The sequence below is a fragment of the Myotis daubentonii genome, chromosome 4, assembly GCF_963259705.1.
Source record: "Myotis daubentonii chromosome 4, mMyoDau2.1, whole genome shotgun sequence".
NCBI classification, from domain to species: domain Eukaryota; kingdom Metazoa; phylum Chordata; class Mammalia; order Chiroptera; family Vespertilionidae; genus Myotis; species Myotis daubentonii.
The window spans coordinates 67,712,102-67,856,280 of NC_081843.1; the positions used below are offsets into that span (position 1 = coordinate 67,712,102).

At 38.5% G+C, this 144,179-nt stretch overlaps 1 protein-coding gene and 1 non-coding gene across 3 annotated transcripts; one reads left to right on the forward strand and one right to left on the reverse strand.

Annotated features, from left to right (window-relative positions):
- The first annotated feature begins 336 nt into the window (after positions 1-336).
- Positions 337-70,081, forward strand: TMEM161B (transmembrane protein 161B). 2 transcript variants are annotated; one of them, XM_059694143.1, is made up of 12 exons: positions 337-460; positions 15,109-15,212; positions 28,264-28,347; positions 31,206-31,303; positions 35,976-36,132; positions 58,388-58,539; positions 59,068-59,128; positions 59,559-59,699; positions 62,218-62,331; positions 66,913-67,087; positions 68,431-68,527; positions 69,694-70,081. In XM_059694143.1, exons 1-12 carry the CDS (start codon positions 458-460, stop codon positions 69,969-69,971), a joined length of 1,464 nt encoding a protein of 487 aa, XP_059550126.1. In that variant the 5' UTR covers positions 337-457; the 3' UTR covers positions 69,972-70,081. The 2 variants fall into 2 exon arrangements, with proteins under 2 accessions (XP_059550126.1, XP_059550127.1); XM_059694144.1 differs by lacking the exons at positions 337-460; positions 15,109-15,212; positions 28,264-28,347; positions 31,206-31,303 and having other exon boundaries at positions 35,995-36,132; positions 58,426-58,539.
- LOC132233935 (U6 spliceosomal RNA) lies at positions 22,454-22,555 on the reverse strand. The gene has a single exon (XR_009452785.1). It is a non-coding gene; the product is annotated as a U6 spliceosomal RNA (small nuclear RNA).
- Positions 70,082-144,179: the final 74,098 nt, after the last annotated feature.

Sequence of the window (144,179 nt, forward strand, 5' to 3'; positions counted from 1 at the left end):
CGCCGGGTCTGGGGTCGGCTCCCACCCCATTCACCAACCCGCGCCTCCGTCACCTCCCGGAGTGAGGATGCGCTCCTCCCCAAGCCACCCGACCTACCTCGGGTCCTCACAGCGCCACAATGGGGAGCCGCCCGCCACCCACCTACCTGCTCTGCGCCTGCGCCTCCTCCGCCGCCCCCGCCCCCCGCGCGCTCTCAAGGTCAGCCCCGCCCCCGCCTCTACCCCAGCGCTTCGGAAGAGGCCGTGGAGGACGTCTTGCGTTTCCTCACCTCTGCGTGGCGTGGGGTCGACGCCGCTCAGGGGAGGGGCGGGACTTCCTGTCCCGCGCGGGCAGAACTTCCGGAAGAGCCGGAAGAGCCTCTGCCTCGTAGAGTCGAGAGGTTCTCGGCTGCAGGAAAGGGAGGCGAGGTCCTGGACGGTCGGGGGTACTCCAGGGCCGGTCCCTGAGCTTGGCGTCATGGTGAGTCCTTCTGGGAGGGCTGGAGTAACACCAGTGGGAGGGAGGGCCCGGAGGTCAGTCCTGGGAAGGGAGCCGGTGGAGTGCCCCGCGGAGGATGGAGCGGGCGGGAGCCATGGGATGAACCGCCGGGCAGGACCCACCTCCCTTGCCGCGCCGGAGCGCCCGGGCCCCCGAGAAGACCCCTTCTGCCCCGCCTCGCCGCGAGTTCTGCCCAGGAGTACGGAGCCGCAGCCCGAGTGGTCCTGGCCCATTCACTGTACGGCGCGTGGTCCCAGAGTTGACCTTGCCGGGTTGGTGGTTTCAGGTGGTCCCAGCATTGACCTTGCCTGGCTGGTCACCTCCGCCTCTCCTTAGCTGCAGGGCCTTGGCCAGCACTTCACATCTTAGAAATGCCTTGAGCATCATGTCAGGCGGACACTACGGATCCCCATGTAGAGGCTGAGCGCCTGTCACTTAAAGGAACGGCAAGGTCAGCTCTTACCTTTCCCACGCAGCCCTTTTGGAATTGGGAAACGTGCCAAATAAAAAGTAAAAAAAAAATCCGGACTTAGTAAGGAAAGACTGAACTCGAAAGGAATATTGCAAGGGTGTGGGGGAAGGGCCTATTACTGTAGGGAGAATGCCTTGACCGTAGATCTGCAGGAGTTTCAAAAGTTAGGCAAAAGGGGGTTTTCTTTTATAGAGGGGAGGAAACAAGTGAAGAGAACCGGGTGTGCAGAAGTGAGGTGAAAAGGGTATATGGCCTGATAGTAGATCAGAGATTGTTTTACCCTCAAACCAGCCTACCTGTAAAGGAGTTATGGGGTTGTATACTGTTACAGTTTGAGGGTGGGCCAAAGTTCAGGGAACTGAGGGAAGGATCTTAAGCAGAATTTGGGTAACAACATTTTATTCCAGTTGATCTACAGGGGCAAGCAGTTCAGCTAGTCATTTATGAAGCAAAGAATGTGAATTTGCACGTTTATGTCTGGCCTTGTCATATATAAACAAGGGGGTCTTCTGTGAGCTTTACCCAAGTCATTTGGGGACTAGTGGTTCTTTGCAGTAAGTCATTTCCAAAATACAAAGGGGTGGGGTGGAGGTGGGTGAATGTCTTAACCTTCGCTGTTTTCCAAGATCACAGGGGTCCAGTAAAATTCAGCATTGTCAGTTTCTTGACTATATAAAAGATTTCAAATCCTCCTCTGGACGGGATTCTTTCTTGGAATTTAGTTTCAGTTTGCCATGCCTAAATATTGACATTGTTCAGCTATTGTGTATGATGATTGACTTTTGAATGACTTATAGAGACTTAACTGAATGTGAAACAAAAGAAACTCCAAATAATGTGGTTCCTAGCACACTCTACTATGCTATGACTAGTAACTTCTGACTTTTTTTGGCAGTGTGTGTGTGTTAACCTCAATGAATAATATAGTATTATTTTTTCTTTAGTATCAATGAAATTAGTGAAAGGGAACAGTCGAACTGGAAGGAGCCAAAGATAATAATTACTCCCCCCCCCCCCCCCACCAATTTTACAGAAGGAAGAATCTGAGGTTTAGAAATAGACAACGATTTACCTAAACTAACAGTAGTTGGCATAGTCTGTATTAAAATTCAGATCATTTCTTAAATTTAAGCTCTTTTTGACTCCTTGGTCTTAAAAGTTAATAGAGAGTGTAATGAAATCCTTGTATTCATAATAGTCACAGAGAAGCTGAACGTGAACTTATTCTCAGTATTCTGTGATGCTAAAAATGGTAGCTTTGTTTTAAGCTAAGGTAAACAAACTCATGCTGTTTCTCAAAATGTAACTTAAGAGAATGTCACCTGGAGAATGTCACCAGCAGCCAGGTAGTTGACTTTCTCCATTCAGGTATTGCTTATATTTCTAAATTAATGTACTTAACTCCACTTAAGCTTTCCCAGATATGAAATTGATAATGTCTGTATGTGTACTTGTAGTCAATGCTTGGAATCCTTCATAAGAAAGAATTTAGCTGCCCTAACCGGTTTGGCTCAGTGGATAGAGCGTCGGCCTGCGGACTCAAGAGTCCCAGGTTTGATTCCGGTCAAGGGCATGTACCTTGGTTGTGGGCACATCCCCAGTAGGGGGTGTGCAGGAGGCAGCTGATCAATGTTCCTCTCTCATCGATGTTTCTAACTCTCTATTCCTCTCCCCGCCTCTCTGTAGAAAATCAGTAAAATATATTAAAAAAAAAAAAGAATTTAGCCACTAAAGGAAGTTGACAAGGGTTGAATTTATTTAGGATTCAGCTTGGTTGAATTGAAAACTTTTGCAGTGATTGAAATGGTATGAAAATGATGCGGTACTTGAATTCAGAAGACCCAGATTCTGCCCATCATTAGTTATATGAATTTGGCAAAATTACCCAACTTAGGTAAGAGTTCCATTTTCCTCTTAGATAAGAGAAATGGGTCTTGATAGGAATTAGAACACCTAACTCAATTTATGATTCTTTGACTTCACTCAGGACTTTTTCAGAATAAGTACATGTTTTTTATTAAATAAGGCTTAGTCTGATTTTCACTTTTTTCCCCCATGTTGATTTCCCAAGTTTGATTTTTTTAATCTTTTTTTTTTTTTTTTTTTTTAATATATCAGGTAGGTAATACTTGGAATGTTTGTTCGTATGTTTGACAACTATCTTAAATGCTACTCCAAATAGAAAATAAAGCCTTGGGACACTTTGATTTTATTTTTGTTTTAATAGATATAAACTCATTCTCTTTTCTTATTCTCTGATTTATTATGTAGATCAAAATTCAATAAATGCCTCTGCATGTAATAAGCTCCTTTTGTGAGCAGATGACAATAGGATTATATTACAGACCAAAATTTTTTTTGTTTCATGTTGAGAAAATGGATAGTCTGTAGACAGTTTACTAAAGGAATAAAACTATATGTTTTATTGTTTTTGTAACTTACAAACCAACTTTAATCAAATAGACCTTTTCACCATTTAGCCTGGTTTGTGGGAGAAAAGTAGATTAGAACTAACTCCTGGAATTGCAGGTATCTCATGGCTTGTTTTATCTATACAGCATCCTGTGGTAACTTTTACTGCTGGAATCCAGCTATGGTCTGTTGGAGTAAAAAGGTTGTAAACCTCTGCCTTAAAGTTTAAGAGAAAGTTTTCCTTTTGGGAGGTGATGAGGGTGTTGGAAAGAGAATGTGGTAAATATTATAAGGGAAATACATGTAATGTGCTCAAAGAGTACAGAGGAAAGAATTCAATTCTAACTGTGGAGAGGGAGCAGTGGTAGTCGGTGACTTCAGCTGCATTTTAAAAAGTGGGTTCGGGCACTAGCTCTCAAATTTGAGTTTGTTTAGGATTCACCTATGATGCTTGATAAAAATGCTTATCTAGATCCTGTTATTGGAGGGTGGAGTTTTAGATTCTTATTTTTAATGAGTTTTATAGTTAAGCCTGAAACTGGTGGTCCTTAAACCACACTTTGAGAGAACTGTACTGTAGACATTAGAGACTTTGATGAAGGTATTAGAGGTTTTTGTGCTTAGTGGTAATCAGACATGTTCATTTGTTGATGTGGTGGATTATTTCAATTGAATTTTGAATGTTGAACTAGCCTCACATACCTGGAATAAATCCCACTTAGTTGTGGTGTATATATTTTTTATATGTTGTTGGATTTGATTTCCTAATATTTTGTTTAGGATTTTTTGCATTTATATTCATGAGAGATGTTGGTCTGTAGTTTTGTTTGTTTGTTTTTCCTTATTATGTCTTTGTCTAGTTTTGGTATTAGGGTAATACTGACCTCATAGAATTGGTTAGGAAGTATTCCCTCTGCTTCTATCCTCTGAAAGAGAGTATAGAGAATTGATATAATTTCTTCCTTAAATGTTCGGTAGAATTCACCAGTGAACCCTTTGGTGATTATTGATTCAATTTATTTAATAGATAGAAACCTATTCAGATTGTTTACTTATTGTGTCATTATTGGCAAATTGTATCTTTCAAGGAATTGGTCCATTTTATAAAATTTGTGGGCGTAGAGTTGTTCTTAATGTTCCTTTATGAGCCTTTTCATGTCCATGGGCTCTCTGATGTCTCCTTTCATTTCTGATATTAGTAATTTGTGTCTTTCCTTTTTATCTTAGTTACTCTGGCTGTAGGCTTATTGGTTTTATTGATCTTTTTGAAAAACTAGCTTTTGGTTTCATTAATTTTTCTCTATAGGTGTCCTGTTTTCAGTTTCATTGAATTTTGCTCTAATTCATATTATGTATTTCTTTTCTTCTGCTTACTTTGGATTTAATTTGCTCTTTTACTAATTCCCCAATGTGGAACCTTAGGTGATTGATTCTAAATGTTTTCTAATATGTGCATTCAATGTTATAAATTTCCCTCTAAGCACTGCTTTTGCTGCATCCCATAAATTTTAAAACTGTTTTTAAAAAATTGTTTTTATTGATTTGAGAGAGAGGAAGGGACAGACAGAGAAACATCAATCCGCTGCCTCCTGCAAGTCTCCTACTGGGGATCTATTAGGTGTAGCGATTAATAATGGCGGATTTTGTAATCAAAGAAAACATGATAATTTCAAGAGAAACATCAAAAGTGCTTTATTCAAAGTAACGTCCTTCGCTAGCTACACATTTCTGCCATTCTTTCAGGTAATTTGTGGATACCGTCCCAATAGAACTTTTCTTGTTTTGAGGCAAACCATTCACAGACCCCAATTTTCCACTTCTTCGTACGTTTTGAAGTGCTGCCCAGAAAGTGCATGTGCCATGGATCAGAACAAGTGGTAATCTGAAGGAGCAAGGTCTGGTGAATACGGCAGGTGGATTAATACTTCCCAGGCAAGATCTTTTAATGTGTCTTTAACTGGTTTTGAAGTGTGTGATGGTGCATTATCATGAAGCAAAATTACTTTGCCGTGTATCTTCTGGCCCATTCTGGTAGTTTAACAATCAAAGCGTGGTTCAAATTGATTATTTGTTGTCGGTAGTGATCAGTATTAACGGTTTCACCTGGTTTTAGAAGCTCATAATACACCACACCTTGCTGATCCCACCAAACGCAGAGCATTGTCTTCTTTCCAAAGCGATTTGGCCTTGCAGTCGATGTTGATGGTTGACCTGGATCAACCCATGATTTTGTGCATTTGGGATTCTCAAAACAAATCCACTTTTCATCGCTAGTCACAATTCGATGCAAAAAAGACTTTCTTTCATGCCGTTGAAGCAACATTTTACTGATAACTTTTCGGTTTTCCACTTGTCTTTCGTTCAGTTGATGTGGCACCCATTTTCCTTCCTTTAAAATCTTTCCCATTTCTTATAAACGATTGGAAATTGTTTAATCTTTCTGCAAGTTGTTTTTGAGTTTGACAGGCATCTTCATCCAATAATGCTTGTAATTGTTGGTCTTCAAACCTTTTCGGTTAACCTGGACTTTCTTTGTCTTTCACATCAAAATCATCACTTTTAAAACATTTAAACCAGTGTTCACAAGTATCTTGAGATGGGGCATGTTCACCATAAGCTTCCCAAAGTATAAGATAACTTTTTCTTCAAAATAAAATAATGAATTAAAACTTCCCGCAAATGCTCTTTTTGGGGGCACGAAATTCGACATTTTTAAGTGTAAAAATGACAATGATGTTAACACCTTCAGCAAATTTGACATATGAAGTTTTGAAGCTTGCTGTCAATACAACAAAATGGCATACATATCAAATCGCATATATATCAACATATGTGTAATTCCATCTATCGAAAAAAATCCACATTTTTAACTGGTACACCTAGTAGCCTGCAAACCAGGCATGTGCCCTGACCAGGAATCGAACTGACCATCTCCTGGTGACTGGAACAATGTGCAACCAACTGACCCACACTGTTTTTTGTTTTGTTTTGTTCAATATACTTTTAATTTCTCTTGATATTCCTCTTTGAACCATGGGTTATTTAGAAATATTTGATCTCCACATATTTTGAGATTTCCAGTTATCTTTCTGTTATTGATTTACACTTTAGTTCCATTGTGATCTGAGAACAGACATTCTATGATTTCTTTGAAGTTTGTTAAGGTGTGATTTATGGCCTAGAACAGTGATGGCGAACCTATGACACGTGTGTCAAAGGTGACATGTGAACTCATTTTTTTGGTTGAGTTTTCTTTATTAAATGGCATTTAAATATATAAAATAAATATCAAAAATATAAGTCTTTGTTTTACTATGGTTGCAGATATCAAAAAATTTCTATATGTGACACGGCACCAGAGTTAAGTTAGAGTTTTTCAAAATGCTGACATGCTGAGCTCAAAAGGTTTGCCATCACTGGCCTAGAATGTAGTCTATTTTGGTGAATGGACATGTGTAGCTTGAAGGATGGATTTTGGTCAGGTTTTATCAATTAATCACATAGTGGCTGAGGTTCAGATTTCTTCTCGGTTTTCTAGCTTTTCCTCTGACTTCTCTCTTTTACTACTTTCCAAAAGAGGCTTAGTTCAAATAATAGTAAAGACAATTTTCTTGGTTAGTTTTTGGTTGATGTAGGTTAATTCCTAAGACCCAGTTTATACTTTGGTTTTTGGTCCACTTTCTAAATAATTTGGTTCTTTTATTTGCTCTGAGATAAAAGCTCAAAGCAAAATTAATTGGTTTTAGAAAAATCAGAAGATATTCTAAAGTGTTCATTTCTAAGAGAGAATTTATTTATTTTTTACTGTTGTGCCATGGTTTTGTCCGTGTTACAAAATCAGGAATGAAGAAAACTTGCTCCAAAGGAACTTTGAAGAAATAAATTTGTCTGTAAATTGCCAGTTCTGGAAATAAACATTCTCTTGCTTTAAATTGCAATGGTTGTCCCTTTTGTTTCAGCAAACATTTAAAACTCATGCTTTTATCTAAAAAGTATTTCTTCAATTATTCATTATTTGTTAAATGCCATCTGTATGTCAGGTATTGTTTTTGACAACAGAAATATAACTGTTTATAAAACAGTTCTTTTATGGGGCTATGTTTTATTGGGACAATCTCATGGTAATCACATGAGACATAATATGTGAGTCATGGTTAATGCAACAGAGATAAAGCACAGTCATTTAAATAAGGCATTTGGAGAAAGCCTCAAGAATAAGGTGATATTAAACAAATGTGAGAAAATGTATATATATGTGTGTGTGTGTATATGTATATCCAGCCTATATGCCTATGTTTTATTTAATAAACTGCATTTTTGTATCATATTTTTAGTTTTTTTAAGTTGTTACATTTCTTGAGAGAATACAGCTCATTCACTCAGAATATCCTAATGTTACATTCATATCTTTTACTTACATAAAACAGACTTAGTAATTCTATTGTTAAAATAGATTAAATATCTTTCATGTTTTGGCCATGAACAAAAGATTTACAAAAACCTGGAACAGTTTCAGCTTTTGATACTTGGATATTGAGACTCAAGATCCTTATGTCTGATTACAATGTTTTATTTAAAAAAATATTTAGATACTATGTAAATCAATCTGCTCATATAAGTGTATCTTTAAAAGTGACTTTGGGAAAAGTACAATAAACATATTGCTTGAACTGGATAGTACATTAAATATGTGCCTTGAATAAATAGTCTGCTTGAACTAGAACTAGATGACCTCTATAGTTTGACTCAAGGTTCTATGATTTTGAATATGTGGATTTGTGAATATTATTGATGCACATTTAGTTGAATGTACATTGAAGGAACCAAAAAAAGGAGGGAATATTCAACTTATATTAAGATCAAGAAGAGTTTCATAAAGGATTGATTGGACTAGGCTTTTAAGGGTAAGTAGAAGTGTGTCATATGGATAAGAAGTTGAATTTTTTCCTCAATAACAATAATAGTTACATTTACTTAGTGACTAAAATTTATCTGCTCTACTTATATTAACTCATTTAAATCTTTATGAGTAGTTAAATCTTGAGGGATTTTTTTTAAACCATTTTTATCTTCTGGATTTTTAAAAAATTTATTTTAATATTTAGTTTTCAAATATAGTTAACATACAATATTAATTAGTGTCAGGTGTATAACATAGTGATTAGTCATTTATATACCTTACAAAGTGATCACCTCGATAAGTCTAGTACCCATTTGATACCATACATAGTTATTACAATATTATTGACTCTATTCTTTAGATTGTACTTTACAACCCTGTGACTGTTTTGGAATTGGAAATTTGTACATCTTAATTCCTTCCCCTTTTTCATCCATTTCCCTAACCACCCTACCCTGCTTCTGGCAACCATAAAATGTTCTCTATATCTGTGAGTTTGTTTCTGCTTTGTTTGTTTATTTATTTATTTATTTATTTTTAGATTCTACTATATGGTATTTGTCTTTTTTGGTCTGATTTATTTCACTTAACATAATACTTCTAAGTTCATCTATGTTTTTACATATGGCAAAATTTCATTCTTTTTATAGCTGAGTAATATTTTATTGTATACTAGAGGCCTGGTGCACAAATTCGTGCATGGGTGCAGTCCCTTGGGGTAGCCTGCGTGGATCAGGCCCCAGCTCGCAGCCCCGCAGCCCTGCCTGGCACTCCACCTTGGCTTGGCGAAGCCACCTCACCTGCTTCACCATCCCACTTGCAGGGTGATCGATTGGGGCTGGACCCCTCCACCCCCGCTCCCTTAGCGCCTGGGAGCCAGGCAGTGGCCCTGCCCCCCGCTGCATCCACTGGTTGCCACCTGTGGGGCAATGGGCAGAGCAATTGGATCCCCACTCACACCTGCCTTAGCCTGGCACTGCCCGCTCACCTGCTCCACCATCCCACCACAGTCCCGCTCTCATCAGGGCCCATCAGGGCCAGCAGCACCTCCACTGTCACCCGCTGCCAGTGCTGCATCGCTGACACCTGCCATGTTCTGTGCCGCCTCCTGATGGTCATCACAAGTCATAGTGAGTGGTCAAACTCCCAGTCGAACAGCTGCCCGAGGGGACAATTTGCATATTAGGCTTTTATTCTATAGGACTGTGGTCAGCAAACTGCGGCTCACGAGCCATGTGTGGCTCTTCCTAAGCCTTAGGAGTACCCTAATTTAAGTTAATAACAATGTACCTACCTATATAGTTTTAAGTTTAAAAAATTTGGCTCTCAAAAGAAATTTCAATCGTTGTACTGTTGATATTTGGCTCTGTTAACTAATGAGTTTGCCGACCACTGATATAGAATATGTACTATATCTTCTTTGTGCAGTCATCTATTGATGGTCACTTAGGTTGCTTCCATATCTTGGCTACTAAAAATAATGTCGCAGTGAACATTGGGGTACATATGTCTTTTCAAATTAGTGTTTTGGATTTCTTTGGGTAAATACCCAAAAGTGGAATTGCTGGATCATATTTTACAGATGTAGGAATAGAGGCACAGTGAGATTAGAATAACTCATCCAAAGTCATACAGCTAGTGGAATTAATTTTAACCCAGACTGTTTGGACACTGTAACTGTACTTTTGTGTCAGTCTTATTATTTATCTTTGGTAAGTTTCAATATATGAAAAAATTGAATTTAAAAAATATTTTTCTGTAGAAATAATATAGTTTCTGATTATTATATTTCTAGAAAATCTTTCCCAATCCAGTTAATAACTAATATTACATCTGAAATAGTGTTAGAGAAATTAATTATTACTTATTTCTAAGTACCTGCAGAAAAGTTCATTGGGTGGAATTCAACCAAAATCTAGCCAGGTGGAACCACTCATTATTTTGGGTCATGCCATTTATTCTCTTTGAGTAAGTATGTCTAAACATAGCTTCCTTTTCTGTCTGTGAGAGGGCTACTTCTTTAACCTTGTAAGCTTGGTTCAAATGTCACCTCTGAACCAGACATTCCCAGCGCTCCCAGGCAGATTGATCGATCTATCTATCAATCATCTATTTTTAAAATAGATTTTTATTGATTTCAGAGAGGAAGGGAGAGGGAGAGAGAGAAACATCAATGATGAGTGGCTGCCTTCTGCATGCTCCCCAGTAGATATTGAACCAGAAACCCAGGCGTGGCATATGCGCTGACCAGGAATCAAACCATGACCTCCTGGTTCATAATAGGTTGACACTCAACCACTGAGGCACCTTGGCCGGGCTCCCACATAGATTTAATTACTTCCTTTCTTGGAGTGCTCCCATAAAATGGACTGACCTCTATGATATCACTTATCACATATTATTTGTAGGTGGCAGTGAGGGGTAGTTAACACTTTACTATTTGATAAAACCAGTGCAGGATGGAGAGAAATGAGTTGTCTTCTCATCTTGAACTTAAATTGGTTCCCATGCCTAATCATATTATAGACATATCAGTGGTATCTACATATCAGAAGATAGAATAATTTTTAGATAGGTTTTTGTCTAAAAAAGAGTATCAATTGGAGAATAATTTTGTTAGTTGAAAGTTTAGAAAAACAGTTTAAATAGCTAGAATTAAACATATTTATCCAGAACTATTTAGAGGTGGGAATATTTTACACTTTAGAGCAGCGATTTTCAACTGGTGTGCCGTAAGAATTTTTAAAACATGCAAAGCCTGACTATTTAGTCGGGGAAATTATACCTTTTTTTTTTTTCAGATTGGCAAAAAATATATAATTTTTGGTGTGCCACAGAATTTTTGTAATTCGTTTATGTGTGCCATGAAATGAAAAAGAATGAAAATTGCTGCTCTAGACTTCAGACTTCAGTAGTGCCTGAATGAAATGCCTCTCCATGTTACCTTTTGCTCTAAATCACTACTCACCTCTCAGCCTGCTACTAATTTGACTTTAAGTGTGTCATTAAGACAGTAATTGAATGGGACACTTAGTGAATTTGAACACTGATTCACTTGGTAGTTTGTTTTACTGTAAATTAATACAACTCTTACCTTATCATTGCCAGCCTATCTCATGTAGATTGATTGTACCAGCAAAGCATGTTTTCTGTGTATTCTGAAAAGTTGAGGATGCAGCCAAGGTCCTGTCCTTGAAAAGTCTGTCTGAGTCTTGCTAGTTTATTTCCTTGAGTTTCCTTCAGTTTACAACTATTCTGTCAGTGGTTCTAGGATTCTACCAGTCACCCAAACTAAAACATCCTGAAATAAACTTTGAGGCGTTCCTCAGTTTTATTCTACAACTATTTTCCTTCATGTTCAGTCACACTCAAAGTTTGATTGATTTTCTTTTGACGGACTTTTATCTTTGTTCTTTCCTTTCTAGTTTCAATCACTTCTACCTTACTCTTAGGTTTTCTCTTCAATTGATCAATATATTGTTCTAAGTTTCCTTATATGTTACTTGCATTATTTCGTCTTCCTACCCTTACCTGTTTAAAAGTTTTCAAGGTGATCTTTTTAAACACATCCGCTAAATGTGTCCTCTTGGTTTTAAAGACTCAACAATCTGCCTGGCCAGCCTGGAGTAGTGGTTGAGCTTTGATCTATGAACCAAGAGGTCACGATTCCATTCCCAGTCAGGGGACATGCCTGGTTTTTGGGCTCCATCCTGAGTGGGGGGCATGCAGAAGGCAACCGATCAATGATTCTCTCTCATTGATGTTTCTATCTCTTCTTCTCTGAAATCAATAAAATGAATTTTTAAAAAGACTGAACAATTTAAAATTCTTTTATCCTATTTCTTGTAATTCTTTGCCATATACTAAAGTCTGCTTTGGTTGAACTAGACTTTTTGCTGTTCCATGGTTACTGTATGTTCACATTTGTCATTTAGCCTGGAATTCCTTTTCTTTTACTCTGCCATCTATGTGATTTAAATTTCTACCTTCATCTACTCTATAAAACTTTCATATCCAAATTTTTAAATTTCTATAACCCTTTGTTCATTTGAAATTGGGTTGCAATATTGTCTTAATATATGTATCTATTGTTACCTAGTATGATAATCTTAGATAATCTTAGATTTTCATATTCTGTTAAGACAGATTCTTTTGTAATAATGCCATTCATTCATTCTTTATCCAATATATAGTAAAGTGCTCTAATATGTGTCTTGACCTATTTTAATTGTCATTGTGCTAAATAGGAGACTAGACGTGAGCTGGTGAATACACAATACAATATAGAGTTGATGTATTATAGAATCGTACATCTGAAACCTATATGATTTCCCAATAAATTCAATAAAAATAAATAAATATCACATTATGCTGGTTTAAAATATACATGTTATTTCCTCAGCATAAAAAAAAAAATGGGATAGTCAATTTGAGTGATGTGAAAGAAAAAATGTCTTTGATGTTAGGTGAATATAAAAGTGGTTTGAACCTTAACCCCATTGGTAGAATTTAAAGTATTAAAATAGCCACAGTAACACCATAATTGAGGTAGGTTTCATAGACATTTTAAAAACAGTCCTGCCGGAACCGGTTTGGCTCAGTGGACTGAAGGGTCCCAGGTTCGATTCCAGTCAAGGGTATGTACCTGGATTACGGGCACATCCCCAGTGGGAGATGTGCAGGAGGCAGCTGATAGATGTTTCTCTCTCATTGTTGTTTCTAACTCTCTATCTCTCTCCCTTCCTCTCTGTAAAAAATCAATAAAATATATTTAAAAAAATAAATAAATAAAAATAAAAAACAGTCCTGTTTAAGAGCCATTTTTACTTTTTTTTTTGACAACTCTTCGTACATATTTCTTCTCTTTTAATTGTGCATTGGAATTTTTGCTAGTTGATTGATGAGAACTCTATATTATATCTAGTAAGTAAAATATCCATTTGTGATGTGAGTTACAAATGATTTTTTCTAGTTAATATTTGACATTTTTTATATTGATTCCTCATGTAGAACTTTGATTTTTTTTTTTAAATTAATGAACTTCATTTTTAAGAACAGTTTTAGGTTTACAGCAAAATAAATTGGAAAATACAGGGAGTTTCTATATACCCCTGTCCTTACATGTGCAAAACCTTCCCCACTATGGACATCCTACACCACAGTAGTACATTTGTTACAATGAAATTTGATTTTTTTCAACTTATTTCTTAGACTGATATTTTTTAAAGACTTTATTCTTTATGTTAAAAACATGTTTTCCTATAATATAATAGTGATAACTGTAACAATAACAGCAAATAGTAGTAACCCATTGATTTCTTACTCTGTGCCAGGCACTATTCCTAATCACAGCTTGATTAGATAGATTGAATTATTAGCTTCATTTTATAGAAAAGGAAACTGGTACAAAATATTTAAAATACCTGTTCAAAATCAAACAACTAATAGATGGTGAATTCTAAGCCAGGTGGTTTGGGTTCAGAATTCATGCTCTCAAAATATACTATTCTGCTTTTAAACATATTTTTTATGTACTTGTTTGGTAAATTAAGTTTGAGGTCAGAATTCAACCTTATTTTTGGACTGCTAGGATAGAGATGCCACCAAAAGGGAGTATAAAGAATTGATCATCAAGGTGAGAGTAAAGCGATGGATGTGGAAGACCTTGTGGGAAGTTGCTGATATTTAAGATAAGGAAATATAATTTGGCAAGGTGAAGTGATTTTGATGGTAGGTGTTTCAGTGGAATGAAGTGAAGTAGAAGTCAGATGTTAACTATGGGGTGGTATGAGAATGTAGTAGAAGCAGTGAGAATAAGTCTTTTGAAAAGTGGTGGTGACTCTGAGGAGACAGGAGGACTATAAAGGAAAATAGTTATATTTTTTGGAAAGATAAAAAGACTTGGAGGTGTTGCAGTACTGATAGCAAGGATTTAAATAGAGAAGAGATTAAAGAAGATGCAGGAAGGAAGCTACTCAGTGGTTGAGGTTCCTGAAAATCAAAGAGAGGATGGGATATGAAGCACAGATGTAGGGGATTTGCTTTGTGTAGAAATGCTCTATTTCTGGTGGGTGTGGAAAAAAATCTAGAGTAGATACAAGTGATTGTGAGCTTGGTGGCAAGTGAGAGTTCACATTTGATGTTGTGTATTTTCTCTGTGAAATACATGTCCTCTGCGAACTGGGGAGTTACAAGATTGAGGCAGGTTGGAGGTGTGAAGAGGGGCGAAGATTTGAATTTTAGCTATCATGGAGAACAGGAGAGGGATTGATGAGACCAAACTAAGGGGTTTTGGGATGCTGTTGAAGGCCCACTCACTGGAAGTTCGTGATGACAGCATGAATTAAAATTATTTTCTAGTGACTTTCAGGCCAATCTTGACATATCACACTTAATATAATTAACACTCTTTAATCGTTCACTACCACTGTAGAATAAAAAAATAGGCATACTGCTTTGAAAGCGTGGCAAGCTGGTATTTTATGTGTATTGAATAGTGAATTTGGAGAAGGATAAAAATATTACTAATTTTACTTCATTTTGATACCCTTACATAATGGAGAACATTTCTTGGGTATATATTTTGAATGTATATGCTAATTCATTTAACTTTTGTATACTTGGATGTGAAACTTGGGTAACTCATAGAGGATTATAAGATGTGATTGCATGTTTTAATTTTAAATATATGTGGTCTTGAATGCCTAAATGCCAGATTAATGCATATTTTAATAGCAACTCCTCTTTCTTAGAGTATCATTGTCAAAGTAGATAGAAAGTTTTCCATTTTGTTCTCAAATCTAACTTCATTTATTGTTAAATTTATTTATTTATTTTTTTACACAGGGTGTAATAGGTATACAGCTGGTTGTTACCATGGTGATGGCCAGCCTCATGCAGAAGATTATACCTCACTATTCTCTTGCTAGATGGCTACTCTGTAATGGCAGGTAAGTCAAGTATAGGCTGATTGTGAGTAGCACTTTCAATCTCTGTTTAATTTACCAGGCTGATTAACTTCCTAGATAGATAAATGCTAATTCCTATTTTCTAAAAACACGGCAAAGGAAAGTTATGAGAAAAATCTAACTTCCTTATTTTTCTTGAGATATTTGTAGTTTACCTGTTTAACACCGAGGTAATAGGGTCATGGTCAAGAGTTCAGTACCATCCCCCCTCTCCGCTTCCCTGTCCCTTTTTGTCCTGTCCACTGAAAATACCACATAACTTTTCTAGTTACCTTTTTGAAAGGTTCGTCAACAAAAGAATGAGACTATAAATTGCAGTGCTTAAATATTTACACATGACCTATTATTAGTGACTCATTTGAGAGTTTACTATGAGTTAGGCAGTGATGGTGAACCTTTTGAGCTCAACGTGTCAGCATTTTGAAAAACCCTAACTTAACTCTGCTGCCGTGTCACATATAGAAATTTTTTGATATTTGCAACCATAGTAAAACAAAGACTTATATTTTTGATATTTATTTTATATATTTAAACTAGAGGCCCGGTGCACAAAAATTTGTGCACTCGGTGGGAAGGGGGGGTCCCTCAGCCCGGCCTGTGCCCTCTCGCAGTCTGGGACCCCTTGGGAGATAACGACCTGCTGGCTTAGGCCTGCTCCCGGCTGGCAGAGGGCAGGCCCAGTCCCTAGGTGCAGCCCCTGGTCGGGCTCAGAGCAGGGCCGATTGAGGAGTTGGAGTGCCGCCCCCTGTCATGCACAGAGCAGGGTGGATTGGGAGGTTGCGATGCCAACCTCAGTCATGCTCAGGGTAGGGCCGATTGGGGGGTTGGGGCACCATCCCCTGTCACACTCAAGGCAGGGTCGATGGGGAGGTTGCAGTGCCACCCCCTGTCATGCACAGAGCAGGGCCAATCAGGGGGTTGTGGCGCCACCCCCTGTCACGCACACAGCATGGCCCATCAGGAGGGGTGGGGCTCCGTACCCTGTCATGCACAGAGCAGGGCCGATCAGGGGAGTTGGGGCGCCGCCACTCTCACACTCAAGGCAGGGCCGATGGGGAGGTTATGGCTCTACCCCGTCACACACAGAGCAGGGCCCGTGGGGTGGGGGGGCATTGGGGCGCTGCACCCTGTCACACACAGAGCCGCAGGGCAATCAGGAAGTTTGGGTGCTGCCCCCTGTCACGCTGATCCTGGTGCTGGGAGGCATATTACCCTTTTACTATATAGAATAGAGGCCTGGTGCATGGGTGGGGGCTGGCTGGTTTGCCCTGAAGGGTGTCCTGGATCAGGGTGGGGGTCCCCACTGGGGTGCCTGGCCAGCCTGGATGAGGGAATGATGGCTGTTTGCAGCTGGTCACACACCCTTCAGGGTGAGGGTCCCCACTGGGGTGCCTGGCCAGTCTGGGTGAGGGGCTGAGGGCTGTTTTCAGCCTGGGGGTGACTGAAGCTCCCAACCGCTCCTTTTTTCCTTTTTTTTTTTTTTTATTCTGGGCCAGCGTTAGCTTGAGGCTTGGCTCCAGCTCCGCTGAAAGTAGGTTTCTGGCCTTTGCATACAATATTGCCATCCTGCTGGGTGAAGTCCGGCCGTATTTTTTTCTTTTAAAATATATTTTATTGATTTTTTTTACAGAGAGGAAGGGAGTGAAATAGAGAGTTAGAAACATCGATGTGAGAGCAACATCGATCAGCTGCCTCCTGCACAACTCCTACTGGGGATGTGCCCACAACCAACATACATGCCCTTGGCCGGAATCGAATCCGGGACCTTTCAGTCCGCAGGCCGACGCTCTATTCACTGAGCCAAACCGGTTTCGGCAAGTCCGGCAGTATTTGTTACAATGTTTAAACTGCCAGCTCAGAGGCCTGCAGCCGCAGGCGGGGAACGTTGGTTTCCTCCGTCACTGAGGCAAGCAAGCCTCATGTTAGTTTCAAGCTGCCTGGCTGCCAGCCGCCATCTTGGCTGACAGTTAATTTGCATATCTTGCTGATTAGCCAATGAAAAGGGTAGCGGTCGTACGCCAATTACCATGTTTCTCTTTTATTAGTGTAGATGCCATTTAACAAAGAAAAATCAATCAAAAAAATGAGTTCGCGTGTCACCTCTGATACGCGTGTCATAGGTTCGCCATCACTGGAGTTAGGGGTTCTTTTACTGCAGAGAATTTTGAACTTTAATTTAACAAGGAGCAGGTGAAGAATTTTGTAGGATTTAATTTTGTCTACTGCACTATAAGCTTACTACTGTCCTCATTCCTTTACAAAGGAGCTAAGTTGCCTTGCTGAAATTTGTACAGTAAAACAATAAAATCAAAAGTAAAGAAGTATAGGAGATATAGTGTGGCAAAATCAGGAAAACTCTGCATGCAGAAATACATGCCAAAATCCTATGTAATTATGAAAGGTAAGTTATAGTTTTGGTACCATGACTATAATTTTACTCCAATAACTCATCTCCAATAAATAACCAAATTCTGTTATTGAGTCTTTTGTTTAGACCTTTAGAAGTTAGGAAACAATGGATAGCTCTTTCTAATGATTTTGTGTTCTGCAAGATAAATAATAAGCCTTTAATTCAGGACCATTCTATCAAAAAAAACCCTTAAATTTTCTCCATAGAATTTATTTTCTAGTTTTAATTATTTATATTCTTCCTTTGTATGCTTATACTTTGTCCATATTAGTGTTTAAATATAGAAAATATTCAGATTACTTAAAATTTTTTTGATGTGTGTGTAAAGTATGAGATCAGCTATTTGAGAGTGTATATTTTATTAGCAAAATATAAATAATGACTGAAGTTTTAGTGAAGTTGAAAGCATCTATCAGAGCTATTTATAAGTGAAAAAAATCAATCATCTATAACGGGTGGGGAACCTTTTTTCTGACAAGGGTGATTTGGATATTTATGACATAATTTGTGGGCCATACAAAATTATCAACTTAAAAATTAGCCTGCTCTGTTCGATCAAATATTTAATCAGTTCACTCCGAATGCCTTGGTAGGGCCAGACCAAATGATTTCAAGGGCCTTATATGGCCTGTGGGACAGACCTTCCCCACCACTAATCTATAGCTAGATTACTTGTTTTGCCTTGTGTAATCTTGTTTAGTTTTTTTTTTTTTTTTTGCTTAGCAAAAACCCTTTGCCATAGATCATGAAAGAGTAAACATCAGCTGAGCAAATTATTATTAATCTAAATAAATGGAATCTGAATTAATAAAATAGATAAAATACATTGCACATTTCTAGACGTTTATGATGAGTCTCCCATGAAACTTCTAGTTCTCTTTTGGCTCTAAAGATCTTAGCAATTTTGTCCCATTTAACTGTATAAACAATTTCCATGTTTGTACATAACTTGCTTTTTTCATTTATTTCTATAAAACATTCACAGGCAAAAATTGAAAGACTTAAAATCTGATTCTCTTCTCTGTTAATATTAGAATAATGTATTTTTAAATCTTCACTTTTTGACAAGTATGTGTCAAATATACACACTAATTTGAGGAGTTCAACCTTTAAAAATAAATATGAAGTTGATTTTTTTAATATTCTTGATTTACTTTTGTAAACATTAAGTTTTAATTAATGCTCTCTCAAATTCCCAATCAGGTTCTAAGGGTACCAATCAGAATTTTCTAGTAATAGTTACTTTTCTTCTATAGTCACATTTCCTCCCTGTTTTGTGTTTTTAAGATCATCTACCTTTCTTTAATGTTAATTCTGAAATTTTTAGGTTATGAAACCAAATTGCTAAATCTTGTTTCCTAACTCCATTGAATAAGATAATTAACTTTACCATTTTGGGATAATTATTGTTTTATCAACCTTTTGTGATAATTTTAGAAACTTAATATTGAGAAAATCTAAAATTCCTTATAGATTGCTTATATAAATACTTATTGATTAGAAATAACAGTTTGCATTTTAAACCATTTGATGCTGCTGAGTTGATGAAAGAGATACCTGAGGCCATTCTTATTGGCTATAAAATGCTTAAAGGAATTTAAGGGAAGAGGCTCGTGAGGACTTTTAAATTATGAATAGTGTAGGATGGCTTGGGAGTTACCATATTGAATAGAACTATTTAATAGAACTATTCAGGTGAATAGATGTGTATTAACCTGTGTGTGTATTAACCACATGACTTAATTAATTATGAGTCTGACGGAAGAAGCTTCTTTTCGTTTCTGTATATATCATCTTAATACTTATTTCAGTAGTAAATATCTTTAAATTATGAATAAATGTTTATATTTTTCACCATTATGGCTTCTCTTTTTATATCCTATAAATTAATTTTTGTCCGTGTCTCATCTACCTCTTCCTCTTTTGGAATGGGAGGTTTGAAGTGGCACTTGACTCTATTATTTTGTTTTAATGAGTAATCCTGCCACTTTCCTAAAGAATTAAATACCTTGAAGAAATAAGCAATATTTGCTTGTAAATTAGCAGCCTGGTGATTTTTAATATGAAAAAATTGACTCGTTTTCTGGTTCTTATTAGGTAAGATTTATATATTGTTATTAGTGCTATAGATCTGTAGTTTTTGAAAAACTGCATAGTCTTTAATCTGGTTTGAATTCCATTAGTATTATCTTTGCCATGTTATAAAACTTCATCCTGATAAAAATTTTATTCTATCTCGTTTGGATTTGTACTCTCTGAGATAGATAGGAGAAGAGATGTATTTGGGGTGTGTTATGACCTCAGAAATCTCAGTGTGTGAATTTAATAAAAGTTTCTCACTCGGCTTTCTCAGAGAGGAGTGAGGGTCAAATGGGGGAGTCAGGGGTTGGGCAGCTCTCCAGGTCGACCCTTCACAAAATGGTGTTTTAAGGATTCAGCTATTCTTCAAGTGCTGACTTAGGGATTGTAAACTTTTGTCTTGTGGCGCCACTGTCCTCCTGCTGCCTTCAAGTCCTCTGTGCCTGTTGGCAAGTCGAGAGAGAAGGAGGGGCTATGGATCTTTCTGGGGATTTTAAGAGCTAAGCTTAGAAGTAGATGTATCATTTTTGCCCATGTTACATAGGCTAGGGCCCTGTGGCTAGTTCAGGCCAAAGTACAAGGGAGTCTGGGAAATATAGTTTTCATTTTTACCTAGAAAGTAAATGCAGGATTGGTGAGAAATGAGAAAACACATTTTAACTTTAGTCACGTTCACATACTGAAAAATGAAACAGATCAAGGCTTTTTTACCCCAGAAGTCTAACAGTGTGTACTATGGATTTGATTTTTGGATGCCCAACAACTCGAGACCTTGTCCTGGAACTGACATACTTGAAAAGAGCTTTGAATTTGGTGGAGGTGAACTTTTCTACAACCACTGTGACTTCTGTTGGTAGATTCTAGAGTAATTTAAGATTTTCTTTTTTTCTACCCGTTTTCCTAGCTGTACTTGGCTTTTAGAAGATATCCTTCAAGTTATAAGTAGTATATATCCTTTACTTACTGTATTCTTATGGCTTCTCTATGGCTACCTAGCCACCTTTAGTCCTAAGCTAAATTAAAAGGCACATTGAAGTAGAATTTAAGAAATATCTATTCAAATTATACCTCTCACCATTTGAGGTTAAATTTATTAAATTATAAATATTTTGTATTCCATTCCAGTTTTTTAAATAGGAAAATATTTTTCTTCCAGAAAGTATTATTCTCCTTTTTTTATGCCTTTTTATATGACTATCGGATTTTGTTGAAGGGAATCTTGCTTTAAACAAGAACTTAAGTAGTATGTTCTCTTCTCCCAATAACATGTGAACATGAAAATCTCAACTGTAACCTTGAAAAACTCGAAGGAGTCTAATGCTCTCAGATTGCCCTATTTCTCCCTCCCTCCTCCAAAAGAAGAAAACTCCTGGGAAGTTGGTGTTTCTGTACTTTTAGTGTAAACTGCTTTCCCTAACATAAGGAACACTTGTTTGAACAGTTGCTCAGATCCCCTAAAGATGTTAGTTCTTTATAGTGTCCAGCATACCTCTGATTTGTAGCCAAAGTATTCTACTTTCTATTGTAATTAAAGTTCCTTTTTGTTTTGAAGTTTGCTTGGCCCCTCTTTTCATGGAGAGGTAAGTGATAGGTTACATTCTTTGTACATTTGAATAGTGGGTTTTGCATGAGGAGTAGGGTTTGCTTTTTCTCCTTTATAGCTTCTTTGATGAACCTGCTCTCCATTTTCCTGGTTGTTTAGCTCAAACCTATGCATTTTTCTGTACCCCTTTGCCTTCCTAGGCTTTCACTTTGATGTGCTCCTTCCCTTCATATGTCCCTTATCAAAAATGATATGGTCAGATTTTTTCTGATTCTTGTCTTACCCAAAATTGGGTAAGGAGGGTGCAACAACACCTTCCTATTCAAGTTGCTCTAATTATTTCTGCCTGTTCTCTTTTGCATGTTGCCTGACCCACAGATCTGCTAGTTCCCTTTGGTGAGAGAAATCTACTATTCAAATGCACAGTAGGTGGGACCTATGACCTAAGGGAAAGGTTTAAACCTTCAGCTGCTACCCTTATGGAATGCCTGAGTCCTTGCTCTCCTTGCATTAGCTGTCTTAATTAACTTCCAGTTCCAGAATGTCATTGATGTTCTATTAAAATTTCCAGTTATTAATAGGAGATTGTATATGTATAACAAACAATATTGTAGCTGCTTGTACTGAAAGGTTTTCTAAGTGTTAAGTGCTATTTATTTTCTCTTAAATTTTTTTTTTGTGTGTCAGAATTTTGGAGATTTAGAGTGGAGACTCTAATGACCTATGTGTGTACCCTGAAATAGAATTTTGTATGATTATGTATGAAAGCTTTCTAGCTTGCTCTGAGTACTAAGTTTTTCTATATTTGTTCATGTTCAGATTTCCATTCTAAATTTCTCAAATCTTCTGAAATACTTTTAAGTGGTTTGCTTTAAATAACATTGTTGCTTAAAGTCTTCAAAGGGTATGGATCAATATATTCTATGTTTTCTGATACATATTTTTTCCAGTGTTATTGAACTTCTTTAGTAAGAAAGGTTGTGGTCATATTTTATCTAAGAGTTTTATACCAGAAAATAATTGAAAAACATTTTAATAATTTTGTGGTGTATAATATTATCTGAGACACTGACCATCTGAACATAAGTGAAAAAAGCCACTGAATAACCAAGGGGATTGTCATAAAATACATACTTAGCTAAAAGGCTAGAGGTTCAGTTTTTTAGGGAGATCCTATTAATGATTTTTAAAAAATATATGGAACGCCTCATGAATTTGCCTGTCACCCTTGCACAGGAGCCATGCTAATCTCTGTATCTTTCCAATATGCTGCTGAAATTAATACTTTTTATTTTTTATTGTAAAAACAATACATATCTATGATGTAGAATGTGATGGATATATTGATATAAAAGGAAAAAGAAGAGGTAATGGACTATATTCTCATCAGCCAAAGATAATCACTGTGAAATTTTGTTATTTTTCTAATTTTTTCCGTTTATAGTTTACCTTCAGGGTACATCATGTCCCTTTTGCCTAATATAGTAGCATAAAGCATTTTTCTCTAATTATGTTTTTGTAACCATTATTAACTGCTACATAGAATCTAAAGTAATATACTTTTGTGTCAGTCTTCCAAGCCCCTGTTAGGAAGGCATAGTGCGGCAATAACAAGCATATTGCAAATAATTTAGCTGAGATAGACACCAACTAACAGTAAAGGAGAAGACTAAAAATTGAACTTGAAGTATAATAGATGGGAACCATATGCTATACATTAACCTGTGTACGGACTACTAACTATTGGGAAAAAATTATGCAGCTATACTTCTAGGTTTTAGTTTGAATTCATGATCTCAGACCTTAGATGGCCACTTAGAGGCCTGGCAGTCTTTGTATGCTCTACTTCATAGACAGTTTTTTAACCCCAAAGCCTTTCTCCTGAAACATGCTTGTCTGCCTCAGCCTCACACTAGCCTCTTAAAACCAAAGTCAGTTGCTCTCATCTTCACAGCACCAAACCTACAAACCTAGTTACACATGCAACCCTTCTTTTCTTTAATGTTATATATTTTAATTTTTGTCTATGAAGGAAGTATCCTGTCTCATGCCTCAGTTCCTGCACTTGTACTCTCTACCCCATTTCTTCTAACCTTCACCCAGACTTTGCTTCTCTGTCAGTTGCTTTATTGTCTCTATAAACTTTACTTTCTCACTTCCTTATTAACTGTTTAGCTTCTACCATGTTTTATTTTCTCCTTAGGCTATCTTATTAATTCCTATGGATGTAAAAACCACAATTATGTAATGACATCAAAGTGTCTCTGAGTTGTAGACTGTAATATACAGTTACCCTCTTGATATTTTCACTTGATATGTCATAGGTACTTAAAAATTCAGCATACTTAAATTCTTTATTTCTTCCTGCTCTACTCCATTTCAGAAAATGTACCACCATCTTTCTCAAATTGAAAATGGTAGACATCATCCTTCATTCCTTTTTTTCACTCCCTGCTTTTAGTCCATCAGCAAGATCTGTTGATTTGATATCCAAAATATATCTCTCTGCTCTTCTAGCCTCCCTCTAATTCACAGAGCAGTAAAAGAGATCTGAAAATGTAAATCAAGTCTTTTCTCCTGCCTTGAGACCACTACTTTAGCATAAAATCTAAACTCCATATCATGACCCGGGGGTTTTGCATGATCTTCTTTTCAGCCTCCTTCATGTGTTTCTCCTTGCACATGGTTCTGCTGCCTTCTTGGTCTTTTGGTTACTGCAGTGTTCTTTCATGCTTTTGTGCTTTGGGGCATTCTGTTTTCTGCCTGGAATGCTCTTCCCCTCTGTTGTTCTTATCCTTAGCTTTCTGGGTAAATGTCATTTAAAGAGTTTTTTCTAACCTAATACTTAAGTCTTACGTCTCTCATTCACACCACTTGTTTGGTTCTTTTTCATGGTACCCACTTTATGATTTTTTTTGGTCACATTTTAAAAATAAATATTGATTTCAGAGAGGAAGAGATAAAAACATCAATGAAGACAATCATTCATTGGCTATCTCCTGCATGACCCCTGCTAGGTAGGGATCGAGCCCACAACCTGGGCCTAGGCCCTGACCAGAATCGAACCATGATCTCCTGGTTCATAGGTGGATGCTCCAACCACCGAGCCACACTGGCCAGGCTGTCATATTTTTTATTGGTTAAATTCTGCCTCAACTGGAATACAAGTATCAGCAAAGCATGGACTTAAGCTTTATTGTGTGTGGTTATACTCTATTGCCTAGCAGAGTACTTGACCATAATTGTCGAATAAATGAATGAATGAATGAATGCATAGAAGAGTAACAGACTAGAAGGAGCCCTAAGAGCACCCAGCAGAGCATCCTTAAATTCCAGTTTTGAACAGTAATTATTCCTAATGAAGATGACCTGAGTTGTCAAGTAAGAAGTATGAAATAAATGCAATCCAGTTTAGAAATAAGAGTAAACAAACGAGTATATTTAAAAAGAGAATGGGTCCTAGAAAATGTAAGGGTCATAAAATATTTTATTATTATAGGATTTTAAATGTAACCTAACTTTTCTTATATTAAGAGCTAAGCAATTAAATTTAGTCTCTAAATTGAATTACTGCTTAAGTGTTTTTTTAAGTGTTATATACTCAGTTCTCATCACTTGTATATTCTATATTTGTGATTTGCTTACTTATCAAAGTTTATTTGTAAAATGTATTCATTGAAGCACTACAAAATCCATAGCTGTGATACTTTGGAGGTAGTTCACAGACATGCAGAGGGGAAAATTTGGAATGGCTCTGTGCCCATTTTCCCAGCCTTATTGTTTCCCCTCTCATATTATAAACAGATGTCCTTTTTGTAGTCTATTTAGTGCCACATTTTTCATTTTTGCTTTTTGTTGATGACTTCACTATTAAAAATGGCTTCCAAGCATAGTACTGAAATGCCATTTAATGTTCCTAAGCAGAAGAAAGCTATGATGTGTGCTATAGAGAAAATTTGCTGCAAATATTCATAGAACTCAGGAAAATACAGTACTTATGATTACAATTACTAGGGAAGCTTTGTTGAGGCATGAGTTATAGCTCTGTTGGCTGGGCTGTGAACTTAATGAATTAATATACAGTAGGTCCTCGGGTTACGGTGGAGATCCATTCCTACCCACCTACATAAGCACCTACGTCACTCACATGGAGCACATATACAGCAATAATGAAGTGAAACAGTAAAAAAAACTTTTAAAAAAGATAACAATTCCTGACCTTTACTTGTGGTAAATAAGTAATAGAAAACACAAAGCACATATGTACATACGTCGAAATGATGGAACTTTTTTTTTAAATAAATAAATGGGAGATGGCGACATAACCACGAAACGATGTAGGTCAAGTCCGTCGTAACCCGAGGACTGTCTGTATATAAAGTACCTTTAAACATAAGCACACATATAACAACATTATGTATTGATTGGTTGATGAAAATGTTACTAACCAGAGGCTCTCAGGTACAGTGTTTGTGGCAACTTTATGAGAATCAACTGTAAGTTAAAATTCTGGACTTCAGTTAAGTGCCTCCTAACCCATGTTAATTATAGTGTGGGGACTTTTTGGTTAGAATATATGTTATATTTTAAAATCTTTAAGAGGAGAACTGAATTCATTTTGGTTCAGTGATCCTTTTGGGGCACTTAACAGCCAGTAACTGTACATAAAATCTTCATTCCAAGAATTTTTCAGTCAGTGGGATATTCCATTTTAACCCATAACAAAGACACCTCCTATTACTAAGGAAATTCCAAGGGCTTTTTAAAAATTTTTCATTGGTCTTCAGAGAAAGAGAGAAATATGTATGTGAGAGCGAAACATTGATCAGCTGTCTCCTGCATGGTCCTCACTGGGGACCAAGACTCCAAACCCTTCGGTGCACGGTGCACGGAGGATGCCCAACTATCTGAACCACAATGGCCCCAAGGGCTTTTGAGGCTGTGTGCCAAGAACTGGGGATATATTCTTCATTTTATCACAGGGAGACTGCCTTATAAACGGTAAAAGGTAAAAGGGGAGTTTGCCAGATAGGTGCATAGGTTTTTAAAAGCAGAACCAGGAATGCCAAAACACCAGGAATGAAACACTTTGTGAAATACAATGTCATTTAGTCTAGGTAGATTGTCATGTTCAAAAGGGGAATTTTTGAAGGTGGATCCAGTAAAGTAGCTGGTAGCGAAATGCTGTGGAACAGAAGGTCACAAAACCTAAACATATTTGGGCTTTATGTGTTTTAATTTCAATGGAAAATTTTAACATATACAAAGCGTAAACAGAATAACATAATGACTATATAATGAATATCACAAGCTCCTATGTACTCATCACAATTAATAGCTGGTTGTCAGTTTGTTTCATCTCTTCTCCCCTCCAAACATTATTTGTAGCAAATATTACTTCATTCATAGATATTTCAGTATACATCTCTAAAATACATGAGCTTTTTAATACTATTATCGCATTATTACAGCTAAAAATTTCTAACATCAAATTTCCAGTCATTATTCACATTGTCAGTTCTGCAGTGTTTTTAAAAACAGCAAATCAATTGCTAATATTTTTTTTAATTGGCATATTTCACTTTAAAATTCTAGATTTTTTTTTTTTTGTAATTGAAAAATTGCAAGCTCTAGCAAAACTGTTTCTCTTTTATGACAATAGGACCTTGGTTAGAGTCCTTGTCTAGCTGTCTTACTTACTGCTTCACCCTGTGAAGTCTTACAAAGGATTTACACAGGCATATTTCTTGATAAGATTTGCATTACGGAAAAATAACTAAAGGTGGGTCAGAATGTACTTAGGAGAGTGTCCAGAGGGAAGGCATAGGGCAGACAGTAAGACAACCATCTTGATGGGATCCACAGTGTGTGTGATCACTACCAGCTGGGCCTTCTGGTTCTCCACCAGTGTGGTGCAGTGTTAATCCCTGCCTGAAGGACAGGTGGCTTCGTGGTGGGGACATCCCCTTTGCTGGCAGCTTTCTTCTCAGCCCTTGCCAACAGTCTCTGCTTCTTCTCCTGCTATGTCTCTGGTCTGTACTTGTGGGCCAGGTTTAGCAGTTGAGTAGATGTTTGGTGGTCCTGGACCTGAGTGAACTGGTTAATGGCAGGAAGCACTTTTAGACACTTCCAGAGAATAGCCTTTTGTCCCTGCAGCCAAATGTATTGGGGCCATTTGACAATCAGTTGTGATCCCTTTGGGGCTGGCACCACCTTCCTTCCCTTAGCCTCTTTCTTTTAGGATCTTGGATCTTGGGTGGCAGGCAGAGAGAGAAAGGAGTATAAAGAGTTTTTAAAATAACAACAATTTACTCTAATTTCCATACACATAAAATTTGATAATTCTCCAACTAAATTAAAGGAAGGAAAGCAAAGCAAAGACTACTTGTATTTTGGGGAGCACTCAAGGGACTCTCTTTTTATCAGTTCCTTTTGTGTAAATGAAGGGGTGGGTGGAGAAGTTCAATGTGCTGCTGCAGCTTGGCTGCAGTTTACTCCATTTACTTTTTTTTTTTTTAATATATTTTATTGATTTTTTACAGAGAGGAAGGGAGAGAGATAGTCAGAAACATCGATGAGAGAGAAACATCGACCAGCCGCCTCCTGCACATCCCCCACCGGGGATGTGCCCGCAACCCAGGTACATGCCCTTGACCGGAATCGAACCTGGGACCTTTCAGTCCGCAGGCCGACGCTCTATCCACTGAGCCAAACCGGTTTTGGCCATTTACTTTTAATATATGTTAATACATTGTTAGTTGTAAGAAATATACCAACAAACAACACTTCAGTGTCTGGCATCTATCTAGTAAGTGCTTGGCATTTGCTGGATTTGTATCTAAATAAATCCTTTTAAGTATCTATTAGTATCAGATTAGAGATTTCACCTGAATTTCCCCAGCAGTGTCTCCACAAATAGGAAACTCAATAAATATTTATAGAACATGAATAATTTTGGTGATTTTAATTGCTTTATTTAAAAGGATTCCTCTTTTTCTTAGTTTAAGATGGTATCAACATCCTACAGAAGAAGAATTAAGAATACTTGCAGGGAAGCAGCAAAAAGGGAAAAGCAAAAAAGATAGGTAAGTTATATTGTTGAATTTGTAAAGTGTTAAATATTTGACACAATTTATCTAAGTACATTTTTGTACTTTGGTTAAAGTAACATGTACTAATTACACCATAAACAGTTGACAAGTTTGAGCTCAAAATCCATGATCTAAAATAATACTGACTCACTCTCTAAGAAAACCCCTTTTGTGATCATCTATATAAAAGCACAAAAATGATTATTTTACTTAAGCATAGTCAGCTATATTCTTCTCTGTGTTTCAGTAATGAAAACAAATAGACATCATATTAAAATTCAGTGTGGGATTGATGGGGAAGACCCATAATCCATGTCTTTATAAGTCATTTAAAGATACCAGTTAGTTTGGATTCCTTCCCACCTTTTGTTACCACTTATTATGATGATATTGGGCAAATTCATATGCTTTTGATTTCTGTTTCCTCATTTTTTACATCAAAGGGGTAGACAGAATAACTCTTTAGGTGCCATTCAGCTGCTGAATATTATTTTGATGTTTAAAGTTTATAAAGAAAACGCTTAACCTGAACATTACTGAATGGATCACAGCAGCCTCATCTGTGAAATGGAAGGACCAAACTAATTTTGTAGGATCCTTTCAGCTTGAAAATTTTATATCTCCATTTAAATAGCATTCTCAAAGAAAGTGTTTGTTAATTAGCCTTTCTGAATGGGCCTTAGTTTTAGATTCCTCAGTTGGGGATGGGGAGGACTTCTTACGACTTGAAACTTATTCTAATGTTATAAAATGTCAGTGAGAACAAACTGTCACCAAATTTAAAAATTATTTTTTATTGTTTTAAATATATCTTTATTGATTTTAGAGAGAGAGGAAGGGAGAGGGATAGAGATCTAAATTTGATTGGCTGCATCCTGCATGCCCCCCACCAGGGATTGAGCCCACAACCCTGGGCATGTTCACTAACCAGGAATCAAATTGGGGACCTTTTGGTTCATAGGTCGATAGTCAACCACTGAGCACACCAGCCGGGCTAAAAATTCTGTAAATATTAATGATTATTTTGCTTGTAATTGGAAATTTGAAAAAATTGTCTTTTCTTATCTCACTACCATTCTCTTTTTCACTTATAATTACAAATAAACCTTGAAGCTCATTAGAAGATTAAGTGTAACCCTCCTTCTCTGAATTTCAATAGTTATTTTTAAAAAAATATTCCTGCTTAATATTATAATTGCCAAAGAATTTTTAAACAGTTTAACTTAATCTACACAATCCTGAATATATGTTATTATTATTTTTTTTTAAATATATTTTATTGATTTTTTACAGAGAGGAAGGGAGAGAGATAGAGAGTTAGAAACATTGATGAGAGAGAAACATCGATCAGCTGCCTCCTGCACAACTCCTACTGGGGATGTGCCCACAACCAACATACATGCCCTTGACCGGAATCGAACCTGGGACCTTTCAGTCCGCAGGCCGACGCTCTATCCACTGAGCCAAACCGGTTTCGGCAATATGTTATTATTTTAATTTATATTTTACCTATGAGTAAGTTGTTGATCAGAGAGGTTAAATGAGTTGAGCAAGTTCCCATAACCCTACTAAGAGTCAGGATTTTAATCCAGGTTTTTTTAGTTTCTGCATTTCTTTTTTTTTTTAATTCTTTATTGTTGAAAGTATTACATATGTCCCCTTTCACCCCATTGTCGTCTCCCAGCCTGCCCCACTCTACATTTCTTTTTAACTGTTCCATATCTACCTATTCATAGCTACCATGTCCAACATTTGTAAAATTTAGTTATGTAATATAGTATTTGTTTTACAAACATTTAATTCTTATTGTATGCTTTATAATCAATAATTTTATTATTTTTACGGTAGTTTTTGTATGTTGAAATGCTTTACATTTACAAAAAAGTACACTAGCCATAACCGGTTTGGCTCAGTGGATAGAGCGTCGGCTTGGGGACTGAAAGGTCCCAGGTTCGATTCCGGTCAAGGGCATGTACCTTGGTTGCGGGCACATCCCCAGTAGGGGGTGTGCAGGAGGTAGCTGATCAATGTTTCTCTCTCATCGATGTTTCTAACTCTCTATCCCTCTCCCTTCCTCTCTGTAAAAAATCAATAAAATATATATTTTTTTAAAAAGTACACTAAATGACATTTTGTTCCTGGCAGCAATCATTATTTGATTTATTGACATGAATTAATATTTTTACTGAGATTTTCCTAGTTTATACTTATTTGAGAATAAATGCAAAATTGTTTCTTGGTATTGTAATTAATGTTACTGAAACTTAGTTTATTACTTTTAATATATAGCTTTAAAAATTATATTTGTGTGCACCTGAAGAATTCTGTGGTTGCCTCCTTTTGTGATTCTTAGTAAAAGCATCTGAGTTGGCCTTTCATGTTTCTCATGCACATAAGTCTTAATATATTTCTTTTGCTCTGACATGTTTATAGCTACAGATCTGCTTATATATATGTGTGTGTGTATACATGTTTAATTACAATGAGAAATGTATTTTGTCTTCACTTGCTTTTCCTTTGTCCCTAAAAAAGATGTTAGGTTGTCTTTAAATCTCCAGGAGACTGTAGGAGAAATGGGGTGAAATGCTAAACTAGCAATTAAGATTTTATTCCCATCACTAATGTGTCTTTTCCTGACAATCTGTATTTTCACATAATAATTTACATTCATATTTTATAGTCCCCCTTTTAAAAACTTCTTTTGAGTACCTTACCTTCATTTTGATGAGTTATTAAAAGTTCTGCTTCTTTTTCACTGAAATTTCAAACTGCATTTGTAATTGGTTTGATACAAAACTTGGATAACAATGTAGGTAACTTGTTTTCTTGTTTCACTTGTCTGATTTTTGTAGGAAATATAATGGTCACATTGAAAATAAACCACTAACCATTCCAAAGGATATTGACCTCCATCTAGAAACAAAGTCAGTTACAGAAGTGGATACCTTTGGTAAGGGAAATCTTGGGCAAAGTATTCTGTAAATCTCAGTTTTATATTATGCTAGTAAAAGTACCTTTATCTGTTGTGGCTAGACTTTTTGTATGTTTTTCTAATCACTAAGTTAATTATTCAAAATATGAAATCTTTCTCAGAACTTAGAAGCTCAAAATGACTTCATTTGAATTGAATTTCTCTTTTCACCTAACTTATAGTAAGCATTATTTTTTCCCATTTTTTAGCAGAGGCTGACTTATACAAGTTTGTTACACATTTTTTTTAGTTCATGCTGAGATCAGTGTTCATTATTTCAAATTCTAGACTTTTTGCCATCTATCCTAGTCTGTTTCTTATATTGTGGCTTGCAAAAATGCATTTGTAGCCCTAGCCAGTTTGGCTTAGTGGATACAGCATTCGCTTGTGGACTAAAGGGTCCCAGGTTCATTCTGGCTGAGGGCACATACCTGGGTTGTGGGCTCGATCCCCAGTGTGGGGTGTGCAGGAGGCAACCAGTTCGCTCTCATCATTGATGTTTCTATCTCTCTCTCCCTCTCTCCCTCTCTGAAATCAATAAAAAATATATTCAATACATTTGTATATTTGTATTAATTACCTGTATTTGCAGTAATGCAACTTTATGCTCACATGGAGTAGAAAAGAAAGTGATTTTAGAATAATAAACTGGATTAGGAGTAGAACATTTTACTTCTTCAAGATTTACTTTTTACCCATTGGGTATCTCTGAATAAGTCATTCAGTTTTTTCCTGTGTGTGTCAAGTGTTTACCCTACATAATAAAAGCCTAATACGCAAATTGTTTAACCGGGAATTTGACCTCTTGCTATGACATGAGCTGACCACCAGGGGGTGGCGTGGAACGTGGCAGGTGTCGGCCACGTGGCGCTGGCAGGGGGTGGCAGTGGAGGCATTGCAGGCCCCGATGGGCCCCAACTAGAGCAGGACCATGGCGGGATGGTGGAGCAGATGAGGGGGCAGCGCCAGGCCAGGGCGGGGTGCCAGGCAGGCTGCGTGATCTGGGGCCCAATCCCCGCAGGCCACCTCGAGAGACCCCACCCGTGCACAAATTCGTGCACTTGGCCTCTAGTAATTATATAATAACCATGGTGATAACAAATTTAAAAAGAAATTATTTCAATCCTAGAAGAGAAAGTCATCTAATGTGATATTCAGAACACTGGTTTTCACACCTGACTGTACCTCAGAATCACTTGAGCAGCTCTTTAAAAATAAAGAATTCTCATGTCTACTGTTGGAGATGCAGTAAATATAAAGTGGATCCTGGGAATTTGTATTTTTTTTAAAATGTTCAGAGTGGTTCTGATTTTTGAGTAGGTTTGAGAAGTAGTGGTTTATATTACGTGAGGAGTTAAAATAATGTGTTTGGGTGTTTTTTTTTAAAATATACTTTTCATTGATTTCAGAGAGGGACAAAGAGAAAAATGAATGATGAGAATGAATCATTGATCTGCTGCCTTCTGCACACCCCCTACTGGGGATCGAGCCTGCAACCTAGGCGTGTGCTCTGACCAGGAATTAAACTGTGACCTCCTGGTTCATTGGTCAGTGCTCAACCACTGAGCAATACCAGCTGGGCAACCTGTGTTTTTAAAAAAAATAATTTTGGTAGTGTTTAATAAAAGTATCATTATGTAATAATTAGGCCCTGCTTTTGTGTTAAATCTTGCCATCCCAGAAAAACCTTCAAATTCATCTAGCATCTATGAAATTTAGAATTATTTTGTGATTTAAAGTGGCTTCAATACATTTGAAAGTTGATTCTACATCTACAAAGATTTTATGTCTATATGTGGAAAGGGTGTCCTAGGACCCAAAAATGTCAATGAGAAATAATTTAAGTCAGTTGTCTAGTAGCATTAAGACTGGTTATGTTATCCTTTTTTCTTCTATACTGTTTTTCATGCATAATTTAAAACATTTAAAAGCACTTTGGCTTCTTTTATTGTCACATTAGTTTTACTATCCTGTGTGTACCCTTACTTATATAAAATGTTCACACACATGTATAAATGCAAGAATATATATGCATATTCCGGTTTCTAGTATAGACTTTATCACTTTTACCAATAACTAACATTTATCAAATAATTATCAGCTAATTAGCTTTAATAGCAGCTTAAAATTCCATATTTATCAGCCATTGTTGTAAGTGCTTTACCTGTATTAACTCATCTTCACATTCTGTGAGGTACATAACTCTTACCAAAGTTTAAAAAACAACAATCATCATTAGGTAGAGGTTAAATAACTTGACTAGGATTACGCACTGAATGTGGCAGAAGCAGTCAGTGAGAACTAGGCTATTAATGAACTTAAAAATTGAAATTAGCGTAATGTGGCTTCAGCACACAGATTAATCAATGGTTTGTTTACTTGTACAAACTAATTACAAATATTACTAGTTTAACAACTGGCCACAAAATATCAAGAGCATTTCACTTCATCAAAATAACAGGGAGATGTTTTATTTATGTTTATACTGATGTATTTATTTGTGAATGCATGTTTGTGTGTGTAGGTAAAAAGTAGAGAGTTTTTTACCTGAACTTTAGGTACTCAGGAGCTTCATGGAAATTACTGGACTTGATAAACTCTTAAATTTTCTCTCTATTTCAGTATCATATGAAAAGGTGAGGTATATAATTATATTATTGATACAAAAGGAAGAATATAATACTTGGATTAAATATATAGCAAATATGTATAATTTGTACTTTTGCTGAATGTATATCTTATTGATGCCTGAATAACTATCTTAAAAGTATCTCTCAATTAGTATTATATATTCATTGGAAGTTCCTCTTAAGGAGCATAAGAACATTTGAATGTCACTTGGCTGTTTGCTGTTAAGTTCCCTGGAGGTAACCTTATGTGCGCGTGGGCAGGCATGGAGAATTAGAAGACTTACTTCAGTTGTTGTTAATACAAATTAACAACAGATAACTGTCTATCTGTTTCATCCATTTCCCTGTCCTTCTTCCAGAAAGTAATTCAGAAGGCTTCACTAGGTGATTTTAGAGAGGGAAGGAGGGCAAGAATCCTGCAACCACTTTAGGGTAAATTTTTTCTACTGATGTTCAGAAGCTAGACATCACACCAAAAAACCTAAAGCAATTAAAGTAACTTGAACCAAATAAAAAATTTACTCAATCATAAAAGGATTTGGAATTTTTGCTATTACCTCATAGAGATGATGTAAGTTTGGTTAGTTTGTCTTTGATATTTTAAGTAAGTCTTACTTTGAGTGCTATTTTTGAAATACTTTTTCTATAAAAGTGTGATTTTAAAATAGCCTCAGGTATTACATTTTATCACTAAAAATTTTCCAACGCAATGTAGGTCGTTTTATTATGTGCCAGTGAGAACATACAAACTAATGTTTATGCATGTGATTTACTTCCACATTTTTAGGAGGCCTTCTATAAAATGATGTTGATATTTTGGAATATGCTTTGGCAGAAGTAAACCAGAATATCTGAAATGAAAAGGAAGAGGGAATCATAAATACTTACAGAGAATGCTAATTTTAATGTAAACCCTTAAGAATGTAATAGTTTTGCCCTAACCGGTTTGGCTCAGTGGATAGAGCATCGGCCTGCAGACTGAAGGGTCCCAGGTTCCATTCTGGTCAAGGGCATGTACCTTGGTTGTGGGCACATCTCCAGTAGGGGGTGTGCAGGAGGCAGCTGATCAGTGTTTTTTTCCCATTGATGTATATAACTCTCTATCTCTCTCCCTTCCTCTCTGTAAAAAGATCAATAAAATATATATTTTTTAAAAAAGAATGGAATAGTTTGTTGAAATGGTGTGGTTTTATGGAAAATTTACAGGCATTTCATCAGCTTTTCTTACAGGAGCAGATAACTTATTAAAAAGTAAATTAATTTATTATTTTAACCTGCAGTAACTCAAAATTACTAATCCTCCATTAATGCAATTAATAACTGTAACATAAAGTCTAGCATTCCTCACAGAAATTAATATAAGTAAAGCTGTAGTAGTCTACATTAGATTGTATTCTAAAGCAATGATTTTCAAATAGTGTGCTGCAAAAATTTTTAAAACATGCCATACTTATTTAGTCTGGAGCACTGACCTCTTTTCCCTTAGATTGTCAAATTAAGAAGCAACAACAGCCAACATGACAATAGCCATCCTATGTGAATGAATCAAAATTATATATTTTTTTGTCAGATGAGCAAAAATATATTTTTTTGGTATGCTGCATTATTTTAGTAATTAGTTTATATGTGCCATGAGATGAAAAAGGTTGAAAATCGCTGTTCTAAAGTATAGATTAGGTGCTTTATAAAGAAGTTTGATTTATAACTTCTGTAAAATACAGCTAATCAGCTAAGAAAATACCAACTCATTTTGCAATCATATATTTTAACAATTTAAATAATTTTTGGTAATCATTTCAGGTTTATTTTAATTATTTCATTTATGTGGTACTAAAATTTAGTTTTGGATACCAACATTCTTGGTCTCTTTCCTGTATTTTTAAATTCTCATATTTGTAATCCTTACATTGCAAAACACCAAATAGAATAAAGTCTAGTATGTTTATAGTTAATTATAGATAAACCCTTCTAAGCTGTTTGTGAAAGTTTAAGTAAAATTTTTTTTAACCTTTATTTTTCAGCATTGCATTACTTTCCAGAGTATCAGTGGCTGGTGGATTTCACAGTGGCTGCTACAGTTGTGTATCTAGTAACTGAAGCCTACTACACTTTTATGAAGCCCACACAGGAAATGAATATCAGCTTAGTTTGGTGCCTGCTTGTTTTGTCTTTTGCAATGTATCCTTCAAAACATCATTAATATCAACTTATGAATTTGTTTTCCTTTTGTAGCTAACACCATTAGATCACATCTCTTATTTGAAAAGAATTTAGATCATTAGAGAAGTTGTCTTTGTTGAAATCCTCTTTATTTAATTGACAAAATTTCAAAGTAGAGGTAAATGTTTAGAAATGAAATTCAAGGAAAGATGCCAGTTGCCTGCCTTTCCTTTCCTGAATCTCATGTCGAGCCACCTTTACCTCTTTTAGGATTTCTTCCATAAGTTTAAATGTTAAGTGATAATGTTAAGTGTTAATTTTAGATATTATTGCACCTTTCTCCTTTTTTTCCTTTCCTTCTGTTTCCAGAAAGTAAACAGACTTTTTTTGTTTTTTTATTAAATCAGTAGTCGGTTTTAGTTACACCTATGAAAATATTTATAGCTAAGCATTATATTACCTCCTAGACTGGTTGTCTAAGACTGGTTTCCTTATATGTGTGTTTATGTTTTCATTTTTATGTATTTTATAATTTTCTGGGAGATTTTCTCAACCTTCCCAGTGCTATAGTTGAGTTTTTAATTTCTGCTGTAATTTTTAATTTTCAAGAGCTTTTTTTGGTTTCTCCTCCTCCCAGTTTGTAGAATCCTATTTGTTTTATGATTACATTGTCTTGTGTCTATTTGAGATACTGATGGATTTTGTAAAGATTTTCTTTATGCCAAGTATCTTTTCCCTCTAAGTTGTTCTTGTTTGGTTTGGTTGCTGTCTTTCATGTTAAAACAGTGGTTCTCAACCTGTGGGTTGCGACCCCTTTGGGGGTCGAACAACCCTTTCACAGGGTTCGCCTAAGACCATCGGAAAACACATATATAATTACATATTGTTTTTGTGATTAATCACTATGCTTTAATTATGTTTAATTTGTAACAATGAAAATACATCCTGCATATCAGGTATTTACATTATGATTCATAACAGTAGCAAAATTATAGTTAATGAAGTAGCAACGAAAATAATTTTATGGTTGGGGGTCACCACAACATGAAGAACTGTATTAAAGGGTCACGGCATTAGGAAGGTTGAGAACCACTGTGTTAAAGACTTCTTAGAGAGATCTGGTGACATTTGCCTGTTTAAGTGTGAGGCACTAAAAGACTGAATGGAAGCTCTGAGCACATGGGAAGCAATTTGTTGAATCATCTGGATGGGCCGGAGATCCTCACCAAAGCGTAAATCTCCAGACTTCTTTCAGGCAAGGAAATCTTAACTGGTTACATTTTTAAAAGTAACTACTTTTAGTAGCACTTTTTTCCCAATACCACCACCAACACACACATTCATTCACACTTTTACCCCGATCTGATCACTTCCTCATCCTTTCTGGGAGTTCTGCAGTAAAATCAGATTGCATCTTGGCTTTCTGATTAAGCTTCCTCATTCTGTCTCGTCATTTACCACTTTTCTGCCAGCTTTCTAGATTCCAAAATTTTAGTGCTTTTTTTTCGTTCATTCACTGTATTGATGTATTTAAAAACAGAAACATTCTTTTACCATCACTTTGGTGTGGATTGGGGAGAGGACAAAAGTAAGCAGATGTGATTAGTTTGCTATTTTTATCCATAGCTTTATATTGCCTCTTTGGTAAGATTCTGTGTTTTCTGGGGGCAGGGGGTTTGGGTTTTTTTTATAAACTCGTTAGTCAGATGTTTGATTTCTTTGAATGATTCTTTAATTTTCTTATCTCCCCTTTTATTTTATATTTTTTGTTTTTCTCTTAATTTTCTCTTTTAATCCTGTTGAAATTTTTGTGTCAACTCTTTTTAAATTATTGGGACCTTTTTCTTTGAATGTTCCATTTCCATAGCATTCATGTGTCATGGATGTGTAATATCTTTTTATTTCTAAGATTATTAATATATTTTACATTTTAATTTGAGCCTTGCATTGTTTGTTTTTAGTCTCCCTCTCTCTTTGTTTTAATCACATTTATGTTAAAGACTAGAGGCCTGGTGCACGAAAATCATGCACGGGTGTGGGGGAGCCCCCTGAGCTCAGTCTGCACCCTCTTGCAATCCGGGACCCCTCCGGGGATAGCTAAACTGGCAGTCAGACATCACTCTCGCAATCTGGGACTGCTTGCCTGCCTGCCTGCCTCATCACCCCTAACCACTCACCTGCCAGCCTCATCACCCCTAACCACTCGCCTGCCTGCCTGATGGCCCCTAACCACCTCTGCCTGCCTGCCTGATTGCCCCTAATCACTCACCTGTCTGCCTGATCGCCCCTAACCACCTCTGCCTTGGCCCCCATCGCTGCAGCTTCATCTGGAAGTCGTTTGGCTGTCCGGTCTAATTAGCATATTACACTTTTATCATTATAGGTTGTTCTCAAATGGCTCATGAACTTTCAGTATCTGTTTATAGTCAAGAGGGTAGTATGAAAATATTGGAAGTTTTTTGTAAGTGGCGGGAGCTTATTGATTGGTTGGACTTTTATTGGATCAGTTGGAGACCTGGTAGCACTCTTTTTTCTTAACAATTTTTTTTCTTTATTGGTTTGAGAGAGATTGATTTGTTTTTCACTTAGTTATGCATTCATCAGTTGACTCTGGTATGTGCCCTGACCAGGGATCGAACTAGCAACCTTGGCTCTAACCAGCTGAGCTATCCAGCCAGGGCCTGGCAGCATTCTTGGGAGGAACTGCTAAATACCAGTGTCTGCAGGTTGTTGAGCATATCATTTTCTACAGAAAAGATTTGTGCATTTTCTCATCTTTGGGGGAATGTCTGACAACCAGTGTTGTAGGAGCTGATTGGGGAATAAGGCTTAGAGACTCAGTATTCAGTGTGCAGGTAGTAATCTAAATGTGAGTCTGTGTACTACCCTCCCTTGTTTTCAGCTCTTCATTGTAACCCCAAGTTATTTCTAGTACTCCCAAGCCCAATCTTTTCTGGTTTAACATTAGTTATTCTGGATTGTGCCAGAGTTGGGGAAGGGCCATCATCTAAACCAGTGGTCGGCAAACTCATTAGTAAACAGAGCCAAATATCAACAGTACTTCTTCAAAATATACTCGCCCACGCCGAAAACTGACTTCTGCGCATGGGCCACAAAGTTTCAATCGCACTGTACGTGCGTCCGCACGTGGTATTTTGTGGAAGAGCCACACTCAAGGGGCCAAAGAGCCGCATGTGCCTTGTGAGCCACAGTTTGCCAACCACGGATCGAAACTATATGACTAGGCAATAGAAAAGATCTGGGAAGTCCAATTCAGCCAATCATTCTGTTTTCATCCATTCTGCTACCCTGCCTTCAGAGGTACCTGCTGTCTCCAATTCCTGATTTCCCAGATATATAATTGAATGAATTGTCTTTTTACTAGATTCCTCCTTATTGTAGATCCAGCATAGCAAAGAAAGCTGAAACCTAAAAAAGTTATTGTCTATATACTTAGTGTCTTCCAAATTTTGTTGAAATCTCTTTTCTCTTGTCACCTTTTTTCCAATTCTTTGCTTTTGGGGATTTTTACTCTCCTTCTTATATGGTTCATTTAGTTAGAATTTGGGAATAAGCAGTGTAAATGTATGTCTTACATCTTTTATATTCAACCAGAGACTGCTAACCTGATTTTAAAGCTGTAAGTGGATTTATTTAAATTATATGATATGATTTGACATTCAACACCACTGTGCTATTTCTCTCTTGACTTTTTTGGATTGATTTAGGTATAATTTAGAACAAAAGAGCCAGAGCAAAGCCTTAAGAGTCAACATCTTCACAAGTATATATTGTTTTGGGTAGAAATACTGATTAAGTTGTTGTCAGTTGTGCTAATTTCTAGAGCAAGTTAAAAGTGGAGCATTTAGCCAAACCGGTTTGGCTCTGTGGATAGAGCGTCGGCCTGCGGACTGAAAGGTCCCAGGTTCGATTCCGGTCAAGGGCATGTACCTTGGTTGCGGGCACATCCCCAGTAGGAGGTGTGCAGGAGGCAGCTGGTCGATGTTTCTCTCTCATCGAAGTTTCTAGCTCTCTATCCCTCTCCCTTCCACTCTGTAAAAAATCAATAAAATATATTTTAAAAAAAAAAAGTGGAGCATTTAAAATATTACTATTTAATTCTGTAGTATTATATTTGTGAAAATACCATTTAGTCCGGGTGATGTTTACATAGAAATGCATATTCTTGATACTTCGTTTTATTTAATGTATATACATCCCTTAATACCTACTTACCAAGAAATTAGAAAAATATACTTAATTGGTTACTCCAATTATTGTTTATGGGAATAAATTTCATCTTTCATTTCACTCAGTAATGCCTAATGTGAGAGCAAAGGTCCCACACAATCTTCAGTACTGAACTGGCTCTGCTTAGTTTTAAGTAGTGCACTTGTGAAAGCCACTAAACAATAGCATCCCTGCCAGAAACTAGTAGCTGCCTGTCTCTCCATCCAAGAGAAGACAGAAAAGGCTGAAGGGCTTTAGAATCCAGGCTATTTTCTGCTAACTTTGACCCTACACAAAGGGGATAGGGAAGTAGGAAAGTAGAATCATATCTATGCTTCGGTGTTTGATTTTTCTTCGAACTTGTACCATGTGAGAGAATGACCTATGTCTTCCATGGCATGCAGGAAATCAGAATCAAATGCCAGATATCCAGAATAACACCGAAGAGGAGTTTGTTTATAGCCTATCTTTCATCTTAGTTATACCATATCTGGTAAGCCTTTCATAGCCCATGAACACAGTCTAGCTGCAGTGACCCCTGTCTAGCTCCTCTTTACTTTCTTGTAGTGCATGCCTACTTATTAGTCAAACACATGTCTCCATTGATTACATAGGACAATAGCTCCACTTAATTGCAGAGTTACAGATACATCAGTTGATTCAGAAATTCTCTACACAATGTCCTTTATTAAAGTGGTCCCCAAATTAGACATATATAACTTAAATAATTGGCTCACTTAAAAGTGATAGAGAAAATATTTTTATTTCCATGGTTATCCAGTCGTCCGTCCATCCGTCCCCCCCCATTTGTTGTATTTGACATACTTATATATGACAACAATTACAATTTTTACAAAACCTTGAAATCTCTAAAATCATGAGATGACTTTTTTAAAGGTATAACCCTAAAATCTTGAACCTTGGAACATAAAACAGAGCACCTCTTGTCATTCGCTCTACTTTTTGCTTCAACTGAGTTGTACATGCATCTTAGCTGTCACACTGCTTCCAATCTTCTAAATCCAAACAAATACTCTCCTACCTATTTGTAATTCTAACCATCTATTTGACCAAGTCTTTGTGTTCCACTTCCATTTATGCCAAGTTACGTGGTGTGGGAAGGTAAAGAAAGCCTTACAGTGAGGATGGAGCATTGTAATAATTGTCTTTTTAGGAAGATGGCCCATGAAGTCTTAAACATTGGAGGAATGCTGCTGATATTATAATGTGAAGCATACTTTTTATTTATGAATAAAGGAAAAATAAAAAGGTAAAAGTGGTTTTTGAAGAAAACAGATTTTGTTGTGAAAGTAAAACTTCTAAAAATTAAAATACTCTACAATCAGTTTTTTAAAAGAACTTTCGCTTATGAATAAGCTGTATCACAGAGTAATATTGAATCAATTACGTGAATTTGAGTGAGAAGAAAGCTATTCTACAAAGTGATAAAGCTTCTCAGTAGTTCTATTATATTTGGTTAAAGGACTGGATCATTAGTCACATTTCCACAGCGCTAGTATTTTACAATGTGGATGGTTTAAGGTACAAAGCCCTATTATATATGTTTTTAAGGGTGTGTTTTAAAATTTTAATTTCTCTTGGTTTCCAGACATTTATACAAAGCAAAAAGTTGTGAATGATTTAAAATGAAATAAATTCTAAGGTTATCTGTGTTAACTGTGCAATTTTGTATGTAGATTTGTAAACTAAAGGTCTGTAATTTAAATGTTCTATTTGTTTGCTGTAGGAAATAGATGACAGCAAACTTAAGTCACTTTTTCTAAATTCCTTAAAATATTCTAAATTACTGTATTCTTACTTACAAAAGTAGTCTGTCTTAGATTACAAAGAAAAACACACTAAACCCTGAAGTGAACTGCATAAGATATCAAGGTCTCTAGTGAGAAAGAATCAGAGTCAAAGCTATTGAACCTGAGCCAAGGTTCTTGTCTTGAAAATTTGTATACAGCATGTTGTGTCAAAGCTTTGTTTCTTTTATAAACTTTTGGAGATCTGTGACATTAATGCTGCCAAATTAATTCACCTTCCAGATCAGAAACCTAGCATTATATAGGGAACTTACTTGGGAGATAGGGCTATATTTCTGTTTATTAGTTTATAATTGAGTATGAGTGTTTATTTCAGCTTGTAAATTATCATTTTCCTTCAGAATCTGAAAGTTGAAGAAAAACTTTCGTTGTTGTGCTTTATTTTAATCCAGGAGTTTAGATAATAGGTTTTTTGTTTGCTTGCTTGTTTGCTTCCTTGCTTCCTTTTATTTTTAAAGAAAGCCTGTGTATTGCCCTTTTTAAAACCTTTAGCTATTATTTCCTTCCATAGTCGGGCTATGTTGAGGCTGGCTGGCTATAAGCTTCTTGAGGGATGAGTTTTACATATGCATAGTACTTTTTAGTTTATCTATGAGAGAATTTTAAGTTTCTTTTCTTTTTAACTAAAATATACTAATTAAACCTTTATCTCAAAATATTTCAGTTAAAAATTATCCAACTTGGTTGTTTTGTTTCATTTTTTAACATTGGAAGACAGTTTAAAGGATTTTACTTGCCAGGTCATAGGATCAATGTACTTATTGTTAGTTTTCAGTGTATACACTATAGCAGATTCTTGGTATAGTTTCTGGGTTTCTTTGCAGTGAGAATGCATAGTATGTTTTTTGGGGTATTTTAGTTGCCTTTTCTTATGGAAAAATAGATGTGGGAGGGAAAACGGTGTTTTTTTTATTGTTAGGTAGCAAAAACAAGATTTTTTTTTTAACAGTGCAGAAAACTTTTAATTTACATGGAAGTTTACATGAAAGTTTAGTTACATAACTTAGTTGAATTGAAACAATAAGATAATATAAATTTTAAGAAACTTCTGTGTTTCTTAAATTTCTGTGTTTACTACCTGTTTGATTTGTCTATTGGCAACAAAATATTTTTTAGAATATGGTCTTGCTTGATCCTTTTCATTCTCAAAAAAGCATTGATAAAATATCTTGAATAATTTCAAAATATTAAGGTACAGAAGACTTTTTTCTTTTCTTTTTTAATCCTCGAGGATGTTTTTCCATTGATTTTTTAGAGAGGGGAAGACACAGGGAAAAACAGAGAAATATTGATGTGAGAGAAACACATCGATTGGTTGCCTCCTACATGTGCCCCTACCAGGGCCTGGGCCTGGGAGGAGCCTGCAACCAAGATACGTGCCTATGACCGGAATTGAAGCCAGGGACCTTTGGTTTGCAGGCCGAAGCTCTATCCACTGAGCCAAACCAGCTAGAGCAGAAGACATTTTCTTAATACAAGAATTGGGTCTTTACAGCAATGTGAACACAAATTAGGTTAAAACATATTAGTAGCTTTGTAAGTATATTTTATTTGTTATCCTAGATTTGAGAGAAATTTGCCATTTTAGAACTAAAGTTAAGCCTTTTGATCATTTGAAAGCTCTTATTTCCACCTTGAAGATAAATATATTTAAAATACGTCCTACTGAGTAATCTTTTTAACTATCCATGGTTTCTTTTCCATTGTAGTTTTTGTATTTGCATGTAGAAATTATGACCAAATTCCAATTGCAAAAAAAGTTGATATTAAATTAGAACTTTAAAAATATCTACATATAGCAGAAAAAAATTTATCTTACCCCTAACATTCTGTTTAAGGATTGAGATTTTATAATATAAAGCAAAACAAGTTAGCACTTAAGTAGGGAGTACATTCAGCTAGGGCTGAAGGGTTATTAATAAGGGGGTAAATTATTAAAAAAAAAGAAAATAACTATTTGTATATGTAATTTTGAATATCTATAATAATAAAAGCATAATATGCTAATTAGACCATACAGCCGAATGATGTTCCGGATAAAGCCGGGGCTGCGAGGGCTGAGGCAAGCCACCACGGCTACGAGGGCCGAGGCAAGCCACTGCGTCTGTGAGGACTGAGCCCCTTGCATGAATTTTGTGTATCAGGCCTCTAGTTTACTAATACAATATTCTTTATAAAAGTCTACAAAATGATCTATGAAAATAATAATAGAGGGATAAAGATGGGGGGGGAGGTTACTCATAGTGAAGGTGCTTGCCCATTATTCCCACTAAGACAAAAATTGATAAATGCCATGATTTTACCTAGTAAATGTTTTTTATTATACATTATCTGTAAATATAGAAGGCTTATTTTGGCATATTATCCAATATTATTTACATGATCAGGTTGTATTTATGTATAAAATGGAAAAATAAGTCTATTTTCCTTGGCAATTGTGGACAATTTATGAAAAAACATTCAAAGGAAATAAGTCTTAGAGAAATTTTATTTTGAAATCCATTTTTATAGTATTTCAGTTGTAGTTTATTTTTCTGTGTGAATAACTTACTGCTAATAAGCATATTTATAGTATTAGAGCAGAACAAGATTTTGTTTTCTTATTTCAGAACAATTTGTTATAATTAGAAAAATTTGATAGATAAATAGCTCAACAAGAAACTTTGCTACTATCTTAGCTATTACAGGATGTCTTTACAAGTGATCTCAAAGTATAGTTAACCACAGTTGTCTATGATACCACAGTAGTTATTTCTCCGATCTCTTAAATTGAAAGCGAGATTATATATATAAAAGCCAAAGCGACTGAACGACCAAATGACCGTTTGACCGATCGCTAAGACGTGCACTGACTACCAGGGGCCGATGCTCAATGCAGGAGCTGCCCCCTGGTGGTCAGTGCACTCCCACAGGGGGAGCGCCGCTCAACCAGCTTACCAAGCAGCGGAGGCGGCAGGCACAGCGGTGCCGGAATGAGCTGAGTGGCACGGGCTCCTCTCTGGCTGCCTGCTGCTTTGTGCACTACTACATCCCCTATGGGGTCCCGGATTGTGAGAGGGCACAGGCCAGGCTGAGACCCCAGCAGTGCACGAATTTGTGCACCAGGCCTCTAGTATTCTAATATATGTAATGCTAACAAAAGTATTTTTTTCTTTTTAGGAGGTTTTTGTTTATTCTACTACCATGTACTACTTTTTGGGCTTACATATAAATGGAGTAAAATACATGTTGCTCTAAAAGTTTGGTGGAATAAGCAGTTGAGTTTTGAGTTGAAACATGATGACGATTCTATAAAATAGAATCCCAAAATGTACTTCAATTGGTTTAACAAATCTTTGCTTAACTTCTCAGCTAGGAATGAGCTGTTACACATTAGGGTTGTTGCTGGAAAATACTCAAGAATTTTTCCTTTGGAGGGAGATTATAACTCTCAGAAAGGCTGCCTGTTTACTTCTCTATAAATTAGGTTAAATATTTGTTCTATTCTGTTCTGGGTATTTGTTCTATTCTGTTCAGGTTTTTCCCAATGAAGGATTAGATTGTGTTGAAATATTAAGTTTTTTATGATGATAGTGTTTCACAAGCATAACAGTTCTAACAGATGGTTAATATTAATCATCATTAACATTTCACTATATTTTAATTCATAGGATGTGGGAATAATCTCAGTGTATGAGATTAAAAAGATTAGTAAGAACATACAAATGTACTTTATACATTGTGAAGTTGTATGAACTTCAGGTTCTATTAAACTCCAGGATATAATGTACTTTTTTCCAAAGTGAGGGTAGGGTTACACTGTAGATCAAACTTTATTAAAATATAGATTGGATTTTCTAAAATGTTAACTTTTATCAAATAATATGTATCTATGGTTCATACAGACAAAAAGTACTAAAAGTATTGTATTAAAAACCAAGAGTCCCCCTCCCTACCCCTACTCTGGAAAAAAGGGCCAGGAACAAGCCTGCGGACCCTTCAGTCTGAGGTACATACCCTTGAGGGGAATTTAACCCAGGACCCTTTAGTCTGGGGGCTGATGCTCTATCCACTGATCCAAACTGGCTAGGGCATTACTTTACAATTTTTGCTGAAATCAGTATTCAGTGATTATTATACCTATGTAAATATATGTGTGAGCATTATATTTTACACAGAGTCACTTATAATTTCTATTAGTTTCATATTTTTAACCCAAATGGAGATACTCTTCTTAGAGACCTCAGTTCTCTGACTTGTAGCTGGGCTGCTTGCTCTTCAGGCCTACTATACAACTGTCATCCTGGGACTTTTTTTTGTTGTCATTGTAGGAATTTCCTTTACCTTTCTCCCAAGTTCAGTCTTCAGTATCCAGGATTCGGTGTTTTTCTCTATCCTGGTTTGTTCAAATGTTTTGGTGGCACTTTCTGTCAAAGTGTGCATGTGAGGTAACTAACTAGTTTTAGACTTCTCAGTTTTGAAAGTGCCTAAATACTTATGCTCATTTATTCATGAGAGTAAGTCTAAGTTGTCAGTATTTTTCTTCATAATTTTGAAGATATTCTTCCATTGTCCTCTACCTCAAAAGTGGCTCTTAAAAAATATGTCATGATATTTAATCTTTTGTGTATGCCTCATTTTTTATTGTTTTTCTTCTCAGGAAGTTTTACTTTTATTTGGTTTCTGAAGGTTCATGATCCTGTAGTTTGTTGGGAATTTTTTTTTTTCATCCTTTATGCTGGGCTTTTGGTAGGCTCTTTTAATTTGGAAATTTTGAGTTTGGAAATTATTTTTTATTATATCTGATAATTTCTTTCCTTCTATAATCTCCCCCACCCATTTCTCTTTCTCTCTCTTTTGTTAGACAGATAGTTTACCTCCTGGACTGATCTTCTCAATTAGAACCCTTTCTGCTTGATGGAACTTTTCCTCAACTTTATCTTTCAAATCTAGTTTTAAAAATTTTGCCTGCCCCATTTTTAATTTTTCTGAGCTTTTTAAAAAATATCTAACCATTCTTTTTCCATCGCGTCTTGCTCATATTTCAAAGATGAATTTATCTTTGCTTAGCTTTATGAAACATAGATGTAGCCCATATAGATAATATATATATAAATCGTATGTTATATCCATATATGACATACATTCTGCTGCCTTTATCATCTCTCTTGTCTCCTAAGTTATTTTCCCCCTGGACTTTTCTCTTTGTTGTTTTATATAAAATGCTATGCTGTGATACAGGGGTTGGTAAACTATGGCTTGCTGTATGTGAGCTGCATCCTGTTTTTTTATAGCTCTGGAGCTGAGAATGGATTTAAAATTTTAAAGGGTTGTTTTGAAAAATTTAAAACAGAAGACTATGCTACATACAGAGACTGTATGTGGCCCACAGAGCCTAAAATATTGACTATATGGTCCTTTACAGAAAAAGCTTTCTAACCCCTGTTCTAATGTCTAGGGATTCTTGGCTTTCCTTTCATATTTAAGCAGTTTAGAAACTCTGTGCAAATAGGGTTCGGTTAGCTTCACTGAAGAATGACTTGGTGATGCTGAAGCTAATGTTAGAGGAGAGTAATCTCCTGCCTGGAGTGTACAAGGCTGTGTGCATGTTTCAAAGGGGAATGTGCCTTTGAGTATGTTGACTTTTACTTAATTTTTCTGTTTTGAGTACAGTTGCCGCAATCTAAACTCTGCTGTACCTCGGATTCAGTTTCTTCAGGGGCTAATCTTAGACTTCTGCTAGAGCCAAGAGTGGAGTTTGTTGCCTGGCTGCACAGGAAAGTAATGGAAAGTTGGGAGTCCAATTTCTACTTATATAGACGTCAACTCCTACATGTGTTTTCATTTTGTACCCACACCGCTCAGTTTTGTAGAATCTTGTACCTCATAGATAACATTTTCAAAAGATTTAAACACAGTTAAGAATTGTATCCATAGTAAAAATTAATTTAGCTTTTTTGTCCTTGTGTACATTCCCATATTTTTGATATTTGAAGTTTGGTGTTTTATTCAGTTATATCAAAAACAAGTTATTGCTGAAAACTAGAAAGGCATCTTTAATTTTCAGAATAGCCCCCTGAGGTGGTGGATATATTAGTTGTATTTTACAAATGAAGAAACTGAAAACAAAGGAAGGTAAATTAACTTCACTCAGAGGATCACATAGTAAGAGTAGAACCGAGATTCAGCCAGGCAGTCTAGATCTAGAGAATGCTTTCTTTCTTTCTTTTAAATACACTTTTAGTATTGATTTCAGAGAGGAAGGGAGAGCGGAAATAGAAACATCAATGATGAGAGAGAATCATTGATCGGCTGTCTCCTGCACGCCCCACACTGGGGTCAACCAGTGTGGGATGTGCAACCCAGACATGTGCCCTGACCAGGAATCGAATTTGACCCAGTTAGTAGGCCTACACTCAACCACTTTGCCACGCCAGCTGGGCAAGGGGATGCTTTCTTTATAACTCTGTCACACTACAATATGATATACTTGGCAAGTAAATTATAGTAATAAGTGCTTTGAGTTTAGAAGAGGAAAACAATGGTCTGGGCTGGAGAGGTAAAGGTAAGCTTCATGATGGATGTAATTATAGAGCAAGCATGTCAAACTAAATATTTTTGCAGCCCAGCCAATACAACAGTAAGAAACATTTTAATGAAAATTTTGTAACAATTTTTACAATATCCTGTTATACATAATTATTAGTAACGAACTACAACATTCGCTAATGACTGAGTACTATAATCATGTTGCATTCATTTCCCTTATGTGCCTTACGTGCAGGCGCACCGTTTCCACTAATACTAGCAGCAAATATTTTAGCAGCCAATTGCCATGTCATTAGCCTTGGACTGACTTGTTTGGTATGTGCAACAGGAAATACTTTGCTTTCAGAGAACAAGAAAAATAGGTTTATTTGTGTTATGCCTATTAATTTGTGCAGTTATTCAGTGTCTGGTAAGTTAATATTCAAGAAAAAATATTAATTTTTATTAAAATGTTCTATTATTTTATGTTAATGATTACTCATTTATTTCAGCCCTTTGTATTCAGCATGTCTCTATTGAAATAAACCTATGTTTCTATGAAAATTGAAACCTTTTTTTTTTTTTTTTTGCGGCCCACATAAACTTAAACCTTGTTTATTTGGCGCGTGTTAGCTTTTGAGTTCGACATGTTTGATGTAGAGCTTCAGTCTTATTAGGTAGATAGAAAGGAAGAAGGTAATTCTGATGACAGGTTATGACCAAAGACTTATATAGCTATTACATTTAGGAGATGGTAAATACACCATTTGGGTTTAGGTGGAGGTTTGTGGACTAATGAATGAGAGCTTGAACATATGGGCATAGCCAAGTGATAGTATTAATAGAATATTGTATATGTATTTCACATTGTGGTTTATGGGAAGGTTCTGTTCTAACATGAGACTCAATAAGTTCTTGATTATAAGATTTACCCAATATTCAGTATGAATTGAGGATGCAGGGATTATAAGATTTTAGGTGTTTGTGGTGTAGGATTATATTAAAGTATTAATGACAGAAGGAAGATTATGCTTCAGGAATAAAGCTGCATCTGGTTTTGTAGATGTTCTTTTCTTTTAGTGTTGACATCATTCATTCATTTATGTTAACCCTCACCTGAGAATAGTTTTCCATTGATATTTAGAGAAAGTGGAAAGGAGGAAGGGAAGGGGGTGGAGAAGGAGAGAGAGAGAAAAGTTGGTTGCCTCCTGCATGCTCCCAGACCAGGGCCAGGTATGGAACCTGCAACCCAGGAATCGAACCTAAGAACCTTCGGTGTACAGGCTGATGCTCTAACTATGGCCAGGGCGGTGTTGACATATTTTGTAATTCATTTCTATGGTAACAAAGCTTGGTAGTGGGTGTAATCTTTGAGAAATTTCATTTTGGTTGTTTGATAGCAGTTTTGGCTAAAGAAGTTATTTTGCTGTTTAGTGTAACTAAATAAATGGGAAATTTTTCACTTATAGATTCCAGTATCCATTTTCAGTAATATAAAGCCGTTTTTTCCCAACCTGTACTTGGAGCTTTCAGGCATTGAGAAAGATCATAGCCAGATCTCAGAAGTGGTTCAGTTGTGGTTCTGGAGTTTTTATATTTTGTTTTTTAGTTTCTTTTTCCTTTGCCTCCCAGTTTGTAAGTTCTTCGTTGTAATGCCAAGAAACAGATGGATCTGTTGCGTTTGATTTTACTAGTAAAAGGAACCACCAGTTTTACTTCTTTTATTTTTAAGTTTTGAAGAAGAAATAAGTTGGGAACATGGGATTTAGAATATCCTAAAGGGAAAAGTTTGAGCATCTGTATTTTAGACTCTTATTATCACTCTTCTTTCCAGTGTTTATATTTCATAAATTCTATCTTGAATGTTGAAAGTTAGATGAAGTTTCTTTTAAGACTTGTAAAATTACTCTTAACTTGCTTTCTTAGAACACTTGGTGCTCAGAAATAGATTCTTTACATCATTATAGCAAAAGCCATTTGCAAGGGGAAAAGTTTCAGTAGTATTTTATTTAAAACTCACTTTTTTTTCTTTGTTATTTGCTTTCATATTTTTCACATTTAACCTGGCTTCAGCTTTCACAGAAATGATTAATATCACTTATTAATCATAAAATCAGATTATACTTTTAAAATTGCTTAATTTTTAAAATAATTGTGTGATAGACTCATGTTTCACCTATGAAGAGAAGTTAGAAAGTTTAAGCAGAGAAATCTTAACTTTGTAGTTTTTCTTTCTTACTAACTGCTAAAATATAAATTATAATGTAAATTTAAAATACAATGTGTTTATTACCTTGGTTAACCAGAAAACTATTCCAGAAGCTTAGATTATGCAAGATATTTTAGATTAATGCTTTGCAACCTTTTTGCTGCCTACACACACACACAGCTGGCTTCTGTCATTATAATCCATATATTTTCACTAGGTTAATGGGTTGAGTTTGCACCAATGGTGGAGCAGGTCCTGCTTTATCTCTCTTACCTGGAGACTGTTGAATACTGTCAGAGAGTCCTGTTTGGATAGTTAGTCTTCATAATTTTTTTTCCTTGCAAATGCTTTAATACTATAACCAACTATAGACTACCAGTGTTTGTCTTTGATGTGAGAGCAAAAATGCAGAAACTCTGAAATAAATTATATTCTCATAGAAAAAGAGAAAAAATAGTGGTAGTGTGAATGCAATGATTAAGTTGTGGAAGGTTTAAAAAATTCTCATTGTAGCTTAAAATGACATGGAAAGTAAATGTACTTTGTTAAACCCCCATTAATCGTTCTAATTGAAATTGATATTCTATTAATTTGACAATTCTACTTACGCTTCATATTACAGAATACTGCAGTGATGCAGTATACTTTTATTGCTTATAAATTATTTAGTAGCTTTTAGCCAAAATTGGAAGAAGACTCACAAATATGTTTAGGGAAAATGTATACTATGCGGATTAGCTTTTTAACTTCAGTAGAGTTTTACATTTCTGTATTGTTCTATATCCAGAGTACTGCAGAGTTAACACCTTTCATACCACTCAGGAGCTTTCTCGTGTTTCGCGCACCATCTGTTAAGGACCGCTCACGAGTTTTCTCGTTTTTCATGTGCCATCTGTTATGGACCTTAAATGTCAACACACTGTCTTGTCCACATCGAATGAAGCGATCTCATTGGTGGAAACCGTGCAGGTCAATCTACGAAAAACTATATAATTGCACGAACCCATAAAGCATTGCAGTTACATTGTATTTTGGTCATTCGAATAGTCTTCATCTTCAAGTTCCTGGCGCTTTTAGGAAATGTTTTACGCAGTGCCATATGGTAAAAAAGCACTAGGAACTTCAATTGTTAATTGTTTAATTGTTTTTGTAAATAAAAATGTTACAATTATTGAAAAACAACACCTAAAGTGCATTATGATCTGTAGTTATGATGATTTCAAAAATGTGCGGTCCCTGGCGTATGTCTTAGAGATTGCTATGCGGTACGAAAGGTGTTAAACTGAGCAAGATAACCTTGTGTTAAGCTGCTGAATATTTGGTGGCAGTAATAATTATAAATCAATGATATTTGTTTGTTTATTTTATTTCTTATACTAAAGAAGTAATTTATTCAAAATATTGGAAATATATATATTCATATTCATGCAATAGGCCTTTCTTCCGGCACCCAGGACCCAGGCCTTTGGTCCGGCCACAGTGGAGAAGCCAAGCCTTGAGGCTAGGCTTCTCCCACCTGGCTGCAGCGAGGCTTGGCTTCTCTCCTCCGTTCAGTCTTCAGTCTTCACTACGGCTGGAGCCTTTAGTCTTCGCTACACGCCTGCATATGCAAATTAACCGCCATCTTTGTTGGGTTAATTTGCATAGTTGCTCTGATTGGCTGGTGGGCATAGCAGAGTGACATCAATTTGCATGTTTCTCTTTTATTAATGTAGATATCCTGAGTTATGTTACATATATAAGAAAACATTTAGAATGAAAGTAACATATCTGGTAAATGTCTTCAGAAGATGAATGCTGATGCTCTAAAGTGTGTTTTTGGTTATATGTATCCCTAAAGCATTTTCATTCATTATAGCAAATATGAAAACACGCAGTGGTCTTTTTAATCAAAAAGTTTAGAGGATATATCTAGCTTTTCATTGTTTGTTTTTGTCTTGTCTTAGAGGCAAATGAGGTACTTTATAAAATGTAGCATTATAAGTAATATTATAATAGTCTTTAAAGCGATAGATTTAAAAGTTGAAACCACTTCCTAGTACAGCAGTTTTTAGATAGTACCTCCAACTTACATGTAGACTGTATAGTGGGGCCTTGACTTACGAGTTTAATTCATTCCATGACAGAGCTCGTAACTCAAATTACTCATGTCAAATCAGAAGTGAACGAGTGAGACACTTGATGCTGGGCTGATGTTGTGGTGTTCACTGTACGTTCGTTGCGCCAACTAGCGGTGCGGTATCTGAAGCTGGCTCATAACCTGAATTTTAGCTCGCAACTCAAAGCAAAGAATCAGCCAAGAGATGGCTCGTATCTCGAAAAACTCGTTAGTTGGGACACTCATAAGTCAAGGCCCCACTGTATTTCAAAATGCTTGAAATAAATAAAATCTTTTTCTTTTCTTTTTTTTTAAGTGAAATAATGCTGTAAATGATCCTGGGCAGGGGGCAGGGTGAGCAAGTTCATTTGGTCTATAATGTAGCATACAAGGCCATATTTTTTCTTCAGGGAGCATAATGTTACTACTAATAAGTAATTATGTATCAAATTTGAGAAAGTATTTATCTTAGATCATGGTATTTGAAAAAAGCAGAGAGATTCGTGTGATAGGAAGCTTAGCTAGAGTGGAATTAACTGAGGTGAGAACAGGGAAAGGCAGGTAAAGGGATGATATTCACTGAAAAATGAGGCACTTGACTAAAGGTTAATGAAGATACTTTCATCACATACTGATCTGAGTTGCCCCAGTAATAGGTGGGTAAAGATGAGCTATTCCTGTACTTTTTATTTTTTGTTGTTGACATTTTAAAAGGGGAACTATCCATCAAAGCCTTAGCCTTAATAAAACCCAGAAATCCTTTAAATGTAAAACCATGACTCGAAAATAATGTAAATTTTTGTTATTACCAATGATTAAATATAGATCTCAGACTAAAACTGTTTCTATATTGTTTTCTTCTTTGAGTGCATTATCCCAGGGAAACAGTGCTGTTTTTGATATTATTCTTCAAAAGATCTATTTGCCATTAAAGCATACAATTAGTAATATTTCAGCTTACCTAAACTGAACAGTGTAAAACATTATTTCTATGGCAAAATTTATTCACCAATTGGTTGAATATCTATTGTGTGCCAGGCAACTCTTCCTGGTGCTCTAAATGTAACAGTGAATAAGAGACAAGAATCCTTGATATTATAGAGTGTGCATTCTCATAGTGATTTATTTCTATTTTTAAGTTTGATGTGAAAGATGCCAGAAAGTCATCTACTTTAATACCTTCAAATCTTCTCATTTAGGGTAGGTGCTGTAGCTAGAAGCAGCCTTGACTCTAGATTTATATCCAGTATCCTAAGTAGTATCTAATAATAGAGAATGGGAATAACTATATCCACCATTTTATAAACAGGGCTGTTGTTAAGGGACAGCTCCCCCTTCGCCCCCCCCTTTTTTTTTAAGAATAGTGTATTGATTTTTAGAGAGAGAGGAAGGGAGAGAAGGGAAACATTGATGTGAGAGCGCAACAGCGTTCCCCTGCATCTGCACTGCTCTGACTGGGAATCGAACAGCAACCATTTGGTGCACAGGACAATTCCCCCACCAACTGAGCCATACCTGCCAGGGCAGGACAGCTTCCTTTTAAGGAGTAAGGACGAAAGTCCTTATCTTTGCCCAGCCATTCCTAAATAAGGATTCTTCAATCTGTTTGAGCTGTTTACTTCTGTCATGGCAGCTCTCTTTATAAAAGATTGCCTGTGACTGCTAAACTATCATATTACTTGCATGTTGCATACACTTTCGCAGAGGCAGTATAATAAACTAGAGGTCCAATGTACGAAATTGTGTACATAGGGTCCCTAGGCCTAGCCTGTGATCAGGGCCATCTACTGCCTACTCTCCAGTCCCTATTCCCGCACCGCTGTCGCTGTGGTTCAATTGTAGCATGGCTCCAGTTTCTCGGAGCCTGGGGGCCAGGGGGAGGGACCAAGAGGTCGGCAGTCCCACCCCACCCCACTGCCACTCACCTTGGTTCGCCCTTCACCATGCTGCGATGGGAGCCTTTTGTGGGGGGGCGGGGGCGAGTGGTGGTCAGTGCACCTCATGGCAACTGGTCGAGCGGTCGTTTCAGTCGTTATGCTTATGGTCACTGACCTTTTATTATATAGGATTGGTAAGTGAATAGACTGCATCCAGATGGCCTAGAAATCCCAACCACCTCTAAACTAGCTGTGTGTTCAAGGGCCAGTTATTTAATGTGTTGTGACAGGTTGTTGTTTTTTAAATCTTTATTGTTCAGATTATTACAGTTGTTCCTCTTCTTTCCCCCATAGCTCCCCTCCACCCGGTTCCAACTCCACCCCCTGCCCTTACCCCCCACACACACTGTCCTCATATATAGTTGTACGATTTTTGTCCAGTCTCTTCCCGCACCCCCACACCCCTTACCCCCCCCCCCAAGAATTGTCAGTCCACTCCCTTTCTATGCTCCTGATTCTATTCTATTCACCAGTTTATTCAGTTCATCAGTTTTTTTATTCACTTGATTTTTAGATTCACTTGTTGATAGATATGTATTTGTTGTCACTTTGTTGTTCATAATTTTTATCTTTACCTTTTTCTTCTTCCTCCTCTTCTTAAAGAATACCCTTCAGCATTTCATATAATACTGTTTTGGCAGTGATGAACTCCTTTAGTTTTTTCTTATCTGTGAACCTCTTTATCTGACCTTCAATTCTAAATGATAGCTTTGCTGGGTAGAGTAATCTTGATTGTAGGTTCTTGCTATTCATCACTTTGAATATTTCTTGCCACTCCCTTCTGGACTGCATAGTTTCTGTTGAGAAATCTGCTGACAGTCGTATGGGTACTCCCTTGTAGGTAACTAACTGTTTTTCTCTTGCTGCTTTTAATATTCTCTCTTTGTTTTTTGCCCTTGGCATTTTAATTATGATGTGTCTTCGTGTGGTCCTCTTTGGATTCCTCTAGTCTGGGGTTCTCTGAGCTTCCTGGACTTGTAAGTCTATTTCTTTCACCAGGTAGGGGAAGTTTTCTATCATTATTTCTTCAAATAAGTTTTCAGTATCTTGCCCTCTCTCATCTTATGGCACCCCTATAATTCGGATGTTGGTATGCTTTAAGTTGTCCTAGAGGCTCCTTACACTATCTTCATATTTTCATATTCTTTTTTCATTTTGCTTTTCCGGTTGGGTGTTTTTGTTTCTTTGTATTTCAAATCTTTAACTTGATTCTTGGGATCCTCTAGTCTGCTGTTGGAGCTCTGTATATTATTCTTTATTTCAGTCAGTGTATGCTTAATTCTAATTGGTCCTTTTTCATATCCTTGAGGGTCTCACTATATTTCTCGGAGGTTTCTAGAAGATTCTTGAGTAACCTTATAACTGTGGTTTTGAACTCTATCCAGTAGTTTGCTTTCCTCCATTTCTTTCATTTGTGACCTTTTTCTTTGTCTCTGCATTTTGACTGCTTCCCTGTGTTGATAGAGTGGCTTTGTCTGCTAGGTGTCCTATAGGGCCTAGTGGCTCAGCCTCCCTAATTATCTGAGGTGGACACTCTTGGTGCACCCTTTTGTGGGCTGTGTGCACAGTCTTGTTGTAGTTAAGCCTTGATTGCTGTTGGTATCACTGGGAGGAATTGACCTCCAGGCCAATTGGCTGTGAGGACCAGTTGTTCTACAATGGGAGAACTTCTGTGCTGGAGACACCCTTATGGGGCAGGGCTTGCTTCAATGGGGCTTTGGCACTCACTGAATCTGATCAGGTTTTTAGGCAGAGAAAGGCCAGGCCATTCATATGCAAAAGCCTCTGCACACAGCTTGGGTGGGGTTGTAAATTGGGTGGGGCAGGGTCTCAGGGAATCACCGGTGTGGAGCAAACCACAATGGCTGCCAGTCTGCTCTGCCTTGGATAGGTCCCGGGGGTCTGTGTCCCACGGCCCCGTGCAGGAACAATGACTGCTGCAAGCAACTCTGCGAGAAAGCCGTCCTCACGTTCCTGCCCGATGCCAGACAGTCCAGTTTCTCTCAGTATGAGTCTGGGTCCCCAAATTCTCGCCCGGTACTGGAGTTCAGAGCAGTCGGGAGCTTGTTTCTCCCTCCGGATTGAAAAAGGCAACAGCATACCCAGCTGCCATCCTCTTTTGCGCACTTCTGTACCTCCACACTTCCACCCCTCTGCAGCTCCTACTGGACTCAGTGCGCTTTTCTCTTTCCTTGTAGTTGTAGAATTTCCACTCAGCCAGCCTTTCTGTGGTTCTGAATGATACTCGTTTTGTCTTTTAGTTGTAGTTTAATGTGGTTGTGCATGGCAGCAAGTTCAGGTGTTTACCTATGCTGCCATCTTGGTGGTCTCGACAGATTTTTTATTTTAATCTATAAAAGTAGTAATAGCTGGCTAATGTGGGGATGAAATGAGTTAATTGGTATTGCCTAGCAGTTAGCAAGTACTACATGACTGTTGTCATTATTTTCCATGCTCGACATACAGTGGTATCTAAAAAATGCTTTCTATACAGTGGGGCCTTGACTTACGAGTGTCCCGACTAACGAGTTTTTTGAGATGCCAGCTGTCTCGGTAGATTTTTTGCATTGAGTTGATAGAGTAATTTGAGTTAACGAGCTCCTTAACGAGCTCAGTCTCAGAATGAATTAAATTCGTAAGTCAAGGCCCCACTGTATTTTTTTTGCCAAGCATCTTACTTGGTTTGGTGGGTTTATGCCTTCAAGGAGAACAATTTGTTATAGTAGAAATCTGGGTTCTAGTTTGAATCACCCATTAATCTGATCTTGACCAGTTAGTGAGAGGGAGTTCAGATAAAATGATAATTAACATTTTCATATAAAATGAAAATGCTTTAATATTTTTAATTGAACCTTTAGCTGTTTTTGAGTATTCAACTGGAATTTGTTTTGTTTTTTAATGATACTGTGAAATGGTGAACCAGATACTTAGTTTTTGTATCACAGCTTACCAACAGGTATTAGAAATTCTTAGATTTTGAGTTATTGTATGATTTACAGTTGATTCCTATGACTTGTGTTTGTGTGTTCAATCTAAATCTAAACTGTTTAATGAACGTGCCCAATTAAAGATAGTTCCCTAGTATAACATCTACCTTGGCTTTTCATGTCACTGAGAACCTATGTCATAAAATTACTATACTAATCTCCTAGTAAAATTTGAATCAGACAAACTAGAAAGACATTCTCTTCTTAATTGCAACTTATTCTGTGTATGTGCACTTAAATGTTATGGATTTCACTTAGATTTGCTTCATTTCTTTATGTCCTATATCTTAGAAGACTGTTCAGATTTTCATTGTTTTGTGTGTTTTTTTCATTCCAAAGAGCACCTCGTATATAAGCATGTTGTAGAATCAAAATAAATGTAGTCAAATTTTATTGGAATTCAAGTTCTGTAAAGATGGTTGTGTCTGACTCCCACAAAGTTATTTGTGGTTTTTCCTGAACTTTTCCTTCTGCAGCAAAGTTCTATTTTCATTAACTACACACTATTTTAAAGTAAAAGATGGTGGTGAAAGATCAGTCTGTGTTACCTTTGGATTTTTTTTCTTCGTGAAAGCAATGGCAGTCTTGATTGTAACAGAAAATTATCTGGAATTTGGACTTGAAACAGGTAATTCATACAACTTTAAAAATCAGTTTTGCTTTATCTAGTGTTACTGTTTTTTACTTCAATATTCAAGTAAGTTTTACATCAGATAAGTTTTTAAAATTAGGTTAGAGATGCATATTTTGCAATGTTCTAAATAACTAACCTTTATTGTTATTAAGTAATATCTTCCTTCCTCTTTTGTTTTAGCTAAGTTTTTGTTACCTTTCTTCAGACATGCACTCTTTCCCCACTTTTTCCTTATAATTAAATGAGTTTCTGTAATGCTAAAGTTTACTCACATAAACACAGATGCAAATCTTAATGCAAATTTTATGCACACTCATGGAATGTACAAATATCAAAAGGATGTTTTCAAAGACTGTTCCTGCTAGTAACCAAATTTTATTGCATTATGGCATGATAATTAGCACATGAAAGAGCTAAACTAGTCACTTCAAAGTATAAGATGCTCTGTTTTCTAGCATTTTATTTCCAAAGAAAGATTCTGTATTTTACTTCAGTGGTAAGAATAATATTTTTCCCCTACAGGATTTACAAATTTTTCAGACAGTGCGATGCAGTTTCTTGAAAAGCAAGGTTTAGAATCTCAGTAAGTTCTTTTTTTTTTTTTAATTAAGCATCACTTAAATTTTTACATTTTTAGTAGAATAGATTTATTATGAATGGTTCTTTGTAACCAGTGAAAGAGTTTTAAGTAGGACTGTCACTTTTAAAAATATTCTTTTAATTTTACATTTGTATAAAATTAGTATCTTTCACAGAATTTTTACATGTCACGTATCAAATTCTATGTTGAATATGTAGGTTGGATTGTTCAAATGTAGCTAAAGAGATGCCTGATTTCGTTTATAGTTCACTAAAATTTACTGTGGATATTTGGATAAGTGCAGTCCTTTTGTAAAAGTCACTCTTTGTGTATTACTATTATTGTGTTTTTTAAATGATTGATTAGAAGAAAGAAAAATTCCTAGAAAGGTAACTGTAAAAATTTATCAGATTTTTTAAAATTTTATTTTTAGGGGTCCTGTTTCAAAACTTACATTCAAATTTTTCCTGGCTATTTTCTGTTCACTCATTGGGGCTTTTTTGACATTTCCTGGATTACGGCTGGCTCAAATGCATCTGGATGCCCTGAATTTGGCAACAGAAAAAATTACACAGTAAGCGGAAAATGTACATAAGCACATGCAGATAAATATATGTTTTCCATCTTATTGAAGGTATATTATTGTAATGAAATCATACATTTTTATATTGAAAATTAATTTGATATCACAATACTTCCTCTCTCTACTTTAAGCAAGTTTATTTTATTCACTTCCAAATTTTAAGTCCTGGGTTTAAAAAATATAACATCAATTGCTAAATTGTTTTACCTGTTAGAATGGAAATGTCATTATTTATGTTAACTTTTTATCACAGGACAATTTTTGATATTGTAAGTTCTACAACTGAACTGAGGATGTATGGAATATTTTCTTTAAATTGTATGTAAACAGTGTTATTTAATTTTCTTAAAAAACATTTACATTTTTTCAAATAAAATATGCATACATAAGAGGTGTTTGTACAACTCTTGTTAGAAGGATGCATTGTTTTATTTTTGGGATTGTTAGTACTGTACACTGTTAAATATCATAGACTACTTTTATCTATCAAATTTTATTTTAGTTCTCAAAATGGAGAAATCATATTTGAAAACCTATATATAGTTCAAAGCCCATTTACTATATTCTTTGTGGTTATCATATATTTTTTGTTGTTGATGCCGATACCTTAGCTGACAGGTTTATAGATCCAGATCATATCCATATCCAAATTCCCTCCTCATCTTTTTGTTTTGCAATAGAAGCCTGAGTTGAGAATAGTCTTTTTTGATATATGTATTTATAGTCGTTAAGTTTCTGAATGATCACTTCTTAACATTTCTGCTCTTTAAAAACACGTACTTTAATGATGCTGATTCTGTAGTGTTTTTATATCAATATCTCTTACCTATGTCATTTCCTTCATTTTAATTTTGACAGTCTTTTTTTTTTTTCTTACCTCCATTTTTTTAGATATGTGTGTGTGTTCGCTTACTCTCAGCTACCAATGCACACTGTTTCATCCCACTTTTTCCTCCTCTTTTTTACTCAGTATGTTCTTGGCTATATCCTGCCTTTCTCTCACCATTCCATCTATCTAATGGCTTCTTTTAAAACAAAACCTGGTTCTCCTCCCTTCTCTACACACACACACTTTAGGCCACTAACCCCAGTGTTATGATTTAAATAAGCTGAAAGGGTGGGTGGAGGGGAGACCTTCACCAGCTACTGAAACCGCTGTGGGCTGTTCCTTAATACTAGAGTGTTCCCTAGCAACACTGCATGCCTAATACTGCTGCCTTCTTTCCCACACCCGAAGGTTTACCCAGCCTGTGAGATGAGAGAATCACTTTATTTAAAACATTAAAAACATTTAGTGGTGTTTTGGGGTGGGGGTGGAGGCACATTTTAGTTTCCTTTTAAAACGTGGCTTCTTTTTAAGATTTTTCACTTTAGTGATTTGGAGTCTTATTTTGAGTTTATTTTAGCCCCACATTGTGTTGTAGCACTCTGCCTGATACATGGGTGTGGGCAAGCCCATTTTGTTGAGAGAGTAGCATGACTGGCACAAAGAGCAACGTCCTCTTCACCCCGATGGCCAGGCACTAGTACTCGTTTTAATGCCAGAGCTTAGAACCAGAGTTCCACCTTTCCCTGTCAGGTGGTGTGTGTGTGTGTGTGTGTGTGTGTGTGTGTGTGTGTGTGTGTTAAACCTTCCAGTGTAGCCCTTCACTCTAGTACATGGCAATAAAATAATCTGAAGGATTTCTCTTTTTTTCTAAAATAAGAAAAATCCTTACTAGTCGTCTATCTCTGTGGGGTACACGTTTGGGACAACACTTAATGAATGTTTAGCTCATACCTGAAACCTTTTGCTGTATTAAAGTATATTGTCTTGTTAGGAGTAATATAAATTTCTTTGATTAGTAAAGGATAGGGAAATTTTTTTCATGTATTTTAATAATATCCAAGAAGAAAACTTATAAATTATTTATGATTTTAACAACATAATTAGAACAATATACATGATCATTATATATTGAAAGCGTCCTAAGTTGTTGCAGTAGGTTCCATCTACTGTATGCCTTCTAGTATTATGGATCTTGCTAGTCCCTATATCTTACTTGTAAATAATGAGGCATGTTGTTTTAGCTACACTGAAAAGTATCAAAAGATGACTGCATACTGAAAAATCTTTGAATTCATTGATTATGTAAAGTTAGAGAATCATTTAAGTACCCGTGTATTAAATCAGGGAGATAGGAGGGGTTTTTAATGCTACAATAGAAGTGAACAGATTTAGATTTTAATGCTAGATCTGCCCTTGACATAATAATTGCTATGAGCAAGTCCTTTAACTTTCTTGGATCTAAGTGTTCTTATCTGAAAAATTAAGACAATGAAATAGTTTTGCAAGGGTTCAAATCAGTGTTAAATGATAATGATAAATATTAAATAATGGTGATAGCACCTTAAATATATAGAATACTGTAAATAAGTTTTTGCCTTCGTTACGTAAGTCCCAAGTTTCTGTAGTTTATTAGTATATTTTGTTTCTGGATTTTTATGTTTATTTCTTGCATACTTTCAGAACATTGCTTCATATCAACTTCTTGGCACCTTTACTTATGGTTCTGCTCTGGGTAAAACCAATCACCAAAGACTACATTATGAACCCACCATTGGGTAAAGAAAGTGTCCCTTTGTAAGTATGGGTGTTTGAGGCCTCATTTTTGTTTCATTATATAATAAAAAATGTATACTGTATTAAAAATTTTAAGTAGAATATTAGGACACTTTTTAAAACAATAGAAATGCTAAAAGTGTGTTGTAAAAGTGAAGCTTCAAGTCCTCATTTTACTTTTTGTGATCTTTATTAATGAATGTGGATGATTATTACCCTGCATTAACATTATTTTGAATACTTACAAGTTTTTCTGCTTTTTCAGTTATTGTCCAGTTGTTTTCTGATATTTTTCTATTGTCATTGTGCCTGTTTTAAAGATACTTTGTGCTATTATTTTATTGTTTTGATTGTGAAAATTATGGAGGAAAAAATAAGTATAAATGGAAATTCATATATAAAGCCCCCATAGTAGTTATAACATTTTCCATATTTGCTTCACCCTTTTTTGTTTTGTTTTATGTAGTTTTTCAAGTATATTAGAGGCATAACATTTTTACTCCGACATACTTTAGTGTGTACCTCTAAAAAATAAGGACATTTTCCTGCATATCAGTATCGTCATCACACTGATCAAAATTTTAAATAATGCCTTGACATTATTATCTAATATTATCTCTCCACTTAGACAGCCATATTTTAACAGAAGATGGTAAGGAAACATAGAAATAATTTACTAAAGGGCATTAATAAATGTACTTGATATGTTAACTCATTAGCCTTGTGAAATGATGTTAGAATAATAGAAAGGTTCATACAGAGCTGGTTTAAACCCCAGTTCTGATCTTCACTAAAACTGTCACTTGAGGGAGATTATTTAACTTCACTGAGCCTCTGTTTCCCCATCTGGAAAATGAAGATAATAGTATCCACCTCACAAAGTTATCTTTGGAATTAAATGAAAGAACACATGTAATGCAACCGGCTGGAAATAAGTGCTTAATAAATATTCCCTTCAGTGCTTTACCTCATCAAAATTAAAATAGAAAATTTTGACTAGTCATTGACTCCACAGTGTGCATTTTATGTTATGTATACTTTTAGATCCCGGTACAGATTTGTCTTAGATTATATAATCAGTGATGACCATAACTTTTTATTTATTTTTTTTATTTTGAGAGAGAGAGAGAGAAATGTTGATGTGAGAGAGAAACATTGATCAGTTGCCTCCTAGCTGCACCCCGACCTGGGATTGAATCCTCAAACTAGGTTTGTGCCCTGACCAGGAATCGAACCTGAAACCTTTTGTTATATGGGACAATATTCCAATCAACAGAGCCTCCCAGCCAGGGCCATAACATTTATTTAAAGTTAATCTGATTGAATTAGGGAAGTACCAATAAAAGAATTTAAGCCTTAATGGTAAATTTAACTTCACAGATTCACTAAGTATTTAAAAGTGGGTCTCTCTCTCCTCTCCTCTTTTTCTCTCCTCTAGCATGCCCGAAACTTTCCCCTTCGAGTTGCTTATGTCTTTCTTTCTCTTAAACTCAAGGGCCCTTCTTTTGTCTCTGAACTTGTTTCCTAGGCCCATGTAGTCCAGCTGGCTCACTTCTTCCACACTTTACTTCTACTTTTGTGACTTTCTAAATAATCTTTTGTTTGTATTTGGGGGGTGGTAAAGTGTATATCCTGCGAATCCTAGGGCTCTAGACAAAATCTCAGAAAAACTTCTAACTAATGTCTTTGATGTTGAAAGCATTCCCAGTCTTTCTTTGAAGTTTGGTCATAGGCGTTGGATTTTATACTCCTACTAGTGACTCGGTGCACGGATTCATGCACACTGAAAGGAAATTAACTAGAAGAAATATTTTAATATTGCTATTCATCCTTTCTTTATAATAGAAGTGTCAACCAAATTCACAATTGACAATGACAGATTGAAACACACAAGTGCGATTGGCACCAGCGAGAGTTTTATACATATGGCGCATGCGCGAGTCAAATTAGCCTTTTATATATAAAGAATAAACTTGCTTAATTAGACCTGCTTTCTGATTTAGCTAAACTTTTTCCAGCCCAGTGAAGCACCCCAACTTCTCTTTCAGATAATTGTTAGCAACACAGCAGTAAATATCAACACAAAGCACATTATTATTGTAGATCACGCAGGGAGAACAAAGGTAAAATATTTAACTGAAGCAGTGTTTGACTATATTCTGTGCAGTGAGAAAACCTGAAGTCATTTTCAAGGTCCATCATTTCTTACTTTTCAATCAGTCAACTTTCTAAACTTTCTATATCTCCGTTTTCTGGCTAATGAAAAGAAAATAGGATTCTATTGAGCCTCCTATCTACCTACTCCAGGACTTCTGGGAGAATCAAATGAGATGAGGCACGTGAAAACACTTCACAAACATTTGGTTAAAGTGTAAAATGTTTGCACCTGGCTATAAAACAAGTTGTGTTCCCGGGCTGAAGAAACTCCAAGGAGGCTATTTGCTAGGAAGAGGAAGCTGGGCGTTGCTACGTGACATCATTACCCAGCGCCTGCAGCCACCCTTTCTGGGCTGGGCTGGGCTGTGGGCTGCGTTTTGCGCCATGGGGTCTTGGCAGCTTGGGCTGCAATTTGGTGGGCTGTCACTCCAGGGTGGTGGCAGGGCCTGTGTTCCACTTGGGGGAAGCCGAATACTGCTTTGTTGGTGCCAGGTTCCCGGTGCCGTTTCTTTGTAAATGGCCAGTGCGCCTCATGGCAGCTCCTGTGCTCCTGCGTTGAGTGTCTGCCCCCTGATGGTCAGTTCATGTCATAGTGACTGGTTGGATGGTCGGAGGGACACTTAGCATATTAACCTTTTATATATATAGATTATTATATTCTCTGATTTTATATTTGCCTTAGTTTAATTAGGAAAATAGGAAACCAGCATTCATGATATAGCCGTCATACACCAGTTATGCTAGGTGTTGATAATTTACATATTTTATGTCATTCTTACAGTAATTCTGTGTGTGATTGCTATTCTCATCTCATTTTATAGATAAAGTAATGGACTCAGAAATTAAATAATTTGGCTAAGGTTACTCAGTCACATTTGGTATATATAAAGCACTTAGCACTTACCAACATTCATTTCCCACTTTCACCCTAACTAAATTTTGTGCATGTTAGTAGCAAATACTATGCTTAAAGGAAATGGAGATAAATTATTTTGCCTTGTTTGTATATTAAATTATAGAAAAATTTTGTTTTATATGAAGACCTAGTATTGCCTTCTTATATCTTTGTTTCCTTTGTTCCATCCCCATTTCTGATCCAGTTCATAAGTAATTCAAACAAAATTATAGCCTTGTCTCTGGTCCATTCTAGTCTCTATTTTTCAGACCATTATATTAAATGATTAGACAGAGGTGAGTTTTAATTTTTGCTTAAAATTCAAAGTCCATGTGGTAGACTGAGAAAGAATGGCTGCCCATCAATCAAAGAAAATGAGATGAAGAAGAAAGCAAGTGACAGGTTTTTTCGCCTGTTACATGGACTAAATGGTTTATGGAAAGGTCTTTATTTGTAGTCAGAAGCAAAAATGGTTATAATGCAGTTTCAACCCAGAAATGTATTTAAATCCATCCATGTGTTCTGATTTAGCATCAAAAAAATAAAACGTGGCCATTTGTGTGTGCTCGTGACCTCATAAGAAGAAAACCAAAGTGAACATAGAACATATACAGTGAAACCTAGAATGACTTCAGGAATTTGGAGAAATGTCTTCTGCCTGTTCTTTACTTATGTATTTTATCCCAGCTCAAACTTCTTCTTGAGATACCCCATTAGATCAACTTACCAAATCTTTATGATGTTAGTTAAATAATCTGAGTTAGAAGTACTATTTAATGACTGTTATTATAAATCCTGAAGTCATAAACTGAGCAGATATTTTTTTGATTAACTGCTTTATTCTATTCCCTTCATTTCCGTTACCTGTCACCCTCAAAGTCTGTGTAATAGCTGTCTTCAGGATGCTATCAGTCAAGCCCCCTTGTTGTGCAGCTCCCGAGAGCACAGTGTTGTCTATAGGCCCCTTGGAAAGGTGCAGGGCTGTGGATGGCCTTGCATCTTCTAGCCACAATACAGGACGGAGAAAAGTAGGTTTACAATTGTGAGTACACAAAACAGTCTATTCTTGTTCTGTTTATTAAATACTGTATTGTTTTCCACATGAACAACTGTAGACCTACTTTTTCCCCATGCCGTAGATAGGTCATTGACTTAATAATTCCACAGTCTCCAGTGCTTTCCTGCTTTCTTTTCCCTGGTCTCCAGTTGAAGAGCACCCAACTCCTTTCATTTCACAGTCAATTTTTTTTTCCGTGGAGAAGGATCAATAGAAAAAAGGATCCCAAGTACTACTGTACTTTCTTTTTTTCTTTTAGATATCTTTCCTATTTTACTTTCATGAACCATTCATCTATCTGGTTCTGTTATACCAGTGAAAGTACTGTATTATATAGGCAAGTCTGTGGCAGAGTGGGATACTTTTGCTTTATATCTTCAACTGTAGCTAAGTGTAGGTTTCTGACTATAGGCTATGGTGAACATTAGCACATAACTAACGTGCCAGCATAATAAGATCTTTGAGAGCACCATTTCAACTTTTTGATCTGTAGAATGACAGAAGCTACATTCGATACTCTGCGACTCTGGGTAATAATCCTGCTGTGTGCTTTACGGCTGGCCATGATGCGTAGTCACCTGCAAGCTTACTTAAACTTAGCCCAGAAGTGTGTGGATCAGATGAAGAAAGAAGCAGGCCGAATAAGTACAGTGGAGCTACAGAAAATGGTAAGTTTTATACTGTAGTTAAAATGAAAAATAACAAATACTGTGTTGTAAGAAAAAAATAATTTGGTTTCTTTAAATAGATTATAATTTTATTTTATAATATTTTTATTGTAAATAAATGGGATGATTTTATACAGACATCAAGAGACTTTGATCTGATTTTGGTGTTAGAAGAAAGGGTCTTTTTAAAAATATATTGTTATTGTTGAGAATACTACAAATGTCCCTCCTTTTTTTTCTCCCCCTTGCTCTTCACCACCCAGTTCCCGCCTTGCCCCAGGCCTTTACCATCCTATTGTCTGTGTTCATGGGCAATACATATATGCATATAAGTTCTTTGGTTAATCTTTCTAGTCCCACTGCCAACCCCACTTCCCTCTGTGCTTCGTCAGTCTGTTCCCATGTAAAAAAGGGTCTTAATTCCTCTTTCTGCCTTAAGTGCTTTAAGCACCTTACAGTAGTGTGGTGTAAAGCTGTGGTATGTCTACTATTGCTAAGTTGAGATTCTCTAATTGATTTGAAAGACATTACAATATATTGTCAAGCCTTTATGAATTAATGGGTAGGAAATATTAATTTTAATGACTACATATATTTTGTTTTAACATTATTCCAAAAATTGACCATGAAACGTAAATATTTAACTTAATGGGGATTCCAGAGGAGGAAAGTGCTAGGAATCCCTCAAGCATTGTAGCGGACTGGACATCTAGCCTGGTCATGTCTTTTTTTTTTTTTTTTTTTTTTTAGATTTGGTGTTAGAGCCCTTTTTTTTTTTTTTTTTTTTTTTTTTTTTACTTCATTTATAAGTCAGGAGTGTTTATCAACATTCAGCATTTCTCTGTTTGTCCTTTATATCTTTTCATACTCTATAATTATTTGACCTTAAACAAATATATTCATATAGGATGGGGATTTGATGCTTTTATTTATGAGGGGGTTTTGTTCATGGATGACTCTGCCTATTACTATTACTTAGTTTGATATTTGTTTAGGTGTCTGTCTTTAGAGATTGCTTATTTTGTTTTATATTTGAAGTGTAAGTGAAATATACTATTTGAATTTTTGTGGTTATTTTCTTCAATTTATATTAATCACTTAATAACTTTTTAAAGGAAACTATTTTAATATTTTCACACTTGAAGAAAGTTATTTTCAAACTGAGTCTTTCTGAAGTCAGTTTGGGGACATTTATAATGAGGTACAAAACTTATTACCATTTAGTTTCATTTCCATGAAAAGATTTCTTATCTCAAACAGTTCAGTTTGACAGTTATTTGAAAGTTTAAATCACTCATAACATGTCAGCCATATTAGACACTGAAGAATGTTGTTGGTTGTAGGTGGCTCGGGTCTTTTATTACCTCTGTGTCATTGCACTGCAGTACGTGGCGCCTCTGGTGATGCTGCTTCACACAACTCTGCTTTTAAAAACACTCGGTAGGTGTGCCCTGGCAACTGGGAACATGTTGTACTTTCCACCTGTGGTTAATAATGCTTCTTGTTACCTACGAGGAAATATGCATCTTAAAATCGTTCCTCTCTTGAAAAGTTTGAATAGGAAACATGGAAAACTTTTAGAAGTTGATTTCTCATATTGAAAACTCAAGCCCATATGGTTTTATGTTGTGCTTTACTTATAAAAATTGATTACCAAAGGTTAGTTCCCAGATTTATTGAATAACTTGAGTGAGCACTGTTGATCTTATTTTATGTTATAAAAGAACTTTTTAAGGTTTTGTTAGTGCCTAATATTTAAATTATTCCAAGGTACTTATAAACTTATATGAATTAGGGAATCCTTTTGTGAGTTCTACTTTATATATAGCTTAAGTTGAAGAGTAGAGATTTCTCCATGGAAGAACAGTTATCCTATAAGTCTGTTAACTAAGGTATCACGTCCCTGTGTGTTGTTATTCAGGAAGTATCTATTACTGTATTGATCATTTTCCTTGGTGCCAGTGGGGGAGGGGGGGGTTAAGAAGCTAAAGGAACTAAAAGTATTATTTGAGTGGGCTTAGTAGGTTCTGTAGAGCTGATGATAGTTGGAAATGTCCTTTAGGAATCTATGGAACATAAAGGAGTAGCTCAATTGTAAATGATGTGATTCATATCCTATCCAACATTGGAAAGTATATGATGAAAAAATTTCTGGAAGCTATTAATAGTCTTTCACACTAAAATCACAGATAGTTTCTGAGAAAGAAATTTATTCTGATATTCTAGAGGAAGAAAAGATTTCTAAGAAGTTATTGAGTCTGTCTCTGTCACTTCAGTAGAGATAGTTGATTCAGATATTACATAAGGAAATTTTTTTTTATTATTTTAGAAGATTTTAGTGTAGCTATCAAAAGTAAATTATACTTGTAGCTTTTATATATACTTTTACTGATGAGGCCAGATTACAGTCTGATCAAGTTGAATGAATATTTTACTAGGTATGTTGAAAGATTATTATTTTACTTTATATTTAACATAAAATAATTTATTTTGCCACAAAATTCTTGTTTTTAATTTCAAATATAAATTAAACAGTTTATTATTTTTAATAAGAAGCTTTGGAATTAGTTATTCTTCAAGTTATATTTGTGTCTTGAATTTTCTAGGTCATCATTCCTGGGGCATTTATCCAGAATCCTTCTCTACCTTGCCAGTGGATAATAGTCTACCATCCAATTCTGTTTACTCTGAATTACCATCTGCTGATGGGAAGGTGAAGGTAACTGTTACACAGATAACAGTGGCACTGAGCAGCTTAAAAAACATTTTCACTCCTCTGCTCTTTCGAGGACTTCTGTCTTTTCTAACCTGGTGGATTGCTGCGTGTCTCTTTTCTACAAGCCTTTTTGGGCTTTTCTATCACCAGTATCTCACTGTGGCATGAATCTCAGTTAACAAAAAAGGATATCCAAGTCACACTTGGGATTCAAATATTTGTGCCCTTGAAGGGCTGACAAAAAAACAGAAGAAAGCAAATACAAAGGAAAAAAGAAACATATCAGAGTATCTTGTTTGAAATGCTTCCTCTGTATTCTCAGGGTGAATTAATGATGTTATATGTAAAATTACTGAATAGATTAAGTGCTATACTGGGGCATTGGAAATTTTAACTCCTTGTATTAACTGATGTGAGAGAGGGCTATCCGCAAGGGTAATACTTCTGATTGCCTTGGTTTACAGAAACCTCTGAAACTGTCTTTGAAACTTTTCTTATGACTCCAGTTATCGGTTGCTCTCAGTGGTATTAAGGTACTGTTAATATTCATGTGGCTGCCTGCAGAACACTCTTCAAACTGAGCCATGTTTTAGAGGAGGTTAAGGAGCTAAAGTTGTTTCTGTTGGTAATATCTTGGTCACTCTTCAAAGGACAATAACAAAAAAATCCAACAGAAAGGAAGAAATAGCTACTGTATATTACAGTAAAGAAAGCTGCATAGTAATTTTAAATTCAGTGGAGATGTACATGCTTACTATCTGCAAGTACTGCTGCTTGAAAGTAGCAAGAGTATTGTTTTAAATGTATTCTATCCAACTTGAGGGATCTTTTAAAATGACTGGCTATATGAACATTTGCAATCTTGCTGTTAGGTTTGGAACTCCCATATTTTATTTTATTTTATGATCCTAAATATTTCTTTTTAATAATCTAAAAATATTTATCAATATTGATCAGACTTTTAAAAAATTACTTTGTAATCCTGCTGACTACCTGTATGTATTGTATATATTATATATTAAATATATAATATATTGAGATTATAAAAGATGAAAATATTGGATCCTTATAATATTTTAAGTTGATGAATGTATGTTAAAACATTATTGAATGAGATGTCTTTGTGTCTAGAAATTTTCTTTCTTTTTGGAATGAGATTAAAATACATTTTGAGAATTTATTAGAGCAAGCAATTTATTTGTGTTGCCTGTGTGAGAATAGTCATATTTTATACTTAGTTGATTTCTCCCAAATGAAAATTGTTTTCTGTCATTTTCAAAAAATCAAAATCCTTTCCACTCTAAACAAATCTATAGATATCATTTAAATCCATGTTAAATAGGACTTGTTTTACATTTTTGGTGTCCAGAATTAGAAATGTTAAATTTCTATTTTATAGTTCAGAAATTGAGGTGATTTAATTGAAAAATGTAAACAAAATGAAAAAATAAAAGTAAAATTCTTTTTCATGCTTTTTACATCTAAAACCCAAATGAAGGGTTACAGTTATAAAGGAAATGAATATAAAATAATCAGGTTTGTTTTTTCTAACAAATAGTAGAATTATAAATAAATATTCTTTCATGTAACTGTCTTTCGAGGCTGTATATTGTGTTTCAATGCTGTTGTTACTATTGAAAGCAATTTTGAAACTTCTTTTGGAATTACTTTCAAGGCTTGTGATTCACTTTGATTAAGTAATCTCAGTACAGCAAATTCCTGCATTTTGGTTTAGATTAAATGTTTTGCAAATAGTTGATATTTTAAAAGACTGAATAATAGTGCGTAAGTTGGACAAAACTCTTTGGTTGAAAATGAAGTGTGGCTATAGCCCTGTGGTCGGCAAACTGCGGCTCACGAGCCACATGTGGCTCTTTGGCCCCTTCAGTGTGGCTCTTCCTAAGCCTTAGGAGTACCCTAATTAAGTTAATAACAATGTACCTATCTATATAGTTTTAAGTTTAAAAAATTAGGCTCTCAAAAGAAATTTCAATCGTTGTACTGTTGATATTTGGCTCTGTTGACTAGTGAGTTTGCCAACCACTTCATAGCCTAATAATACTTCATGTGTATTTCCTAAGAGGCATTCCATATATATTTTGAGATACATTAGCATCACTAAAATTGATTACAGCAAAGTATAACACTTATTTTGTATGTAAAAGTTTTCCCATATTGAACTTGAAAAGAATCTCACCTGATATGACCATTTAATTAACGAACTACATTTTAGGCCTGGTTGTGTGGCTCAGTTGGTTGAGCATCATCCTGTGCACCAAAAGGGAACCGGATCATTTCCTGGTCAGGGCCCATGCCCAGGTTTTGGGCTCGATCCCCAGTGGGGAGCATGCAGGAGGCAGCCAATGGATTTTCTCCTTCACATCAATGTTGTTCTTTCCTTCTTCCTTTCCTTCTCTCTCTCAAATCAGTTTTTAAAATTTTTTTAAATAATTATTTTGAGTTTCAAAGATTGTACAATGGATTTATGGGGTGGGGAGGCACAGAATTCATTGTTGGGTAGAATAACATGTATTTCTAAAAATACTATTGATTTACTCTTTTTAAATTTGAATTTTCCTAAGTACAGTGATTTTACACAAGCTGAACATTAACTAATTGATTTGGTTTAGTTTTTTTAACCTTTCATAGCAAAAGAAATGATGGTTGTAACTACTAACTGGTTTATTTATGCATGTTGTCTTTGTGCTAAGAATTATATTCTTTAAGTGTGAAAGGGTTTATACTTTATGTAGACCAAATAATATTTTTTAATTGATATATAATTGACATATAACATTGTATTTGTTTTAGGTATACAATATAATGATTTGATTTATTGTATGTATTGCAAAATGATTCTAAATATTTTAATAGCCTAAATTATAATTAGTAGAATTATTTTATTTTTTTATGTCAGACTCTAATCAATATACTATGCTTCAGTAGAGAGTTATTTTTATTATATATTTTTCCTAATTAACTGGGAAATCCTGATAATCTAATTTCGTATGATTTGTGGAATTTTATTTGATATTTGTTCATTTCTCCTCCCGTCCCTGCCCAATGCACTTTAAAAATCAGAGCTTTATTCTCCCTCCTACCCTTGTCTGAAATGAAAAGCATATAATTTTATCTTAATATCTATATACATATTGATTATCTTTGATATTTTCCCCAGAATTCCAATTGTGTATAAATGACCAGTGCATCCAAGTAGAATGGGTTCATTGTCTTATTATTTCTGATATAAATATCATTGATACAATACTGACATTTCTTTTTGAGTTATGATTCAGAAAAGATATTCATCTATTAATGGAATTGATAGGTCCAGGAAGCAATAACTAGAATTCATTATGAAATCTATAATTGGAAATTCACTGGTTAGATTTTATTCTTTCTAATGAAAGATTAAATTCTCAGTACTACAAAGTATAGGGTCTCAACATTCTCTGAATTCATACATACTTTCTGAGCCATCTCATAATTGAAAATGGTCTATCATGGTCTATGGCTCTATTCAGCAAAATAAAACCAAGTGGTTTTTTCAATGTGGATCATCTTGTGTCTTCACAGAGCTTTAAGTGGCTTAAAGAATCAGACTTAAACACACTTAGATCTTAGAGTTTGAACCCAATGTCTCAAGTAGTCACACAGTCTCATGTTTTAACTCCCATGCAGCTCATGTCTATACCTTGTGTTTATAACTGAGCTAATTATATGCCATGAATACCCTGACATGGACACTAAGGATGGTCAAAAGGCTAATGTCAATCTTTCTCTTCTTTAAAGTGGTAAACATTTTTACGTATTTTTCGTTTTCTTTATAAGAAAAAACAGATATAGCTTGTGCATATGCTTGTTTTCTCTTAACTAAGGGACTCCTTTTAGCTACAAACTCTACATGTTGAATGGACCTTTCTTTAATGGGTCAAAGAATTTGTATTTTTCTATTCCATTTGTTTGTTTGTTTGTTTGTTTTTCCTTCTACATGCTTATTCCTCTCCTTTCTACCATTTGGCAAAATGCTTGATTTTCTAAAATAGCGTAATTTTGTAGATAGAATGTTAAGATTCAAGAAACGTCTCATCCCATTAGATACTTTTTTTTCACTTATTAAGTATTCAACCCATACTAATTAAATAGAACTGAACTATCACTATTGCCTCAGTTTTACCATGTTAGATAAAAAAAAGAGTTTACATTAAAAATGAGGCTAGATATTTCTAAGTTGGCAACCAGTTTCTCTTTATGTTGGCATGAGAAAAATAGAGTAGCTACTTTTGGCTTCAGGAATGGTTATAGATTATGTTAGAAGACATTCATTTATTTTTAATCGGGAAAAGACTTCACAAACAGAATTTTCTCTAGGAATGTTTTTGTTTGTACTCATTTTATTTGTTCAATAAATACTTAAGTGCCTATACTGTTCCAAAGACTGCCCTCGATACAACTATGAACAAAATATCAAAATCCCTGCCCTCCAAGAGCCAAAAATCTAGTGGGGGAATGCAGATAATAAACAAAAATAAATATGAGTCAAATATAGGATGTTAGATAGTGGTAAGATCTCATGAGTGGAAGGTGGTGGAAATGAGGGAAGAGGGAATGTAAAGTTGCATGGCAGGGATAAAGTTAAAATTTTAAATAGAGCACTGAAGGAACACCTCATTCAGAAGGTGATTTCTGAAGGAAATGAGGGTCATCATACTGTTCTTCTCTTATATCACTATTAGAGGCCTGGTGCACGAAATCCCCTCAGCCCAGCCTGCGCCCTCTCGCAGTCCAGGAGCCCTCGGGGATGTCTGACTGACGTGGAGACGGGAGAGGCTCCCACCACTGCCACTGCACTCGCCAGCCCATGAGCCCAGCTTCTGGTTGAGTGGCACTCCCCCTGTGGGAGCGCACTGACCACCAGGGAGCAGCTCCTGTGTTGAGCGTCTGCCCCCTGGTGGTCAGTGTGCATCATAGCGACCAGTCGTTCTGCAGTGTGATCAATTTGCATATTAGCCTCTTATTATATAGGATAGTTCTTGATCAATAAAACATCCTGATTGCTAGTTGTGAGGTCACTAAAGGGATTTTTAAAAATATGGACAGCCCTGCCCTAACCGGTTTGGCTCAATGGATAGAGCGTCAGCCTGCAGACTGAAAGGTCCCAGGTTCAATTCTGGTCAATGGCATATGCCCGAGTTGTGGGCTCGATCCCCAGGAGGAGGAGGTGTGCAGGAGGCAGCCAATCACTGATTCTCATCATTGATGTTTCTATCTCTCTCTCCCTCTCCCTTCATCTATGAAATCAACAATATATATATATATTATTCATCCCTCCTTCATTTCCTCTCCCTCCCTTCCACTCTCTCTAAAAATCAATGGAAAAAATATTCTCAGGTGAGGATTAACTTCTGCTCATCAAAAAAAAATAAATGAATAATAATAATATCAACACTAATAAAAGAGAAAAATGGTAATTGGCGTACGAGCTACCCTTTTCATTGGCTAATCAGGGCTATATGCAAATTAACTGCCAACTAAGATTGGCAGTTAACTGCCAACAAGATGGCGGTTAATTTGCATATGTAGGCACAATGCAGGGAGGCGAAATGGAAAGCAGGAAGCCCCTGCCACTGACAGTGATTGGAAACCCAGGGGGGAGCTAAGAGCTGGGGGGCAGGGCAAAGGCGGCCCTGGGGCCGCCTTTGCCCTGCCCCCCAGCCATGATCAGAGAATCAGGCGCCTTTTCCGCCCTGGCCAGTGATAGCAGGAAGTAGGGGTGGAGCCAGCGATGGGAGCTGGGCACGGTCGAAGCTGGCAGTCCCAGGAGCTAGGGGTCCCTTGCCTGGGCCTAAAGCGAAGCCCACAATCGTGGGGCCGCTGCAGCTGCGGGTCCCCGCTGCCCGGGCCGGACGCCTAGGCCAGAGGTGTCAGGCCTGGGCAAGGGGCCGATCCTGCGATTGGAGGGTGATGGGGGTCAACGCCTGAGGGCTCCCAGTATGTGAGAGGGGGCAGGCTGGGCTGAGGGACACTCCCCCCACACACCCCCAGTGCACGAATTTCGTGCACCGGGCCCCTAGTGTGTGTGTATATATATATATAGACAATAATATATATTTCCCTATTCAGTTGGTTTATTGTAAAGGAAGGATTATAGCCATTGAATTAAATGCTGTTTTTTGCTAGTAAATAGTAAACTATACAACAAATATTATCTCACAAGCCCACTTTTATATTTTCTCTGTCAAGTGCATTTTAAATTAATTTGGACATGTTTACATTTTATTTTATTTCAGTAGAACCTTTAAAGACTCATAGGGTTTCAAAAGAGTTGATATGATGTGTCCACTTGGTAGAAAAATTTCACTCACTGCTCTTTAATCTGTCAGTAATCTATTTACACAAAGGATAACATGGTTGAGAACAAATTATGATAACATTTTAAATGTATGGCACAGTTTGAGTATATTAAGTATCCATTGTTGAAGTATTAACAACAAGTGATATGTATTTAGATAGTGCTCTACAAAAGATAGCTTTAACATCTGTTTTGTTTATTTGGAATGCATTTTTCTTTATGTGATTCTACAATAAAACAATTTATACTTATGCATAGAAAATTCTAAAAGAGTAAACAAATGAAACGATGTTATATTTCAAATAAGTAGCAATGATAAGATAGGAATTACTTTAATTGTGTTCATGTATATATTTACATATTCTTTCATTTCTATTTTTTAACAGTTTCTCAGCATGAAATATAATTTTTTGACATATTTAAATGTTTATTATTATAGTAGGTAGTCCACATACCTGTTTTGGATAAGTGGCTTATATCACTTCTGTTAACTGAATAGTGTGTTGAAACCAAATATCAACATCTGAAAAAAAAACTGGATTATAGAAAAATTTTATTGAAAATTTTTAATCATTAAACATTTTTTTAATTTAGTAATAAAATTTAAAAAGCAACATTGCAACAATAAGGAAAGCGGAGTCATTTCAACAGTTGGCACTGGAATAATACATTATCTACATCTTTTTTTTTTTTTTTACTGGATATTTATTGTTGCTATCAACTGGTATATATTATATCAAGGAATCCCTACAAACTATTTTTCTTTTTATTGACTTTATTGAGGAGACACTGGTTAACAAAATTGTACAGGTTTCTGGTGCACAGTTTCACCACATATCATCCGTACACTTATTATGTGTTACCCACCCCAAGTCAAGTCTCTCTGCATCACCACTTATTCCCCCTAGAGTCACCCTCTTCCACCCTCCTCCACACCCCTCACTCTGGCAGTCATCACTGTTGTCGTATCCATGAGTTGGCTCTTTTTTGTTGTTTTTTTACTCATTCCCTCCAACCCCCCAGTCCTTCAATCCCCCCTGCCCCAGCAATCCCCTACATCATACTATACACAAAAATTAATTCAAAGGGGAACATATACCTCATTGCAAAAGCTAAATCCATAAGGTTTTTAGAACAAGTCATAAGAGAATATTGGGTAATTCTAGGGATTGACAAAGGTTTCTTAGGATACAAGCAATGACAAAACTTATTTTAATAATAAAATATTTCATAAAAATAAAAACTCATCACCCTGACAGGTTTTGCTCAGTGGTTAGAGCATCGAACCTTGGACTGAATGGTCTGATTCGTTCACGTCAAGGGCACATACCTAGTATCTCGGTTGCAGGCTTGATTCCTGATCCCAGTCAGGGTGCCAGGATGCTTGCTGGAGGCAACCAATCAATATGTCCTATCTCTCTCACATTGATGTTTCTCTCTCCACCTCTCTCCTCTCCATCCCTCCTTCATTTCCTCTCCCTCCCTTCCACTCTCTCTAAAAATCAATGGAAAAAATATTCTCAGGTGAGAATTAACTTCTGCTCATCAAAAAAAACAAACCCTGCCGAAACCGGTTTGGCTCAGTGGATAGAGCGTCGGCCTGCGGACTGAAGGGTCCCAGGTTCAATTCCGGTCAGGGGCATGTACCTGGGTTGCGGGCACATCTTCAGTGGGAGATGTGCAGGAGGCAGCTGATCAATGTTTCTCTCTCATCGATGTTTCTCTCTATCTCTCTCCCTTCCTCTCTGTAAAAAATCAATAAAATATATTTTAAAAAAAACACCCTGTTAAACAAATAAGATATCGTAGCTTAAGATAAAATATTTGCAGAACATGAGACAAAAGACTTGTTCTGGATATATAAAGAACTCCCAAAAAAGATTAAAGAATGAGGAAAAAATTTAAACAGACACTCACAGTTGACTAAAAAAGCACCATAAAAGATGCTCAACCTGTAGCAGTTTTAATACATGATCCTTGTTACAGCTTTCTTTTTTGTACAAGTTCATTGAGGTTCTTAGGACACTGGGTTTTTATCTCAGGTTGCTTTAAAGACTAATTTTTTCATCCTGAGGAAAGAAGTAGAAATGCAGTTGTAAAGCATCATTGGATTTTACACTAATTTTTTGACAGTTTTTTCTGCAGAAGTATGTGTTGAAAGAAAAGGGTGCTGGATGTTTACATAAAATGTTAAGTAACAACACTAACTGTATTAAGCATAAAAAGCTTTCAATTTACATGATCATACATTAAATTTGATTTTATATATATACACACACACACACACACACACATACACATATATATACACACACACATATATATATACATATATATATATATATATATATATATATATATATACACTATCTAATAGAGGGAATATGCTAATTGACCCCCCACACTGTTGCAAAGATGGCGGCGCCCACAGCCAATAAGGAGGGACTATGCTAATTGACTGTCAAGCCCTCAAAGATGTCCGGCAGGGGAGGGCAGTTGTGGGCAATCAGGCTGGAAGGGGAGTGGTTAGGGGGTGATTAGGCTGGCAGGCAAGCGAGCGGTTGGGAGCCAGCAGTCCTGGATCGGGCCTAAACTGGCAGTTGGACATCCCCTGAGGGGTCCCAGATTGGAGTGCAGGCTGGGCTGAGGGACCCCCCCCCCCAGTGCACGAATTTCATGCACCGGGCCTCTAATAAATACACACACACACACACACACACACACACGTATGTATATATACATATATATTTGCCTCTTTAAAGTATTGATTACTAGTGGCCCAGTACACGAAATTTGTGCAAGCATAGGCCTTCACAGCGCCGGCTGCTGCCACCCTCTGTGGGGTGATCTATCGTGGAGCCCCCACACACACACATCGATCACCCCGGCTGCCTTGTGGCTCGCTCCCCTGCCCACTGGTTGTTCCACCGTCTGTTCTAATTAGCATATTAGCTCTTTATTACAGAGGATGCTTGAGAATATAAAGGTTCTTGGCAGAAGTAGTAGATTTCAGGTTTAGCATTTTAAGTAGAAGAGTGCTTTTGGTCTTGTCATTCCAGTTACGAATTTGGAAGTACCATGTTTGTAGTTATTCAGCTGTATTTGTTGACTTGTAAAGCAATTTCAATAAAATACTTTTGTATGTTATTAAATGGAACTTTTCCCAAAACTCATTAACAGTATTCATTTTTTTCCCCAATTTTTTTTTTCCTGTTTCATTTTGGATAGTTTTTATGCTATGTCTTGAAGTTCACTAATTTGTTTTTAGAATGTCTAATCTGGTACTCAATTTATCTAGTATACTTTCATCTCAGTATACTATGCTTCCTGCTCAATATCTGAATACTTGTTATAGTTTTAATCTCTAGTAGTTCAATTTGAGTCTTTTACATTCTCTCCATGTCTCTCCTTAACACGTTTATATTTTACTTTCTTAAACATACAAAATACACTTATAATAGCTGATACATTGTTTTTGTCTTCTAATTATCTTCTGTGTCATTTTGAAACTGTGTCTATTGACTGATTTTTCTTCTGTTTATTAGTCATATTTTCCTGCTGTTTTACATTCCTGAAAAATTTTTGTATGCTGGGCACTGAAGTTTGGCTTGTTGGGTACTGGATCTTTGTATTTCTTTAAATATTCCTGAGCCTCATAATACAGTTAAGTGACTGGGAAGCCTAGGAGACAGTTTTATTGTTTGAGGCTTGCTTTGAAGATAAGAGCAGCCTTTAATTGAGTGTTAGTTTTTACCCTCTACTGAAGAAATACCTTTCTGAGTACTCACTCCACCAATGCCCCATGTATTGATAAGTGTTCTCATTTTGGCTGGTACCTCCCCACCGTTGTTTGATTTCCAAGGGTTATTCTACCTATTCCTTTCTGGTGGTTCTTCCCCCAACATTGGGTAATCTTTTCTGATGCATCTAATGATAGAATTCTGCCAATATCTAGAGCTCTCTCTCTGCATCTCTTCTTTCTGATACAGTGGGGCCTTGACTTACGAGTGTCCCGACTAAGGAGTTTTTTGAGATACCAGCTGTCTCTCAGCCGATTTTTTTTGCCTTGAGTTGATAGAGTAATTTGACTTAAAGAGCTCCTTAACGAGCTCGGTCTTGGAACGAATTAAACTCGTAAGTCAAGGCCCCACTGTACTCCTCTCTCTTCACTGGATTCTGCATTCAGGGAGGCCACTGGGCTCAGTTTAAGTTCTCTGTTCTATGGCTTGTATATATTCCAATCTGTAAGAGGGCAATCAGTAGGTCACCACATAATTTTCCTTCTTTCAGGGGCCACTGTTCTGTGCTTCCTGTTCAATATCTGAAAACTTGTTTCACGTATTTTGTTCAGTATTTTAGTCCTATAAGATGGAAGAGTACATTTGGTCCCTATTAACTTCCCCTTCACTGGAAGTGGAAGGCCCCAGCTTTGGGTTTTAATTTCTTACTAGAGTCTTTGGTTCCTCACCAAGAGTCTATTCCAGCAGTTCTCAACCTGTGGGTCGCGACCCCTCTGGGGGTCAACTGACCCTTTCACAGGGGTCGCCTAAGACCATCAGAAAACACATATATAATTACATATTGTTTTTGTGATTAATCACTATGCTTTAATTATGTTCAATTTGTAACAATGAAATTGGGAGTCACCACAACATGAGGAACTGTATTAAAGGGCCGTGGCATTAGGAAGGTTGAGAACCACTGGTCTACTCAGAGGCAGGCTTCCATTCACTTATTGCTTTAAAAGATGTGTCACTGAACATCATTTATCAGGGAAATGTTAATTAAGACCACAGTGAAATACCACTATACACCCACCAGAATGGCTAAAAGTAAAAACTCAGACACCACAATGTTGACAAGGCAACTAGAACTCTCAAAGTTGGTGAGTTCCATTTTGTGGTACAGCCACATTGGAAATGATGAAATCACTTTATAAAAAGTTCCAGTAGTTTCTTATAAAACTAAAAATACACTTAGCCATGAACACATGTTTATTCAAATGAAATAAAAATGCATTCTCAGCCCTAACCGGTTTGGTTCAGTGGATAGAGCGTCGGCCTGCGGACTGAAGGGTCCCAGATTCAATTCCGGTCAAGGGCATGTATCTTGGTTGCGGGCACATCCCCAGTGGAGGTTGTGCAGGAGGCAGCTGATTGATGTTTCTCTCTCATCGATGTTTCTAACTCCCTATCCCTCTCCTTTCCTCTCTGTAAAAAAATTAATAAAATATATTTTTTTAAAAAATGCATTCTCAAAAAGACTTAAACTGTTAAGTTTATAGCAGCGTTATTCATAATAGCCCCAGACTGGAAAGAGTACAGTTTGGAACGGGGGAAAATAGCTAAGCTTACAGTGGAGAAACCTGACAAACATCACCTCAGCCAAGTGATCAAGATTAACCTCAGCAGTAAGTTATGTTAATGTTAGTATATGGTGAGAATGCCACTTTCCCTCTGGTTCTCTGCCCAAACTTTTAGCATCAGCCGAATCATGAGGGAAACGTCAGAAAATAGCAGTTGAGAGACATCTCATAAAATACCTGGTATGACTTCTCAGAACTTTTAGGAATATAAAAAAAGGGGAGAGGCAATTCTGAGAAATAGCCTGGAGGAGACTGAGGAGACATAATGATTCGTAATGTGTCCCTAGTGTGATCCAGAAAGAGAAAAGGGACCTTAGGTAAAAACTAAGGAAATCTTAACAAAGTATTGGTTTATTATTTGTGATAAAGGTGCCACACTAATGTAAGATATTGACAGGAGCAACTGGTTATGGGGTATATGGAGCTCTGAACTATGCAATTTTTCTGTAAATTTAAAGCTATTCTAAAAGACAGTTTATTTTAAAAATAAATGTGAAGTTTATCTACAGGTTATTAAGGTTATGTAAATACTAGCCTCCAGGAATGCTCAGTGAGTTAGAACAGAGCTGAATATAATGGAGTATTTGCTCTTCTGTAGCAAGATGAGAATAGGACATATTTTCATGAAGCTAAATCGATAGAATGGAAAGGATTGTTGTTTATTCTAAGGTTGTTTGTGGACTGTGACTTTAAAATATATTTTGCTTTGAAATTATGCTAATAGTAGATTTTGTCTACTACTATACTACAATAAATGTTGTTTATTGGGTCCTGAAATAAAAAAATCTGAGAGCCACACAGCCTCTACCAACTCAATTCCCTAAAGCTCTTTTCAGAAATGTGCTCCTCCTGCTGGGGAAAGCCAAAAGACTTGCTTCATGGTGTTGCTCTTAAATCTACCTCAACATATTTTAAGAAGTCTAGATGGTTCCTGATACTTTCTGGGATCCTTGAGCAAAGGAAATAAAAGCACAACAACCAAGTAAAATAAAAGCAAAGATTTCCCAGTCTCATCTGGCATCCAGTGGTAAAAGGAAATGCTGGGACCTTCCAAAGTTCTGAACCCAAGAAAAGAACCCATCAGTTTTTTCTTGTCAATGAGGAAAACCAAAGACCCTGGAGAGTAAGGCGGCCCCTCAGGGCAATGGGTTCAGAAGGTGAAATTGGTAGGAATCTGTTCGTAATGGAACCCATCATCATGGGTTTTTGTTTTAGGGTGGAGTGAGCTGGGGTGTTTTCTTCCTAGATTACAAGAGTTGGAAGTTCCACTGACTAACCTTTAGAGCAGCAGTTCTCAACCTGTGGGTCGCGACCCCTTTGGCGGTCGAATGACCCTTTCACAGGGGTCGCCTAAGACCATCCTGCATATCAGATATTTACATTACGATTCATAACAGTAGCAACATTACAGTTATGAAGCAGCAACGAAAGTAATTTTATGGTTGGGTCACAACATGAGCAACTGTATTTAAAGCGCCAGAAGGTTGAGAACCACTGCTTTAGAGGTTATGGGAAGTACTTTAAACCTCCACCAACTCCTACAACTACTATTGCCTTGTGTGGCAACAGTTAATTAACAAAGCAAGGCAAAGTTTCCAGTGTTCTCATCGATGGTCATACCTCTATAAACTAAGTGTATGTTTTACTGATGTGTATCCTTCATTCAAATGTGCATCTGTTTTCCCAGCAAACGTTTAGTGGTTACTCTTTGCCACTATGACATATGCTATGCATTTAAATGTGAACACGAGAGTTTTGCCCTAAAGTGGCTCAACTAGTTGAGAGAGATGGTTGCCTTACAGTGTGGTAAATGCTTTGTTCAGGATTAATGCAAATTTGCTTTTTAGAGAAAACTTTATGAAGGACAAAAGCTGCCTTAAAAGTTGGAGTTTGTGTAGCTGAATGTGTGAATGTTAAGAAAGCAAGCTATTAGACGTTATCAATACTCTTAATGTTACGAGTCAGGAAGGAGGAACTTCAGACTTAGCAGTTGGAGTACTATTGAAAGGAAAAGATATAGTCTGGAATCATAGATATGGGGATAGCAGTATGAAACACTATTTGAACCACTGTTTTAGAAGTCTGGGGATCTGGATTATAAACATGAACTTTCTTTGAGCAAGGTTACTCATTCATAAGATGAAGGGGGAACAAATAGATGGTCTATCTCAGTCTCTTTCCTAAAACTCTTGTTTATCTTTGTCGTTGCTAATGAAACAAAGCAAAAAACACTAAGTGTATAGAACATACATTTACCCAGAAACAAAGCTGGAGGAGCCTAGAGATGGGGTTCAGAGGAAGTTCTGTCCTGCAGAGAGGCGGTCTCAACAGCAGAGTCCACAGTCAGCCCAAGGCAAACTCTGTGATGGTCTCAGAAGATAATTATTTGCTACAAGGCAAAATGAAAGGTATAGCAGTTGTTTTCTTTGATCTCTCCCAATTAACATTTTCTGCAGAATTTGCAGTTGCTTAAGATGGCTGATTCAAACTAATACTTCCCTTCGGTTGGAAGGCATTGGAGTTGCTGGGAATGCAACTAAGGGGAAGCTGAATTACAGGCATGCCATTCCGTGTTGTGAGGTATGTTGATGTGTATTTCTGTCACATATAGGACTGGCTTCTAGAATATACCTAACTCCTGCTGTGGACGCATCCAGCATCATGTCATGAGAAGCTGGGCCAGAGATGTGTCACCTATTAAAAATATGTTATTTTTCTGGATTTTGTGAGATCTCTGTGTTTCCAATGTTGTAATAATTATGATTTGATGTGGCTTTTAAGTTACTAATTAGTTTTAACCTAATTTTATATGCATAATTACATTTTTTTAAAAAGGGGTCGCTTAATTGTTTATATTTCAGGATCCATAAAACCTGAATGTGCCCATGTTTAATTCATCTAATGGGACTTTAACTCTGTCTCCCGTCTGCTCCAATAATCAATTAGTTAACAGACAAGCAATAATAAATTTGTCCATCTGGTTGCTGGTATATAGAAGTACTAGAAGGTACCATTTTTATTTCACATTTAGACATACAGATCTTTACAAAGTAACTGCCTGGTTGAAGTAATGTTTTCACCTGCCTGAGTCTCAGTTATGTGTAACCAGTTATTCCAGTATTCTGTCTTACTGCCATCTAGTTCATTTTTTGTTTAGTGCTGAGAGGATGACAAAGGCACAGAAATAGTTCTGGAGATGAGGATACATTGTCACCCAAGAGGTAAGTAGGCCAGAAGGAGGCTGAGAACTTAGAAAGCCTTGCCCAACCACATTCCGTTTTATCATCAGCATGACAGTTACAGAAGCTGTGGACAAAGGAACCTTCCTCACTAGTAAACCTCTAAAAATAGCTTCCAGTAGCCCTAGAAGGTGGGCTGGTTTTTAGGAAGCTGCCTCCAGAACCGCATAGCAAGAGGATACCTAAAGAAACAATTCTGTAAGCCTCCCAAGGGGTTTAGAGCTTTCCTAGGCTTGGTTTTTTCCTTGGATGAGTGGGAAAACGGTTAAAAGATTTGGCATGTGGAAGAAGCTGATTAGACGGATTAAGCCCCAATGCGAGATTAGGTTTAGGTGGGGGAGTGGGTTAGAGGCTATTTTGTAGGTAAGAATATGTAAGTGAAAGGACCTAGGGAAGGTAAGACACATTGATTCAAATCCCAGCTGTACTACTTAATGTGGCCCAGTTTCCTCTGCTGTGTGGTGAGGATAACAGAACCTTCCATATAGTGTTGTCATGAAAATAAACTTGGGATGATCAATGACTGACACATAGAAGATCAGGGCTTCATAATCTGGAGTACACGAATGACCTTGAGAAGGGAGAGTGCTCAGCAAACTCAAAATGTCATGCAAATGTTTCATGTGAATATTTTTAGGAAGTGGTTCATAATTTTCACAGAGATCTATAACTAAAAATAGATTAAGAATCATTGTAGTAGGAGCTCATTTATGTTTGAGAGTGAATTGCTAAGAGACAGGTCTGAAATTCTCTAGAAATAGAATAATCATCAAAAAGTAAGGGCTGGGACACAAGACAGAGAGGTTTTAGTGGGAAAAAGCAAATTAAGTTGACACTGATTAAACCAAGTAAATATATATTTGTAGTGAGTTCTTGGTACTATTCATACATTTTGTAAATATTTTTGTTTTGCAATGAAAAGAATATAAGATATTTTTATGCCATGATAATATGACTGACAATTTCAATGGAAGTAATTAAAATAGCATTGGGGTAGGAGTTTAAAAATTAAGGACAAGGTACAAATTGGCAATTACAAAATAGTCATGGGGATGTAAAGTACAGCATAGGGAATCCTACATAATAAAAGCCTGATGTGCTAAGTGTCCAACTGTTCGACCAGTCACTATGATGTGCATTGACCACCAGGGAGCAGACGCTTTGAAGGGTAGGTTAGTTTTTTGTCGGGGTCCAGCCGACAAGGACTGGGCGAGATGGGCTGGACATGCCCTGGAGCCTTCCTGTGGTCCTTCTCCAGCCTCGATCGTGCACTGGTGGGGTCCCTCGGCCTACCCTGCACCCTCTCTCAATCCGGGACCCCTTGGGGGATGTCGTTTAGCTGGTTTTGGCCCAATCCCCGCAGGCCAGGCCAAGGGACCCCACCGGTGCATGAATCCATGCACTGGGCCTCTAGTATCTACTTATATATATAAAAGCCACGTGACCATAACGATCAATTGCTATGACACACACTGCGGCAGCCAACTGGCCTGATCAGGGCCCCATCAGCTCCCCCCAACCTCCTGTGACCCCTCCCCGCTGCCGGCCCGGTCCAGTGGGCCCCCATCGGGGTGGGCCAGCCGGACACCCCCCCACCCCCATGCATGAATTCATGCACTGGGCCTCTAGTAAATAATATTGTGATAACTGTATATGGTGCCATGTGAGTACTAGAAATACCAGGGGAAACATTTTGTAAAGTATATGATTGTCTAATCACTATTTCGTACATCTGAAACCAATATAAAATAATATTAAAAGTAAACTATTTGGCCCTGACCGGTTTGGCTCAGTGGATAGAGTGTCGGCCTGCAGACTGAAGGGTTCCAGGTTCAATTCCAGTTAAGGGCATGTACCTTGGTTGTGGGCACATCCCCAGTGGGGGGTGTGCAGGAGGCAGCTGATAGATGTTTCTAACTCTCTATCCCTCTCCCTTCCTCTCTGTAAAAATCAATAAAATATATATATATTAAACTATTTGGAGAGAAAAAATTAAGGGCCAGCCTGTGTGGCTCAATTGGTTGAGCATTTTCCCATGGAGGTCGCCAGTTCAATTCCCAGTCAGGGCAGGAAGCAGCCAATCAATGTTTCTCATCTATCACTCTCTCTCCCTTCCTCTTTCTGAAGTCAGTAAAAACATTTTTTTAATAATTAAAGACATAGTCCTGCCCCTATACCTGAAAAATTATGTGAATTTGGCAAGTCATTTGCCTCAATTTCCCCAAGTGTAAAATAGTAGTGTTAAACCACATCTTAACGACAATGTTTCAGAAGTTGGCTAAGTGAAAATATGTTCAGTTTGCAGGAGGGAACTATTTAAAGTCAAGGTGTTAATAGCATTTTTTTCTTTCAAAATTTACTCTTTACACATTTTAATAATAATTAAATCAGTAAATTTATTTTAACTATTTATTGAGGAGTTTAAACTAAAGTCCGTTGGTATTGATGGTTGACATCATCAATGATCACTTTATTTGCATGTCTAGTGATAATCACTGTATCATACTAGTGATTATCCTATTGGCAAAGTCCAAAATCCCCCTGCCCCCCCCCCCCCGAACCCCTCCCCCCCAAGAGACACACATACTTGTACACACCTATCACCTAGCTAATCATCATTACAGCTTTAGCATAAAAGATCACCTTCTCTGGGGGCCTTGCTCAGTCTCTACAGGTAAACAGCTTCTGTTGCACTTACAATTACTTGTTCAACTCTTGTTTTCCCTGTTAGACTCTAAGCACCAGGGGGCAAGAACTGAGTTTTTCCTACTATATCCCTAGAACTTAACTCTTTTACAGCAAGTCCTTAAAAAATTAATAACATTATCATTAGTTATTTTGAAGCTATCTTAAATTTACAGCTAAATTTTAAGTACAGTGCAAAGGACTTCTTAAAAACGTTACTCAACTATGCTTGCAAAATGCCCCTTAATTCCCTAATACTTCAGTGTGTTCTTACCAAACAAGGACATCCTCCTATGTAATCACAATACATCTGTCAGAATCAGATATTTGATACTGATACATGACTTCCATCTAAGCTGTGGGACCACAGTTGAGTTTTGCCAGTTGTCCCAGTGATGGCCTTTACTGTAATCCCGTGCAAAATCATGTCTATTGCAGCCCTTCAGTTGGAAGTAGCTCCTTAATTTGTTCTTGGCTTTTATGGCATTAACCATTTTAAAGACTGTTAGGCCATTTTATTAAAGGATGACCCTCAGACCCTCAATTTGGATTTTTCTGATGGTTCCTTATGAGTACATTCAGGTTATTTACCACAGAAGTGACAACTACTTTTCTCATTGTATCCTATCACCTGACACATAATTACTGATGATGTTCACTTTAACCCCTTGACTAAGGTGGGGTCTGCCACTATGAAAGTGTCCTTCATCCTTTTGTAATAACCTTTTTTTGGAGCGGTGCCTTGAAATTTTAAATATCTTGGTTCACACCAAGCTTACAATTTATTAATTTAAATCATGTGAAATCATGTTTAGTAAATGGGTCATTTTTGTTACTTTTATTATTTTGATGCTCAAATTGTCCCACATTTTGCCTTTGGAAGTTTCCTCAATGACCTTTTGACATCTCCTCATCATGCCATGAGCACTTCTTTACTTTCTGGCACAGTAAGACATCTCAGACTTCATCTTGCACTTTACCTAATCTGGAATGTGCCATTTCTCTAAGAAACCTGGTTTCTTTTAGTGGAGAATGGTATTTTAAAACTTTGAGCTGAGCATTCAGGTGTGTTTATTGCTTTTGGACTGTCGTTGTTCCCAGACCCTCTCAGTGGGCAGTGGACAGAGCTCTGAGATATGTGAGTGTGTAAGCTCACACATGAAAACACACATACATTTGCAGTTATGTTGGTTTCATACCCAGCAACGTATATTGACAACCATGGGGCGGTCCCTCCCCAGGAATGGAGGCTTTTCCCAGCCCACCTAATGCCTTGAAGGACTGCATTGTTCAGAAAGAGGAAGGTATCGAGGATTACTTTTTCATTGTTTAAATAAAAATTAGCCAGATGTTAGCGACTTTTTTTCTCAATTTCTTCCAACCTCTTGGTGTGTTTCATCTCTTTTTGCAGACTAATCTGCATTTCTCTGGGTATATGATAGGGACAGTTCTCTTCATTGGAAGAAGTTTATAAAAGAATCAGTTCATGCTAGTAATTCACATTGAAACACACACACACACACAAACACACACAGAGTAGTGTTACTACCTGTCTGTTCTACATCAAGTTGGCCTTGTCAAATCAGTGGTCTCTTATTTGATCAACGAAAGGTGACATGCTTTTTGGCTGGGTAAATGTTCCATGTTGATCTATTTTGGGTTCTGAGTCCTAAAGCAAATACTTTGTAAAGGGAGTTTCTTTGTCATTGAAATGTGCCTTAAATTAATTGAAGTATGTAAGCCATAAATACAAAGCTGTCTGAAGTAGCTGGGTTATCAATATTTAAATTAAGGGCCCAGTGCCATGTATGAAACATATGTTATTGACTTTTCAGTTGTCTGTATTAACAGGAATGGAAGATTTTCTGGTTTAACAACTTAGCTTCTAGTTAAGAATAAGGGCTAACTTGGCAGGCTCATGCAGAGAGAGGAACTGAGGGCTTCTCACCTGCTCTTGTGCTGAAGGGCCGTGCTGCTCTTCCTCTGATTGGACGAGGATGCGCCACATTTGCTCAGGGCCACAGGCTGTTGGAACAACTTGGTCTCCTTCACCATTGGTGTGTTTCAGCACAGTGGAAAGAAGTCATATCCTTCAACTAGAGGAATGTTTCTTTCCCGCTGTGGCTTAGTTCGTTTGGGCTGCTAGAACATCATAGACTGGAATACTTATATATAAACAGCAGACATTTATTTCTTGTGGCCCTGGAGGCTGGCAGTCCAAGATCAGGGTGCCGGCATGGTCATATTCTGGTGAGAATGCCTTTCTGGGTTGCAGACTCTCATTCTCTGGTATCTTCACATGGCAGAGAGAGGGTGTGAGCGCTCTGGGGTCTCTTTGATAAGGGAACTAATCCCATTCATGAAGTCTCCACCTTCATCATCTAATAACCGCCCATTCATACCATCACATTGGGGGTTAGGATTTCAACAGGAATCGACAGTGGGAGGGATGCAAATATTCAGTGCGTTGCACACTGGACTCAAAAGAATAGCAGCTTGCTTGTGTTTTGCCCTTATAATTTGAGTTCTTGTTTAGAAGAGAAAAAAATCTAGTTACATCAACTACACAGATATAGGAAGGGAAATAAAGTGTACCCACATGCTATGTTTGATAAAGAATTATCACCTTAGACTTGAAAGTAATCTTGGATGTATGAACAGTGGGATGCACCTGCTGTTTTGGGTAGAAACTGTGGCAGAGATATTTACTGCTTCCCAAATATATAGGTGCTCCCCACACTTCCCAGCTCTCAGAGTTAGGCAGGGCCATGTGACTAGCTCTATCAACCACTGTGAGCAAAAGAGATGTGAGCACCACAGCCTAGAATTTGTAAGGATATGTTCACTATGCACACTTCCAAATTAACTAAATTTGAGTTGTGTTGAAACTGGACATAGAATGTTTCCAAGATAATTTCCAACTGTCCCAGGCAATAGAAGACATAATTGCACTAGCCTAGTGAGGCCCCTTCATTTAGAAAATAAGTGTGGTTTTATTTGGTTTGGTTGTGAATGAGTTTGAACCAGGGTTGATAAGATCCATTAGCTAGAAGGACCTAATCTGGATGAAATTGCTTCGATAATTTAAAGACAAAAGCAAACTAGAAAATGGTGTCAATGTGACAGTGTTTTAGCACCGTTCAGGTAGTAGTTTAAATCATAGGAAACGTACTTTAACTCAAAAAGAATCTCACACTATAAAGTGCACAATTCGTTTCCTTTGCCATCCTTTTACTTTCCCTGACAACATGGTACATGTTATTTCAAGGGCATTCCCAACAACTGCATTCGCCACCGCCTCTGCACCGACAGAATGGCTTCTTTCGGTTCATTTAGGGTCCTGGGCTGCTGTAACACACATGTACACACGCCCTTCGGGGTATCTTATCTCAAATCAATTTTTTTTTCATGTGAGAACTTTTTTTTAGAGCTCTGATTACTTGGTGCTGTTGAAAAATGAAAACTTTGTACATTGTGTCCTTATGACCATTTCTTTATTCTTTTTTTTTTGCACTTGGTGAACAACAAAAACAAAGAGAAAAAAACCACAACAATTTCACACCTAAAATTGAAGGAGTTGATTACTGTCATTTTGACGATGTGCCTTTTACACATTTGCAGTGGTTAAGAAAGACTTTATGCTTTGGAGCATGAGCACTTTAAAGTGATTCAAAATTATTGAAGAGCTACACATTTTATAAAGTGCTTCAATTTGTTACTGACTAGAGCAGCAGTGGAACGATTCAGCAGAGCTTTTAGTACTATGCACAACCTGCAAATGCTCTCATAATCTTCCCAGGTATTACTCCTTCTCACGTGGGGGCCCTGAACGCTCCTACCCAGAGACACGCCCTGGCTAACAGCAGAGCGGCTATTCTGAGACCTGTATGCCACAAACAGCACTCACACATGGGTGTAATTGTGGCAATGCTGCCAACTTCAAAGATGCCTTCTGTTGTTATGTGGCTTTGGTAGAATTAAAAACGATTAATCTAAAAAACTGATGACAATTGATCGCTTAATTTGTTATATGGATGGGCGTGGGCATATGGGGAGTGGAAAATACGTGTAAAGGTGTTCAAGGTGGCTTAGATACCTTATGAGAAATGAGAAAATGATCTTTTAGTCCCTTTGAGGCACACAAGGGACTACTGTTTAAAAAGTTGATGCTTTCCCCTAGCCGGTTTGGCTCAGTGGATAGAGCATTGGCCTGTGGACTGAGGGTCGCAGGTTCTATTCCATTCAAGGCCACATGCCTGGGTTTTGGGCTCAATCCCCAATAGGGGGTGTGCAGGAAGCACCTGATCAATGAGTCTCTCTCATCATTGATGTTTCTGTCTCTCCCTCTCCCTTCCTCTCTGAAGTCAATAAAAATATATTTAAAAAAAATAGATAAAAAGTTGATGCTTTTGAGAGAGGTTGAAACATTGTAAAAACAGAGTTAATGCTCTTTTTCTGCTTTGCCATTAGCTAGCATTATTTTGTTGGACTTTGATTTGCATGTTTTAGAGCAACAGTGAGCCCTGCTATGTAAAACAGGAAAAATATGGCATCACCTTTGAAATCTGAAATGACCAGGTGATTTAGACATGGTTCTGATATGGGATTCCAATAAAGCACATGTATGATTCTGCCTTTTAAACTGAGCATGCACTGCCGAGATGCATCCTGAGTAGCACGTGGCTCTCACGGGCACAACACTTTATTTAGCACTAGGGCTGTAGACTTCAGCTAGCTTATTAGGGAGAAGCAATCCTAAACCAGAACAAAGCTAAATCCATGTCAGTTCGAAGGCATGGCCAATTCGGGGAGGGAGCAGGGTGCTTAGCAGATCTCTAGTATGTGAGTAGCTGGCAACATTAAGAGTGTCTGGAAAACCTTGGTCTGTGTGGTTGCCTCACGCAGGTGATTCTTGCCAGAGCTGAGGTGATCCTACGTTTCCAAGACTTATGTTACCAGTGTGCTTTTTATCACCAGGTTGTTGATCATTCATTCTATTTAAGAGCATGGGGTAGCATTTTAGAAGCGGACTTAACATGTTGGAAATCATTTTTTTAAAGCAACATATTCCAGTTTTCATGCATAAGACATTTAGAATTTGCATTGGAATTTATTAATATAAAATTTGAGTGCCTATCACCTCCAAATTTAAAGGCATTTAGAATTTCTCCCTATCATGCTCTCTTGGTGGAATTTTTAGGGAACACCTGTAAGTACCTCTTTTATAATGTAAAATATGGAGCAAGACTGAGTTCTGACAAGATCCAAAAGTTCCAGGTCACCATATGGTAAGACTGAGCCCAGTTTATCATACTTCCTCAAGGACAACAGTGGAAAGATTATATGTCCTTTTAAAATCAGAAATTTCTAGGAACATAAATCTATTTTCCCCTCTCTCTGCTTTCTGTCTCTTTTCTCCTTAAATGAACTAATCCAAGTAAAGAACTTTAGAGTGCTTGACTACTTTATTACTTTATCATTTTATTTCCTTCCCTTCTTTCCTTGCTTACATTCTTTCTCCAAATTGTCCTGTATATCCCTGTCTTTTTTGACATGCTGCTTTCTCTCATCAGGATTTGACTTGCTCTGAAGGGTGCCCCCAAGCAACACTGTTTCAAGTGTGTGTACCGACCACCCTGAGTGCTCTCTATTGAGGAATTTCACCCAGATTTGTTTAGTTCTGCCTGATCCACTTTATGGTTTAATTTATTAGAGTCCAAGCACCTGGGTATTTGTAAACAGAATAGTAAGATATACAGGCATTCTGTTTTCATTAAGAACATCTAAGAGTTACAAGCTGAAATTGCCCAAACAATCAGGAATGACAGATATCTGTCCTTATTTCCAAAGGAGACAACCAACATAAGTAAGGGACATTTACATATTGAATTGGTTTATATTTTAATTTAGCTCCAAGGCCAAGCAGATAATGTATGAAACTCTTAAACTTTGCCTCAAGAATGTTGGTTTTACCATGGACACAGACAATAGCATGGGGAAGAGCTGAGACGAGGCTGGGGTTGGGTGGAAGGGGGCAGAAAGGGAGAAAATGGGAGACAGCTGTAATACTGTCAACAATCTATAATAATGAAAGCGTAATGTGCTAATTGGACTGGACAGCCAAACAACCTTCCAGATGAAGGCGGGGCTGTGAGGGCAAAGCCACTTGCACAAATTCCGTGCATCGAGCCTCTAGTAAAAAAAAAATATTGTGGTTTTATATATCAAGATAGTTATGTCTAAATGTCCATTTAGTAACTTTATAGAGTTGATCTAAGAAAGTCTGATCTGCCTTCAGTGCCTTTACAGAATTCAAAAGTAGTGAAATTATTACTTTTGAATTCTATAAATTAGGCATTTATTTTAAAATCAAGTATATTGCATGCAAGCCTTTTATAAGCTGGATATTATTTTGTCTTAAACCTTTATGCCATGTAAAGCTTTCTCTTCTCATTTCTACCCATCAAAATCCTATCACTCATCTTCTACTTGATGTTGCAACCATTCTGACTTAGAGCAATCATTCCCTCCTTTGAATGCCTGCATTGTACTTGCTCAAGTGACCCCATATGACATTTATCACATGCTGCAGAGTCTTATTCGTAATACATCTAATCTCCCAGACCTGAGTCTCAATTTCAGAACTTTGTCTGGACACATGGTTCATTCAGCATCTACTTGATCTGTGTATCAATTGACCACAATGTGTAAGAGCTGTGCTGGGCACTGGAGATGCCGTGGTGAAAGACAGACATGACCACAGCCCCTGGAGAGTTGATCAATCAAGTAAATGGATGAATTAGGGCCAAAGATTGTGTATCATTTGCAATACCAAGTGTAATGGTGTGACTGTTGTGAGTGTACTGAAGGTACTTTTGAGAAGGATCTAAGATTCTCTATTTGTTGGTAAGCAAACTTACATCTAGTAATGGAATGCCAGCTGTTGTTGTGTATGCTTTTGCTACAAGTAGGATTTTCTCATTTCTTCAAACAGCTATTGAAAAGATGTGGGGTATAAATAAATGTCAGTAAATCCAACATTGTCTTTTCTATGCTCTTAACACTAACGTAGGGTCCCCTAAACATAAACATTTTATATTTCACATTATTGACGCACAAGTTTGAAAAGAGTTATCTTTTGTTCAAATCATTAAAGACTATGTCTTAGAACTTACATTCTTTTCAGTTTATTCTGTGCATTAAACAGGTTCATGATTAAGAAGAAACTGCCAATAAAAAGCAATAAATCAGGTGTAGCATGAAATTAGTATAAGCAATTTAAAAAGGCTTAAATTTTTTGAAAAACATAGCTTCTGGTTCAATATGGCAGTCTGACCTTCCAAAAACATTAAAAAATATATTTTAAACATCTTTAAAGATATACAAGAAAGAACATAAGAATAAGAGCAAAAGAGAGATTTTGAAAAAGTGGAAATTGAAAAATATATGGAGGAGTGGCAACTGATGAACCAGGGGAAAAGCAGTCACTACCCAGAATATATGCAGAGGTGACTAACCTATGGAATCTTGGAGTCTCAGAATTCTGCAATACCAGGTGTGAGAGAGGATGCAAGAAAGATGTGTGACTAAAAACAGGTATATAATTGTGTATGAAATGATCAACACCCTGCTACAGTGTATAGAGTAAAGGCATTTTACCATTTCCCAGACAAATATAATGAAGGACCTTCTCTAGAGAAATTGCCACATTGGTTTGGGGAAGCTGGTGCAGGTATTGGCACCCCAGAACAAAGATCTCTACATTGTGGCAAGCATGTGGCCTTCCGCAAAATGGCCAGCTACCCAACCACACTTTAATAGTTGGACTATCAGTAAATAAGACCCTACCTGTGTTCAAAGAGCTACCAGTCAGCCAATTTACTAGTACTATTTCCTAGTTATAAACAGAAACCAAGTACCTCTAATTACTTGACAAAAGCCACCAACATGAATGTGAAAGGCCAAGAAAAGCTATCATAAAGAGCAATGAACGGGGTTCAGTAACACGCGGAGGGAAACATAATTCAGGAACACCACCACCAAAATCCTTAAAAATTCTAATTCATACCACAAAAAGATTAGAAAACAATGCATCTATAAAATAAGAATAGGCTGCTATGAAAACAAATAGGATGCTATGAAAAAAATTTATAGGTCAACTAAGTTTTCTTGGTATTTTAAAATGTGATTATCAGACTACAAAATCAATTGAATGGTTGAACAATAAAATTAAACAAATTTCAAAGAAAGTAAAACAAGTATGGAAAATAAATGGAAATACAATGGAAATGCAAAGAAGAAGGAATTAATCTTGGGGGCTAAATCTCAACTAATAGGAATTTCAGAAACAAAAGGCAGCTGAAGAGAGGAACTACAGTTCAAGGACATGAATAATTAGAAAGTATCCATTGAATGAATAAATGAAGACCTACATTAGATACCTTATTTAAAATTACAGATCACTGCCCTAGCTGGTTTAGCTCAGTGGATAGAGCATTGGCCTGCAGACTGAAGGGTTCTGGGTTCCATTCCAGTCAAGGGCACATGCCCAGGTTATGGGCTCCATCCCTAGTGGGGAGCATAGCTAATCAATGATTCTCATCCTTAATGTTTCTATTTCTCTTTCCCTCTCCCTCTCTGAAATAAATCAATCAATGAATAAATAACTGCCTAGCTAAGATTTGGAAACAGCCTAAGTGCCCATCAGCAGATGAGTGGATTAAAAAATTGTGGTACATCTACACAATGGAATGCTACGCTACAGTAAAAAGAGAGTTCTTACCATTTGCAACAGCATGGATGGAACTGGAGAGCATTATGCTAAGTAAAATAAGCCCATCAGAGAAAGATAAATATCACATGATCTCACTCATTTATGGAATATAATGAACAATATAAACTGATGAATAAAAACAGATCCAGAGACAGAGAAACATCGATCAGACCATCAAACCTCAGAGGGAAGGTAGGGGAGGGTAAGGGGGAGAGATCAACCAAAAGACTTGTATGCATGCATATAAGCCTAACCAATGGATACAGATAACAGGGGGGTGAGGGCATGAGTAGGGGTGGGGGTGGAGGTAATGGGGGAATAAGGACACATATGTATCACCTTAATCAATAAATTTTTAAAAATAAAATAAAGAACTGTCACTTCTCCCATGGTTCCAAAGTCAAACAGACATTGAGTACTCTATGAAATACATAAATGAAAAGTATTCATTTATTAATTCACTAATTCTCAGCTATGCACCAGGTGTGCTGATAGGAATAAGATGAAAACATACCAGTGTTCTAACTGTGAACAAAAAACCAGGCAAATATGGTATCCAAATTTGGTTTTGACCTGTCCTATGTGAATGCTGGCTATGGTAAGAATTAAGACAATGGTGTCTGGAATTCTGAATGTGCCTCTGTTAAGTCCACTTGTAATCTGTTAACATTTAACAATTAAATGGTTGTAGACTAGTTCAGCATAACAATGCCAAAAATCCTGTCAATGAATGCAAGAGGGCCTTAAGCAGCTTATTGAAATAAAAAAGGTGAAGTTTCAAAAATGGTATTCAGTCTTTATTCAGTGACGAGAAGCAAAATGCAGTGCTTTAATTGCAGACATGATTTCCTAAAGCTTTCCAAGTTTTCCTTGGAGATTTTCAGGGCCAGGGATTGACTATCCTTGTTCCTACTTGGATAGAGAAGGGCTTGATAGAAGTGCTATGTCTGCTGGCACAATTTAATCACTTAATACCTTGTTCCAATTGAAAACATAACCCAGCTCCATTCAGATGATGGAGCACCTACACTTGCTCTGTCTATGGCTTGTACACTCACTGATATTTCCAAGGGAAGTCTTGGAGATTGTCAAAATGGAAATTAATTTCACCAACTTGGGGCCTTAAATGATAATAAAAAAGTTCGTTGTTGTAATCTGCTAATGATTGCTGAAAATGTTGCCCGGACTAAATAAACTCAGTGTCAGCCTGAAGAATGGGCCTACGTGGGGACTGGGATTGAAGCTAGAGGTGGGACTGTGGGTAGAGTAGGGAGAAAACAGAAAAGATTCTTACTAGAGAAAAAGACAACTTCAAGGACACTATCAGAGAGCATATTCTCCGCATAGTTCTTGATTTTTTATAATAGCTGAAATGAACAGTCTTCCAAAGAAAGTTCTAAAATTACCAAAGGTAGTAATTCACCAATTTCAATAGCTGGAGGAAAATGTTAACTCTTTTTAGGGGCATAAAAATATTATAGATAACACCATTCCTGATATCTTCATTTCCTACACTAAATGGAATTCCATTGAAGAAGTTCACATAGCATTGGGTGCCTTTAAATACTTTAAGAACCAACTGTTTCATCCATGCAAGGGAATGAAAATATCATGATTGTTGGGGTTGTGTTTTTGTTTATGAATGGGTGCATCCAGTATAGGTCAATTGTTCTTACACTTTTAAAAATCATGAATCTCATTGGAAAAAATCTAGTGAAAGCTAAGACCTCATTTATACAAAAGTAGATATATATGCATAAAGATACACAATTCTTTAAATCATTTCTATATATTCACAGACCCTTATTTAGACTGTAAGGAATGATAGATCAGGTTAGGAATTCCTCCTAGATAGTTAAGATATAGAATATTACATAGTTAAAATATGGCATAGATGAATTGTATAAAATAGTAAGGAAATGTTTTTATTTTAATACTGTATTAATTTATGTAACTGCAAAATACATTGAAGTAAAATATTTCCTAAAACTACAATTTTTTGAATTGTATATGACTTAGACCAGTCTTCAGAATTAACAAAGCTGACACCCAGAGAAAAGACAATCTAGTTCACCAGCTAGTTTATAGCACAGAAATATTCTATGCATATACAAATGTGTACTAAACTTTTGACTGCTATATGAAAAGTGTAGATTTAAAGGAGAAATTTAACTTTTAAAAGGGTACCATTGTGTCCTAGCTGGTTTGGCTCAGTGGATAGAGCATTGGCCTGTGGACTGAAGGGTCCCAGGTTCGATTCCAGTCAAGGGCACATACCCGGGTTGTGAACTCAATCTGATCCCCAGTGTGGTGTGTGCAGGAGGCAGCTGAACAATGATTCTCTCTCCCTCTCCCTTCCTCTCTGAAATCAAAATATATAATTTTTTTAAAAGGGTACCATTGCTTTTCAATAACATGTATTCTGACCTCTAACCCAACCTATTAAGCCATTAGTATGCAGCAAAAGGAGGAATTGTTATAAGCATTCAGAAATGCTTATAACAATATATTAAATCAGGAAACCTCATTAGTGTAAATATTCTTAATATCTATACATTTTTAAATGTCACCCATTTCTAACTCAATTGTATACAAGTACAATATATTCTTTTCAAAGAATTTTGGAAGCAATTAATTTTCATGAAGCTTTAAATTCAAGAAGAAATTTCAGGAAAGATTATTTGAAAATAGAAACACTTTGAATTGTTAAATTGCTCAATTTGTTAAAAACCCAATGGTCTCAGTTCATGAATCAGATACAAACAAGCAGAACGAATAGGAAATAAATTAGGTGCTATTAGGAAGGATTTTAACACTGTGATTGTGTCGTGGCTGTGAACAAGAACCTTCCCTTCGGTGAAGAATCGCCCGCCGGGGCGGGTGGGGGTGGGGGGGTGGGGGGGTGGGGGGGCGGCCCTGGCCTCAGCCTCTGCCTCTGCTGGCGGGGCGCGTGGTCTGTGGCTCCCACCGGAGAAACCCAGACGGGGGTTTCAGCTTGTCCTGTCGAGGCATTGCCGCCTCCTCTGGAACTGCTAGCAGTTCTGAGACACCGGGAGCAAGTCTGAGACAAGAACCCTCCCCACTTCTGCGCCCACCTCTTCCCTTCGCCGCTCTGAGCAGGGAGTGTCGTTTGGACCTTAAGCCCCTTCCTGCGGACGGGGTTCTCAAAGGGGTTCCTGCCGGGGGACTGCTTCCCGCTGTGGAGGCTGTGGGCCCGGGAGACGGCTGGAGCCCGCTCACTGGAGCACAGGGGCGACCCCGGCCTTTCTCCGAGCAAACTGCCACTCTGGGCCCAGGGCTGGCCCGGTGCGGACTCCTCTGCCCTCCGCGCCCGGCAGGCCCCCAGTTCAGGTGGTGGGAGTGTGGCTCTGAGCGCAGCTCGCTTCCTGGGAACTTGGGTCCGCGTGGCCGCAGGGCTGGAAGGCCCAGGACCCAGAGCCCGAGGGACGCGTCCTGGAAGTTCTGCCAACTTTGCTTTTGTCGGTTTCCGGGCCGGGGCTACTCAGCTCTCTCCCGAGAGGCAGGGAGGACAAAATTGCCTCCCAGATCGCCCAGCCGGGAGGCGCCAGCTCGGGGGGAAGGGGAAGAGGCGCGGGAGTCCGCCACCCTCGCCCTGGGCCCTGGGCCCGGCCTTCCCCGCCCGCGCTCGCCAGAGGGACGAGGGAAATGGGTGAGAAGGGGCGCCCCGAGTTGAGCATTCTTGCCTCTTCTAAGGGACGTTGTTAAAGGTCTATTTTTTGTGTTTTGCTTTACTTTTTAAAAATGTATACTTTTCCCGTCCTGCTGGGGAACACGTACCTAATTTTACTTACCCCTGACCCCCATCCAGAACATCCTCTGCTCCTTTCTGCATCCCTAACCCCCAAGGTGAACGCCTGTGCTGGCCGCTGTCCCGACTGGCCTCCGGGGGCCGGAGTTCCCTCCTCAGACCGACACTGCTGACCCCGGAGCCCTGAGATTCCCGGGGTGGGGTCCCTCCACCCCCGGGAGTTCCTTCTGTGCTTCCCCTCCCACCGCGGGGGGAAGTCAGCGCCACTAGCGAGGGCGCCACAGCAGCGCGAAGCCTGGGGGAGGCTGGGCCAGCCCCACCCAAGTCCTCATCCGGTCTCAGAAGAACTTTTTAGGGGTCCTAGTCCATTTCTCCATCGGAGCTTTGCACTTCCCTTCTGTTATGAATGTCCAAAAGGAAAGCAGGCGATGGGGGAGGGACCATCGAGAGAGAGAGAGAGAGAGAGAGAGAGAGAGAGAGAGAGAGAGAGAGGGACGAACAGAAGACACTTGGATTATATATCTATTTTATGTAAAGAAATGATACATATGTAACTTTAGATTTCCTTCCGAATTACAGTTCTGAGGCTATAGAAAACCCATTTTCAACACCCCCTCTCTCAGTGCGGCCTTGATTGCTTAAAATGCTTCTAATTGTGTGGCACGCATTACTGGAGACGAAGGACGCATGACAAGCAGCCTTCATTCTTTCGCAGATTAAGAGAATGTCTGTGGGTGAATATCCTTCCGCTCAGGAAAAAGACTAAACAACTCTAAAACTGCCCGCAGCCTTCCTAAGGCGTCTGTGCGAGAAGCGAGACACGTCCTGACCGGCGCGCAGTCATGCAAATAGCATTTTACAGAAAGCGCCGCCGATAGCCCAGCGCCAAGGTTCTTCCTCTCAGGTTTGGCGTGGGACAAAGAGTAAACATTTTTTTTTCCTTTCCAAATCACTTAGCCTTCCTTCTCTTACTTGGCATTTGTAAAAGTTTTCAGCAAACCTCTCTGAAACCTACACTTCAGCCACTCCCTGCCCTTCCAGCCCTCGCCCCAGGCCCGCGCGGCCCGCCGGCCCAGGCAGCTGCGAGCGAAGGCCATGGCCACGCAGACTCGCGCGCCTCGGCGCCTCGGGGGAGCCCGCCGCCGGCAGGGACCGGGGCGAGGAGTTCTCGGGCCACTGAGAGGTGTGACCCCAACGCGAGGTGCTGAAGGCGAGGTCCCCGGACAGGGCCGGGCTTTCGAAGGTGCTCTCCGGACACCGGTGGGGAGGGCGGCTGGGGAGGACAGAGGTGGAAGCGGAACCACGAGGCCCGACTGCACAAATCTGACCTGGAGACACGCACCTGGCCACACCGCAGTCTTACTTTCCGGGTCACCCTGAGCAAGTACATACACAAAGTCATGACTGAAGCCACAGGGAACGTCCCAGGGGGGAATGTCCCTGCATGTGCCAACTCTAGAGGCACCGGGGTTTGCTTGCCATTCCTTATGGAAAGAAACCCCCAGAATGGCGTGGGGGAACCCCCCTCAGGGCATCTTAAATTGCGTCACAGCAGAGTCCAGGGCGAGGCCTGAACCACCCAGGGTGAGGGCGCGTGTGGGTCCTTCGAAGGGAAGCCCACCCAGGCCCCCTGCCTGGAGGGTGTGGCGAGGGCAGCGCCCGTGCCTGCGGCGGGTCGCCCGCACCTTTCCCGCTGTGCCCGTGCACAACTTTCCTCTTTATGCACCACAGTGAGAACACTTCCATGTGGGATTAGTCTAACGCTGTTGCTTCATTCAAGGCCCGCTGCTATCGACCTGCACATGTTACAGTGGCCCTCAGAAGGAGTTTATTAGCCCCAGGAAGAAAGGGCTGGGAAGGAAGGAATTCTCCATGGTGGCATTCCAAACTGGTTCCTGCAGCGGGCGGGCGCCTCATCCCCGGCCTTGGGCGGGTCTCCAAATAACTGCGGAGCTTCCTGGCTGCCTTCGGAAGGTCCCCAGGTGTGCAGCTGCCCCTCTGCTGGTCCCTGATAGGCGGGAGGTGCGACGCGGAGGGAGACTTCACAGATTGGAGGCACTGGGAACTCCAAAGGGTCAGGAAAATCCCTCCTATTTAGGGGGTGCCTTTGGGAGGCAGCTTAAAAGCTGAGAGGCAACACCCAAACTTCCCCCCAAAAAACGGTAGCCCTGGTGATTCAAACCGAATCCATTGGCTGGCAAAGAAGCAATTGCCTGGAAACGAATTTGGCATTCAAATAAGGTCAGGTAAAGCCCGGAGCCCCCGGCCACAATCTGGACCCCAGAAGGGCACTTCCCGTGCGCACCCCTGCAAGAAAGAGACAGGAAAAGGAAGGGGGAGACAGGGCAGAGAGGGGGAGAGGGGAGAGCGCAAGAGAAAAAGAAAGGGAGATATTTAGCAAGTTAAGAGGTTAAATATTTGAACAGATTTGTAAATATATAGACAGCCCTTGTTATTTGGAATGTGCAATAATGCCTTTTGTAGTGCCGCCGGCTGGGAGACGCTCCCCACACCTTCCTCCTGGGAAATCAACTAGAAATCTCATGAGCTCTCAACACAAAAACAGGGGCTACTGTTCTTTGGGGAAAGGGGGACTCTCCCTTTATCCTGTCTTAAGAAAATAAAATAAAAAGAAATGGGCGGGGGTGGGGTGGGATAGGCGGAGAGAATGAAGGGAAAGCAGAATAGAATGAAGTGTTATTTTTCTTAGGTATGATTTTTCAGGTACATCCCAGGAAGCATTCTTCAGGCGGAAGTAATTTCAAAGTAATGTTTAAGCTGATAACACACTCTATCTTTCTGTTACCTATTGTGCATCCATTATTTCTTTGAACCCAACTCTCTCTCTCTCTCTCTCTCTCTCTCTCTCTCTCTCTCTCTCTCTCTCTCTCTCTCTCTCTCGTTCACGCGTGCGCGTATGTGTGTCTGGATGTGTTGAGGAAACCTGGGTTCACTAACGGTGCTCCCGTGGCTGAGCTCGGTGGGTTTCTTTACGTTTCTCTCGCGTTGATGTTTTCTGGAAAACGGCACGGAGCTCTGTGGATGGCATCTGCCTTCTGCTTGTGCCCGTGGGCGGAGGACACAGGCGGTGGGTGTGTCCTGCCCACAGTCGCGCGTGTGCGGATACACGCATTCTCTGGTGTGCGCCTCAAATGGAGCCATTTTTTTTTTTGCTCGTGTCGGCTTCCTGCATATATTAGTATTATGCAAATACAATCATTCGGCTTGAGAATTTTTTGGGGGGGGTGGGGATGAACCATTTAAATTCTCATATATTGTCTCAGCTGTCTTTCCACAGCGTGTGAATTCATTTGGATGCCTTTTCTGGGGTGTGTGTGTGTGTGTGTGTGTGTGTGTGTGTGTAGTGGTGCTGCTGGTGGTGTGCTGGTCAGCGGGTGTGTGCCTCGGGATGTGGGAGAGTGTGTACAGCTTGTGAGCACCATGTGAGTGTGTGTTCTCTCCGACTGCCCTGTCTATACGCCCCTCCCCCCATGTTTTGCGGTCTCAGGGTGATTATGTGCGTATTTACATATGTGTGCCTATTCCCTTGCCTACTGTATTGTCTTTCTCTATAATCCACACATTTCATATATATTCTCTTATCTTTTGGCAAAGTGCCTTTTTTATTTCTCGAAGAATATTTATTGGCGTGATAATCTGAAATGAAAAGTGTTCTCCCATGAAGGAGATGGAAGAGAAAGGAGTGTTCATCTTTCTTAATAGACGGGGCAGAGCCAGTTGACTGGATCACAGGGTTTCTCTGCACTTTCTGCGTGTGTCTGTATGTGCGGGTGGGGGCAGGGACGGGGGTGGGGTGGAGGGGAGGGGAGGAGGGAAAGGAGCCATTAGCAAGAACAAAGATGGGACAGCGCGCCCCCTCGCGGCCAGGCCTCATATTGCGCAGACCTGGCCCTCCCAAGGTTTTCTTGAGCCAAACGCGTCCGGTAATTTCCTCCGTTAAACCACTCAGGTGCCGTCTGTCAGGCCCAGCCCCCGGCCGCCAGCCAATCCCCACGCGCCATGCAAACCACCTCTTCGGTTCCGCCGCCGCCGCCGCTCCAGCCGCCCGCCCCCGCCACAGGTCTCCCTCCCTCTCCCCACCCCCTCCCTCCTCCGCTCCCGCCAGAGCAGCTGCGGGGAAGAGGGCAGTGCTGGGCGCCTCATGCATATGCAGATGCTCGTTCTCCTCCCTCCATCTCCTCCTCTCTCTTTCCCCGCCTCCTCCCCCCCCCACCTGACCTCCCCTGTCCCCCCCTCTTGTTCACCGCCCGCGCCCTCTCGCGTTTCCCCGCGGTGTCTGCGCGCCTAGACGTGCAGTTCCTCGAGCTTTGGTCCGGTGTAGCGGTTTCTAAGAAGAAGGCCTATGCGCGCCCTTGGAACAGGCGAGAGAAAGGGAGACAGGCACTACCCTTGAAATCTTCTCCAAGGTCAAGTTTGAGGCTCGCTGAGCATGGGCAAATGGCGTCAAAAATGCCTCTGCAGGGTCCGCAGGAAGGCTCTGCACGCAGACTGATTTTGAAATGCCTTTCTCCTCCTAAACACCAGATTAATTTCTCTGAAACACACATTGTACTGGTCACGTCCAAATGCAGGATGATGATAGATGATTTTGTAAGCCCAGAGCTACAGTGTGTATTTGTCTTGTACATCAAGGCTACACTGCTCCTTAAACTGCGAAGAATTGAAGATGGGATCAGACAGCATTTGATCTACTTAGTATCAGGGAGAGAGAGAGAAGTGGGGGAACAGGGGGAGGGGGCGAATGGGGGCGATCGGGGGCTCAAGACCTGCTAAAGGTGTGCAGTTCAATGTCAGGGATATTGGCATATTTCTACAGTGAAATACTCTGCAGCAGGTAAAAATGAATGGACTGTTTGGAAAGCAAAGTTGGATGGATAAAAGCAGGTTGCAAAAAGCCATGCAATATTAATGTAATATTAATATCTATGAGTGTACATTTTTTTAAAAAGCTAAAACAATGCAAATACATAACTATGTAGGAAAAGTATGAAAACATGTTAGGGAAGGAATCATGCCAACTTCATGCTGGAGGTAACCCAGGGACCAAAGGGACCCTTTAACCATACGGTTTTAGCCCTGTGTGCAATGTTTATTTCCTTAAAAAAATTAGTAAGATGAGATAACAGAGAAGTATGGGAAGTTTTTTCTAGAAAAGGTAACATTGAAGCTAAGTTTTTGAAATAGTAAGAATTTAATAGAAATATTCAAAAGACAATTCTCTTTCTGAATACATGAGGAAAAGAAATAATGAAGCTTTTACACTTTTGTATAATCTTGAATTTACATATAGAAAAATTCAGTTTCAGGGGGTATACAATTCTATGAGTTTTACCAATGCATAGATTCATGTAATCACAGGAAACAGCAGTTCTGCCACCTCCTCCTCTCTGTATTTCTCTGTGCAATCATTTGTAGTCAACTCCCACATAATCCTAAACCCTGGAATTTACCAGTCTTTTCTCCATTCCCTATATTCTATAGTTTTGCCTTTTCCAGATGTCATATAAATGGACTCATGTAGTATGTTGCTGTGTGTGTGTGTGTGTGTGTGTGTGTGTGTTGGGTGTATCAATAGTTTATTCCTGTTGACTGCTGAGCAGTATTTCATTGCATGGACATATCACAGATTGCTTATCCTTTTAGCAGTTGTAGCCCATTTGAGTTGTTTCTGATGAATAGTATCTTGATTCCAGAGACTCGCTCATTGCTGTCCTGTGTTGTCATGTATAGTCTGGATCTTCTGTGAATGGTTGTTGTATTACATTGATAAATGTGTTCAGTTTTCCCCTAGAGGCTAAATCTCTAATTTGATGTTAAATGTGTAGTGTTGAGCTAGGTAAAACCTAGCCAGCCACATTTATAAAAGAACACACATGTTCACAGACATTTGGAAGTTGCCCTGCAACTAATTCAGTTGTACAATAGGAGAGACTAGAGATCCTGATGATTGGCATGTACGCATTTATATGTCTGTGGCTGATTTCTAACCGTTTGAGCATCTGTATATTTCCAAGTGTGAAGCCATGGTTTGCTTCTGAATATTTTCTAAATCCCATTGAAAGACTGACCTTTGCTCTTTGAAGTCCAGGTTGAGCTTTCCTAGCAGGCTGAGCTCCCACACACCTGCTGACGACTTACATCACCAGGCTAGAGGTTCTAAAACACTCCTAAGCAGTGGCTCTCAACCTTGGCTGCACATTAGAATCACCTGGGAATCTTTTTAAAATCCTGATTTCTGGGCCTCATCCTCCGGAAATTCTGTTTATTTGTTTTGGGGTGGGGCCACAACATTAGGAACAAAGGAACAGAATTTCTGGAGGATGAGGCCCAGAAATCAGGATTTTAAAAAGATTCCCAGGTGATTCTAATGTGCAGCCAAGGTTGAGAACCACTGCTCTAACACATCTCCAGCCCTCGCGTGGCTATTTGGGCAGCTGCCTGAGTACAGGAGCCTCCATGATCTGCAATTCCGCTTTCTGCCTATCAGTTACCCTCAAGAAACCGTGGTCCAAAAATATAAAACGGAAAAGTTGAGAAATAAACAGCTTATACGCTTTAAATGGCTGGCTGTTCTGAGTAGGGAGATGAAATCTCAGGGCGTCCAGCTCTGCCCCGCCCAGAACGTGCATCAGCCGCCTGTCCAGGGCCTCCACCTGTGTGCGCTGCGGCCTTGCGCTCACTGTTCGTCACTCAGTAACCTTCTGGGTGATCAGATGGGCTGTGAGGTGTCCAAGTGCTGGTGTTACAGTAGCCCTTACTTTACTTTGCAATCGCCCCAAACACAAAAGTCGTGATGCTGGCAATTCGGATATGCTGAAGGGAAAGCGGGCAGTACTTCCTGTAAGCGAAAAGGTGAGTACCACCCACCATTTTGAAAGAGAGCGAGAGATCACATTCACGTAAGTTTTATTACGTCTATTGCTAGAGCTGCTCTATTCTATCATTAGTTATTGTTAATCTCTACTGTGCCTACTTTGTACATTACATTTCATCATAGGTGTGTATGGGAAAGCTTGCAGTATGTTTAGGGTTCAGTACTATTTGTGGTTTCAGGCGTCCCCTGGGGGGACCTGGAACTTATTCCTTAAAGGTCAGGGGGACTACCTGTATTCACATGCAAGATGGGAAGGAGAGACGTAAACAAACATTCCCAGAATGACTACGTTCTGGGTGTGGTTTAGAACATTTCCAGCGAGGCCGAGTGACCCCGTGTTGTGATTAAGGAGTGCTGCTTCCAGTTTTAGTTCTGTTACTGAAACAGGCTGTTTTTCTAACTTCAAATTGTGTCCAGTTGCAACAGGCTAGCTAGACTTTACTTGTCATCCTTAGTTTCAGTTCTAATAATCAACATCACTCTCTGGCAAGAAATAAAAGTCTCATCTAACTCGTCAACTCCAGGAATAGTTAGCCAAGTTAGCCAAGTAAGCTAACTATTATTGGGAGTCAGATGATAATCCAGTCTATCTTATAAGGCTCAAAAATTATGTTGGCTACAATTCTTAAATTAAGGTGATAGGGGGGGTATGGTGCCACATTTTAACTTTGTTAAGTAAGGGCTCTGTCAGGCCTCGGGGGAAAAGTCCTACCTTGTCTGCACCACAATTTTCTCACTTATAAAAGTGCAATGCAGTAAACATGTTGCTACTTATGATTTTAGGGCTGAGCCCTACGCTTTGCTGTTACAGATTTTTCTTTTTTTGTTAATCATGCCAAGCTGGGTGGATGCAAGCATCTGCCATTTTCCTGCCTAAGTTAGTTATCACACATCCAAGCGTCAGTTTCCTGCTGTGCTTGAAGATTTTGAGAAAGTGGCCATTTCTCACCAAATGAGCTAGTTTATAGCCCTTTAATCAACTGAGATAATTGAGAAGCGTAACTTTTGTCCTCACTGCGGCCACTTGACCGAGTAAACATGCCCGGGCTGAGGCGTGCTGGCCTGTGAAGGTGGTCAGTCCAGGAACGCCACAGGCAGCAGTCCTCTCCTGGAGGGGGATTGTCTCCCTGCTTTGTGCTGCAGAGAGGTTGGTGCTGCCTTAGTACCACTGCTGTGACTTCTAGTGAAAATGAAGCTTACTGTTGGTTCAACAATGAAAAGATCTCTCTTTCAAATGACCACCCATTGCATGGTGGTGGAGGAAGCCAGTCAAGCCTTTTCTCTCCCAGGCACTGTCTTTTCAAATGAGATTGTGTTCAGGAGTGTTTCAGTGGCGCCGCAGAAATCGGTGGCTCTGGCTTTTTAAACCAGTTGGTTCTCTCTCCTGTAAAGCAGCATCCGTGAGAACCTTACCCTAAGTTGGAAGGATGGCCTCTCAAGGCCTGCCCGCTGCATTCCCAAGCAAGGGAAGTCCCCTGGCCTGGCTGCTTTCATGTCTGATGAACACCATTGCCCCCTCGGAATCAGTTAGAGAGGTGGGGCTTGTGTAAAGTTCCCTGTGGCATTTGGAAAGGTGCTGGGAGAAAACATAGGCTGATTTTTTACTTTAATGTTTTACTCATCCGTTTAAGCACATTTGTGCTTTGCTTTGCAAAATGTCAACAGACATTCCAAGTGGATAACATTTTAAAGTGATTGAGTTTTCTGTGTTTACTCTAATATTCTCTCAAAAATGTGCCCACCAATGCCTATAGGTTCATCCGTTAAGACAACCTATTCAACTGACTATTAAAAACGCCCAACAACACGTCTGTTATTTTCCACATTGGCCCAAATTCTCATTGATTAGGATTGCAGCAAGATAGATGGCAAGGTTTCATTCTAGTTCTGATGCCTTTAGGAGGGGCTCCAGGTGCAGTTCCCACTTGCAAGATGGCTAAAGGACACTGAAAAGGAGTGATCTATTACCTAATGATATTAGTTCATTTCCTATTTGTAGAATGTTTAGTTGTACACTTGTTCAAATGTAGGGCTCATTATACATTTGTGTATTATATATTCAACCATTTACAGAACACTTCCACATACATTATTTTATGCAAAGTATCTCACAACAACCTTATAAGATAGATTGGCAAGGGAAATTATTGTCCTTATTTTATAGTAAGGATACCGAGGTTCAGAAAAATTGCCAATAGCTCACTTTATGGTACTTTCTTTGTGCCAGGCAGTGTTCTAAGAACTTTATATGTTTTAATCCATTTGATCTAGATAGCAGCTATAGGAAGTGGATATTATTATTGTCATCTTCATTTTGTAAATTGAACCACAGAGGTACAGACAGGTAAGGTAGCCTGTCCAGAGCCACACAGTGAGTAAATAGTGGAGTCAGATGATAATCCAACCACTCTGGTTCCAGACACAAATGCTTAACCATCACGCCTCTCTGCCTAGCCACCTTCAATAACTTGCCCAGCAAATTTGGCGACTAATGTTGGATCCTAAATTAGAACATAGGTCTGCTGACTCCCAGGAAAGTGTCTTTTCATTTGACTGTAACCTCTCTCATCATCTTTTGCTTTATTCTTCACTGCATTTTACTGCATTAAGTACTTCTCCTCCTCCTAGTAGAATCTGACCTTCTTACTGCGGGGAAAGAAGATAATTCCTTTTTTTTTTTTTAAATATATTTTATTGATTTTTTACAGAGAGGAAGGGAGAGAGATAGAGAGTTAGAAACATCGATGAGAGAGAAACATCAATCAGCCGCCTCCTGCACATCTCCTACCGGGGACGTGCCCGCAACCCAGGTACATGCCCTTGACCGGAATCGAACCTGGGACCTTTCAGTCCGCAGGCCGACGCTCTATCCACTGAGCCAAACCGGTTTTGGCGATAATTCCTTTTATATATGGATTGTCTCCTACCATGTCTGGAAATTCTCCTAACATAAGAGGCAGCCAGTTAAAATGTATTGAATTGGAACACCTTGAACTTTCAGGCCTACAGATTTACAACTGGAATTTTGGTGACATAAAAGTAGTTGACAATGGGAAGGGGACAGTGATTAAATTAGGGGAAAAGGAAAGGATTAATATGACTAGAAAGAGCAAGATAATAACTATGTGCCAGACACTTTTCAGGTATCAACCCATTTAATCCTTAACACATTCTATTATTATTCCCTTTTTGTGAATGGGGAGACTGAGACACAGAGGTTGTATGAACAACCCCTAAATACACCTGTTTCCGGGTATATTTCTATTTAAATGAGAGAGAAAGAAGAAAGTGATGAAATAGATTGTTTCGCCTCTCCATCTGCTATACAAGGTTTCCTTGGTATATTTATTTGATTTTCATCAGAGATTTCCTGTCCTAGATGCCCTACCCTACTGACTTCCCTAGTCCAGCTTCTGCATGGCACCATGTTGTCCTTCTAAACTATATATCTGATTTTGCTCCTTGGTTTTTAACATTTGAGTTCCCCATTGCTTAAGGTTCTATGGCTACACCATATCTCTGTTTTACATTTTCGCCACTATTTCAGACTCCTTCCCCAAACCTTTTTATTGTGATTGTATTTAAACCCCCTTTCACCCCTAGAAGGACCAGGTACTTTAATTCTCTGTGACTTTATCCAAGATGTCCCCTCTGCCTGGGATGCTGTTCCCCTCCAATTGTCCTGCAGGATAAAATTTAAACGTATTTCTTGATGGAGCCTTCTGTGATCCTACAGATAGAATTAATATATCACTCCATTATTATAGACTTTAACAACAATAATAACATCTGAGTGCCTATGTGCTACAATGCTATATTATTGATAAGGATGAGATTCTGAGGTTTTATGTTACTTGCCCAGGTTCACTTGGTTAGATTTGCCTGACCATAAAACTTAACCACTGTACTTTCCTTCGTCCATTGATACCACATGTTAGATTGCATGTTTATGTATCTTTTTCTCTTCAATAACATGAGCTCCAGAACAGTAGTTATTTGCCTTGCAGTCTTTGTGACCTGCACAGCATCTGTACTACAGACGGAGCTCAGGGAACGGAGTTAAAAGACTGAATGGATAGCACATGTTCCCTATTCCCTGGGCTATATTTCTCTCACCTGGCCAAGAGAGCCTCACTCCACAGAGCAGGTTTATGCTTCTTCACTCTTTTCTCCACATTAACTGACTTCTAAAGTGGTTATTCACAAAACTAACCATCTTCACAACTGTTGCCTGTGAGAGTCTTTATACAACATCTTTATGAAGCCAAAATTTGGGTGTTTGAGTCCAAGTTTGTTGTCTCACAAAACTGAAGAACGGATTCCCAGACAAAAACGGTTAGTGGAAGCAAAGTTTATTGAGAGAAGCCAGGCCTGGAAAAGGTGCAGCTGGGGTTCCAAAAGCCGGCCAGGCTCCAGAGCTTCCGTCCCATGTTGCTGTCGGGTGCAGGTCAGCATCCAAGCGATTTAAAGTCCATTATGTGTGGAGTCCCACGTGGCTTATGCACAGGAGAGCATATCCCCTGCCACAGGAGAGTCAGGAACCCAGCGCCAGGGAGAGAGGGAGAGGAGAAAGGAAGTGCATGCTTTCTAAACTAGGGGCAGATACATGCCTTGCAAGCTCCTGATTGGTCCTTTCAAAGAATTCTGCCTGAGCCACATCCTTGGGATTGGTTATTTGCAAGCTGCCTGTCTTAGCAACATCCATACATTTTCAAGTTTGTCTCTTGTATACACCCTTCCTTCCTTGTCTCGCTGCTGATTCGGGTTGTTTTATTGAGCGGGGGTTATTTCTTTCCCGGGTCCTTGTCCAGATGGATTTTAAGAATGAAGCCGCAGACAAAAGGTGGTAGGTGAAAAGTACAGAAACTTTATTGCAAGCAAATGCTACCTCTAAAACTTTCATTCTAAAGTCTAAGCCTAAACCTCTGTCCCTCTTGGTGCAGAGGGGGCGAGGGGCCACCTTAGAAAGGTGTCCTCTAAGTTCCTAATCCTAAGACTCTGTCCCTCCTAGAGTGACAGAGGGGCCCCCTAAGAAGGGTGACTCTGCTTTCTTTGTCCAGAGACCTATATTCTGGAGACCATCCTTCTCTACCGTGGGACCTTAGCCCTCTCATCAGGTCCCACGATCCCCCCCCCTCCCCCCATATCTGCACTTTTCCTTATTTGGTCATCTTATCTGTTTAGGTTGGAGTCACTTTTGATTTATCTTATGGTTTTCTCCCGGTTGTGCTGGCAGAGATGTTTTACCTTACAGCTCTCCTAGCTGCTCAGGTGAGGGCTACTCTTGGTCTAACTTATGGTCCCTTTAATTAATTGCTCAGGCCAAAGATACCCCTGTCCTTCGTTTATGGCTGTTTTAATTGCTTAGGCCAGAAATTTTCCATCTGCTGTGGCATTTCTCTATCCTCTGTACAAGTAAGATAAGCATCTTCAAGTCCCCATCTATGTATTCCTCTCCCATGGACCCTCCTCATTCCCTAAGCCTTCCTAATTAAGCTAGCTAGCTAAACCTTTCACCGGGTTAGCTACCTAGCTTACTTAGTGTCCTAGTAACTCTGCCCACTGGGCTCCCTGGTTCCACTATGGTCCCACCCCTGGGTCTGTCTAGCTTCCTTCTGTCTCCTCATTTACTAGGTATGACCATAAAGTAAATGGCACAGGTTATGGCTGGTTGACTCTACAACACTTGGGTTGCAGGCACTGTTGTTTTGTTTTATATTTCTGAGTTGAATCAGAATTGGCTTGAATTTTGTCTTTTTGATAGGCATACACCTTCATAGCACACCCTTCGAGCACGCTTCCCCTCTTCTGGGTTATCCAAGAACTCTGTGGGAATACAGAGTCTTCAAAAACTCCCCTGACCCCTCTGCCCAGGAAAACTTGTGCCCCATGTTGTGTGGGACTATTCTGGGATTGTTTCCTGTCACCACACTGCACTGGGCAGAGCTCCAGGCCAGGGTGCTCTTTCGAATGAGGGTGATTTCCCTAGGACTCAGATCTTAGTGCCCAACATTTGAGTGCATGCACCACCCAAGGACCTACCAGTCATCTGCGGAGCTAGAGGATTTCCACTGTCCCACATTCAACCCCTGGGACTCACCCACAGGAATGAGCAATCTTCCCTTTCTCCCGGCCCAAACAAAGGACCCATTCCACTCCTTTCTCTGACAATAGAGCTTGTTTGTTAATCAAATGGTCCAGACCATAAAAATGCAAATATATGTTTACTTCCACAATCTGGAAACATTTTCCTGCCTTTACAAAATATACCTACTCCCAGATTGGGAGACCTCAGAGTATCTTTTTGCTAAAGGGGCAATAAAAAAAACACCACTTAGATTTTCATCAGGTCATCCTGTTAATTAAGTCTTCTCCGGTGGGGTGCTCAGTTTTAAAAATACAAATGCCCAAACTCAATAGTACACATAACAGAGTTACCCTTTTTAAAGCAGTCTCTTGCTGTCCATTATTACAATACACTGCCATCGTTCAAACATTTAAAAAAGAATTAGCTTCAGGTTTTCAGTGTATAGAGCCCAACCTTTTTTTATCACTCCCAAGGAGAGCAAATATTTATATTTAAAAATGGATTTAATTTTGGAAAGAGCCCAATGTCATTTGGTTTAGTTTTGTGAATAAAATCAGCATGAAACTGCTTTGGGTCCAAAAGGGGACGAAACTATAAAGTAATGACACTGACTTTGTGAGTCTAACCAAGTCCAGAAGGGACTTTCCAAATATAGTGTCAGGGATGGAATGTCAGGGAAATAAGTATATAGCTTCCACACGTGCTACACTAGCCATGACACACATCTGAACACAAATAACCTGGTGTATATGTGACCAGCTTAGGCTCATTAATGTCTACGAAGGCCAGCTTGCACATTGCTGAAAATAGCTAGCAGTAGACTGGTGCTCCTCCAATGCAACGTGAATGTGAGTCCTCTAAGGCTGTTAAAAGGCGGCTCCGGGGTGGGGCCTGAGATGCGGCATTTCTGAACAGCTCCTAGGTGATGATCTAGGGGCCTGCTTTTGAGTATCACTGCCCCAGATTCTCTAAATAGTCCTGTCAAGCAAGTTAAACCCTGGTTGGCACACGGGCATTGCTGCCCACGTTAAACTACACATGGGTCGGTTTTGTTCCTTAGCATAATATTTGTTTGTGCTCATACACATATGGACTTTGCTTTAGAACAGAGAATTTTCTGTGTACTTTATCGATGCAGAAGCTGTGATGACCCTATGTCAGGGGTGGGCAAACTTTTTGACTCGAGGGCCACAATGGGTTCTTAAACTGGACTGGAGGGCCGGAACAAAAGCATGGATGGAGTGTTTGTGTGAACTAATATAAATTCAAAGTAAACATCATTACATAAAAGGGTACGGTCTTTTTTTTCAATAGTTTTATTCATTTCAAACGGGCTGGATCCAGCCGGCGGGCCGTAGTTTGCCCACGGCTGCCCTATGTCATTTTCCTTAGGTTGGATATTTTCTTTATTCAAAACATACAAGAAATTTCTATGGAAAAAATTACAGAGTAATTTAACCGTTCAACTTTACTAATTATTACAAGGCAGATATTATCACATGAGAAAAAGCAAGGGACATTTTGACATATTTAAAGCTGTCATTTCTGATTTGACAGTTTCTGAAACTGATACAACAAAAGTTCTCTTATTAGCTAGCTAAAAACAAAATCCTATTTTACAGCTAAAATGTAAACAGTTAAGATGCTAACAGAGGGCTAAATTTCACAACTACAAAAACACAGCTGTGAAACATAACTTTAGCATATAATAAAGCCAGATAGCTTTGCATGCCAATAATGGATATGACAAAGATGAAAATTACTTTGTTAGGTTTTTTTTTTTAGTGTTTAGACACCTTCACTAATGTTACCTGTTTAACTGAGAATGTTCTATATTCCTTACAGATATGAGAGGTTGTCTGGGAAACCAGCCAACATACTGACATTTTTACTTTCTTTTTCTTTTTACAACAATAAGCAGAATTTTTATTGTTGGGACTGTTCTAGGAAATTCAAGAAATATAGCAGTCATAATCATGTTGACTCATTTTTTTTCTCTCTGGTACTTTCTAAGTGTGGTGGTATAGACACAGCTTATTATTACCCCTATTATTTTCAACCTTTTATAATTTTTGGAGGGCAATACTTGTTTATTGGCATAAAATGTGGTTATATATGTGGGCGTGACATACGGGCACCCTGAAGGTGTCTAGATAGAGATGTCCTCCATTGTTTCCTTAAACTACACCTTAAATGATTCATTTCCATATGTTGAATATATTTTTCTTTTCTGTTCTTGTCTTCTCTTAACTTATAGAGTGAATAATTATTTATCAGATTTCTTTGTACCTACTTTGAACTGACTCAACCAATAAGAAGATGCTGAAGGGAAGAGCAGAGGAGAAGAAATATTTATCATGTTATTTCATTGTATAAATGTTTCAAACATCTACATTAGAGGCCTCATGGGTATTTTCTCTTCAAAAGAAACAAAAATTGTGCTAAAACTAATTTGCAAGTGTGTCATGACTTGATGATGAAACATTGTTTTCTTGTTACTCTATGGATTCCTATTACTAGAGTTTTAAAAGAGTTTTTTTTCAATTGTAAAGATGAGGGCCACATTCGGTGTGAAATATCTCTAGAATATTTATCGATAACTTGCGGCACTTAGCTGCATCTTTTAATATTTGCACGATGAATATATTTACAGTATCCTGCTCTTATATGATCTTTGACATTCTTCACTCCTTTAAAATTTTCTTGTTGTTTTTTTGTTCAACTATTTTCTTCCCCCGACTTTATTGAGACATAAATGACATATAACATTGTGTAAGTTTAAGGTTCACACCTTTTGATCTGATACACTTACGTATTACAAAATGATTGCCAATGTAGTGTAATTAACACCTCCATCACATCACATAATTACCATTTCTTTGATGTGGTGAGAACATTTAAGATCTATTTTCATAGCAACTTTAAAGTATGCAATGAAGTATTAACTATAGACACCATGCTGCACCTTAGTGCACGTTAGATCCCCAGAACTTATTCCTCTTATAACTAGAAGCTTTTACCCTTTGACCAAAATCTCCCCATTTCCCCCACCCCTCAGCTCCTGGTAACCACCATTCTACTCTCTGTTTCTATCAGTTTGGCTGCTTAAGATTCCACCTATAAGTAGGATCATACAGTTTTTGTCTTTCTCTGCTTGACTGGTTTTACTTAGCATCATGCCCTCAAGTTTCATCCATGTGGTGCCAAATGGCAGGCTTTCCTTCTTTCTTGTGGCTACTAGTAAATAACGTGGTCAGCTATTTTCTAATTTCTTCATTTCGAATTTTCTTGTCTCGCATTTGTGCACATTTGCATGCTTGTTTCTACCTTTAAAAGTTATTTTCTGATGTATTTCAATCATAAAATATATTACTATGTTTAAGGATTAATTCAAAATATTGAATAAAGATGGCAAGTTTCTTTTTCTTATATACATTTTTATTACAGTCTGGAGGAAAGTATACCAAAAAAATTTAGTTTTCTGCAATGGGGATAATTTCATTTAGCATCTCACTAATCTTAATTGTAATAAAAAATCTGAAATTTTCTTTGATCAAATTCCTTTTTTGCTTTTAGCATGTTGAGATGTGTTTAGTGGAAATATACCTTCGCTGTAAACTGTGGAGTGTGTCTTTGGTGAACTATTTTGTAACTGTCTAGATCGGTGGGTCTCAACCTCCTAATGCCGCGACCCTTTCATACAGTTCCTCATGTTGTGGTCACCCCCAATTTCATTGTTACAAATTGAACATAATTAAAGCATAGTGATTAATCACAAAAACAATATGTAATTATATATGTGTTTTCCGATGGTCTTAGGCGACCCCTGTGAAAGGGTCGTTCGACCCCCAAAGGGGTCGCGACCCACAGGTTGAGAACCGCTGGTCCAGATTGTGTTCTCCCTGTAATATTGTGAGCCTTTGGTAGTAAGAACGATGCTCCTCTTGTCTTCCCATCTCCAGTGCCAAGCACAATGTCTAACATACTTTAGGTGCATATCACATGACTTGTTGAATCAGTGATCTATTGATGACATAAGAGTAAATAGGCATAATTATGTAAGTAAATATAGCATGGGTAAAAGCAAAAACTTCATGATTTTGTCAAGGTAGACTATTGTGAAATATTGCATGAGAAAATCATATAGATTTGAACATACTTGCTTGGAGAAGTTTATTAACATCTTGGTCTTTGGTGACTTACTTATGGAGAACAATCTTAAAGCAAGAGCGATTTGTTGGGAAGAAAAATATTTTTTAAAATGTGAATATTTGATCCAATAGTCTCTACCCTATACTATATGGTAGTGGTTCTCAACCTGGGCTGCACATTAGAATCACCTGGGAATCTTTTTAAAATCCTGATTTCTGGGCCTCATTCTCCGGAAATTCTGTTTCTTTGTTATGGGGTGAGGCCACAACATTAGGAACAAAGAAACAGAATTTCCGGAGGATGAGGCCCAGAAATCAGGATTTTAAAAAGATTTCCAGGTGATTCTAATGTGCAGCCCAGGTTGAGAACCACTGCTATATGGTATTGTACTCTTAGTTTTCATATCTATATCTATTTCTACTTTTATATCTATCATCTCTCCAACTAGATTATAAATTTGTTGAGGGTACCTGGGCTCTTAGTAGTTTTCATTCCCCATATATGGTAGAGACAATAACATTTTTTGAACATTAGTACTGGGTTCATAATTCACTGAGTGGGTTTGTATAATCTCCTGCATGTTTCCCCAAATGTAAAATTGGGAGAATAATACCTTTTATACATTATTCATACAAAGTTTGTATTTATGCATTGAGTCCTGTAAGAATGCTTTTTAGCAATTTTACAACTACATGTTTTAACATGTGCATCTGAAAGAATAAGGTACAAAAGCTTCTGTTTTTTCATAGCAGGACTCCTGATGGTGCTACCCCTTGTACCTTGGGGTGATGCATAAGTTCTCTGAACCCATTTGCTCTCCTATAAGTGCATTTTGTAATTTTTTCTTTTCTTTTTTCTTTTTTAATATATTTTATTGATTTTTTACAGAGAGGAAGGGAGAGAGGTAGAGAGTCAGAAACATCAATGAGAGAGAAACATCGATCAGCCGCCTCCTGCACATCCCCCACTGGGGATGTGCCCGCAACCCAGGTACATGCCCTCGACCGGAATCGAACCTGGGACCTTTCAGTCCGCAGGCCGACGCTCTATCCACTGAGCCAAACCGGTTTCGGCAATTTTTTCTTTATACTGTTGTGAGGTTAAATTTGGTAGCATATGTAACCCTTAATGTGTACACAACACATGGCAGGTATTCACCAATCATGAGCGTTATCCCTCCTTAGTTTTCTGCCTTTTGTTCTTTTTTTTTTTTTTTTTTTTTTAGAAATTTGACTGATTTCATACCCTCAAGTAAAACTGGCCTATCTTTAATCAGTTTTTCTACATGAGCTCCAGACCTGCGTTTCCAGGCACATTCCAGAGATCTATACATTTGCATTTGTATTTTTACTTGCTCCTAAAACTTGACATGGCCCAAACCAAATAAAATGTTTCAACCCATTTTTTCTCCTTCTAGAATTTCCTATGTGTTACTGAAATCACCATTCTGTAGTAACCAGTCCAAAGACTATGGGCTAAGTTTTATTCACTTTCTTTATCTCGTACTCTACATTTAACCTGTTGAAGTTTGGGAGAACTGATTTAGTACATTAGAGTAGAAGGCCAGCTGTCTCCTCTTCCCCCAAAGAATGTCAATTGTTTGGAGAAGTCAACATTTCCAAGTTTGGCCCTAGATCAGGGGTGGGCAACCTTTTTGTGAGTGCGTGCCCAAACCAGCAAAATCTCTGACTCAAAATTCTTCTGCATGCCAACCCTAATTTTTTGAGAACATGTTACGCCTACTTGATATCTCTTAAGGTGTACGTATGTGAAGAACCTTGAAGAAATAATAAAATTCATTCAAGCGACAAAAACACAGTATATGATGATGAAAAATGCATTTATTTTTTAATGTATACATGGACACTGATAGTCCGAAAGAAAACTTTATGACTCTGTTTGATATTATCAGTGGGACTTTTGCTGCTGCATCACTGATGACAGAGATTTTATATCAGGTTTATATTTTGTGACCTTCAGAGATATGCACGAGCTACTACTTTCATCCGTCAGGCTACTCCTATTACGAAACTTAACAAAATTCATCACTGAGAACAAAGATTCACAAGCGTATGTGGATGAAACCAAAACACTGGTCGGATCTAGGAAGGCAGGGAGAGTTAAGGCAGAGGCATAGAAATTGCTCTTCCCCTCTCTAGTCAATCCATGTCTATGGTCTTTAAGATAACTTGTTATGTAAGATTATTTATTTATCTAAGATGCACTTACACTGAATTTATCTGAAAAATAAAAAAGTCGATATTAAGAAAAAAATTGTAAATGGAAGATTATAAGAGAGGGTTTCGCGTGCCAGCAAAAGTTACTGGCGTGCTGTGTTTGGCACATGTGCCAGGGGTTGCCCACCCCTGCCCTAGCTCTTCCTGCAGGCTCCATTCAGGGCCCTTTCTTCAGGTAGTGCTGGGTAAACACTGATTCATTCTTCCCTGGCTTTCCCAGGAAGACTCCTGGCCATGTACTTCAATTTATGAACAATTTTAAAATCCAGACAGACATAATACAATTGGTTAAATGACAACTTTCTTTGTAATGATCACATTCCAAGTCTGCCACCTGGATTAACATTTGGGTTAGACTTGGTTGTACTCAGGTGTCCTTAGCCACACATTCATACACATTAATTTTATTTTCCAAGGTTAAAAATAAAACTCATCTTTTGTGAGTTGAGGATACCTAGTTTTGCTATGAGAGAACTTGTATATAGTGTTGCCAATCAGTCCATAGGCTTTTTATTTTACCTCATGTGTTTATTGTGTATGTATCTTGTTCCTTTCAGATCAGTTGACACCATCCTGGCAATTACTACCTTTCACCGGCATCATTGTGGTGAACTCTGGTATCAGGCTGCTTTTGGCTGAAACTAACAGAAAAACAAACCAAAAGTAGCTTCAATGACAGTGTCTGATTTTTCCTCCCATTTCAAGAAGATCCTAACTAGGAGGCTCCCAGGTTGCTTGAATAGTTCAGCAATGTCAGGGCTCTGGATTGGCGTTCTGTGACTCCCGTGACTGTCTCCCCAGGGTCCCAGTATGACTGTAGCGGCTCCAAGCATCAGGTCCTCACAGAAGAGCATTTAACAGCAGGAAGGGAGTGGGGAGAAATTTCTCCTGATGTGTCTTTCTTATCAGAGGAGGAAAACTTTCCCGGATAACTCTTGGGAGACTTCCCTTTAGGTCTAATTAGCCAGGGCTGGGTCATTTTCCAACTGTAGCCAGGACTGTAAGTATCTGCTATTCTTAATCTCTATATTTGTTAGTGAGAAAAAGGAAGATTGGAAGAGCTCTCCTGTGGGTATTTAAGTCCATCCTGCATTTCTACCAAATGTGCTTTCTTGGGTACATTTCTAAAGGAAACGTCATCATCCTAGGCCAGTGATGGCGAAGTTTTTGAGCTCGGCGTGTCAGCATTTTGAAAAACCCTAACTTAACTCTGGTGCCGTGTCACATATAGAAATTTTTTGATATTTGCAACCATAGTAAAACAAAAGACTTATATTTTTATATTTATTTTATATATTTAAATGCCATTTAACAAAGAAAAATCAACCAAAAAAATGAGTTCGCGTGTCACCTCTGACACGCGTGTCATAGGTTCACCATCACTGCCCTAGGCTTAAACTTGCAGTAACTCCTATTGCTAGTGAACACAGTGTAATCCATCTCCTTTTATTTCCTCCTGCTTTACTCTCTCACGGCCAGAGAGTGAATCCAGAAGAAACGCAGCTCCTGTTCACACCTTTGCTCATGACATTTGCTTCTCTTGCAACCTCTTCTGCACAGTCTTCGACTGGATGCGGGCTTAGACACCGGTACTCAGCGCTAAGGCAGCCTGTTCCATGAAGACTTCTCGTGTCTCTCCGTTGGCCCTGATTTCTCTCTGCTCTCAGCATGCTCAGTATTTTGCAGAAGCTGAACACTCATGAATTTAACACTTGAATTTTGATTACTCACCAGAGCCCACAAAGGTATAATTCAAAGGCATTTTAACATCGCCGAGGTGCAGTCCAAATCTTGTCCGTGCAAAGCTGGGTGGGCAGCAGTGAATTCTCTCACCTGGCAGGGAGGCACATGCTGCCTAGTATCTGGAGCTCAGCGAAGCTGACTGTTCTTTCTTCGTTGTAATATAGGCAGTAACTTCTGTAAACTCATTCAAAGCTGTGCTCCGTTGTGGAAAATGGCTGTTAACCGAGAGATAAAACTTTAGATGAAAGTAAAAAGGTAGTTAACTTTTGATTTGAGGAGAGGCACAGGAGAAAGGTAATTCTCCAGCAAATGTAATTTCTGGGATAGCCAGGGGCCTGGGAAAATACATGCTCATTCTTGAGACTGTGGCATAGACAACTTCTTAGGTTGTATTGCAGTTATTTATGTGTAAGACCCCTTGAGGACAGAAAGCTTTCAGAAGGCAGGGAGCACATCATGATACAGTGTGGTAACTCTGGAGACAGAAAAATTGAGATGAAGTTGTAGCTCTGTCAGTTTCCTGGGACTTTGTGTCCTTAGAGAAGATACTTGATTATGAGAGCCTTTTGTTTTCCCATCCATAAGTTACTGGTAAAAACACGTACCTCACAGCGTATTTAGAGCTAGGAAGTGGAATAGTATCTGAAAAAGTGCCACATAAAGTGTAAAGCTATAGCTGATTAAATAATTACCATTACTTACATCCCCACAACATTTATCATGCAGGCACCTAGTGCAGATATGTTGAATGAATGAATGAATGAAATGCTATCACAATAACCTAGTAATAAGAATAAAAATACGTTTTTTCCATAATAGTGTCTCTGCGGTTCTAAGGCCTTTTATTTGCTTGCATTTACTAAAATATGGAAATCAATTAAAATCATTACTGAGAATTAAATATCAGTATATTATATCAATTTCAATATGAAGCTGAGTTTCTTCTTTGAATACATTGGCTATTCATAAACTGCTGGGCCTACACTTCCACTGTTTACAGAGTTACTGAAGCCCTTCACATGCAATCAAATATAACCCTTTTCCATATCTTTCTCAAGTGTTGAGCCTTTAAAGGATCTGGTATTATTGGAATGGCACCTCACTTGTGCTTTAAATTCATATCTTTCCAAGGTAAGGAGCAAGGTGTTGCTCTCCCAACTAGAAAGAAATTAGAGCCCATGCGAGTTTGTGACTAGCTGTGACTAGTCTGTGCTGGGCTGACCAAACCTAATGCAAGAATGCCATTAACTGGTCTGGATGGACATTAAAGTGTTCAGTTTTTCTATGACCAACTACAGAAAAAGAATTCTTTTTCTCCCTCTGGAGCACATGCGTTATTCTAGTTAAATACATTGCAGGCATTTAAATAAATCCCAAACTCATAGACTAGGGAGATCCTGGACACTAGGATGTTTCTCTTAAATTCCACTATCAGTCAAAGTTGGCCTCACTATTAAACATCACTCCTGAGATTAAGGGGGTTGAAATGGACTTTTCACCCCAAATAGTGTTCAGTGCTATTGTATCAGTGTTCAGTGTTCTCTGCTCCTTGACAAATATGGGGTGTAACCTCTCCTCTACCACTCTGTTATATGTCCCAGTTCTCTGTACTTTGAGCTTACAAGTGACCTAGAGCAGTGGTTGGCAAACTGCGGCTCGCGAGCTACATGCGGCTCTTTGGCCCCTTGAGTGTGGCTCTTCCATAAAATACCACGTGTGGGCGCGCATGTACAGTGCGATTGAAACTTCGTGGACCATGCGCAGACGTTGGTATTTTGTGGAAGAGCCATACTCAAGGGGCCAAAGAGCCGCATGTGGCTCGCGAGCCGCAGTTTGCCGACCACTGTAGCATTGTGTGTATTTGAGGGTGGCCATGGGGAAATATAGAAAGAACCAATAGGTCTTTCAACACAGGCAGACAGCACTTCAGCAAGGCTGTCACTGAGAGAGGTGTGTACGAGAGTGTGCAGTGTTTTCAGGCACCAGAGGATGGAGCAACCACCTGGGTAGTGTGGTAGGTTGAATAGTGGCCTTTCATAGATATGGACATCCTAATCCCAGGGGCCTGTGAATGTTGCCCTAAATGGCAAAAGAGGCCTTGTAGATGTAATGAGTTAAAGATCTTATGATGGGAGGTTGTCCTGGATTAGCTAAGTGAGCCCTAAATATAATCCTAAAAGTCCTTATAACAGGGAGGGTTCAAGGTCAAAGGTGAAAGGTAGTGTGGTGACAGAGCAGGGAGAGAAAAGGCAATGTGATGCAAGGCCATGGGACAAGGAAGACCAGCCTCTAGAGGCTTGACAATGTAAGGAACAGATTCTCCCTCAGAGCCTCCCAAGAGACTGGCCCAGCTGATGCCCTGCTTTTAGCCCGAAAAGACTTATTTGGGACTTACAACTTCCAGAACTATAAGAAAATCTACTGTGTTTGTGGCAGTTTGTGACAGCAGCAATCAGACACTAATTCAAGCCATCTGGCTTGAGTGTCCTGAGCCTGGGCGGTTGGCAGTGAAGGCTTTTTCTCCCTTCACAGTCCAGGGCATTCTGGCAAGCCTGTAAGCAGGAGCTCTTGAATTCCCCTCACTGTCTCCAGGTACTTTCCCTCAAAGCTACCTTGTTTAGGATCAGGCCTCAGGTGTCTGGAGACAATCTGGGGAAAACTGCCCTTCGCTCCTCCTTCCAGTCCATCCCTTCACTCTGTAGGAAGTTATTTCTTCATTTTCTTTCTCAATAGAACTTGATGGCCCATCAAGTTTAGAACTAGAATCAACTGCAGGAGTTGTTCTCCTTCCTCAAATTCATGTTTAGGGAAGGGTTTAAACCCCTCCAGGGTTTAATTTTTAAATTTCCTTTGGAGAAGAATGAAAATGCTTGTATTTTCTTCTTCTAATGCAGCAAGAGGAGGAAGGTAACAGAGCAGTTGTATTTCCACGTGAAAACAAGTAAAATATTTGTGTCTTGCTACATGTCCTGAAATTCCTGGGTAGCCTTTTTTCCCCCCTCCTCCTCCTCCTCCTTCTTTTTAATGGAAGATCTGAAATTATTACATAAATAATTTCATGCATGCCCAAAGCCTTCTTGGTACATATTTTGAACTGATAATAAAAGAGAAAAGATTCCATACTATGGGCAGCATTCTGACAAATTATTGTCCACTGTAATTTCTTGTCTGGGCAACACTTAACTGTAGTCCAGGTATTACAAAAATGCATATAGTAAGTGATTGCCTGTCAAAAACAAGCGTTCTGTAAGAGTTGGAAGAAATCTTTTCTATTCAAAGTCATAATTTCCAAATAAAAGTTCTTCCTAAGTTGGCAGCACATACGCCTGATTTAGGCCTGTTCTGAATACAAGTGGCTGAGTTGTCAAAACTACATTAATATAATTTGTTTAAATGGAAGTAGAACCTTATGCCTGGCTTAAACAGAATTTAAATGAAAATGGAGAAGAAATATTATTCTATATAATTAAGATGGCAGACCCCACTCATTTATAAAAAGAAAAAATGTATAGTTAACAAAAGAAACCCTTTGGTATAGTGTTCAGCTTCAAAAATTCTAAATAAATGAAAAATAACCCGATGGTAACAATAATAGGTATGCGGTATTTATTCAGAATATTCAAATGCAAAATTTTCTCTTTCTATCAACCTTCTTTTATCTCATTGATGCACATCTCACTGAAATACATAAATGAGTCTCATTTTTATCTTCTGGACTGTGGCCTGTAGTGTTAACTCCTGAGAGCCTTAAGTGTAACCTAAAGAAAATTGTCAATAACACATATATATCTAAATGCTGCCAATTTGAAACCTTTTTACTAGAAGCCATAGGCTCTGGAATTATCCTTGTCAGATCTAAGAAAGTAGCCAACTTTTCCAGCAGTCTATTTTGCATCTCTGAACTTCTGTATCATTGCATTTCCAGGGTTAGGACTAATGGTGTGACAATTGCATGGTGCTCCCTCCTCTCTTCAATTCTGTTTCTAAGGGTCAGAATGACCTATTGTGAGACAAAATAAGCTAGTCATTCAGTTGAGCCAGCTCTCCTTTGAGAACCTAAGAAAAGGAATAACAGTGTCGTGAAGTCATTACTATATCATACATTATAAGCCATAAATGAAAGCTGAGTGGGACTATCAGCTTGAGAGTCTGCCACGTTCTGCTGGAGTCATCCTTTTGCAGGCAGGAGCTGACACCTCACCAAACATGGACACTGTGAGGTAGAAGAGCCAGGGTCATGAGCCTGGAAATTAGAGGAGGCCTAAAAAAGTTGATTAAAAATGTAAAAAGGAAGGTAGATAGATAGATAGATAGATAGATAGAGCTTCTTTGATTTAGGAGACAAAACTCTTCATGTACTATCATCAGTGTCAGGTGATTAAAAAATTAAAATGTTGTGAATGGATGAAATTTTCTATAGGTGTTGGCAGGTATAACTGAGACCATTATAGGCATGATAAATCCTGCTCAGCCTGTCTCAGTCTGTGAAAACTAAATAAAGATAGAAACAAAAGCAAAACAAATAGCTGATTATCCATCTAATATTGAAGTTGGTAGATCCTATCAGCTCCTGAAATTCTCTAGTCTCCGAATTCTGCCTTTTGATCACTGCCAAATTGTGAAATATTGGTTAGATGAGCTCTAGTTACCTTTTTCACTTTGAGATTCTAGATTCTATGCCTATTGAGCCTTTATACCAACTTCTTGTCTGTTCTCTGAACACCATCAAGGCATAAACTATTTTCTTTTTTAAAAAATTTTTTATTGATTAAGTTATTACAAATGTGTCCTTATCCCCACATTACCCTCCCATGTGCCCACTCATGCCCTCACCCCCATGTTTGTCTATGTCCATTGGTTAGGCCTATATGCTTGCATATAAGTCCTTGGTTGATCTCTCTCCCTTACCCCCACGCTCCCCTACCTTCCCTCTGAGGTTTGACGGTCTGATCAATGCTTCTCTGTCTCTGGATCTGTTTTTGTTCATCAGTTTATATTGTTCATTATATTCCATAAATGAGTGAGATCATGTGATATTTATCTTTCTCTGACTGGCTTATTTTACTTAGCATAATGCTCTCCAGTTCCATCCATGCTGTTGCAAATGTAAGAACTTCTTTTTTACAGCAGCATAGTATTCCACTGTGTAGATGTACCACAGTTTTTTAATCCACTCATCTACTGATGGACACTTAGGCTGTTTCCAAATCTTAGCTATGGTAAATTGTGCTGCTATGAACATAGGGTGCATATATCCTTTCTAATTGGTGTTTCTAGTTTCTTGGGATATATTCCTAGAAGTGGGATCACTGGGTCAAATGGGAGGTTTTTTTTTAGTTTTTTGAGGAAACTCCATACTGTTCTCCACAGTGGCCACACTAGTCTGCATTCCCACCAGCAGTGCACGAGGGTTCCTTTTTCTCCACATCCTTGCCAGCACTCGTCATTTGTTGATGATAGCCATTCTGACAGGTGTGAGATGGTACCGCATTGTCATTTTAATTTGTATCTCTCAGATGATTAGTGACTTTGAGCATGTTTTCATATGTCTCTTGGCCTTTCTTCTGTCTTCTTTCAAAAAGTATCTATTTAGGTCCATTGCCCATTTTTTTGATTGGGTTGTTTATCTTCCTTTTGTTAAGTTGTATGAGTTCCCTATAAATGTTGGAGATTAAACCCTTATCAATGATAACATTGGCAAATATGTTCTCCCATGTAGTGGACTTTCTTGTTGTTTTGTTGATGGTTTCCTTTGCTGTGCAAAAGCTTTTTATTTTGATGTAGTCCCATTTGTTTTTCCTCTCTTTAGTTTCCATTGACCTAGGAGCAGTATCAGTGAAGAAATTGCTTCAGCATATGTTTGAGGTTTTGTTGCCTGTGGATTCCTCTAGTATTTTTATGGTTTCCTGTCTTATGTTTAAGCCCTTTATCCATTTTGAGTTTATTTTTGTGTATGGTGTAAGTTGGTGGTCTAGTTTCATTTTTTTTCATGTATCTGTCCAATTTCCCCAACACCATTTATTGAAAAGGCTGTCTTGACTCCATTGTATGTTCATGACTCCTTTGTCAAATATTAATTGAGCATAGTGGTTTGGGTCGATTTCTGGGTTCTCTATTCTATTCCATTGATCTATATGTCTGTTCTTGTGTCAGTACCAGACTGTTTTGAGAACAGTGGCTTTGTAATACATCATGATATCTGGTATTGAGATCCCACCTACTTTGTTCTTATTTCTCAGGATTGCTGTAGCCATTCGGGGTTATTTTTATTCCAGATGAATTTTTGGAAAGTTCGTCATAGGCCTATGAAATATGCTGTTGGTATTTTAATGGGAAGTGCATTAAATCTGTAGATTGCTTTGGATAGTATAGACATTTTGATGATGTTGATTCTACCAATCCATGAACACGGTATGTTCTTCCATCTGTTTATGTCTTCCTCTATCTCAGCGGTTCTCAACCTGTGGGTCGTGACCCCTTTGGAGGTCCAACGACCCTTTCACAGGGGTCGCCTAAGACTATTGGAAAACACATATAATTACATATTGTTTTTGTGATTAATCACTATGCTTTATTTATGTTCAATTTGTAACAATGAAATTGGGGGTCACCACAACATGAGGAACTGTATTAAAGGGTTGCGGCATTAGGAAGGTTGAGAACCACTGCTCTATCTCTTTTTTCAGTGTCCTGTAGTTTTCCGCGTATAGGTCTTTTACCTCCTTAGTTAAGTTTATTGCTAGGTATCTAAATTTTTTTGGTGCGATGGTAAATGGGATTGTTTTCTTAGTCTTTCTTTCTGTAAGTTCATTATTGGTGTATAGAAATGCCATAGATTTCTTGGCATTAATTTTGTATCCTGCTACATTGCCAAATTCATTTATTAAATCTAATAATTTTTTGATGGAGTCTTTAGGGTTTTCTGTGTACAGTATCATGTCATCTGTGAATAAGGACAGTTTTACTTCTTTTCCAATTTGGATGCCTTTTATTTCTTCTTCTTGTCTGATCGCAATGGCTAGTACTTCCAGTACTATGTTGAACAGGAGTGGTGAGACTGGGCATTCCTGTCTTGTTCCTGTGCTTAGGGAAAATGGTTTTAGTTTTTGCCCATCGAGTATAATGTTGGCTGTGGGTTTGTCATATATGGCTTTTATTATGTTGAAGTATGATCCTTTTAGTCCCATCTTGATGAGAGTTTTTATCAAGAAAGGGTGTTGGATTTTGTCAAATGCCTTTTCTGCGTCAATTGATATGACTATGTGATTTTTATCTCTCAATTTGTTTATGTGATGTATCACGTTTATTGATTTGTGGATATTGTACCAACCTTGCATCCCCGGGATAAATCCTACTTGGTCATGGTGTATGATCTTTCTGATATACTGCTGGATTTGATTTGCTAGAATTTTGTTGAGGATTTTGGTATCTATGTTCATGAGGGATATTGGCCTGTAATTCTCTTTCATTGTGTTGTCTTTATCTGGTTTTGGTATTAGGGTGATGCTGGCTTCATAGAAAGAGCTTGGAAGTGTTCCTTCTCTTGAATTTGTTGGAATAGTCTGAGGAGGATAGGTTTTAGTTCTTCCTTGAATGTTTGGTAAAACTCTCCTGTGAAGCCGTCTGGCCCCAGGCTTTTGTTTGCTGGGAGCTTTTTGATGACTGCTTCAATTTCTTCCATAGTTATTGGCCTATTGAGATTATTAGAATCTTCCTCATTGAGTTTTGGAAGGTTGTATTTTTCTAGGAATATGTCCATTTCCTCCAGGTTGTCTAGTTTGTTAGAATAGAGTTGTCCATAGTATTTTTTAACAATCCTTTGTATTTCTGTGCGGTTTGTTGTTATTTCACCTCTTTCATTTCTGATTTTGTTTATTTGGGTCCTCTCTCTTTGCTTCTTGGTGAGCCTGGCTAGAGGTTCATCAATCGTGTTTATCCTTTCAAAGAACCAGCTCTTGGTTTCATTGATCTTTTGTATTGTTTTTTTTTTTTTTTGGTCTCTATGTCATTCATTTCTGCTCTGATTTTTATTATCTCCTTCCTTCTGCTCACTCTAGGCTTTTCTTGTTGTTCTCTTTCTAATTCTTTGAGTTGTAGAATTAGATGATTTATTACCATTTTTTCTTGTTTTTTGAGGTAGCCCTGTAGAGCTATAAACTTCCCTCTCAGGACTGCTTTCATTGTATCCCATAGATTTTGGATTGTTGTGTTTTTATTGTCATTCATTTCCAGGATGTTTTTAATTTATTCTTTGATATCTTTGGTAACCCAATCATTGTTTAATAGCATGCTTTTCAGCTTCCAAGTGTTTGAATTTTTTGGATTGTTTTTATTGTAGTTTATTTCTAATATTATGCCATTGTGGTCTGAGAAGATGCTTGATAGATTTCAATCTTCTTGAATTTGGGGAGACTTTGCTTGTGACCCAATATGTGGTCTATTTTTAAAAATGTCCCATGTGAAAAACATATATTCCATGTTTTTGGGGTGAAATGTTCTGAAGATGTCAATTAAGTCCTTTTGATCTAGTGAGTCATTTAGGATTGCTGTTTCTTTGCTGATTTTTTGTCTAGAGGATTTATTCACAAACTGTTTTCTTCTGCTATTTCCTTCATCTCTAGCTCAGACTAAGTCTTTCCCCCAAAGTGACTCTTTTTACCTCCATTATCCCTGTTTTCTGTGGCTTAATGATGCTAATAGACTGGGTAGCTGTGGGGTTAGAGAAGGAGAGAGAGGGTCCCAGGGGCTGCTGCTGGTCTTAAACTATCAGTGAGCACTAGGGTATCCTAATATTGGAGTATCCTTACCTAAACTCTCATAAATCTTTCTATTGTGATGAAAATATTGTGAATTTTAAATACTGCTGCATTTTATGAGACTCATGAGGATAACATATCTCAAACTCTTTCTAAAAAAGCTTCTTGGTTAGTTACATGGGTTTTATATCATGCAGACAGGTAGACTGTAGAAACAAACATCCCCCAACTCTCAGTGGCTCACATCAACATATATTTTTCACTCATGCAGTGTGTTTGTCATAGGTTGACAAGGGGCTCTGCTTTCAGAGCCACTCAGGGACCCAGATGACTGGAGCTCCATTATAACACATGCTTCTAGATTGCCTTAGGCCAAGAAAATGTGTACCAGCTTATAAAGTTTCCATCAGAAGTGACACATGTCATTTGGTCTCATTTACTTGGTCAAAGCAACTCCATGTTTATATCTGTTTTGTGAATCCGAATATCTGTGAATAACACTAATCAGTCCTAGACATGACCTTTGCCTTTTTGTAGTACAGGTCCTATGGTTATACACCGTGATTTCCTCTCTATTTTTATGAAACTTTCCTGTATCTTCTTTCTTTCTCACTACTGCTTTTTCTGCCACTCTTTTACAAGTGAACCTGGCTTTCTCATTAATGTTGTTACTTTCAATGAAATTCTTCCCAGTTCAGCCTTTTCCTTTTCCCTTCCTTTATCACCAACATAGACGACAAAGGAAAGGGTCAACATCCTCTGTTCTCCATTGACAATTCTGGAGTATTGCTCTAGCTTGAAATTCAGCAGTCTCTCTTCTTTATAGCTTATGTTAAATGAATTTAACTTGTTTGTCACTTATCATGTGAGTGACTCCACGCTTCCTTACCACCTTGATACCAATGATCCCCAATTCCACCCTTGGGTCTCATCATCTATCTTCACAATCTCCAAGTCGTATCATAATCTCTTTAATGTTAAGTCACTTTTAATCCTCACCCAAGGGTTTTCTTTTTTCTTTTTCATTGATTTTCAGAGAGAGGGAAAGACAGAGAGAAACACTGATGTGAGAGAAACACATTGATTGGTTGCCTCCTGCAAGAGCCCTGACCAGGGCCTGGGCCAGGGAGGAGCCTGCAACCTAGGTACATGCCCTTAGCCGGAATCAAACACAGACCCTTTGGTCCGCAGACCGATGCTCTATCCACTGAGCTAAATTGGCTAGGGCAATGTTAAGTCACTTTTAATTTGTTACTCATACTGACTCTGATCTTCACTTTCATCACAGCCCTGCCTCTGCCCTTTTTTACCCTGTGGTCTGTTAGCTTATTTCTGACTTCCTTTCGTTCCTGTCTACCCTGCTCTCCATGACTAGCCAACTCAGCTGTTCCTTTGCTTATTCCCTCAAATTCCTCTCTGACCTTGATCTTCCAATTGCTTCCTTGCTGGCTGCAGAGTGCTGCTAGAGAAAGCTGTGCTGATTGAGTCTGCCACAAATCCACGCTCTTTCCTTTTAGCCAAGCCGTCATTTCTGTTCAGCACTTTTTATTCATCTCTTGCTGACTCACTGCTCATCCCACAGAGCAGTTTTTCCGAACATTTTCAACTCTCTTTAAGATTCAAGCCCTGCTCCAGCTTTGACCCCAAAATACCTTTCCAGTTTCATCTTTTATTTCTCCCCAAAAGCCCTTTGCCTTGTGCTTTTCAAACTTCACATCCTTTCATACCTTTCTCTGTTATCTTCAATGGAAACGCCACCTAATTTACACAGGCTTTTCTCCTCTGAGGGAGGTCCCAATTTGTTGCAAACATCTATGTGATTTTTATTATCTTTTATGGGACTTAGCAAATACTACCTCACACTAGGTACTTGTACACACAGACCATCTGCCCAGTTTTATTGTAAACTCCTTGAAAAAAAGAAGCCACGATAGTTTGTATACATGGTATTTATAGTGTCATACCCTTAGTAGATGCTGAGTTGATGTTTGATTAATGTATTGGAGAAATCGCCCTACCTGGTTTGGCTCGGTGGATGGATCGTCAGCCTGCAGAGTGAAGGGTCCAGGGTTCGATTCTGGTCAGGGGCACGTGCCTGGGTTGTGGGCTCAGTCCCCAGTGGGAGGTATGCAGGAAGCAGCTGATAGATGAGTCTCATCATTGATGTTTCTATCTCTCTCTCCCTCTCCCTTCCTCTCTGAAATCAATTAAAAATATTTAATATATTGAAGAAATAAATGTTAGTTAACGGGAGAATAGGTCCCTTCTCGCCCTCCCCTGCTTTTTTACCCCCTAAAAGTAAAAGTAATCTTACAGGTAAAGATTTTTCATCTCTTTTTTATTATTTAAATTTTAATGTAACAGTTATAGTTTGGGATGCTAGCACTCATAGATTGAACAAATTTAGAGAGCAGTAAAAGAGTTATGTGAAAGAACCATGTTTCATATAATGTTCCTTTTTGTGTTGGGTAGCTAAGACTGCTGCCATATGAAGATTCTATTAGAGCAAATAGTGAAAAACAAGAAGATAAATGCATGCACGATGTAATTTCAGGCAGTCATAACTGTTATAAAGGAAAAGAAAACAGGGTGTGGGGCTAACGAGTAATGTCAGGGTTGGAGGTTATTTCATATCAGGTGGCAAGGAGAGCCTTTCTGGGAACCCTTTGAATAGAAACATGCAAGGTCTCCTCCAGTAAGGAACAAGAAACCCAGCAGCCCTAAGGCCAGAACAAACCTGACTGTCCCAGTGACAGTGGAATGTTAGTGTGACTGGAGTGCAGGTGAAATGGGAGGAAATGAGGCAATCATAGAGGTAGATCATGGCCAGAACACACAGCCAACCATCTACTGGAATCTCTACCTGGGTATGACCACATTAAGCAGAACATATCTAATTCTGAATTCCATACTTTATTTCTTACTCACCACCTTCTCTTTATATGTTATCTCAGCAAATGGAACCGTCTGCATGGGCACCCAAGCCAGAATTGTCACAGGCATCCTCAACTCCTCCTGCCCTTCTCTAGGACATAACCAATTTCTCTCAGTTCCATCTCTTAGATATGCCCTCTAGCCTCTCTGGCAACGTCTTAGTTCAGATCCTTATCATTTCTCTCCTGGGCAGGGCAATCAACTCTATTTTTGTCTTCTTGCAACTCATCCTTTACATCTTTGTGACTTCTCTAAAATATGGATTTGAATCTGTTACTTCATTACACAAAATTCTAGATATTTCCCATTGCCCACTGTCCAAGCTCCTTAGTCAGGCCCCTACCTACCTTTCTAGCTCCTTTCACCACCTCTCATTGTTTCCCAGCTACACTGAATGGTTTCTTGTTCTGTGCTCTGCACACTTGTACTCCCCGCTCTGGAATGTCCACTATAGCTGTTAACCTTCGTAGATAATGTTTAACTGTATTAGAAGTCTCAACTCAAGGGTTCCCTCGTTTCTGTTTCTGTTCCTGTAGAACTTCACACCTATCCATGCTCTAGCAGTCTGCACATTATTTTTCAACTGTTTGTGTGTCTGTCTTTTGATCACAAACTCTGTGAAAGCAAATCACTTTTTGGGGGCCATTTCTGTTTTTCTAGTGCAAGCATAGTATTATCATACAGTGGTTCCACAATGATTGTGAACAAGCAATAATGTTACAATCCTTGTGAATTTCTTACTTAAAAAACCTTGTAGCTTAATTAGTTCAAGACTATAATGCTTTTAAAAAAGTAGTTTAGACTTTAATTTTACTATTATTATGAAAAGATTCACACAGGCACTAACATTTATATCCATATATCTCTTGGAAGTCCATCTCTAACATAATTAACTTATTTAGCACATTGTTTTGAAATTTATTTTTTTCAATTATAAAATTGTATCCTTTGTGGTTAATACTCCATGGGGTGCCAGAGCAAAATTTAAAACTTCAATTAAAATACATAAAACTAAACAGCAGCAGTTAAAATAACATATTTGCAAAATCTCAGCTTAAAATCATGCCTGATGCGGAAGTGTAATTAAAAAAATTATATATATATATATATATACACACACACACACACACATACACACGAGAAGCTATGAAGACAATATTAATGATTTGGAAATAGTCTTTTTGTGTGTCATAGAAAATGTGGAGTTATAGTTTACTCTTTTAAATCATCATTTCTTATTTTGTGTGCACTATCTCATTCTTAATTGTATAAGCAGTCACTATTCATACCACAGAGATATTGGGTCACTATCTTCTAAGTTTTTTGATGGCAGGGACATTCCAGTTACAACAGGAGGATGCCAATAGAAACGTAAAGATTGAGAGTGGAGTCCTTTATGGAGGGAACTACATTTGCCCTGTCAAGTAAGAATTATATCTCTCCTGAAATTCTGGCTGGCTTTATCTTTGATATTTTGAGATAAGCTGAGATCTTTGCCTCTTATTTTACTACTAGAAGCCCGGTGCACAAATTTTTTTTGGGGGGGCGGGTCCCTCAGCCTGGCCTGTGCCCTCTCGCAGTCTGGAACCCCTTGGGGGATGACCACCTGCTGGCTTAGACCTGCTCCCTGGGGGATCGGGCCTAAGCTGGCAGTTAGACATCCCTCTTGCAGCCCGGGAGTCCTTGGGGGATGTCCACTTGCCAGCGGGGAGCAGGCCTAAGCTGCAGTCGGACACCCTTAGCGCTGCTAAGGAGGCAGGAGAGGCTCCTTCAACCACTGCTGTACTGGCAGCCATCAGCCTGGCTTGTGGCTGAGCAGAGCTCCCCCTGTGGGAGCGCACTGACCACCATGGGGCAGCTCCTGCATTGAGCATCTGCCTCCTGGTGGTCAGTGTGTGTCATAGTGACCAGTCATTCCCAGTAGTTCTGCTGTTAGGGTCAATTTGCATATTACCCTTTTATTATAAAGGAATGTCTGGCCAGCCTGGGTGAGGAACTGATGGGTGTTTGCAGGCTGGCCACAGCCCCTTCAGGGTGGGGGTCACCCTTGGGGTGCCTGGTCAGCCTGGGTGAGGGGCTGATGGCTGTTTTCAGACTGGGCACAACCCCCAGCCACCCAAGCTCCCAGTGGAGGCTGGCTGGAAGCAAGTAGCGGAGGCTTCAGCTGGCTCAGGGCTGGCGGGAAGCTTGGCTTCCTCCATCGCCTGGGCAACCAAGTCTCTTGCTTGCTCCAGCTCCATGGCTGCCGGCCGCCATCTTGGTTGGGTTGATTTGCATATAGTTGCTCTGATTGGCTGGTGGGCATGGCTTAGGGCATAGCAAAGATATGGTCAATTAGCATCCTTGTCTTTTTTTAGTGTAGATAAGTCATGCTGTTCTGAGTTTCTGGTTAAATAGTAGAAATTGAGTGAAAGTCATTTTTTCTAGCCAATCTAAAAATCTAAAAAAGGCTGGTTTACACAATTCTAGGGATTGGCAACAGAACATTTATATCTAAACATTTTATTCTAAAGAAATGTTCAAATGCATTGAATAGAAGTAGGTTTTGTGAGCTTCTGGATAGAATTTCAGATACTATTCTAACTCTCTAATAAAATAGACATTTTATCGAGAGCCGCTACATGCAAGGCTCCAGGGGAGATATAAGGCAGAATAAACTTTGTTACCTGCCTTCAAGGAGTTTATACTCCATTGAAGTAAAGAAAGTACGTGCCTGAAAAAAACAAAAACAAAACACTGGCTGGTTAAACGTAGTGAATTGTACACGTATATCTATCTTGTATCCTCTTGAAATAGCTGGGATGACAACAGAGTAGCAGGACTACAGGACAAAAGTCTGGAAAGGAGGAGGGGGACGGAGAGTTCTAGAAGAGCTGGGGCAAGGGACTAAAATGAGAGTAAAGGAATTAGAAAGATATGGACTGACAAGAATAACCAGAATGGGAGATTATACAACAGCAGAGCAAAGCTTTTTTAGAAGATAGAAATGGATGAAAAAATTGGCAGAGGTGGAAAATCGACTCTAAGGGCCTATAAATGGTAATGGCAACGAGAAACAAGTCACATTTTGCAGTAGGACCTCCGAGAGTCTTGGACTCAGAAACTTGGTATAATTGAAGACAGGAGTAAATCATGGAATTGAAAGCAGGGTAATTGTTTAGACATTTCTATAACAAGAAGCTAGAACTCTTTGTTCTTCTTTCCTTCTTCAGTGTTAATGTGAAGCAGGAGTTTTATTTAATAAAAAAAATTTGAACTGGAGAGACTAATGTGAATGGTGGAATGTAAGGTACTAGATTGAAAACAGATCTAAATGAAAGCCTTCATACCAAATGGTAATACTCTCTGATCTCCTTGAACTGCTTGGCTGTAAGAAGCAGCTTACAACCCTAGCCGGTTTGGCTCAGTGGATAGAGTGTCAGCCTGCGGACTGAAGGGTCCCAGGTTTGATTCCGGTCAAGGACATGTACCTTGGTTGCTGGCACATCCCCAGTAGGGAGTGTGCAGGAGGCAGCTGATCGATGTTTCTCTCTCATCAATGTTTCTAACTCTCTATCCCCCTCCCTTCCTCTCTGTAAAAAATCAATAAAATATATATTTTTTAAAAAGAAAGACCTCTTTCTTTAGAAAAAAAAAAAAAGAAGCAGCAGCAGCAGCTTATAGGTAGGGAAGTGGAAAGTTTTCTCTGGAGGTTCTGAGCTGTCATAGAGTACCTTACCTGCCTATCTCTCTCTACAGAGACTGATTTAAATCACTCATCTAAAGGGTGATGTCTGTAGCCAGCAGTGAAATCCACCAACTGACAAATTTCACCTTACCCAGTTTCCAAACAACTTTTTACTGCTTCACTCTTCAATGTGAATGGGCAACAACTCAGCAGATATCTGAAGGTAACCTCCAAAAGGCAAGACAGAGGAGAGAGAGAAAAACAAAATCAAAACAACTCAAAATATAGATAAGACAGGAAACAGAAGAAATGCACCCTTCTCCCACCTCAAAGCCATTAATAAAATCTTTAGAAAGCTGAGGAAACATACTGTATGTGTGAATCAAGAACAAGATGACACAAAAAGAACATTTAGAAAACAAAACAAAAGAGCTCTTGGAAATAAAGCATAAGATAGCCAAAATAATAACAATCAAAAGTTGGGAAATTAATGCTATTTTCCACAAAGCGGAAGAAAAAGACAAAGACATGGACAAAAGGTGAGAAAAGATTAGAATATTAGAAGACCAATCTGGAAAGGCCAATATTTTATGCAAAAAAATATTCAGAAAGGCAATGGGAAAAAAATGAACAAAGAAATTATGTAAGAAAATTTCCCAGAACTAAAGGACATATATTTCCACATTCAAAGAACCCACTGAGTGCCCAGAATGAAGGTTGTTGACAAAGGATCTACACCAATACAACCAATGGGGAAATTTTAGGACAACAAGAATATAAAAAGATTCTTTAAAATGTAGGAGAGAAAAGTAGCTCATTTATAAAAGATCAACAATTATAATGGGATCAGACTTCTTAATAGCAACAATGGAAGCTTAGAATTCATTACACATTCAAGCTATAAATTAAGTACACAGAAAAACAAACACATTTTGCATTCAAGATCTCAGAAAATTTGCTTCCAAACCATCCTTTTATAGAAACTACTTATGAAAGCTCTAACAAAATGAAGGCATAACTAAGATAGAAAAAGACATGGAAACCAGGAGATTCCACGAAGGAGAGGAGGGAAGGGAATAGCTGAGATGACAACACAGTTGCAGGACTACAGGACAAAAGTCTGGAAAGGAGGAGGGGGACAGAGAGTTCTAGAAGAGCTGAGGCAAGGGACCATGGTTTTTCACTCTAAAGTGGCATGATCAACTGCCTTTAAAACATTCCAGTTCTTTCTTTTTAAAATTTGATCAAATATAAAGTTAAGATAAATAATGTTTTAAAAGAAGATGCTATGTGCTATCAACTAGCTTTGCAAACATAGTGCTTTTGATATTGAGGAAGTAGGGATGCATTTAGCCTAGAAAGCAGTTTTCATGGAGAAAGATGAATTTTGAAGGACGAGCCTGTCAGAGACTCTCAGTGTTTGGCAAGCATCTGTGTATGCTACATGTGCAGACTCCCTTGCAGTTATCTGGGCCCAGGTGATTGGGTTGTGGCCAATGGGATGTGAGTGGAAGAGATGTAAGTAATTTGTAGGTCTGACCCTTAATTTTAAGTCCTGCAAAATTCTGTGGCCATTTCTTTTTCTGAGATAGCAATCTTTTGGGGGCCAGATGGTGAGGAGGAGACCTCATTTGATTTTGTATGAACGAGAAATAAACGTCATGTGTTAAACCAATGAGACTTTGTAATTGTTACCACTGTATGCTTTATGCAGAGGCTATATGGAAGGCAAGAGGCAGGAATTCTGGAACCAGACTGACTGGGTTCAAATCCTAGTGCTGCTACTTACTAGTTGTGAAATCTTTGGCAAATTCATTTTAATGTTTCTGAGCCTTACTTTCTTAATCTCTAAAATCAGGGTAGCAATAGTACCTATCTTGTAGGGTTGCTGTGAGGATTAAGTAAGTTAATAAGAGAGGCATTTAGAACACTTTTTAGGACATAGTAAGTTCTATATGAGTTTTGGCTATTGTTATTATCTCAAAAGTAGGGAAGGAAGGAATGGCATCTTAGGGGGAGTAATAGAATGGATCGGGATGACAAGTTCTCTTTGAGGTACAGTGTGTGAAAGTAGGAGTGGGATATAAAGATGGTCAGGGTATGTAGGTTAGTGTTTTTGCTTGGGTTTGATCAGGTAAGGAGACACACTAAAAATTATATGAAATATAGGATTTATTGTAGGGATTGGGCTTCACATAATTTTGGGAGCTGGGGAAGGAGTCAATGGAAGGCCATTTCTGCTTTTGGGGCCTGAAGGTCAGCAGGGCTGGCAATTGAGCAGAGAAGCTGAATATAAAGAGGTGGAGAGCAAAGACAAATGTTGCATTGAAAGCTGCAGTTATCACCCTAGCCAGTTTGGCTCAGTGGATAGAGTGTTGGCCTGTGCACTGAAGGGTCCTGGGTTTGATTCCGGTCAGGGGTATGTACCTGCTCGGGATGCATGGAGGAGTAACCAATCAATGTGTCTATATCAGATCGATGTTTCTCTCTCTGTCTCTCCCCCTCCCTTCCACTTTCTCTAAAAAATCAATGGGAAAAGATCCTCAAGTGAGGATTAACAAAGAAAAGAAAGCTGCAGTTATCACTACCTTTAACCTTGACAGTGAGCACCCTGCAGAAGGCTCCTACATTGACTGGCTTTTGGAACATAATGACTCCTATTTTACTTTTGGCTTCCAAATCCCATGAAACTCTCATGTGGTCAACTTACCCAGAGTCACACAGGATATAGACTCTGGGCAAGGTAGGTATAAGAATAGGGTCAAATTATGGAGGGACCATGGATGCCAGGCTGATGACTTGGGCTTTTCTGTGTTGGCTCTGGTTGAAAGTTGACAAGCTTGATAGATTCAGAATTGAAAGCCGTAGGACCCTCGCTAAATTGCTTTTGAGGATGTTGATATGTTGTTAGAGTGGATTTTATTCACTATTTACTGCACACCTACTGTGTATTTGTAAATCAATTCTGCCTCCTCTCATTACTTAGGAAGGCTCACTGCTCACTGCATTTCTGTTTTTCTGTTCATAAAGAATAATTGTTATCACCAGTAGATTTTGATAATTCCAGGGACAGAGTGTTAGACACCGTAGATACGATTCAGTGTCATTGCCAGTAAAATAGTAATAATATCATCTGTTTTTAAAGTGTGGTAGGGCCTTTGGAAGAAAGGTATTATGGAAGTAGATATAAAGTTAAAAAGGAAATTCAAGATGAATGATGCTTATAGGGTGATAGCTTAATAATGTGTTTCAGAGGGACAGGTGAACTGCAGTGTTTGAGAAAAATGAATGTTGCTACTTAATGGCACGAGCTGTCCACATTTAGTCATTTTTAAGAGTAGTTCTCCTTTTTGTCAGTGGTAGAAACAAAGGTGTAGTGACTCTCCAAACAGAAAAATGGCTCACAACATGATTTTTATGGAGCTAGATATGTTCTCCTCCATCTGTCAAAATTCTCTTATCTTTCAAGGTCCACATTTTCACAGTTCTTTCCTCAAAAACTTCCCTGATGGCTTTAGCCAGAAGGCATAGTTTCTTTTTTTAACTTTTGTGGTACTTTATAGTAGATTTTGAAAAAGGATTCTCATCATTTACTGCTATCTTTCAACTGATTTATAGAACAGGGGAAAGAGTCAGAGAGATCTGGGTTAGAATCCTGATTTCCCACTAATAGTGTGATCTTGGGCAGTGTACTTAACATCACTTTGGCTTCAGTTTCCTTAAGTTTTGCAGAATTGCATTAAAGTACTTCCCAAAGAGGTATAAAAGGAATGCTAATCTCCCTCATTCTGCCTTTTCTTTTTAGAAATTTATTACAGCACCCCCAATTGGATTTAGTCACTTTAAAGATTAGAGTATTATCTTAATCATTTTTTAAAAATAAACAAAAAAAACCTCTTAATCATGGTTGACTCCCCCTCAGCATTTAGCCCACTGTCTGACTGCAGCCATTCGATATAATGGCATAATGAATAGACTGAAAAACATGGAAGCGACCGACTCTAATTTGGGTTCCTAATGAATAATGCAGGTTGGAATGGGGCAGATTCCTCATCTTGAGTCTTGATATACACCTTCCAAGGGTATTTGTTTCATCAGAGAATTTAGGCTGCACATCTCAGTGGAGCTTCTATGGTGACATTCACTGCTGAAGGTTAAACAAAATCAAAGGTACTTCTGGAGAGAACAGCAAAGAGCTTTGAGGTTTCCCCACCCCTAGTTTTCACCAGGGCCCAGGGGATGCTTTCAGAAGTAGAGCATGATGGAGCGCTGGCTCCCAGAAGTCCACCTTCCTGTCTTGAGCAGAATATCAAAGCGAAGGCGCCTTTCTGAGAGCGCGTCCTCCCACGCTGGGCCCTGCTGAAAGACCATTATTAACCCCACCAATTCATGTCCAAGTGGCATCAATCACCGGGGTCACACAATGCCTGACTGTAAATTATGACATTATCTCTGAGTAGGAAGGTGATAATAATAATAATCATTAAAAAAAATCTCTCGGCATGGCCCCAGCCGGCCGAGGACCTTAGCCGGATCTGTCATATTTGTTCTGAACATGAAAGGCTTGGCTGTTCCCTTGCAGGCCCATACATCATTGGGCCTGTCATGGGTTTCTGTAGGACCAGTTGACACAGCTCAGAACAGCAGCTGCTGGATGGCTTTGGGGAGCCTGACTCAAGACGCAGTTGCTGGGGTACAGGACCACAAGCATTCTTGCAGAGACCGACATCCTGTTGTGCTGTCCTGTCACTGCCCTCAGTAAGTCACCATGAGGAGTAAACTGTCACCGAGATGAAAGGCCCCCTTCCTCTGATCTCCCCACTACAAAATTACTTCAGTGCCACACTGTATTTTATGTCAATACCTATTTTATTTTTCAAAATTGAAAAAGATATAAGTACATTGTTCCCTGAATTCCTGATGCTCCGGGTAACCTAGCAACCGAGTATGCCACATAGCACACAACAGCATATTATCATGCCCTCCACTCATCTAACAAGCAAGCAGCACAGATTTCCCTTGCAGATGATTTAGGCTAAATTAACGGCTAATAGTTGCTATTAATATTAAAAATAATAAAACCCCCCTTTTTTATTTCTTAGAGCTAGATTTGTAGGAAATAATGCTCCGTTCTAATTGCACATGGGGGAGCGTGTCTTTCACTGAGCCTACATTTTCCGAGCGATTTGCATGGGATTTAGGTAGCCAGCAGCATGCCGCAAAGTGATAATCACATGAAACAGGAGAATACATTCAGGACATTTGGAAACCATGCAAAATGTTCAAGTTCAAAATTGACTCACGCTTCCCACCTCTGGGAAGACGCTGTCCATAAGGGGCTTATGTGCACGGATCAGGCTGTTAGCCGTGCTGACACTGCCCCCGGGTTTCAGAGGAGGCTGCCAGGGAGGCCTCTGGCAAGCAGCTCCCTAGGACAAGAATAAAGCCGGGACAAGACTCAGGGTCAGGGAGAAGTTCAAGGAGCTCTGATCCGAAAGGACACGGGCAAGGTCAGGGCACAGAGCAAGAATCTGCTGAAGAATGACAGAGGTTACAGGGGAGAGAAGCGAGAGTAAGACAGAAGTTGGACAGAACAAAGGAGGAATAAAGGACATCTCCGGAAACAAGGAGGTAGAGTGGAAAACACGTAGGAACATGAAGCAGGAGGTGGGCGGGCTCTTTTTGGACAACAGACCAGGAGTTTATGAGCTGGTGGATAGGTATCCATCATGATTTTTATGTCCACTTGCCATTCACTTTAGGCTTCTTTTCAAGTTGATTCACCTGTTCTGTTTTGTGAGAATCAGCGCGCGCACACACACACACACACACACACACACACACACACTTTTCATTAATGAGGCCTTGTGAATAATTCACTGTGTGCTCTCTCCTTTCCCTCCCTTTAAAAGCAATCAGTTTAATTTGGTAACTTCTTTCTGGAGCCACTGGAACTTTTAAGACGCCTTTGCAACTTTCTTAGAACTCAGACCTCAAACAGAACCCTTGCAAAGTCCTGCTGTTTCTCTCCTTCACTAGTCACCTCGATCTGAAGAACTAAAGGTCTTTCATTTTCAGTGTGTCCTGCTGTTTTTTAAGAACCGGTGGGTGAATTAAGCATTTTTGCCTTCAGGTTTCTGCTACTGCAAATAGTGCTTCTTTCCAATCATGAAAAAAATATTTTAATACTTTCTGAGACCCTGAACAGCCCATTACATGAAAAAAAGTGCCCAGCGTCTCACCTAAACGGATTTAACTTTGTTTGCAGATATCAATATAAAGCTGATTCTTGAAATGCGATTGTTGTTTTTTTTCTTAATTGGAACAACAGTTTAAGAGCACACTCTCCTTGTCAATAGAACAAGGCAATTTTACTTATTTAGAAAGCTTTTTGATAGTGTAGTCAGGAACAGCCCTTCCTGTGTCTGGTTTCTAAGTGCTCACAGTTGGTGCCGATTAAGTAGAAAACCATTTGGTTGCACTCCTTGCCTCGGGGAACTGACAGGACACTAACTGTCATTGCGGTGCAGCAAAGCATGGAGATGCTCCGAGGACAGCAGAACTGAAAACGTAAATACAATGCACAAGCGTTTGACTGGGTAGCAGAAGGACGATGGGAATCCAGGAATCAACAACAATCTGAAACGGTGCAGTATTTGGATTTGCTCAATTTTAAGAAAAGTGTTTTAGAAAGCAGAGAACTAGTGCAATGATTTTTCCATGGAAGCACTGAAGAATCGCTGCTTTAAAAAAAGGCCGCATTAATGTATTTGTGCCCAAACACTTGTAAAAGCCAGACCACCCATGGGGATGAGTTCTTGTCAAAGCCACAGAGGAGTGACCTGTGCATCCCAGGGTTTCTGTTGCTGAGGTGATGGACGGGGAGGCTGGGAGAGATGCCTGCCTTCTGAATTTGCAGGAGCCCTTCAGAGCCGTGGCACAGAAAGCTGCACCCCTCACTGCATTGGAACCGATCCCTTCATTGTTTTAGGTGTGGAATTATAGGGAGGGTGTGACGTAAAGGTTGCTTCCAAAGAAGTTGTTTTCTTCCCCCTATTCTACAATGCTTCCTGTTAAAAGACCATTAATACAATGGGAAAATATCAAGAACAAAACTGAGAAATCCTAGGACAGATTATAAAGACAATTGACTGAAATGTTTGTGGTTTCAGTGCAGTGTATCGAGCGAGAGGCAGGGGTAGGGCCAATCACTGTCAGTGGGGAGACCAGGGCCCTTGCTTTCATCTGGAAATAGCTGTGAACAGGTGGACATTGGCTTACAAAAAGATGGAGTGGCTTTAAAACACAATTTGAACATTGGGAGTTTTATATTGTAAAATGCCAATACGATAAAAAATGCCAAAGACTACAAAACATCCTTCAAAGTTACATCTAGACAGACCAAAAAAACTATCCTTACAGGCTGACCACGGGCTGTGGTAGGTCAGTATACATGACCCCTTGCCCATGACTGAGCAGCCCTGCCGCTGCCCCCAGGTGAGGGTGACCGTAGCCACACTGCATTCTATACCAAGTTTTATACTTGAGACTACCTCTCAAGTATAAGGGTGAGATGGGCATTGTTTGTCCTCAGTGAAGTTTAATGCTTTTCACGGTTAGGTTCTACATCTTCCTTCCACAGGCCTCCACCATTCCAGGGGGGTAGTACCCTCAGGCCTTTCATTTTAACACTAGAGGCCTGGTGCACAAATTCGTGCACT

What these genes read in the sequence shown, in the direction of transcription:
- TMEM161B (XM_059694143.1), top strand. An exon ending in TGGCTACTCTGTAATGGCAG is followed by an intron (nt 15,213 to 28,263) that starts GTAAGTCAAGTA and finishes TCTTTTTCTTAG; the next exon opens with TTTAAGATGGTATCAACATC. An exon ending in GGAATTTGGACTTGAAACAG is followed by an intron (nt 58,540 to 59,067) that starts GTAATTCATACA and finishes TTTCCCCTACAG; the next exon opens with GATTTACAAATTTTTCAGAC.